The 104,168-nt window shown below is 44.1% G+C and overlaps 1 protein-coding gene and 1 pseudogene across 16 annotated transcripts; one reads left to right on the top strand and one right to left on the bottom strand.

The window, feature by feature from the left end:
• The first annotated feature begins 26,890 nt into the window (after nt 1-26,890).
• Nucleotides 26,891-101,741, top strand: STAU1 (staufen double-stranded RNA binding protein 1). Of its 16 annotated transcripts, none has more exons than XM_055373178.2 (15): nt 26,919-27,168; nt 40,700-40,774; nt 56,008-56,215; nt 56,657-56,717; nt 61,085-61,223; nt 63,397-63,562; nt 79,206-79,304; nt 90,510-90,740; nt 91,880-92,023; nt 94,960-95,106; nt 96,672-96,747; nt 96,984-97,303; nt 97,833-97,955; nt 99,216-99,301; nt 100,191-101,741. In XM_055373178.2, the coding sequence occupies exons 3-15, from the start codon at nt 56,195-56,197 to the stop codon at nt 100,204-100,206; spliced, it is 1,629 nt and encodes a 542-aa protein (XP_055229153.1). In that variant the 5' UTR covers nt 26,919-27,168; nt 40,700-40,774; nt 56,008-56,194; the 3' UTR covers nt 100,207-101,741. The 16 variants fall into 16 exon arrangements, with proteins under 16 accessions (XP_018872513.1, XP_018872514.1, XP_018872512.1 ...); XM_055373182.2 differs by having other exon boundaries at nt 26,920-27,168; nt 90,528-90,740; XM_055373180.2 differs by lacking the exon at nt 26,919-27,168 and adding an exon at nt 36,025-36,148 and having other exon boundaries at nt 90,528-90,740.
• On the bottom strand, nt 79,893-80,658 carry LOC101143494 (actin-related protein 2/3 complex subunit 3-like; annotated as a pseudogene).
• Nucleotides 101,742-104,168: the final 2,427 nt, after the last annotated feature.

Genomic DNA, 104,168 nt, shown 5'->3' with positions numbered 1-104,168 from the left:
CAGGTGATAAGTGAGATGAAGAATAAAAGGCAGGTCAACAAGAGGGGCCTGAGGCATGTGGTCAGGGGAGCGCTCTCTGAGACGGTGACCACATTCCAAAGCCGAGACTCAAAGGCAGAGAAAGAGGCACCAGATGAAGATTTCTAAGAAAAAACCCAGCAAGTGCAAAAGCCCCAAAGTGGGAACAGACTTGGATGGAGTGGCTGTCACTCTCATTCCCATCTTGGGCCAGGAGGATGAGGATGGTGGATCAGAGAGCTGGAAGGAGCCTGCGCTTCTAAGGTCTTTAGGGAGCACAGCCATGTAAGCCTTGGACTAGCAACCTCAGACTTTCTCAGCCTTCATTTATGTGAGGTCAAATTGTCTGCTATGTTGTTGAAACCACTGTTGTTTTGTTTTGTTGTCACATGCAACTGAATCTAATCCTAACTGATCCCGTGTTCCTTCTGTTATGGACTAAATGTTTGTGTCCCCCACAAATTCATGTGTTGAAATTCTAACCCCAACTGATGCATTAGGAGGTGGGAGCTTTGGGAAGTAATTAGGTCATGAGGCTGAACTTGATTAGCAATGTGGAGTCAGAGAAAAAGCAAGAGAGCTAAATTCATGCCTGATGCTTCACAAGCATGATCTAATTTAATCCTCATGACTCTATGAGCTATTCCCATTGGACAGATGAGGAACCCAAGCCCAGAAAGTGAGTAGCTTACCTTCTATACAGTAAGGGGGGTGGCAGGCATTTGACTCTAGGTCTGTTTGAGACCTAGACATTATCTCCTAGACATGGACCCAAATCTTCTTCTTGTTATTGTTTTTTTTTTTTTTTTTTTTTTTTTTTGAGACGGAATCTCACTCTGTCACCCAGGCTGTAATGCAATGGCACAATCTCAGCTCACTACAACTTCTGCCTCCCGGGTTCAAGCGGTTCTCCTGCCTCAGCCTCCCAAGTAGTTGGGACTACAGGCACATGCCACCATACCTGGCTAATTTTTGTATGTTTAGTAGTGACGGGTTTTCGCCTTGTTAGCTAGGCTGGTCTTGAACTCCTGACCTCAGGTGATCCACCCGCCTTGGCCTCCCAAAGTGCTGGGATTACAGGCGTGAGCCACCACACCCAGTCTTTCTTTTTGTTTTGTTTTGTTTTGTGATAGAGTCTAGCTCTGTCGCCCAGGCTGGAATGCAGTGGCACGATCTCAGCTCACTGCAACCTCTGCCTCCTGGGTTCAAGCAATTTCCCTGCCTCAGCTTCCCAAGAAACTGGGATTACAGGGGTGCATCACCATGCCCAGCTAATTTGTTGTACTTTTATTAGAAACAGTATTTCACCATGTTGGCGAGGCTGGTCTTGAACTCCTGACCCAGGTGACCCACCCGCCTCAGCCTCCCAAAGTGCTGGGATTACAAGCATGAGCCACCCACCTGGCCATGGCCCCAGATCTTCTGATTCAAGCATAGAATGATTATCACTTGGACATTATCTGTGTTCCATGGGCAAGCCTTGATCTTTTCGTGGTTTTCAGTTTTCTATCTCCATTTTGCTTGATTGCTTATACCTCACCTTTTGAAAACAGAGTTTGAAAGAGACAGTAGTGATATTTTTTATCTACTTTATATGGCTGTTGGGAGGACTAAATAGGGTGGCGTTGGTGAGGTTGGATTTATTTTCTCCAGCCCATTTACCTGCTTCCTGAAACTGAATTGTGACTCATCTTAACCATCTTTAAGATTTTCCAATGGGAATTAATTAATTGGATAAGTAAGCATGTTTTAAAATGCAAGAGTGTTCTTTTCAGCATTGATTATAATCGCCCCACATTAAAAGCAAATAGGCCAGGCGCGGTGGCTCATGCCTGTAATCCCAGCACTTTGGGAGCCCAAGGCGGGTGGATCACGAGGTCAGGAGTTTAAGACTAGCCTGACCAACATGGTGAAACCCCATCTCTACTAAAAATACAAAAATCAGCCGGGTTGGTGGCCCACACCTGTAATCCCAGCTGCTCAGGAGGCTGAGACAGGAGAATTGTTTGAATCCAGGAGGCGGAGGTTGCAGTGAGCCAAGATTGCGCCACGGCACTCCAGCCTGGGTGACAGAGAGAAACTCTGTCTAAAAAAAAAAAAAATTGAGAAATGAGCCTGGGCAACATAGTGAGACCCCCATTGCTGCAAAAAATACAAAATTACAAAAAGTAGCCAAACATGGTAGTGTGCGCCTATAATCCCAGCTACTCAGGAGTCTGAGGCAGGAGGATTGCCTGAGCCCAGGAGGTGAAGGCTGCAGTGAACCAGGATCATGCCACTGCACTCTAGCCTGGATGACAGAGTGAGACCCTGTCTCAAAAATAAATAAATAAATAAGTTTGAGAAATGGCTATTGTTAAGCAACAAATGGTTGCTCCCACATTGGGTAACACATATTACCCGATATTACAACAGTAAAAATTCCAGTAGGCCGGGCGCGATGGCTCAAGCCTTTAATCCCAGCACTTTGGGAGGCCAAGGTGGGTAGACCACCTGAGGTCAGGAGTTTGAGACCAGCCTGACCAACATGGAGAAACCCCATCTCTACTAAAAATACAAAAATTAGCCAGACATGGTGGCACATGCCTGTAATCCCAGCTACTCAGGAGAATTGCTTGAACTTGGGAGGTGGAGGTTGTGGTGAGCTGAGATGACGCCATTGCACTCCAGCCTGGGCAACAAGAGCAAAACTCTGCCTAAAAAAAAAAAAAAAAAATTCCAATAGCTTCCGTTTTTAAGGGGAATATCCAGAAAATATAAACAACTTTAACAACTCAACAACTACAAACCAAACAACTCAATGAAAAAACAGAGAAAGGACTTGAATAAGCCTTTATCCAAAAGATGGTAACCATGTGTGGTGATGAGTATGTTAATTTGATCGTGGCAACCATTTCCCAATGAATACATATATTCAATCATGACATTGTATGCCTTGAATTATGCAAAATTTGTTAATTATACCTCAATAAAGCTAGAAAAATAAACGAAATTTCTCCAAAGAAGATATACAAGTGGCCAAAAAGCACATGAAAAGGTGCTGACCTGGGCATGGTGGCTCATGCCTGTAATCCCATAACTTTGGGAGGCCAAGGAAGGGGCATCACTTGAGCTCAGGAGTTGGAGACCAGCCTTGGCAACATGGCAAAACCCTGTCTCTACAAAAAATACAAAATTAGCCAGGCATGGTGGTATGCACCTGTAGTCCCAGCTACTCAGGAGGCTGAGATGAGAGCATCACTTGAGTCTGGGGAGGTTGAAGCTGCACTGAGCCATGACCGTGCCACTGCACTCCAGCCTGGATGACAGAGTAAGACCCTGTCTCAAAACAAAACAAAAAAACCAACTGTTCATGAAGATATGAACATTTTGAACCCCTGTACATTGCCAGTAGGGACGTAAAATGGTTAGCTGGTGTGGAAAACAGTTTGGTAGTTCTTCAAAAAAGTGAACATAGAATTAGCATATGACAGCCAGGTACTGTGGCACATGCCATAGTCCCAGCTACTCAGGAGGCTGAGGCAGAGTGGGAGCAGTGGCACACACCTATAATCTCAGCACTTTGGGAGGCTGAGGTGGGCGGATCACTTGAGGCCAGGAGTTCAAGATCAGCCTGGCCAACATGGTAAAACCCCGTCTCTACTAAAAATACAAAAATTAATGAGGTGTGGTGTCATGTGCCTCTAATCCCAGCTACTCAGGAGGCCGAGACAGGAGAATCACTTGAACCCGAGAGGTGGAGGGTGCAGTGAGCCTAGATCGCACCATTGCACTCCAGCCTGGGCAACAGAACTAGACTACGTTTCCAAAAAAGAAAAGAAAAAAAGGAGGCTGAGGCAGGAGGATCACTTGAGGAGAGGAGCTCAAGACTGCATTGTGCTATGATTGTGCCTATGAATAGCCACTACACTCCAGCCTGGGTAACATAGAGAGACCCTGCCTCTATTAAAAAAAAAAAAAAAAAAAAAAAAGAATTACTATATGAACCAGCAATTCAACTCCTAAGTATATACCCAAAAGAAGTGAAAACAAGGACTCAAACAAATCCTTGTACACGAGTGTTCACAGCAGCACTATTCACAGTAGACAAAAGGTAGAAACAACTCAAATGTCCATTAATACATGAATGGATAAACAATTTGTGGTATATCCATATAATGGCCTATTATTCAGTTATAAAAATGAATGAAGTGAGATACATGCTACATTGTGGATGAACCTCAAAAACATTATACTAAGTAGAAGAAGCCAGACACCAAAAGTTACATATTATTTTATTCCATTTATACTGATTATCTAGAATAGGTAAATCCTGTTTAGGTAAACAGGAAGCAGATTGGTAGTTGCCAGAAATGTGGGGGATTAGGGAATTGGGGGATGGGGACTAACTGCTTAATGAATGCCAGGTTTCCTTTTGGAGTGATTAAAATGTTTTGGAACTACATAGAGATTACGGTTGCATAACATTGTGAATGTACTAAATGTCACTGAATTGTTCACTGTGAAATGGCTAATTTTATATTATGTGAATTCACTTCAATATATAATTTCTAAAAAGAAAAAATTAAAAGGAAGAGTTGCAGTATGGGGGATGATAGAAAAGTCATTTTTACCATTTATGAAGATACAAGAACAAGTTTTTCAACCAAGAAAAGCCAGACATGATTACATAAGCCTGCTCTCCCTGTTAACAGTAATTCAAACAATATGCAAAGTGTAAGTGCCAAGTCCTTTTTCTGCTATGTAAATAAAGTCTGTGTTAGGAAAACAGCTGTGTGCTTTTTGACAGCTCTAGAGTTTGAAAACCTAGTGATGTAGAATTTTCCCCCACCACTACCAGAAACAAGGAGGAGAAGGAGGAAAAAAAGGAGAGGGAGAAGAGGAGGAAGAAAAAAGTTGGTTTGTCATACATGTGTAAAGTAGCTAAGAAACACATTTGCCCCCCTGGAATGAGAAAGAACTCCATTCCTGAAGGACAATGATTTCTAACCTAGCATTGTATACCCAGCTAAATTATCCATGAAGCGTGAGAACGAAAAGACATTTCCAGATATGTAGTGTCCACCCCTTTGACAGGAAGTGAGTGGAGCATGAGGCAGAAAACTATGCAAAAGGAACTCATGGAATTCAGGAAACAGGAGATCCTGCCCAGGAAAAAGGTTAAAGCAAGACACAGTGCCACAGCTGCCCAACTGGTCAGGAGAGGAACCCACACCAATCAGAGATAAGTATACAGAAAACTAAGTGTAGCGAATTTATTTATTTTTTTGATTATTATTATTATTTTTTTTTTGAGACAGAGTGTTGCCCTGTCACCCAGGCTGGAGTGCAATGGCGCTATCTCGGCTCACTGCAACCTCTGCCTCCCGGGTTCAAGGGATTCTCCTGCCTCAGCCTCCTGAGTAGCTAGGGCTACAGGTGCCTGCCACCATGCCTGGCTAATTTTTTTGTATTTTTAGTAGAGATGGGGTTTCACCATGTTGGCTAGGATAGTCTCAATCTCCTGACCTCGTGATCCGCCTGCCTCGGCCTCACAAAGTGCTGGGATTACAGGCATGAGCCACCACACCTGGCCAATTATCATTATGTATATTTTTTGGGACAGAGTTTTGCTCTTGTTGCCCAGGCTGCAGTGCAATGGTATGATCTCAGCTCACTGCAACCTCCACCTCTTGGGTTCAAGTGATTCTCCTGCCTCAGCCTTCAAGTAGCTAGGATTACAGGCATCCGACACCCTGCCCGGCTAAATTTTGTGCTTTTAGTAGTGACAGGGTTTCACCATGTTGGTCAGGCTGGTCTTGAACTCCTGACCTCATGTGATACACCCAACTTGGCCTCGCAAAGTGTGACATTACAGGTGGGAGGCACCATGTCTGGCCTTCCTTTTTTTTTTTTTTTTTTTTAACTGTAGAGATGCGGTTTCACTATGTTGCAAGCCAATTTATTGATCAGGTGGTGGGACTCATGCATAGGGTATAGACAGAAAACAAGTTTATTCTTTGCATGTTCAGTTTGTCTCTGGGAAGCCAGTTCTTCCCCATACCTTGAATGAAATCTAGGGTAAGTCCCATGGCTTTTTTTTTTTTTCTTTTTAGATAGAGACAGGGGCCTGGCACGGTGGCTTACACCTGTAATCCCAGCACTTTGGAAGGCCGAGGCAGGCAAATCACCTGAGCCAAGGAGTTCGACACCACCCTGGCCAACATGATGAAACCCGTCTCTTCTAAAAATACAAAAATTAGCTGGGCGTGGCGGTATATGCCTGTAATCCCAGCTTCTCGGGAGGCTGAGGTAGGAGAATCACTTGAGCCTGGGAGGCAGAGGTTGCAGTAAGCTGAGATTGTGCCACTGCACTCCAGCATGGGTGACAGAGTAAGACACTTTCTCTAAATAGATGAATTAAAAAAAAGACAGGATCGGCCGGGCGCAGTGGCTCACGCCTGTAATCCCAGCACTTTGGGAGGCCGAGGCAGGCGGATCAGGAGGTCAGGAGATCGAGCCCATCCTGGCTAACATGTTGAAACCCTGTCTCCATTAAAAAAATACAAAAAAATTAGCCGAGCGTGGTGACGGGCACCTGTAGTCCCACCTACTCAGGAGGCTGAGGCAGGAGAATGGCGTGAACCCAGGAGGCAGAGCTTGCAGTGAGCCGAGATCACGCCACTGTACTCCAATCTGGGTGACAGAGCGAGACTCTGTCTCAAAAAAAAAAAAAGACAGGATCTCACTATGTTGCTCAGGTTGGTTTTGAACTCCTAGCCTCAAGCAATCCTCCTGCCTCGGCCTCCCAAACCCATTGCTTTCTTAGTGACTCTCAGGCAATACAATTTTCTTGTGCCAGGCATGGTGGCTCACGCCTGTAATCCCAGAACTTTGAGAGGCCAAGGCAGGCAGATCACTTGAGGTCAGGAATTCAAGACCAGCCTGGCCAACATGGTGAAACCCCATCTCTACTAAAAATACAAAAAAAAAAAAAAAAAAAAAAGGCCACATGCGGTGGCTCACACCTGTAATCCTAGCACTTTGGGTCACTGAGGCGGGCAGATCACGAGGTCAAGAGATCGAGACCATCCTGGAGAACATGGTGAAACCCCGTTTCTACTAAAAATACAAAAATTAGCTGGGCTTGGTGGTACATGCCTGTAGTCCCAGCTACTTGGAAGGCTCAGGCAGGAGAATCGCTTGAACCCAGGAAGCTGAGGTTGCAGTGAGCTGAGATGGCGCCACTGCACTCCAGCCTGGAGACAGAGTGAGACTCCATCTCAAAACAAACAAACAAACAAACAAAAAATTAGCTGGGTGTGGTGGTGTGCACCTGTAATCGCAGCTACTCGGGAGGCTGAGGTGGGAGAATCACTTGAACCCGGGAGGCAGCGGTTACAGTGAGTCGAGATCATGCCACCGCACTCCAGCCTGGGTCACAGAGCGAGAATCCATCTCAAAATAAATAAAATAAAATTATCTTGGTCACTTACAACCCCCAAACAGTCTCAGTTCAGTAATTTAAAAGCCCATTTGGAGCTGGGCGTGGTGGCTCACGCCTATAATCCCAGCACTTTGGGAGGCCGAGATGGGTGGATCACGAGGTCAGGCGTTTGAGATCAGCCTGGCCAACACAGTGAAACCCTGTCTCTACTAAAAATACAAAAAATTACCCAGGTGTGGTGGTGGGTGCCTGTAATGCCAGCTACTCGGGAGGGTGAGGCAGGAGAATTGCTTGAACCTGGGAGGTGGAGGTTGCAGTGAGCCGAGATCACACCACTGCTCTCCAACCCAGGCAACAGTGAGAGACTCTGTCTCAAAAACAAACCAACCAAACAAAACAAATTCAAAATTCATTTAAAGTTAATTAAATTCCCTTCTTCCACTTCAGCCTGCTTGGACTGGCCACATGAAGACAGAAAAAGAGGCCTGCCTGGAGGACTTCTCTATTTCTTCTACCCAAGCCTTCCACTAACCCTGCTCCACTCACAAGTCAGCCCCTGGCTCCTCCAGGACAGAAGGGGGCAGTGGAGGCGAGAGAAAAGTGGCATGGTGGACACTCTGACTTGGCAGGTGCTCATAAGGGGCTATTCCTATCCCAGGGAACTTTTGACTTCTTTTTTTTTTTTGCAGGGTCTCACTCGGTCGCCTAGGCTGGAAGGCAGGGGCATAATCATAGCTCGCTGCAGCCTCAAATTCTTGGGCTTAAGTGGTCCTCCCACCTCAGCCTCCTAAGTAGCTGGGACTGCAGGTACATGCACCACCGTGCCTAGCTAATTTTTTAAAAATTATTTTTTTGGTCAGGCGAGATGGCTCACGCCTGTAATCCCAGCACTTGGGGAGGCCAAGGCGGGTGGATCACAAGGTCAGAAAATCAAGACTATCCTGGCCAACATGGTGAAACCCCGTCTCCACTAAAAATACAAAAATTAGCTGGGTGTGGTGGCGCATGCCTGTAATCCCAGCTACTCGGAAGGCTGAGGCAGGAGAATCGCTTGAACCCGGGAGGTGAAGATTTCAGTGAGCTGAGATCATGCCACTGCACTCCAGCCTGGTGACAGAGCCAGACTCTGTCTCAAAAAAATAAATAAATAAATAAAATAAAAATTTTATTTTTTATATATAATAAAAATTTATTATTTTTTAAAAAATAGAGGCAGGGTCTTGCTATGTTGGCCAGGCACGGTGGCTCATGCCTATAATCTCAGTACTTTGGGCGGATCACTTGAGCCCAGGAGGTCGGGGCTACAGTAAACCATGACCATGCCACTGCACTCCAGCCTGGGTGACAGAGCAAGACCCTGTCTCAAAAAAAAAAACGGAAGATGGCCAGGCGCGGTGGTCCAGGATCGCACCACTGCACTCCAGCCTGGGCGACAGAGCAAGACTCCGCCTCAAAAAAAAAAAAAAAAACAGAAGGAAGATGCCAAGAGGAAGAGTTGAGTGGACATAGTTTTTCATGATAAGCTTCTTAAAATTATTTGATTCTCTAAACTATGGACACACATTACTTTGATTAAGAAAATTAATTTTGGCCGGGTGCGGTGGCTCATGCCTGTAATCCCAGCACTTTGGGAGGCCAAGGCGGGTGGATCACTTGAGGTTAGAAGTTCCAGACCAGCCTAGCCAATACGGTGAAACCCCGTACTTACAAAAAATACCAAAAAAAAAAAAAAAAAAAAAAATCAGCTGGGTGTGGTGGCGAGCGCCTGTAGTCCCAGCTACTTGGGAGACTGAGGCACGAGAATCGCTTGAACCCAGGAGGCGGAGATTACAGTGAGCCGAGATCGTGCCACTGCACCCCAGCCTGGGTGACAGAGCTATACTCTGTCTCAAAAAAAAAAAAAAAAAAAAAAGAAAAGAAAATTAGCCGGACACGGTAGCTCACACCTGTAATCCCAGCACTTTGGGAGGCCGAGGTGGGCAGATCACCTGAGGTCAGGAGTTTGAGACCAGCCTGACCAACATGGAGAAACCCTGTCTCTACTAAAAATACAAAATTAGCTGGGTGTGGTGGTATATGCCTGTATTCCCAGCTACTCGGGAGGCTGAGTCAGGAGAATCGCTTGAACCCAGGAGGCGGAGCTTGTGATGAGCCGAGATTGTGTGCCATTGCACTCCAGCCTGGGCAATAAGAGCAAAACTCTGTCTCAAAAAAAAAAAAAAGAAAACTAATTTTGGCCGGGCACGGTGGCTCATGTCTGTAATCCCAGCACTTTGGGAGGCTGAGGTGGGTGGATCACGAGGTCAGGAGATCCAGACCATCCTGGCCAACAGGGTGAAACCCCATCTCTACTAAAAATACAAAAGTTAGCTGGGCGTGGTGGCATGTGCCTGTAATCCTTGCTGCTCAGGAGGCTGAGGCAGGAGAATCACTTGAACCTGGAAGGCGGAGGTTGCAGTTCAGTGAGTCAAGATGGTGTCACTGCACTCCAGTCTGGTGACAGAGCTAGACTCCATCTCAAAAAAAAAAAAAGAAAATTAATTTTTAAAACTGTCATAAAGCAGGCCGGGCATGGTGGCTCATGCGTGTAATCCCAGCACTTTGGGAGGCTGAGGCGGGCAGATCACGAGGTCAGAAGTTCGAGACCAGCCTGGCCAACATGGTGAAACCCCGTCTCTACTAAAAATGCAAAAATTAGATGGGCATGGAGGTGTGTGCCTGTAATCCCAGCTACTCAGGAGGATGGGGCAGGAGAATCTCTTGAACCCAGGAGGCGGAGGTTGCAGTGAGCCGAGATCGTGCCACTGCACTCCAGCCTGGGCCACAGGGCAAGACTCCATCTCAAAAAAAAAAAAAAAAAAAAAACTGTCATAAAGCATAGAAATTATCTAGAGACCAGGCAATATGTGGATATAACAAGAGCACTTGTGTGCATAATGAGAAGTAACTTGCACAAGGCCACCAAAAGCTATTTTGCATGACCAAAACGCTCTCCATCATTATGAGGAGAATGACTCCCTTTAGCCTTCTGCCTCCAGTATAATACGAAAATACGTTTTAAATTTATATAGCACGGGATTTGCTTTTCCCATTGGGTTACTTGGTATTAAATTTGAGAAATAACCAGGTCAGCTAAGCCAACAGGGGCTATCTGGTTGACCTAAAATGAACTCATGATCACTGCTTCTCTCCTCAATTACCCTTGAGCCCATAATATTTCTGTACAAAATCTTGTGAATTTTTTTTTATGACAGTGGGTAGAGAAAAAGACCAGGAGTGGGCCAGGCACAGTGGCTCACGCCTGTAATCCCAACACTTTGGGAGGCTGAGGCAGGTGGATCACCTGAGGTCAGGAGTTTGAGACCAGCCGGGCCAAAATGGCAAAACCCTGTCTCTACTAAAAATACAAAAAATTAGCCAGGCATGGTGGTGGGTGCCTGTAATCCCAGCTACTCGGGAGGCTGAGGCAGGAGAATGGCTTAAACCTGGGAGGCAGAGGTTGCAGTGAGCTGAGATTGCACCACTGCACTCCAGCCTGGGTGACAGAGTGAGACTCCATCTCAAAAAAAAAAAATATATATATATATATATATGTAATGTAAAATCCACCAATTGCATGAGGAGATACACAAGAATGTTGACAGCAGCATTGTTTACTATAGCAACAAAGGACACCAACCTAAGTGACCCTCAGAACAAGCCTGGGTAAATATAAAAATAACATATCCATTTGTTGGAATACTGTACAGCACTGAAAATGAAAAAATAGAACTATGCATGTAAATATAGGTGAACCATTCAGAATGTAATGTTGAAGGGAAAAACGCAAGTCACAGAAGAATTCAAATAACATGATGCCATTTACATAAAATTTTAAAGTACACAATAAAAAATACAAAAAATAGGGTGTTGTGGTGCGGGCCTGTGGCACCAGCTACTCGGGAGGCTGAGGTGGGAGGATTGCTTGAGCCTGGGATTGGGAGGTTTCAGTGAGCAGAGATCATGCCACCGCACTCCAGCTTGGGTGACAGAGTGACAGAGTGAGACTCTAAAAAAAAAAAAAAAGTAAATACACAAAACAATATTGTTTTAGAAAACCTTCATTTGCAGTATTCTGTAAGTATTAAAAAGTGTAAGTATTATAGAAATAATAAACAGCAATTATTAAATGAATGGATAAATATATCTTTTAAAACTACTACCCCCTGGCCAGGCGAGGTGGCCCTTGCCTGTTATCCCAGCACTTGGGAGGCCAAGGCGGTGGATCACAAGGTCAGGATTTCGAGACCAATCTGGCCAACATGATGAAACCCCATCTCTACTAAAAATGCAAAAATTAGCCAGGCGTGGTGGCGCACGCCTGTAATCCCAGCTACTCAGGAAGCTGAAGCAGGGGATTTGCTTGAACCAGGGAGGTGGAGGTTGCAGTAAGCCGAGATTGTGCCACTGCATTCCATCCTGGGCAGCAGAACGAGACTCCATCTCAAAAAAATAAATAAATAAAATAAAAATATATAGCATTTTATTTGTGAATAATTATTGCATATGTAATTATATATGCATATTTAAAAGAATACTAAAAGGTATTTCAATGAAAGGGCTCTTTCTTCTCTTATCCCCAAGCTTTCCTCTCGAATCGTCACCTTAAAATCCAGAGAAGCTATGTCCATTACAAAGCATATATGTATGTTCTGGACCTGTCACAAATATTCTGGCTTTTTTTAATTGATCATCCTGGTTAGAAACTTATCAATTTTATTGATTTTCCCTCCTCAAAGAGATCGCTTTTGGTTTCACAGATTTTCTCTATTGTTCTTGGTTCGCTGCAACCTCTGCCTCCCCGGGTCAAGCGATCTTCCTGCCTTAGCCTCCCTAATAGCTCGGACTAAAGGCATGCACCACTACGCCTGGGTAAGTTTTGTATTTTTGGTAGAGATGGGGTTTCACCATGTTGGCCAGGTTGGTCTCAAACTCCTGACCTCAGGTGATCTGCCCGCCTCGGGCTCCTAAAGTATTGGGATTACAGGTGTGAGCCACCATGCCTGCCCCTCATTGATATATACTCTTGTCTTTTATTATTTATTTTCTTACACTTACTTTGGGTTTAATTTGATCTTATTCTAATTTCTTATAAGTACCGCGCGCTAACCGATTGCGCAACTGTCTAATTTCTTTTTCCTTTTTTCTTTTTTTGAGACAGAGCATCCCTCTGTCATCCAGGCTGGAGTGCAGTGGCGTGATCTCAGCTCACTGCAATCTCCACCTCCTGGGTTCAAGCGATTCTCATGCCTCAGCCTCCCAAGTAGCTGGGGCTACAGGCAGGCGTACCACCTTGCTGGCTAATTTTTGTATTTTTAGTAGAGACAGGGTTTCACCATGTTGGTCAGGCTGGTCTCAAACTCCTGGCCTCAAGCGATCCACGCACCTCAGCCTCCCAAAAGTGCTGGGACTACAGGCGTTGAGCCACGGAGCCTGGCCTCCTTCTCCTTCTTTTTTTTTTTCTTTTTGTAGAGACATGGTTTCCCTACGTTGTTGAGGCTGGTCTTGAACTACTGAGCTGAGCTAAAGCGATCCTCCTGCCTCAGCCTCCCAAAGTGCTAGAAATACAGGTATGAGCCACTACTTTCAGCCTATTTTATTTATTTATTTATTTATTTATTTTTTAGTTTTTTGAGATGGAGTCTTGTTCTGTCATCCAGGCTGGAGTGCAGTGGTGCGATCTTGGCTCACTGCAGCCTCCACCTCCCGGGTTCAAGCAAGTCTCCTGCCTCAGCCTCCCCAGTAGCTGGGATTACAGGTGTGCACCACCAAGCCCGGCTAATTTTTATGTTTTTTAAGTAGAGACCGAGTTTTACCATGTTGGCCAGGCTGATCTCGAACTCCTGACCTCAAGAGATCTGCCCAGCTCGGCCTCCTAAAGTGCTGGGATTACAATGTGAGCCATCACGCCCGGTGTCCCAGCCTATTCTAGTTGATTCTTTCTTTCTTTCTTTCTTTTTTTTTTTCTGAGATGGAGTCTCGCTCTGTCGCCCAGGCTGGAGTGCAGTGGCACGATGTTGGCTCACTGCAAGCTCCGCCTCCCGGGTTCACGCCATTCTCCTGCCTCAGCCTCCTGAGTAGCTGGGACTACAGGCGCCCACCACCACGCCCAGCTAATTTTTTGTATTTTTAGTAGAGACGGGGTTTCTCCGTGTTAGCCAGGATGGTCTCAATCTCCTGGCCTTGTGATCTGCCTGCCTCGGCCTCCCAAAGTGCTGGGATTACAGGCGTGAGCCACCGCGCCTGGCCTCTAGTTTCTTAAGGTAGAAAATTAGGCTACTGATTTGAGGCATTTCTTATTTTCTAATATAAACATTTAATGCTACAGCTTTCCCTCTAAGTATTTCTTTAGCTGCATCCCCAAATTTCTGACATGTAATTTTGTCTTCATTCAGTTCACAATATTTTAATATTCCCCCCTCCCCCTTTTTTTTTTTTTTTTTTTTTTTTTTGAGACAGAGTCTTGCCCTGTCACCCAGGCTGGAGTGCAGTGGTGTGATCTTGACTCACTGCAACCTCTGCCTCCCGGATTCAAGCGATTCTACTGCGTCAGCCTTCTGAATAGCTGGAATTACAGGTGCCTGCCACAACGCCCGGCTAATTTTTATATTTTTAGTACAGATGGTGTTTTGCCATATTGGCCAGGGTGGTCTTGAACTCCTGATCTCAGGTGATCCTCCCGCCTCAGCCCCACAAAGTGCTGGGATTACAAGCGTTAGTCACCATGCCCAGGCCAATATTCCCCATTTTTGTGAGAGACAAATTTACCAACTGGAGTACAGTGTCAATGTGCAGTTCTTTTGTCTTTTGCCTTAGCCAGTCAAAACACATTTTCCAAAGTTAATTAAGTCAGTGACTTTTTTTCTCCCTTCCTCATCAATGACATTAGTTTGTCACAGTTTTCATTCCATCCTCGTATCCTCAGACGTCCTTGTTGATTCTTAAATATTTGTGTACAATAAAGGTTACTGCATAAGGGTTTTGAAATATTCGGTCATATATCTACCATTTTAGTAGCATAGATAACAGTTCCATCAACTTCCTTTCCCTTCCCCAGCCCTTGACAACCACTGATCTCACTGATCTGTTTTCTTTTATTTTCTTTTCTTCTTCTTCTTTTTTTTTTTTTTTTTTTTTTTGAGAGTGGGTCTTACTCTGTGCCCAGGCTGAAGTGCAGAGTGCAGTGGCATGATCACGGCTCACTGCAGCTTCAGTCCCCCAGGCTTAAGTGATCCTCCTGCCTCAGCCTCCTGAGCAGCTGAGACTACAGACGTGCACCACCATACCTGGCTACTTTTTGTGGGTTTTTTTGGTAGAGACGGCATCTCACTATATTGCCCAGGCTGGTCTCAAACTCCTGGGCTCAGGTGATCCTCCCTCCTGGGCTTCCCAAAGTGCCACTGCACTGGGCCTGATGTATTTGCTGTCCCTATAATTTTACCTTTTCCAGAATGTCATAGAAATGGAAGCAAACAATATGGGGGCTTTTGGGTCTAATTTTTTTCCACCTAGAGAGATGCAATTAAAGCTTATCCATGTTGTTTCATGGACACAGCTCCTGTTTGTTTGTTTGTTTGTTTTTTGAGACGGAGTCTTGCTCTGTCGCCCAGGCTGGAGTGCAGTGGTGCGATCTTGGCTTACTGCAAGCTCCGCCTCCCAGGTTCATGCCATTCTCCTGCCTCAGCCTCCCGAGTAGCTGGGACTACAGGCGCCCGCCACCACGCCCAGCTAAATTTTTTTTGTATTTTTAGTAGAGACGGTGTTTCACCCTGTTAGCCAGGATGGTCTCGATTTCCTGACCTTGTGATCCGCCCGCGTCGGCCTCCCAAAGTGCTGGGATTATAGGCGTGAGCCACCGCACCTGGCCGTTCCTGTTCTTTATTATTACTGAGTTGGATTCCATTTTACAAATGTACCAGTTTGTTTATCCAGTCACCTGTTGAAGGACATTTTGATTGTCTCCAGGTTTTGGCTCTTATGAATTAAGCTACTATAAACATGGTTGTAAGATTTTAGTGTGAATATAAGTTTTTAGTTAAGTTGTGTAAACACCTAGGACTGGGACTGCTGGGTTGTATGATAAGTATATCTTAAACTTTGTAAGAAACTGCCAAACTGTCATACCAGGTGGCTGTACCATTTTGCATTCCCATCAGCAATGAATAAGAGTTCCTGGCTGGGTGCAGCAGTTCACACCTGTAACCCCAACACTTTGGGAGGCCAAGGTGGGAGGACCTCTTGAGGCCACGAGTTGCAGACCAGCCTGGGCAATATAGTGAGATCCCATCTCTACAAATTATAAAAAATATGGCCGGGTGCAGTGGCTGACATCTGTAATCCCACACTTTAGGAAGCCGAGGCAGTTGGATCACCTGAGGTCTGGAGTTCAAGACCAGCCTGGCCAACGTGGTGAAACCCCGTCTCTACTAAAAAATACAAAACTTAGCTGGGCGTGGTGGCGCATGCCTGTAATCCCAGCTACTCGGGAGGCTGAGGCAGGAGAAGCACTTGAACCCAGGAGGTGGAGGTTGCAGTCAGCCAAGATCGCGCCACTGCAATCCAGCCTGGCAACAGAGTGAGACTCCATCTCAAAATAAAAAAAATCAGCCAGGCATGATGGTATGCACCTGTAGTCCAAAAAGTTCCAGTTGCTCTACATTCTCCTATTTGGTGTTGTCCGTTTTGTTTTGTTTCAAGATGGAGTCTCTCTCTGTTGCCCAGGCTGGAGTGCAGTGGCACGATCTCGGCTTACTGCAACCTCTGCCTCCCGGGTTCAAGTGATTCTCCTGCCTCAGCCTCCCAAGTGGCTGGGATTACAGGTGCCCACCACCACGCCCAGCTAATTTTTGTATTTTTTTGGTGGGGGGGCGGGGGGACGGAGTCTCATCTTGTTCTGTCACCCAGGCTGGAGTGCAGTGGCACGATCTTGGCTCACTGCAACCTCTGCCTCCTAGGTTCAAGCGATTTTCCTGCCTCAGCCTCAAAAGTAGCTGGGACTATAGGCACATGCCACCATGCCCAGCTAATTTTTTGTATTTTTAGTAGAGACAAGGTTTCACAGTGTTAGTCAGGATGGTCTCGATCTCCTACCTCGTGATCTGCCCGCCTCGGCCTCCCAAAGTGCTGAAATTACAGGCGGGAGCCACGGCGCCTGGCCATTTTTGTATTTTTAGTAGAGATGGAGTTTTACCATGTTGGCCAGGCTGGTCTTGAATTAGTGACCTCAAGTGATCTGTCTGTCTTGGGCTTCCAAAGTGCTGGGATTCCAGGCATAAGCCACCATGCCCATCCCATTTTTATTTTTATATATTATTTCTTTATTTTTTATTTGTAAGATGGAGTCTTGCTGTGTTGCCCAGGCTGGAGTGCAGTTGCATGATCTCAGCTTACTACAACCTCCACCTGCTGGGTTCAAGTCATTCTCCTGACTCAGGCTCCTGAGTAAACTGGGATAACAGGCACACACCCAGCTAATTTTTCTATTTTTAGTAGAGACAGGGTTTCACCAGGTTGATCAGGCTGGTTTTGAACTCCTGACCTCATAATCTGCCCACCTCAGGCTCCCAAAGTGCTGGCATTACAGTCGTGAGCCACTGCGCCCAGCCTATTTTTATTTTTAATTTTAGCCATTCTAATAAATGTGTAATGGTATATCCCATGTGTATGTATATGTGTGTTTTATTTGCATTTCCTAATGACATCTTTTTATATGCTTATTTGCCACTCACATACTTTTATAAACTTCTGTGGCAAAATGTCTGTACAGATCTTTTGCCCATTTGTTTTTCTTATTGCTAAGCTGTAAGAGTTCTTAATATATTCCAGATATGGCTGGGCAGTGTGGCTCACGCCTATAATCCCAGCACTTTTGGTAGGCTGAGGCCAGAGGATTTCTTGAGGCCAGGAGTTAGAGACCAGCCTGAGCAACATAGTGAGCCCCCCACCTCTAATAAGAATAAAAAAAAATGAGTTGGTGGTGGTGGTGTGCACCTGTATTCCCAGCTACTTGGGAGGCTGAGGCAGGAAGTTTGCTTCAACCTAGGTGTTTGAGGCTACAGTGAGCCAAGATCAAGCTATCCAGACTGGGCAACAGAACAAGATTCTGACTGGAAGAAAAAAAATAAAAATGAAAATCATAGGCCCAGCACCGTGGCTCATGACTGTAATTCTAGCACTTTGGGAGGCCGAGGAGGTTGGATCACCTGAGGTCGGGAGTTCGAGACCAGCCTGGGCAACATGGCGAAACCCCCGTCTCTACTAAAAATACAAAAATTAGCTGGGCCTGGTGGCACATACCTGTAATCCCAGCTACCTGGGAGGCTGAGGCAGGAGAAGCAGTGGAACCCGGCAGGCAGAGGTGGAGTGAGCTGAGATCGCGCCACTGCACTCCAGTCTGGGCAAAAGAGCAAGACTCCATCGCAAAAAAAAAAGAAAAGAAAAGAAAAGAAAATTATATATATGTATATATGTATGTATTCCAAATACAACTTTTTATTTTACAAATGTTTTCTCCAAATCTGCGACTTGCTTTTTCATTCTCTTTATGGTGTCTTTCCCTTTTTTTTTTTTTTTCTTAACCACTGATCATTATTGTATTGTATGAATATGTCATGACTTATTTAGCCAAGCTTAGGTTGATGGACATTGATGTTATTTTATTTTATTTTATTTTTTGGAGACAGAGTCTCACTCTGTCACCCAGGCTGGAGTGCAGTGGTGCGATCTCGGCTCACTGCAACCTCCACCTCCCGCGTTCAAGCAATTCTCCTGCCTCAGCCTCCCGAGTAGCTGGGACTACAGGTGCATGCCGCCACGCCTGGCTAATTTTTTTGTATTTTAGTAGAGGCGTTTCACCATGTTGCCCAGGCTGGTTTTGAACTCCCGAGCTCAGGCAATCCGCCTGCCTCAGCCTCCCAAAGTGCTAGGATTACAGGCGTGAGCCACCACGTCCGGCCCATTGATGTTATTTCTAAACTTTTGTTATTACAAACTGTGCTTCTGTTAATATCCTTGAATTCACTTTGCTGTTTCTTTTTTTTTTTTTTCTTTTTTTCCTTTTTGAGACAGAGTCTCGCTGTCACCCAGGCTGGGGTACTGTGGTGCCATGTCTGTTCACTGCAGCCTGCAGCCTCCGGCTCCTGGGTTCCAACGATTCATGATTCTCCCCTCGAGAGGAGCTGGGATTACAGGCATGCGCCACCACGCCGGGCTATTTTTATTTCGTCATGTTGGCCACGCTGGTCTCAAACTCCTGAGCTCGGGAGATCTGCCGGCCTCGGCCTCCCAAAGTGCTGGGATTACAGGCGTGAGCTGCCACACCTGGCCTCATGTTGCTATTTCTTTTCTTTCTTTTCTTCTTCTTCTTCTTCTTTTTTTTTTTTTTTTTTTGAGACGGAGTCTCGCTGTCGCCCAGGCTGGAGTGCAGTGGCGCGATCTCAGCTCACTGCAGGCTCCGCCCTCCGGGGTTCACGCCATTCTCCGGCCTCAGCCTCCCGAGTAGCTGGGACTACAGGCGCCCGCCACCTTGCCCGGCTAATTTTTTGTATTTTTAGTAGAGACGGGGTTTCACTGTGTTAGCCAGGATGGTCTTGATCTCCTGACCTCGTGATCCGCCCGCCTCGGCCTCCCAAAGTGCTGGGATTACAGGCGTGAGCCACCGCGCCCGGCCTCTTTTTTTCTCTCTTTTTTTTTTTTAGATGGAGTCTTGCTTTGTCGCCCAGGCTGGAGTGCAGTGGTGTGATCTCGGCTCACTGCAACCTCCGCCTCCTTGGGTTCAGGCTATTCTCCTGACCTCAAGTGATCCACCCGCCTCGGCCTCCCAAAGTGCCAGGATTACAGGCATGAGCCAGCGGCCTAGCCATTACGTTGTTGTTTCTTTTTTTTTTTTTTTTTTTTTGAGAGGAAGTTTCACTCTTGTTGCCCAGGCTGGAGTGCAATGGTGCTATCTCACTGCATCCTCCGCCTCCTGGGTGCAAGCAATTCTCCTGCCTCAGCCTCCCAAGTAGCTGGGATTACAGGCATGTGCCACCATGCCTGGCTAATTTTGTATTTTTAGTAGAGACGGGGTTTTTCCATGTTGGTCAGGCTGGTATCAAACTCCCAGCCTCAGGTGATCTGCCCACCTTGGGCTCCCAAAGTGTTGGGATTACAGGCATGAGCCACGGCGCCCAGCCTACATTGCTATTTCTAAGAACCATTTGTTTTTCCTTTCCCGTGAACTGTCTGTTGCTATCTATTTTTTTTTGAGACGGAGTCTTGCTCAGTCGCCCAGGCTGGAGTGCAGTGGCACGATCTCGGCTCACAAAGCTCCGCCTCCCGGGTTCACGCCATTCTCTTGCCTCAGCCTCCTGAGTAGCTGGGACTACAGGCACCTGCCACCACACCTGGCTAATTTTTTTGTATTTTTAGTGGAGACGGGGTTTCACCGTGTTAGCCAGGATGGTCTTCATGTCTTGACTTCGTGATCCGCCTGCCTCGGCCTCCCAAAGTGCTGGGATTACAGGCGTGAGCCACAGCGCCCGGCCTGTTGCTATCTTTTAATCATTTTTCATTAGGTCGTTAATCATTCTGTTATTCAAAGTAATTCCTTACATATCATGAAATTTGTGAAATCATCCTCTCTGAGATGCAAATTTTTTCCAGTTTATCATTTGTCTTTGTATTTCCTCTTATCACATTTTTTATTTTCCTGAGTCAATGAACTGATCTTTTCCTTTAAGGATTCCGAATTTTGTGTTATAGTTAAAAGAGTCTTCTCCACTTCAGAGTGATACAAACATTCTTGCAGGAATTCTTCTGGTACTTTTATGGTTTCCCGTTATTTATTTATTTTTTTTACTTTGACACAGGGTTTCACTGTTGCCCAGGCTGGAGTGCAGTGGTGAGATCATAGCTCATTACAAGCTGACGGGGTGGCTCATGCCTGTAATTCCAACACTTTGGGAGGCTGAGGTGGGTGGATCACTTGAGGTTAGGAGTTGGAGACCACCAGCCTGGCCAACAGAGTGAAACCCCATCTCTGCTGAAAATGCAAAAATAAGCCAGGTGTAGTGGTGTGTGCCTGTAATCCCAGCTACTTGGGCTGCCGAGGCACGAGGAATTGCTTGAACCCAGGAGGTGGAGGTTGCAGTGAGTTGAGATCATGCCACTGCACTGCAGTCTGGGCGACAGAGCGAGACTCTGTCTCAAAATAATAATAGTAATAATAATAATAATTTAAAAAGATCATAGTTCTCTGCAGCCTCGAACTCCTGGGCTCAAGCAATCCTCCCACCTTGGCCTCCCACAGTGCTGGGATTATAGACATGGGTGACCATGCCTGGCCAGTTTCCTTTCTTTTTTCTTTTTCTTTTTCTTTTTCTTTTCTTTTCTTTTTTTTTTTTTTTGAGACGCAGTTTCGCTCTTGTTGCCCTGGCTGGAGTGCAATGGCACGATTTTGGCTCACTGCAACCTCTGCCTCCCAGGTTCAAGTGATTCTCCTGCCTCAGCCTCCTGAGTAGCTGGGATTACAGGCGTGCGCCACCATGCCCAGCTAATTTTGTATTTTTAGTAGGGACGGGGTTTCTCCATGTTTCTCAGGCTGGTCTCTCAAGTCCCAATCTCAGGTGATCTGCCCGCCCCGGCCTCCCAAAGTGCTGGGATTACAGGTGGGAGCCACAGTGCCCAGCCTAGTTTCCTTTCTTCTATTTAAATATTTGATCAATTTGGTATGTTCCCTGGTGTGTAATATGAAGTACACATTTAATTCCCCCTGCCCCAGAAGCTACCTTGTTGTCTCAAAGTATTTATAAAATGAAATCTATCTTTTCCTCACCAATTTGAAATACCACTTTTTTTTTTCTTTTTTCTGAGATGGAGTCTCTGTTGCCCACAGTGGAGTGCATTGTGGCGATCTCTGCTCACTGCAAGCTCCGCCTCCCGGGTTCACGCCATTCTCCTGCCTCAGCCTCCTGAGTAGCTGGGACTACAGCCACCCGCCACCACGCCTGGCTAAGTTTTTGGATTTTTTAGTAGAGACGTTGTTTCACTGTCTTCGCCAGGATGGTCTTGATCTCCTGACCTCGTGATCCGCCTGCCTTGGCCTCCCAAAGTGCTGGGATTACAGGGCGTGAGCCACCGCGCCCAGACCCTTTTTTTTTTGAGACGGATTCTTGCGCTGTTGCCAGGCCCAGGCTGGAGTTGCAGTGGTATGATCTTGGCTCAGTGCAACCTCCGCCTCCCGCGTTCAAGCGATTCTCCTGCCTCAACCTCCTGAGTAGCTGGGACTACAGGTGGGCACCATCACGCCCAGCTACTTTTTGTATTTTTAGTAGAGACGGGGTTTCACCATGTTTGCCAGGATGGTCTCTATCTCTTGACCTTGTGATCCCCTGGCATTGGCCTCCCAAAGAGCTCGGATTACAGGTGTGAGCTACCGGCCCGGCCTTTTTTTTTTCTTTAGAGACAGAGTCTTGCTCTGCTGTCCAGGCTGCAGTGCAGTGGTGTGATCTCGGCTCACTGCAACCTCCACTTCCTGGGTTCAAGCGATTCTCGTGCCTCAGCCTCCCCAGTAGCCGGGATTACAGGCGCCTGCCACCATGCCCAGCTAATTTTTCTATTTTTAGTAATGATGGGATCTCACCATGTTGGCCAGGCTGATCTCAAACTCCTGACCTCAAGTGATCCGCCCACCTTGGCCTCCCAAAGTGCTGGGATTACAGGCGTGAGTCACTGCGCCCAGCCTTGAAATACCACTTTTACTGAGTATTAAATTCATACATGTGTTTGTGTCTATCTGGAAATATCTCTTCCATTGATTGTGGAACTAATCAGGCAGTAGCATCTAACTATTTTAATTGGTAATGCTTTACCAATAGCATGTTTGCTATTTGGTCAGGAGTTTTCAGAAAGTTCTTGGTTATTTTTCTTATTAATTTTTCCATAAGACTTTAGACATGGCTCATAGAGATCCAAAACAAAATCCTGTTTGTTATTTTTCTTGGGATCTCATTCAATGTCTTTTTAAATTTTAATGTATTTTTTGAGTCAGGGTCTCACTCCAAGCCTGGAGTGCAGTGGTGCAATCACAGCTCACTGCAGCCTCAACCTCCTGGGCTCACACGATTCTCCCACTTCAGCCTCCCAAGTAGCTGGGGCCACAGGCACATGCCACCACACCCGGCTAATTATTTTTGTACTTTTTTTGTAGAGTTGGGATTTTGCCACGTTGGCCAGGCTGTCCTTCAATGTCTTGATCAACTGATATCTTAATGATCTGGATGGAACCTTCCTAGCCAATACCATAACCTGTATTTCTCTTTGTTCAAGTCTTTTTCTGTATTCTTTTGCAGAATTAAACATTTTTTCTTCACACAGATTGTGCATATTTCTTGTAAAGTTTATTTCTAGGTATTTTTATTTTTCTACTGCTTTGTAAATGGGATCTTCCATTATATCTTTTTTCTCTTTTTTTTTTTTTTTTGAGATGGAGTCTCGCTCTGTTTCCCAGGCTGCAGTGCAGTGACTCGATCTCAGCTCACTGCACGCTCTGCCTCCTGGGTTCACGCCATTCTCCTGCCTCAGCCTCCCGAGTAGCTGGGACTACAGGTGCCTGCCACCACGCCCAGCTAATTTTTTGATTTTTAGTAGAGATGGGGTTTCACCATGTTAGCCAGGATGGTCTCGATCTCCTGACCCCATGATCCGCCCTCCTCGGCCTCCCAAAGTGCTGGGATTACAGGCGTGAACCACCGTGCCCAGCCTCGTTTTGTTTTTTGAGATGGAGTCTCGCTCTCTTGCCTAGGCTGGAGTACAGTGGCGTGATCTCAGCTCACTGAAACCTCTGCCTCCCAGGTTCAAGTGATTCTCCTGCCTCACACGCCCGAGTACCTGGGACTAAAGTTGCATACCACCACGCCTGGCTAATTTCTGTATGTTTAGTAGCGATGGGGTTTCACCATGTTGGCCAGGCTGGTCTCGAACTCCTGACCTCAAGAGATCCGCCTGCCTTGGCCTCCCAAAGTGCTGGGATTACAGGTGTAAGCGACTGCGCCCGGCCCCATTATATTTTTATGTCTTCTAATTGTTGCTCTTAGATTCTGATATATCCCTAGGAGTGCAGGCTACCTCAAATAAGTTTGGGAATTACTTATTTAGGCCAGCAAGTAGTTCTCAACCTTGTTCTCCTGTGCTACACATACCACAGGTGACCCTGACATACACCAATCAACCCTACAGGTGTTCCCTGTTTCTTAGGGACTTTCGCAGAGATAAGCAAGGCTGTAATTTTTCAGCAGTCTACGGAAATTTATCATGTACCTATTGTGTCCCCGGCACTGTGTTAGGGGCCAGGGACCATCATGACTACTAAGACAGGCTGAGTCTCTGCTGTCATGGAAGTTGATCACTTAGTTCTAGCCTAATAGATATACTCAACAGATAATTGAAAATTATAAGGGTGCAAAGTTCTACTAAGAGGCTATGAGAGTGGAACAGAGATAATTCATCAGAGGTTAACATTCACACTTGTAATCCCAGCACCTTGGGAGGCCGAGGCGGGTGGATCACCTGAGGTCAGGAGTTCGAGACCAGCCTGGCCAACATGGCAAAACCCCGTCTGTACTAAAAACACAAAAATTACAGGGCATGGTGGCACGCGCCTGTAGTCTCAGCTACTCGGGAGGCTGAGGCAGGAGAATTGCTTGAGCCCGGGAGGTGGAGGTTGCAGTGAGCCGAGATCGCACCACTGCACTCTAGCCTGGGTGACTGAGGGAGACTCTGTCTCAAAAAAAAATAATAATTAAAAATAAAAATCAATGTCTCACAGGGCTTTTATGAGCTTTGCATCAGAGAGCCGAGATCACACCGTTGCACTTCAGCTTGGGCAACAGAGTGAGACTCTGTATCAAAAAAAAAAAAAAAAAAAAAAATTCAGCGTCTCGCAGGGCTTTTATGAGTTTTGCATGTTCCCATTCCTTAGTACAAATGCACATAATTTATCTCGTGAGAAGGAACACACATAATTTATCATAACATACTTAATGCTCACAGTTTCTTGTGAACCAAGAACACACAGCTTCCATCTTTTTCTCAAGATAAAGAAAAATGATTCCTTAATTACTTAGCAAGACTCAAGAGGTCTTCAGGACCTTGGAAGAGAACTTGACTGATAGTTTCTAGGTACAAACAGAAGAAAACAAATCTAGGTGACCTACTCCTGGTCAGGTACGGTGGCCCACACCTGGAATAATCCCCCCAGTACTTTGGAAGATTGAGGCAAGAGGATTGCTTGAGCCTGGAATTTGAGACCAGCCTGGTCAACTTAGTAACTTAGTAAGACCCTGGGCAACTTAGTAAAATCCTGTCTCTATAAAAAATTAAAAAATTAGCTGGGAGTGGTGGCACATGCCTGTGGTCCCAGCTACTCAGGAGGCTGAGGTAGGAGGATTTCTTGAGCTCAGGAGGTTGAGGCTGCAGTTAGCTGTGCTCATGCCACTGCACTCTAGTTAGGTGACAGAGCGAGACCCTGTCTCAAGAAAAAAAAAAAAAGATGCAGAAGGAGGGAAGAGGGAAGAAAATTGAGACTGGAAGTCATAGACCCACCACTTTTGTCCCTATGGGTGATAGCAAAATCACCTTTGACGAGATTGTCTGATTGTGCGCAGCTTTGGGTTTAGGGAGACCTCTCTGCATCTGCTCCTTTACCCAAGGAGGTATGGGATCCACACTGCTTGGAAGTTAGAAAGAAAAGAAAGATCACTTATAGCAGAGGGCTGGACAATATCTGAATGTTGCTTACTACTGTCTTGGATGGGCACTAAAGGGACGGTGAAAGTCCTTTGACTATTTTTGGTGTTCTGAAATTCAGTGTCATTGCACTTCACAAGAAGCAATGTAAGGAGGCCTTGTCTAGAGAAAAGTGTCCTCCCAGGCTTTGCTAAGGCTCCAAAGCCTTGTTTGGAGGGGCCCCTTCAGACACAGCAGCTCGTATTTTGAATTTATATTCCCTTGGCAAGAGAGATTGAGCAATTGTTAGATTGAGAGACATTTAAGAGAGAGAGAATTATTTTTAAATAGTGGGGCGGCAGTCCCAGAGTGAGCAGGAGAGAGAAGCTCTGTGCACCTGCAGTTCCTTCATTCATTCTCAGTTTCCTGGACCTCTCACAACACGAGCATAATTTTCGCTGAGTGTGATCTCAGAAGTTCAAGATTCTTTTTTTTTTTTTTTTTTGAGACAGAGTCTCACTCTGTTGCCCAGGTTGGAGTGCAATGGCGTGATCTCGGCTCACTGCGACCTCCGTCTCCCAGGTTCAAGAGATTCTCCTGCCTCAGCCTCCCAAGTAGCTGTGATTACAGGTGCCCACCACTGCACCCGGCTAGTAGAGACGGGGTTTCACCATGTTTGTCAGGCTGGTCTCGAACTCCTGACCTCAGGTGATCCGCCCACCTCGGCCTCCCAAAGTGCCGGGATTACAGGCGTGAGCCACTGCGCCTGGCCGATTCTTTACTGGCCACCCTCCCTCCAACCTCCCATACAATACAGCTGCTAAAAACCACTTAGTTTATCTAGATCTGGGTGAAATAAATAGTAATCTGGCACTTCTCGTCTTTTTTTTTTTTTTTTTTTTTGAGACAAGTATCTCTTTGTCACCAAGGCTGGAGCGCAGCGGCGCGATCTCAGCTCACTGCAATCTCCGCCTCCCAGGTTCAAGCGATTCTCCTGCCTCAGCCTCCCGAGTAGCTGTTTACCTACAGGCGCCCGCCACCACGCCCGGCTAATTTTTTGTATTTTCAGTAGAGACGGGGGTTTCACCGTGGTAGCCAGGATGGTCTCGATCTCTTGACCTAGTGATCCGCCCGCCTCGGCCTCCCAAAGTGCCGGGATTAGAGGTCTGAGCCACCGCGCCCGGGCCATTGTCTTTTATCTCACTACACGTTTTTCTAATTTTATTTATTGTGTATTTTACTCACACAAGAATGTAAGCTCCACGAGGGCAGGGATTTTTGTCAGTTCACCACTACATTCTTAGCTCTTGGAGCAATGCCTTGCATATGGCAAGCATTTAATGAACATTTACAGATGGAGGAAGAAACAACTGCAGGAAGGAGAGAAAGGAGGGCCAGAGGCAGGACAAGAGGAAGAAGCGAGAGCAAGGAAGGAAAAAGGAAGTGGAGGAGGAAAGAAGGTAGGCTGGGTTCTCCCAGACCCGCTTCGAGTCCAGCAGGCAGCGCGAAACTCCCACCAGAACTACAACTCCCGGCAGGCCCCGGGGCCCAGGGCGGGCCGCTGCGGCCCAGGCGGGACAGGGCGCTCCTCTCGCTGGGCTCCCGGCGTGCCTTGCGAGCGCAGGCTCCGCCGCAGTGCCAGCCGGAACTTGTGGTTCGGACCGTGGGTGGGGGTGGGGCCGGGGCCGGGCCTGGAGGCGGGCGGGGGCGGGGGGCGGGCGCCTGCCCCTCCCCCGTCACTTCCTGCCGGGCTGCGGGCGCCTGAGCGGCTCTTCAGCGTTTGCGCCCGCGGCTGCCGCGTCTCTCTCGGCTCCCGCTTCCTTTGACCGCCTCCCCCCGGCGGCGCCCGCCTCCTCCGCGGCCACTCCGCCTCTTCCCTCCCTTCGTCCCTTCTTCCTCTCCCTTTTTTCCTTCTTCCTTCCCCTCCTCGCCGCCACCGCCCAGGACCGCCGGCCGGGGGACGAGCTCGGAGCAGCAGCCAGGTGAGGCGGCCGGGCCGGGCCGGGCCTGGTGGGGCCCTCGCGGGCGCCGCCGCGGTGGGGAGGTGGGCGGCGGGTGGGGCCTAGGCCTCGGCGGGCCCGCGCACCCCTCCGCCTTCCCCCGGGCCTCTCTCTAGCCCGCGGGTCCTTCCCGGAGGAGGCGGGTCCTCTTGCGTCCCCTCGCCTCGGGGCGCCCTGAGGCCTGGCCCCGGGCGCCCCCATCCCCTCCAGCGCTCACCGGTGCCACAAACAGGTGCTGCGGCCGCCTTTCCTCGTCCCGCATGGCGCGCGCGGGGATGCCGAAGTTATTCCCGGGGCTGGGGGGGAGGGGGGGTCCCTGCTTCAGGTCCCCGAGGGCTGGAGCCTCTCAATGTCGCCGGCCCAGGTCTGTAGCTTAGTGGTTAAGAGCACGGCCCAGGTGTCCAAAACGGGTGCCAAACCGGGCTCTTCCCCGTTAGGCAAGACACTTAAAAAGTCTTTGTGTCTTGGTTGGAAAAGGGGCTGCTAATACCGTCCCTGCCTCTTAAGGTTCAGTGAAATGGGGCGTGTAAAGCGCTTATCAGAGTGCCAGACCACAGCGTGTCCCAATAAACCGTCTGCATAATTTATTAGCGTGATATGAAGGTATAATTTAATGGGCAGAGTGGATAGAAGTTGACCTACCTATCCGTTTGGGTTTCTTAGAGGCTGCAGTGTTCCGCGTGCCCATGTCCAGAGCCAGGGCATTGTTTTGAGTTGTTAACATCTGAAAGGGGCGTACGCTTAATTGGGACACTGTAGTTGACAGTCTGTAAACGATGGGTGCTGTTTCTTTCCATCTCGGCTTAGGCAACTGCAGGATATTCACCATCTCCCGCAGGATGAGCAACCTGTCCGTTTCCCCCCGCCCCGCCATCATCCAGCTTCTTGTTGTCATTCCATTTCTGGGAAAGTTGCTGGCAGAAGCTTCCCTTGAGTTGAGCAAACCTATCTGGAGCACTTGCTGTGTGTTGGGCTCTGAAGGGGAGTGTACGGAGATGGAAAAATTTGTCTGTCTTGTCTTGCTCTACACCTCGATAAGTTTTTTTTTCACGGAAGCTTTGCTTATATTCCCCCCTCCCTGTTGGCTGACTTTCCTTTTAAGCCCTTGCCCCGCCTGCGTGTTGCAGTATTGCTTGTGTGGAAGTTTTCTTCTGTTCCGCGAAGATACGTGCTTCAGTCTGTTCTGCCACTGTTCTTCGGCTGTGTGGAAGTTTTTAAGGTCACACTTCTCTTCTGCTTGTAGCTTTCATTGTTAAGAGCGTGGTGGAGTTAAATCAGGTTCCCGGTTGATTTTGGCGTTTCAGGAATCCGTGCTTACCAAATGTAAATTACATTGCTACTTGTTGAGGTAAAAACTAAAAATACAGTTGGAGTGTAGAGGGAGCAGTTTCGGTTATCCTGGTGAAGGGTGGGATTTTTAGAACAGCAACTTTATTAAAACATACTGGATTTTTAAAAAGTCTGTACTTAGTTTTATAGGTGTACTCTAAGGAAATGCAACTTATGGGTGTTCAATTTTATATGAGTAAGGAGTGTGTGTTTACCTGAGTGATCCTCCTGTATCTTAGGATTGTTTTAGGCATTAAATTTCCTTAGTGAACTGAAACTATTTTGATTTATACCCATCTCTTAACACACATGCGGCAAAGTGGCCTCCTTGTTTTTGACATTTTCCTAGAATTTTCTGACAGTCTTACCATTGTTTCTAATTTAAAATGTTTGTTTGAATTTTTTTTTTTTTTTTTTTTTTTTGAGACAGTCTCACGCTGTCGCCCAGGCTGGAGTGCAGTGGCGCGATTTCGGCTCATTTCAACCTCTGCCACCCTGGTTCAAGCGATTCTCCTGTCTCAGCCTCTCGAGTAGCTGGGATTACAGACGCCCGCCACCGCGCTGTGTTAATTTTTGTAGTTTTCGTAGAGACGGGGTTTTGCCGTGTTGGCCAGACTGGTCTCGAACTCCTAACCTCGTGATCCACCCTCCTAGGCCTCCATAAACAGGTTAGGCGCGGTGGCTCACGCCTGTAATCCCAGAACTTTTGGGAGGCCGAGGCGGGTGGATCACGAGGTCAGGAGATGGAGACTATCTCTTGAGCCGGGTGTGGTGGCGGGCACCTGCAGTCCCAGCTACTCCTGAGGCTGAGACAGGAGAATCGCTTGAACCCGGGAGATGGAGGTTGCCTGGGCGACAGAGAGAGACTGTCTCCAAAAAAACAAAAACAAAAACAAAAAAACACATAAGCAAACAACTATACAAGCAGTATAAAGCATGTCTAATACTGCCATATCACAATGGCATATTGCAATAGGGAAATGGTATTTTAAATACCATTTTTAAAAAACCTTTTATTCTGGAAAACATGCGAAACTCGAATAGTATGGAGAACCCCATGTGTTAGTCACTCACTTAGCTTTGACAATTATTAACTCATAGCCAAGGTCGGTTTTGTTTCATGTTGTATCCCCCCACAAAAACTAGATTATTTTGAAACAAATCTTAAACACTGTGTCACAACATTAGCGATTTTGACTTTTACCAGATTGCCCCAGATTAAGGTCACAAAATTTACTTTTAGTAGAATAATAGTTCTCATTTTTGTTTGTTGGGCTTCCCTTCTCTGTTTATACATGATTTCTGTACAGCAGAAAAGAAGAAGAAAATTAACTCTTGATCCATTGCCTTCAGCTCCTCAAAATCAAAATACAACCTTGCTGCTTTATTGTGTACAAAAGCAAAAATTCTTGAGCTATTAATGACTATAATTGAAAAGCAAACAAATACAGATTTCCCCAGTCCTGTTTTGGCAGAGACCTGCCTTTTAACCCACTTTAATAGAGATAACTTTGTGTCAAAGTTAAACTACAGTTAATAATTCATAATGAAAACTTAAAATGTTTCTTTACAGTAGTTGTGTAAAGATACTGCTGTTACCTTAGGTTAAGAATTAAGCAAAAGATAATCTTCTAACATAGAATTGTTTTCCAAAGAGCCGCCGTCTGCCCTATTAACAAATAACAAATTTAGCAAATATGAATGAAACCTTAATTTTTGTGAATAGTATGAAATCACAGCATAAGTGTTCACGTTTTTCTTTCTTGTGTCTAAAAGATCTCTCTTACAATGGAAGTTGACAGGAATATTATAAATATTATAAATGTCTTTGTTGCATAACTTTCAAATTTCTAGTCGTGAATAGTTTTCAGCTTTTAGGTCTGTTATTTGAGTTTTGTAGGTGTACTTTGAGCTTGATGAGGTACAGTGGAAATGTTACATGTTATGTTTTAGTTATGACTACCTGGAAGATGGGGAAAGATACACCTCTTAAAATTGATTTAGGAAAGAAACACCAATTTAGTATCTGGGAAAGGACACAACACATTTTTAAAAACGTGTAGTGCTTCCCATTAAGCTTAACGTAAAACTTTTAAGCATTGAGAATTGTTACCATAAATATAGTTTCTTGAGAATAAGTTGCTCTCTTTTATGTTTCAGCCAGAAAGCCCATGTATATACAGATTACAGCAGGTCTTTGAATAATGTTGTTTCAAGATAATGTTGAGAAAAAAAACTGTCTGTGAAGTTTACACGTTCTCCCTATCCCTGCATGGGTTTTCTCTGGGTACTCTTGATTTCCTCCCACATCCCAAAGCTGTGCACGTGAGGTTCACTGGTGTGTGTAGCTGTGTGTGTATGTGTGAGTGCTTTCTGCAGTGGATGTCCTGTCCAGGACTGGTTCCGGCCTTGCACCCTGAGCTGCTGAGATAGGCTCCAGCCACCCCAACCCTGAACTGGAATAAGTGGTAAAAAAAAAAAATTTTTTTTTTGAGATGGAGTTTAGCTTTTGTCACCCAGGCTGCAGTGCAATGGTGCAGTCTCGGCTTACTGCAACCCCATGCCTGTAATCCCAGCACTTTTGGAGGCTGAGGCGGGCAGATCACCTGAGGTCAGGAGTTGGAGACCAGCCTGGCCAGCATGGCGAAACCCCATCTCTACTAAAAATAAAAAAAATTAGCCGGGCTCGGTGGCGGGCACCTATAATCCCAGCTACTCAGGAGGCTGAGGCAGGAGAGTTGCTTGAACCTGGGAAGCGGAGGTTGCAGTGAGCAGTTATCGTGCCATTGCACTCCAGCCGGGGCAACAAGAGTGAAAGTACTTCTCAAAAAAAAAAAAAAAAAAAAAAGGCATGTATACTTCACATTTATTTCAGTGTTTAATATTCGAAGTGTTTGGTCTTTATTTAAAAGTTTGGTGATATTTTTCTGATGAGAAATATGCCCTAGAACCTAACTCTTGTTTGTATCAATAAGCGTGTGTTAGTCGGAAGTCTCGGTTTCCAAGAACCTACCCCTTACGTTAAGAGAGGATTTACTGTATTTTAAGTTTAGAAATGGCCGTGACTCATGGAACTCTCCTCCATCCCCGTTCTAAAGTCCAGATCATTAATATCATTCTGGGTGTTATCAAAATGGATACTGCTTCATCCAGTCTCTCTCCCCAATACCACAAGGTAGTCTCAGTTTGTGGGGCAACTTTCTTTGAGCCTTTTTACTGGATTGAGTAAGAGTGTAATTCAGTATAAAGATGAAACTTTCATGAAAAGGGTATCTTTTTGTGGGATTCCACAAGCCAATCCCAGAGTTTGTCGCCCAGGCTGGTCTTGAACTCCTGAGCTCAAGTGATCTTCCCACCTCAGCCTCCTTAGTAGCTGGGATTATAGGCAGAGGCCTTGTTTTCATGAGCCTCTAAATTGGATCTTCTTCTTTGATGTCATACCCAGTGACACAGAATTGTTCAATTTGAGGAAATATAAATTCCTCCCCTCTCAAATAAGAGCTTTGGAGTTGCTTTTCTCTCAGAATGGGATTTTAGAGCTTTCAAAAATGTTTAGAGAATTTTATGACAGATTTGTTTCACACTAGACCTATAACAGGTTATTTTACATTGACTTCTGGTGATGGAGACATTTGTGGTTGAAATGCTTCTCGTGTAATTTTCTACATGAGCTTTTCTTTAAATAAAACTTCACCAGAGTCAAGGCTGTATACCATTTGTGCTGTTCCAAAAAATATAAATTGCCAGTTATCAGTTGAACTATGAGAGGACATGTTAGTTGCTATGGTTATTTACCCCCACCATTTTATTATGAAAAATTTCAAACATATAACAAAGTTTATGAAGTTTTATTGTACATCTCTTTAGATACCATCTACTTTCTGTTTTTGCCTCCCTGTTTCATGGTGCTGAATACCGTCTACTTTTTTTTTTTTTTTTTTTTTGAGACGGAGTCTGGCTCTGTTACCCAGGCTGGAGTGCAGTGGTGCGATCTCGGCTCACTGCAAGCTCCACCTCCTGGGTTCATGCCATTCTCCTGCCTCAGCCTCCCGAGTAGCTGGGACTACAGGTGCCCGCCACCATGCCTGGCTAATTTTTTTGTGTTTTTAGTAGAGATGGGGTTTCACCATGTTAGCTAGAATGGTCTCGATCTCCTGACCTTGTGATCCGCCCACCTCGGTCTCCCGAAGTGCTGGGATTACAGGCGTGAGCCACTGTGCCCGGCATACCATCTGCTCTTTGTCATGAACATTTTACCATACAGTATTGAATAATGTTGGCCAAATCCATTGTTCTCACCTGCTAAGGAGATAATAGGATTATAAATATATAGCTGTGTTGATCTTATCAAATGCCACGGGATGGATGGGCTTGGATATCTGTCTTGTTGACAGCTTAATGCTCTGAACTAGAAAACCTTACTGCAGAGAAAAGTGATATTTTTAAAGTGGTAAAATGGGAATTACTGCAAATAGCTTAATTTGTTTTTTAAGTGTTTACATTCCCATACTAGTGAATAAGGTTGATGTAACAGTGATTTATGTCACCAGATAAATGGAAGTAGAGAAAAATTTCTGCAGGCTGTTAATTGCTGTATATTTTCTGGGATTACATATGTTTATTTGTTAAAGAAGTAGACTCAGGGAGCTCCCTCAAAGTATATTTACTGGAAGCAAAAGTGGAAAAATCTATTTGAGAAAGTGTTTGCTTTCGATTAAAAATTAGTCTTCTAAATATCAAATCTGTAACCCATCTGGCATCTGTTTAATCTGGAATCTAATTTGGGAAAGAAGTGTGATGACTATGTGGGTTTATAACAGTAATGGAAGCAAAACTGGCCATTTTATTATGATAGAAATTTTGTGTCATGTCTCCCAGACAATAAAGGCTAAGAAAATCTATTTAAATACATTGGGGTCTTTTCCCCTGAATGAACATGATTGCTGAGGGTTAAACCTTCATTAGATTGCCTCTGCTTTTTTTTTTTTTTTGAGACAGTCTTGCTCTGTTGCCCAGGCTGGAATGCAGAGGTATGATCTCGGCTCACTGCAACCTCCACCTCCTGGGTTCAAGCAATTCTCCTGCCTTAGCCTCCCGAGTAGCTGAGACTACAATTGAGCACCACCACGCCCGGCTAATTTTTTGTATTTTTAGCAGAGATGGGGTTTTGCCATGTTGCCTAGGCTGGTCTCGAACTCCTGAGCTCAGGCAATCCACCTGCCTCAGCCTCGCAAAGTGCTAGGATTACAGGCTTGAGCCTCTGTGCCCGGCCTTGCCCCTGTACTTGATGTAGCTACAGAACTGGTTGCTCAGTGAGTGGGTTGGTTTTAGTCAGCATATTCTCTGATCCTATTTAAAATTTTTTACAAGTGGAGTGTTGCTGTAAGTTTTATAGATGTTTATGTGTAAGGACAGGTTTAGTGAATTTGCTGGATAATAATATTTACTGCTATTGAGCTCTTACCATGTGCCAGGTTAGAATTACAGGGTGAAAGTTATTTTATGCAGAAAAGGAATTAAAAGGTCAGGTTGAATTTACCTAATAATATAAAAGTTGCAGTTCATTTAGCTCTTTCCTTGAACCAAAGAAAAGGGTTTCTTAGACCCTTTATGTTGTATTTCTAATACTCATAAACATCTTTGCAGCGTAAAGGTCGTAATAATTGCTGAGGATACTGATGCGCTTCCGAGAGGCCAGATGACTGGCTCAGAGTCCTGAGGCACCAAGTATTAGTTCTAGAGCACAGGCTGGTCTGGCTCCAAAGTCAGTGTTCTTTCCACTGAACCATGCTTTGTCTCTAAATTATGCTTAGGTGCTTTTTGTTTAGGATAATTGATTCTGCTTGTCACTGGTGGCCCTCCCCTGACTCTCCCCACCGCAGCAGCTAGGATGAATTTTGCTCATTAGAACCCTAGATCAATTTGAAAGAAAGTCTGGTTAAGTAATAGTCTTTTAGATGGACCCTTGAAATAGCTTTCCAGTTTACTTTTATTTGTTATGTCAAATTAAGCTAAAACTTAAAGCTGATCCACAGGTTTGTGTGTGGGGAGGGGCTGTCTTATTAACCTTTGTGTTAAAGGAGGCCAGCTCCTAAATTACTGCTATCGTGTGTCATCAGGTTTGTTAAAAATTGCTGGCGTGGTGGCCCACGCCTGTAATTCCGTCACTTTGGGAGGCCAAGGCAGGCGCATCACCTGAGGTCAGGAGTTCGAGACCAGCCTGGCCAACATGGTGAAACCCCATCTCTACTAAAAATACAAAAATTAGCTGGGTGTGGTGGTGCGTGCCTGTAATCCCAGCTACCCCGGGGGCTGAGGCAGGAGAATGGCTTGAACCCGGGAGGTGGAGTTTGCAGTGACCTGACATCGTGCCGCTGCACTTCAGCCTGGGCAACAGAGCAAGAGTCTGTATCCGGGGGGGGGGAAAAAAAAAAAGAACTGTGGTCCAGGTTGTTGCTAAAAAAAAAAATTCATTTCTTCTGAATTCTAACATTCTGCTTTAGTGGAAATGAGTTAACTAAGCTTCCAATTAACTTTATAGGATAGGTGCTGGTTGTCCTCTTTGCTTCCTAGCCCTTTCTAACATCCCTCTTGTGGCTAATACTGTTGGGAGTATTTAGTACAGCTTCCTGTTTGGAATTGTACTGCTTCCTGAACAATTTTGTTTTACTTTTGTTTGAAACGGTGATCTGAATCAGAAGCTTCTTTGGTATTGCACCTGGGCAGTCTTCTCTTATGGTTAGTCTTGAAAGGCTGGATCAGTGAAATTAAATCTGCCTTTGGATGTGAGCTTTTAGTGAAATGGTGTCTGAAGTTCCATTTTGTGTTTAACCTCAACTGAGGATACCCTGTAGTCTGTAATGACATAGCATATCTCATTAATCACTAATAGGTGTTGGAAATACCCCTTGTCATGAAGTGAGCAGATAATGCTCCTTACATTGTTACTATATTAGCTCCCTTCAGAGATGAGCTTTAGGATCTAACTAGATCTTGTCTGATTCTCTCCTATCTTTGCTGTTTTGAAATCCATGCCTTCTATAGATTACAATTAACTGAGGCATGAATTTTCTACCCTTGCAGATTCCACCCTGATTCAAATAGGGCCATTGTCTGCTGAAGCCATTGTGATTTTATGCAGAATACTAGGCAGTCCTTTCCTCTGTCAGAAAGAACAATTTATATGTAATAATAAGTCTCATTATGCTTGGAAGCTTATTTTCCTTGTTGCACAATTGAACCAACCTGCTCATGAAAGCTCCATGACCCTTTACCTAGATGACAGTCAAATATAGTTAGGCAAATAAGTTTCCTTTTGGTTTGTCATTGAGTAAACCTTTGCAACCTGTAATGTTTAGCAAGTGACTACTTCTATATAGTAATTTTCCTTTTAGTTGAGAATTTATTCAAGCACCAAACATAAAAAAGAATAAAAGTGAAATAAGCTTTCTTTTGCAAAAGGGACTTTCTATAATTTGCTACTTTTTATCTTCTTTTTTTTTTTTTTGAGATGGAGTTTTGCTCTTGTCGCCCAGGCTGGAGTGCAGTGGCGTGATCTCGGCTCACTGCAACCTCCACCTCCCAGGTTCAAGCCATTTTCCCACTTCAGCCTCCCGATAAGCTGAGATTACAGGTGCGTACCACCATGCCTGGCTAATTTTTTTTTTTTTTTTAGATGGAGTCTTGCTCTATCGCCCAGGCTGGAGTGCAGTGGTGCGATCTTGACTCACTTCAAGCTCTGCCTCCCGGGTTCACGCCATTCTCCTGCCTCAGCCTCTGGAGTAGCTGGGACTACAGGTGCCCGCCACCATGCCCAGCTAGTTGTTTTTTTTTTTTTTTTTTTTTTAGTGGAGACGGTGTTTCACCGTGTTAGCCAGGATGGTTTTGATCTCCTGACCTTGTGATCCACTCGCCTTGGCCTCCCAAAGTGCTGGGATTACAGGCGTGAGCCACCGCGCCCGGCCATGCCTGGCTAATTTTTATATTTTTATTTTATTTTATTTTTGAAGCAGAGTCTCGCTCTGTTACTCAGGCTGGAGTGCAGTGACCCAATCTCAATTCACTGCAACCTCTGCCTCCCGGGTTCGAGTGATTGTTCAGCCTCAGCCTCCCAAGTAGCTGGGATTACAGGCATGTGCCACCATGCCAGACTAATTTTTTTTATTTTTAGTAGAGACAGTGTTTCACCATGTTAGCCAGGCTGATCTTGAATACCTGATCTCAGGTGATCCACCTGCCTTGGCCTCCCAAAGTGTTGGGATTACAGGTGTGAGTCACTGCGCCAGCCTAATTTTTGTATTTTTAGTAGAGATGGGATTTCACCATGTTGGCCAGCCTAGCCTCAAACTCCTGACTTCAGGTGATCGGCCCACCTTGGCCTCCCAAAGTGCTGGGATTACAGGCGTGAGCCACCGTGCCTGGTTTAGTATGCATTCTTGACTGGGGAAAATTGCAGTGGTAAGTGTGCACTATATAGATATATTGATAATGATCATGATGGCTTTGGATTATCTTTTGAAATTGGAGGATTTCAAAAAATAGATTTGCATATGAAAATGTGCATTTTTGTTGGTTTTTTGAGATGGAGTCTTGCTTCATTGCCCAGGCTGGAGTGCAGTGGTGCACTCAGGGCTCACTGCAGCCTCAATCTTCTGGTCTCAAGCAGTCCTCCCATCTCAGCCTTCCAAGTAGCTGAGACTACAGGTGCATGCCATCATGCCTAGCTAGTTTTAAAATTTTTTGTAGAGATGGGGTCTTCCTCTGTTTCCTAGGCTGGCCTTGAACTCCTGGGCTCAAGCAGTTCTGTCTTGGCCTCCCAAAGTGTTGGGATTACAGGCGTGAGCCACCACACCTGGCCAAAACATGAATGTTTGTATGAATCTCAGCTGTCACTGTGTAAAAGTATTTGAGATCCAAATGACTGCTGTATTTCTCCTCTCTCTCTCTCTTCTTTCTTTGCTAAGTTGATGATGGTTATTTTTTAGCATTGTCTTTATGTCTGACTCTAACAGCTCCTTTTTCCGTTTTATATTTAGCTTTTTTTGTGTGTGTTTTAAATTTTTTTTTTTTGTTTTTGAGATGGAGTCTCACTCTGTCATCCAGGCTGGAGTGCAGTGGTGTGATCTCGGCTCACTGCAAGCTCCGCCTCCTGAATTCATGCCAGTCTCCTGCCTCAGCCTCCCGAGTAGCTGAGACTACAGGCGCCCGCCACCATGCCTGGCTAATTATTTTGTATTTTTAGTAGAGACGGGGTTTCACTGTGTTAGCCAGGATGGTCTCAATCTCCTGACTTCGGGATCTGCCACCCTCGGCCTCCCAAAGTGCTGGGATTATAGGCGTGAGTCAACATGCCCGGCCCTTAAATTTTTAAATTTTATTTTAATAGAGACAGGGTCTTGCCATGTTGCCCAGGCTGGTCTCAAACACCTGAGCTCAAGCGATCCACCTGCCTCGGCCTCCCAAAGTGCTGGGGTTACAAGCATGAGCCATCACACCTGGCCTTTATTTTTTACTTCTGCTTTGGGCTAGAAAACTGAACACCCTGGGCCAGGTGCGGTGGCTCACGCCTGTAATCGCAGCACTTTGGGAGGCCGAGGTGGGCGGATCACGAGGTCAGGAGATCGAGACCAGCCTGGCTAACACGGTGAGACCCATCTCTACTAAAAATACAAAAAATTAGCCGGGCATGGTGGCATGCACCTGTAATCCCAGCTACTCGGGAGGCTGAGGCAGGAGAATCGCTTGAACCCGGGAGGCGGAGGTTGCAGTGAGCGGAGATCACGCCATTGCACTCCAGCCTGGGCAACAGAGCGAGACTCTGTCTCAAAAAACAAAACAAAACAAAAAAAAACTAGACACCCTGCTTCTCAGAATAGGGGATAGGGAATTTGGAAACAAAAACTAGACACCCAAACTTACAAAAATTGTTCAACATAGAAAACTTCTTGGCTCGGGTGAGGCCCCTATTGGTAAAAGGCATGGGCTATGTTAGAAGGTCTTTGGTATTTGGGCTGCTCAGAGGCCTTTTTCAGTTCCCATTCATGCCAGTCTTTGAATAGCTGAGATATTAGAACAACTGGGCTCTAGACTGGAAAGTTGTTAGTATAATATACTATCTACAAAAAGAACCTGAGCTGTTAAAATACCAGAAAATAAACTAGAGCTCATGATTTATTTCTGGAATCAATCAGACAATGAACAGCAATTTTTTATTGCCTGTTAAGCCATAGTAGCAGTGAGAAACTGAAACAAGCAAAAACACTTAGTGATGTAAGAATGTATAAAAGCATCTCAAGGTAAGAAATTCTGTGTTACTACTGACAACTACCATTTAAGTTGAGGGACCTCTAGATAAATCAGACCGCAGAATTTGAGAATTAAACTCAAATTCTGTCATGTAAAGTTCACTTCTAAAAATGATTATTATTTGGACTTATTAGAGATAATGTGCTTTTTTCATATTCTGCAATTTAATATGCCACTATTTATGTACCCAGTGCCTTTTGGTAAAATTTTCCATGAAATTGTATTTGGGTCACCAAGCATATGCCAACGACATTTACGAATAAAGTGGTAGGTATAAAGGGAAAGAAAACACAGGTTTGAAAATCAGTCTTATGTGATTGGACAATATGTAATGTACAGTTCCTTTTAAAAAGCATTATGAGGCTGGGTGTGGTGGCTCATGCCTGTAATCCCAGCACTTTGGGAGGCTGAGGTGGGTGGATCACCTGAGGTCAGGTGTTCGAGACCAGCCTGGACAACTTGGCAAAACCCTGCCATTTCTACTAAAAATAAAAACAAAAAAATTAGCTGGGCATGGTAGCGGGCACCTGTAACCCCAGCTACTCAGGAGTCTGAGGCAGGAGAATTGCTTGAACCCGGGAGGCGGAGGTTGCAGGGAGCCGACATCACGCCACTGCACTCCATCCTGGGGGACAGGGTAAGACTCCATCTCAAAAAAACACCCTAACAAACAAAGCCTAAACATTATGAGATATTCACATTACTCTCATCAGGGAATAATTGGGACTGGAAAAGGAAAGTTCTGCTGTCTCTTATAAATGTGTCTCTGCAAAATATTCTTCACCCAGCTTCCAGGCAATTGTGTCTTTTTTTTTTTTCCCCAGAAGAGTCTCACTCTGTGGCCCAGGCTGGAGGGCAGTGGTGCGATCTTGGCTCACTGCAACCTCTGCCTCCTGCATTCAAGCCATTTTTGTGCCACAGCCTCCCAAGTAGCTGGGATTACAGGCCTGCGCCACCATGCCTGGCTAATTTTTGTATTATTTATTTATTTTCTTTGAGACGGAGTCTCGCTGTTTTGCCAGGCTGGAGTGCAGTGGCGCGATCCTGAGTCACTGCAACCTCCACCTCCCAGGTTCAAGCGATTCTACTGCTTCAGCCTGCCAAGTAGCTGGGACTACAGGTGTGCCATCACGCCCAGCTAATTTTTGTATTTTTAGTAGAGATGGGTTTCCCCATGTTGGCCAGGATGGTCCCAATCTCTTTTTTTTTTTTTTTGAGACGGAGTCTCACTCTGTCACCCAGGCTGGAGTGCAGTGGCGCGATCTCTGCTCATTGCAAGCTCCGTCTCCCGGGTTCACACCATTCTGCCTCAGCCTCCCAAGTAGCTGGGACTACAGGCGCCCGCCATCAGGCTCGGCTAATTTTTTGTACATTTAGTAGAGACGGGGTTTCACCGTGTTAGCCAGGATGGTCTTGATCTCCTGACCTCGTGATCCACCCGCCTCGGCCTCCGAAAGTGCTGGGATTACAGGCGTGCGCCATCATGCCCGGCAGTCTCAATTTCTTAACCTCGTAATTTCCCACCTCGGCCTTCCAAAGTGCTGGGATTACAGGCATGAGCCACCATGCCAAGCCTAATTTTTGTATTTTTAGTAGAGATGGGGTTTCATCATGTTGGCCAGGCTGGTCTTGAACTCCGGGTCTCAGGTGGTCCGCCCGCCTCGGCCTCCCAAAGTGTTGGGATTACAGGCCATGAGCCACCATGTCTGGCCGCTTGTGTCTTTTGAAGACTCTACTGCATGCTGCCTCAAACCGTGACATCATGCCTTCAGTCTTCCCTACTTGTAAATTATAGGTTTCCCCAAAACTTGAGCAGTATGTCTTCAGTTTCAGAAAAAAGACCTACCCTACTAAATTATTATTATTTTTTATTTTCCAGAGTTTATTAACCACTTAACCTCTCAGAACTGAACAAAAACAACATTGTTCCTGGAACACCCTCTTTTTAAAAAAGGTACATATAATTTGGCTTTATAATTTCTGGCCTGTTGATAATCAGTGGTACTTTTGAATTCTTTAATGAGTTGTGTGGAGAATGATTTTTACTTCTGGCTGTAATATTAGAGAAACAAATTTTATGCAGTTTGAATTTCATCTTTACTCTTGATTTAATTAGAAAGTAAGTACAGGAAAAGTTATTGGCAAGAATGTAAAGCCTATGTTCTTTAAATATAGAGACATGAGAATTGATGACTGAAGCTGTCATTAAACATGACTGGCTCAATAAGCTTCTTGGTCATAGTATCTTTTGTAGTTTGCTTTTTTTTTAAAAAAAACCCTTTGATTTCTCAGATTGTTTATGTTAAACATGATTTTCAAACTCATAGAACGAATTTAGCATTGTTTTCTATTGTGAGATAGGGTTATGAATCAAGCTTCGTTGACCACTAGCAGCTTGTGAACATTCAGATAAAAAAGGAGTTTTCTAAGAGTGTTCAAGATTTTCTGGTCTTTTGTCAGGGCAATGCAAAATACACTATGTGGGTTAATACTGCTTCCTGCTTTTAACACTTTCCCTCTAGAAGCTGAAAGCACATTGCTGTACCATATCTCTGAGGTAGTAATTAGTAGACAAGTTAACCCACTTTGAGGATGAGGAAATGGAAGCATAAGGAAATTATTGAAGTTGTACAAAGCTCAGTGAATGGTTTTAAACTCACCACACTGGATTTGTATAATGCTTTTCTTTTCTTTCTTTCTTTTTTTTTTTTTCTGAAACGGAGTCTCGCTCTTGTTGCCCAGGCTGGAGTGCAATGGCGCCACGTTGGCTCACCTCGGCCTCCTGGGTTCAAGCAGTTCTCCTGCCTCAGCCTCCCCAGTAGCTGGGATTACAGGCGTGTGCCACCACACCTGGCTAATTTTGTATTTTTAGTAGAGACAGGGTTTCACCGTGTTGGTCAGGCTGGTCTCGAACTCCTGACATGAGGTGATCCACCCACCTTGGCCTCCCAAAGTGTTGGGATTACAGGCGTGAGCCACCGTGCCCGGCCTAATGCTTTTCTTTTTAAAGAACTGTATTATCGGCTGGGCGCAGTGGCTCACGCCTGTAATCCCAGCACTTTGGGAGGCCAAGGTGGGCGGATCACGAGGTCAGGAGATCGAGACCCTCCTGGCTAACATGGTGAAACCCCGTCTTTACTAAAAATACAAAAAACATTAGCCAGGCGTGTGGGGGCGGGCACCTGGAGTGGGAGGGGGAGGCAGGAGAATGGCGTGAACCCGGGAGGCAGAGCTTGCAGTGAGCCGAGATTGTTCCACTGCACTCTAGCCTGGGCAACAGAGCGAGACTCCATCTCAAAAAAAAAAAAAAAATGTATTATCATGCCTCAGGATTCCTTTAGTATTTTGACTCTGTGATTGCTACAAGTGAGGCTTTGTCAAATATCCTATTATAAAGTGTTTTGGGGAAACTGAGGCACAGGGGAGTGGGTTGCCAGGAGCTGGGAGTGGAATTGAAAGCTACAACTCAGAAGTTTGATCTGATTTAACATTGTTGGTTGCTACTTAGCAGCAAGGGTGGTTTCTTAGAAACTGAGTCTTGGCACTGGTCTGTTTTGCATGAAGATGGTGGTAAATGCAGTCGTGTTTCTAGGTAGATGGCACATGGTTACAGATTACAGTTTCCCTTTTCTGAAAGGAAAAGCCTGTTAACCATTATGTTGAACCAAGCCCCTTCATAGTCAAGAAAATGTCACACAGTACTACTTTTAAAAGTCTCCAGCAGATCATGAACAGGTATTCATTTTTATTGCGTTAAAAGTTTTCTATGTTTGTATAAGTTTAGATTAAAAACTGTTTACAAATATATGTGCTTGAATTTTGTTATTTTTGAGAGTGTCTCCTAGAGAAGGAGAGACGGAAGCTTGATAAAGTTTTAAAACTAGAAAAAAATGAGGCTTATAGTTTTTTAGGCTATAGAGGTAAATTGTTTTTCACTTTAGCATGGTGTGATGGGCTTTCTAGGATGAAAATAATGAAAATCTCTTTTAGGAAGTGTTTCTTTAATCAGACCATCTGACCTCCCAACTGTTACATTTGTGTGGAAAGAAAGTCCTCCATTGCCCATGGCATTGGGCCAAGTGTGAGACAGGGACCACATTCAGTCTCACTTGTATTGCAAGTGCAAAGATCCTGAACAGCCTGGGTTGTTTCCAGGCATTTTTGGTTAATTTTACTGTCTTGCAAGTGAGTGTGCCTCCTCAGGGCTAATCTCTGTCTTTGTCTTGAGCATCAGGTGCATAGTGATTTGTTTGTTTGTTTGTTTGTTTTAAAGTAGTTTGGTCATATTTCTTTTAAAAAAGTTTTATTATTGGGTGATTTAGTATATATAGGCCTGCTATTGGACATTATTTGCTTGACACTGACCTTAAAGCGGTCATTTTGGAAATGATCGTATAAGACGATAGTGATTGACATGCTTCTGTACTAGCGTCTGCCCTGCCTGCAGGTATTTGGATAATGTTTGGAGTCAATGAATTACTATTTTGGGGGGCTGGGAGGGAGAAGTAATGGTGGAGAGTGAGTTTACTTTCAGAAAACATTCAACCATATTGCAGCAAGAAAGATGTGTCAGAAAAGAATCTTAGAAATAACTGGTATAGGCCGGGTGCGGTGGCTCACACTTGTAATCCCAGCACTTCGGGAGGCCGAGGCGGGCGGATCACAAGGTCAGGAGATAGAGACCATGGTGAAACCCCGTCTCTACTAAAAATACAAAAAAAAAAATTAGCCGGGCGTGGTGGCAGGCGCCTGTAGTCCCAGCTACTTGGAGAGGCTGAGGCAGGAGAATGGTGTGAACCTGGCAGGCGGAACTTGCAGTGAGCCGAGATCGTGCCACTGCACTCCAGCCTGGGCGACAGAGCGAGACTCCGTCTCAATAAAAATAAATAAATAAATAACTGGTATAAGGAATGATGTGGGTATTTTAGGTGTATTTAAAGGCTATTGAAAAGGACTTTATTTTGTAGAAAAAGTGGTTTATTCCTTGATGTTTTTTAATTGACCAAGTTTCTCTGGGAGTGGAGCCTCTCAACAAACTAAAGAGAACAGAATAATAGATTTACACGTGATTGCTTAAAGATGTCGTCTTGTGTCTTTGAGGAAGAGTTTAACACACAGATCCTTTCCAGCATTTAAGAATGTGCAATCTGCCATTTATGGGTTCACATGTAATAGATGCTTAATAAGTTTTTGTAGACTATTGAGTGAATATATTTTAGAATTGCTATTGCTTTATAACAGCGAGGCACAGGAGTGCTCCTTTGTATGTGTATATCCATCTTACATCAGATTTACCAAAGGACTTGCAAGGGGAGACATTTAGTGAAATGTTTGTGACGATCTGAAAAGGAGGCTTCTCCAGAATTGGGATGACTTCTTTCCTTCTGTTTTTTTTTTTTTTTTCAGACACATCTTGTTTGGAAATATCACTTATTATGAAGGAGACTGATATGTTGATTAAACAAAAGTATAGCTACTGCATTATAAGTTGTGTTAATCCGGTTTAAAAATTACTTATTAAAAATGTTTTTCTGGCTGGGCATGGTGGCTCATGTCTATAATCCCAGCACTTTGTTGAGGCCAAGACAGGCGGATCACTTGAGGCCAGGAGTTAAAGACCAGCCTGACCAACATGGTGAAACCCCATTTCTACTAAAAACACAAAATAATTAGCCAGGTGTGGTGGTACACACCTGTAGTTCCCGCTACTCGGGAGGCTGACACAGGAGAATCACTTGAACCTGGGAGGCAGAGGTTATGGTGAGCCAAGATCGTGCCACTGCACTCCAACCTGGACGACAGAGTGAGACTGTCTCCAGAAAAAAAATGTTTTTCCATAATTGCTTAAGTATTTCATAGTACAAAGATTTAACAGTCTGTAAGTTGAAAGTGGATAAGACTAACCGTGTATTAGCAGTAGCACAAGATAATTAAAAGACTAAGCACGATTGCAGATAGTTCTGTAAACCATTTCTAGAAGGGTCTGCCTTCTTGTATATTAAATCACTCAGACTGTGCTCAGTATGGTCTAGTCTTGGTAGGTTCACTGCTGAGTGCTGAATACACATTTTGTGACCACTTTTTAGTACATCATGTATAATTTTAAAAAAACTTTCGTAGCGCTCATGTGCCCAGATTCTCCTTCACCACAACCCATGGAAACTATTTGGCACTTGTAAAACGGTAACTGCCAGCCAAGGCAAGATTCTGTTTTTATGAGAAGATTTTTGTGTTACCAAGCCAATCTTAAGAACCAGGAGGACATGGAATTAAGGAATCTTTTAAAAGAAGCACCTATAACTCTATCATTTTGCACCTTTTATGATGGTGCTTATGTATGCTGTGTAAAATTAGGGCTTGAGACTAAGATGAGTATGTTTTGTTGATCTGGTGTCTAAAGCCCTTCAAATAGGGAAAGAACCAGGAGATGAAAGGTTCTCATCTGTGTGGGAGGCAGAAAGGTAGGAAAATGGCAGCACAACACAATTCACAGTAAGAGTGTTTTCCAGCACCAGCGAGATCTGAAGAATCTTTGCGTTTCAAACTTCTCAACCTAATTTTACTGTGTATAAAATAGTGTTTTTCCCTAAGAAGACTCTAACAAAACATTTTGATCTCTCAAGTCCTTAATTTACCTGGTGGAAAACAATCCTTAAAGACAGGTTTAAAGGAAAAGACTTATTTGCATTTAAGGACTTAGTCTTCAGGACAGTACTGTTGAGCAACAGGTTTAGAATTTACACAGAAGTTGTATTTCCAAAGTTCCACAGTTCTTTGAAGGCTGCTATGAACTATATCTATATCAGTAATGAAAAACTTAATTTGTTCCTTGAGTTATGTGGGCAAATGATATATTTTCCCCCATTCATCACTGTGATGTCTGTCCCGGTTTCTCTTTGGGAGAGGAGCATCTGTTTGGGTGTTAAAATATTAGCATCAGGCCAGGCGCAGTGGCTCATGCCTGTAATCCTAGCACTTTGGGAGGCCGAGGCAGGAGGATCACTTGAGATCAGGAGTTCAAGATCAGCCTGGCCAGCATGGCGAAATGCTGTCTCTACTAAAAATACAAAATTAGCCGGGTGTGGTGGTACACGCCTGTAGTCCTAAGTACTCGGGAGACTGAGGCAGGAAAATCGCTTGAACCCAGAAGGCGGAGTTTGCAGTGAGCGGAGATCACACCACTGCACTCCACCCTAGGCAACAGAGCGAGACTCTGTCTCAAAAAAAAAAAAAAAAAAAAATTAGCATCTATTTTTTAGGGCCTTTTGAGATAGAAAGGGGATTTTCTTTTCCTGTCTAAGAATATAAGCTACTTGTTACATTAGTAAGATTGTATTTTGTGGGTTAGTATATGTGTGCTTGAAACAGTATCCCTGGCTCCTCTATCCACTAAATATCAGTAGGTTCCCAATTCTGCACACTGGTTGTGACAACCAAAAAATGTCTCCAGACATTGGCAGATGTCTCCTGGGGGAACAAAATTGCCCCCTTTTGAGAATCACTGCCTTAGATGCTCTGTTCAGGCTTAAATAAGACACATAAAAATTTTAAATTAGCAGGTGACTAATAATTTGTGAGTATTGTTTGTTGCATTTTCATATTTATCATGTTGGAAATTTAAATGTACCTAGTCTTATTTGGAGAGTTTAACTTTTTTTTTTTGGTTTGTTTTGTTTTGAACTACATGTTTCAACCAACTGTTAGATGTTAAGTCCTTTAAGTGAATTTAAGGGTAACATTTTTGAGGCAGTCTTAATTTAAAAAGCCTGTTCCTTTCTCAGCTTCTAGAAAACTTACATATTTATGACTGACTTGAGCCGAGTGCGGTGCCTCACACTTGTAATCCCAGGACTTTGGGAGGCCGAAGTGGGCAGATCACGTGAGGTCAGGAGTTTGAGAGCAGCCTGGCCAACCTGGCGAAATGCTGTCTCTACTAAAAATACAAAAACTAGCCAGGCATGGTGGCTCATGCCTGTAATCCTAGCTACTTGGGAGACTCAGGCAGGAAAATTGCTTGAGCCCAGGAGGCAGAGGCAGAGGTTGCAGTGAGCTAAGTTTGCAACACTGCACTCCAGCCTGGGCGACAAAGCTCTGTCTCAAAAAAAAAAAAAAAAAAAAAAAATTAAAAATTTATCACTGACTTGAAATCCTGGCAGTCAGCCTGCTTTAGAGAACATTAACCAAAAATCCCTTGGTCCACACCCTTTCTAAATTTAGGCATTCATTCAGAGTCTTAAACTGTAAGAGCCACTCAGGACACAGTTGGGTTGCTCTTTCTGGGATGGGGGTAGATTCTGGAGCAGATACTTTACTCCTAGCTCATTTTTTGACCTTGAGACCTGTGGTTGGTGGTGTGAAGTCGTACATACACAAGTGACTTTTTTGTTTTAAAAAGTGCTCTCAAGATAGTTTACAAAAAGCAGGAAAAGGAGGAGTGAGTGAATAAATGAAGAGAGGGGAAGAGAGGAGGAAAAAAGTGTTTCTATTTTAGCAGCTGACGGAAAAAAAAACCCAATGAAATAAGGTCATAGCTGACTTCTGAATGGTTCTGGACTTGTTTCTTGACACTGGCGACTTGTCTTGTAAGACCATTATGTAGATCTTCAATGGAACTCCTCTGTTATTTTGTTTTGATTCTGAAAGTAAAAAGGAACAACTGCACTCTTGGGGAATTTTGTTGAATAAGGTAATACTTATGCCTCTGCTATCCAGAGTCACATTTCGGCTGAGTTTCTTTTGAGTTTTGCAGTCCTTTTTGCTCTCAGTAAGAGAGAATGTGTTAGGACTCCTCAAGTAGCTTAATTGCTCTGGTCATTCATCTCTTTCTTGAGGACCAGCTTTAAAAATCATTTTGATACTTAAAAAAAATTAAAGTAACTTTCTTTATAATAGAACTTCTAATTAGTTGGTTTGCTGGTTTCTGCATTGGTTGGCTATTTCCTGAGAGACCTGTCATTTCTGTTCTTTGTTGCCACTGGTTATTTTTAAGTACTTTGACTCATTAAAAACATTTTCAGCTTTTAAAGGATGGCCATGAAAATGAGCACAACTGTCCTTATTTTTGTCTCGTGAAGAAATTTAATGTATTTAGAAGTAATGCCTTCATTATACTCTTAATTTACAATATGAAGTAAACAAGCTCCAGTGCTTCCCCCCCGCCAACGACACCAGTAAAATTGCCAGTCTGAAATCCATTCCTGTCTTCTTCATCTCCACTTTTGCTTTTAATAGTAGAAATATGAAGTAAACAAGCTCCAGTGCTTCCCCCCCGCCAACGACACCAGTAAAATTGCCAGTCTGAAATCCATTCCTGTCTTCTTTCATCTCCACTTTTGCTTTTAATAGTAGAAATTCTCTAGTATGGTCTTTGTTACTCACATCACTTCTCAGGATCTGTGAGCCTGGGTAGGGGTGTGATAGTTTTCTTGTTTGGGTTCTATAATTAAATGAGACCTCAAACAAGCCTTTTAGGAAAACAATACATCTCTCATCACCATAAAGAAAAAGAAACAGCAGAAGTATCCTACCTTCCATCTGTCAACTTAAGGCCCTAAGGTTGTCAGTCTGAGCCTTGGTCCTTAAGAGGAAGCAGTGTTCACATTCACCTGTTCCTGGTATTATAAACCTAGTTTGCTTTCAGTTTCTTGTAATTTTGAGACCAGAAAGAAACCTTACTATGCCCCAATTACTATAGAAACCTCTCCATACTTTCAAATTTGCATTTTTGAATGTAAGCTATAGTTTGCAATTCTTAATACTCACCAATAAATATTATACCCTACTGATTCTCTTTGTATAATGAATATGCAGAGCACACAGGTATCGTAAATCATTTAAAAAACACTGTGGGAAAGTCACAAGGCCAAGAAACTTACTGTATACCAAGGAGAAACATATTTCGAATAAATCAACATAGCTACATGCTAAATGGAGCTATTTTCATAACTCAGTAGGTGACACCATTTTGACTGAATATTGGCAATTACATATCTCCTCTATAATTTACCTTTTTATTTTCTTTCCCTTACAACTTTTAGGTAGAACTTTAGACTTCATAGCACTGAATTAACCTGCACTGAAAGCTGTTTACCTGCATTTGTTCACTTTTGTTGAAAGTGACCATGTCTCAAGTTCAAGTGCAAGTTCAGAACCCATCTGCTGCTCTCTCAGGGAGCCAAATACTGAACAAGAACCAGTCTCTTCTCTCACAGCCTTTGATGAGTATTCCTTCTACTACTAGCTCTCTGCCCTCTGAAAATGCAGGTAGACCCATTCAAAACTCTGCTTTACCCTCTGCATCTGTTACATCCACCAGTGCAGCTGCAGGTAAGCATATGAATCCAAGTGTCTTCTATTTCAAATGTTTTCTTACCCTGTTTTCTGATCTGATAGGTTGCAGATTTAGGGAGCTCTCACATTTACCTTCAAAAAGCAAAAGAAAGTATCACCACCCACACTTCTTTATCCCAGATACAGAACACTGGTTGTGTAGGGGGTTGACAGGGGCCTCAGTTGACAGACCATTGTAGGTTGTGAGAAAGAGAATTGAACGCTGAAAACTACTCACACTATAAAGCCTCATGTGTTAAAGATCGGTGGCTGGCAGAAAGAATTGAGCAGTAAATACCACCTTGGATATTCATCGTTGTATGGGATAATTCTGCATTTAAAATTATTTCCCAGAACAAGCCAGGTGCCGTGGCTCACGCCTGTAATCCCAGCACTTTGGGAGGTTGAGGCAGGTGGATCAACAGAGGTCAGGAGTTTGAGACCAGCCTGGCCAACATGGTGAAACCCTGCCTCTACAAAAAATACACAAACTAGCTGGGCTTGGTGATGCACGCCCATAACAGCTACTCAGGAGGCTGAGGCAGGAGAATTGCTTGAACCCTGGAGGTGGAGGTTGCAGTGAGCTGAGACTGTGCCACTTCACTCCAGCCTGGGCAAGAGGGAGACACCGTCTCAAAAAAAGAAAAAATAGGCCGGGCACGGTGGCTCACGCCTGTAATCCCAGCACTTTGGGAGGCCAAGGCAGGCAGATCACGAGGTCATGAGTTCGAGACCAGCCTGGCCAATATGGTAAGACTCCGTCTCTACTAAAAATACAAAAAATAGCCGGGCATGGTGGTGCGTGCCTGTAGTCCCAGCTATTCGGGAGGCTGATGCAGAAGAATCACTTGAACCCAGGAGGCAGAGGTTGTAGTGAGCCGAGATCATGGCACTGCACTCCAGCCTGGGCAACAGGGCAAGACTCTGTCTCAAAAATAAATAAAAAATAAATAAATAAATTTCCCACAACTGACGAAGAGCTCTTAAATCTACATAAGTCTTCTTTTTGAATGTCCGTAAGATTTTATCCCAAGTAAGGGGGCAGCCAGATTTACTAGGAAGCAAAAAAGTACATTGACATTTATTTATTTTTATTTTTGTTTTGAACAAGTAAGTTTAAGTCTGGAAGGTTCCAGAAGTAGTTTAGAAATCATAATGGGGATCAATTAGAAATGGAATAAAGAAGCAGAGTTTTTTTTCTCTTCTTTCCTTTCTTATCTCTCGTTTGTTTCACGGGGTCTCTATTGCCTAGGCTGGAGTACGGTAGTGTGAGATTATGGTTCACTGCAGCATCAACCTCCTGGGGTCAAGTGGATCCTCCTGCCTCAGCCTCCTGAATAGCTGGATCATAGGTGTGAGCTACAATGCCCAAATTTATTTTCTTGTTAAAATTTTCTGCATCATGGCCAGGCGTGGTGGTTCACACCTGTAATCCCAGTACTTTGGGAGGCCGAGTGGGGAGATTGCTTGAGCCCAGGAGTTGGAGACCAGCCTGGGCAACATGGTGAAATCCCATCTATACAAAAAAAAAAAAAAACACAAAAATTGGCTGAGCTGTGGTCCCAGCTACTCCAGAGGCTGAGGCAGGAGGGTCACTTGAGTCCAGGAGGTCGAGGCTGCCATGAGCTGTAATTATACCACTGTATTCCATCCAGCCTGGGAGACAGAGCGAGACCCTGTCTCAAAAGAAAAAAAGTCTCCTTCTTGGCTGGCAAGGTGGTTCACACCTGTAATTTCAGTGTTTTGGGATGCCTATTTATTTATTTATGAGACAGAGTCTCACTTTGTTGCTTAGGCTGGAGTGCAATGGTGTGATCTTGGCTCACTGCAACCTCTGGCTCCTGGGTTCAAGCGATTCTCCTGCCTCAGCCTCCCGAGTAGCTGGGATTACAGGTGCCTGCCACTACACTCGGCTGTTTTGTATTTTTAGTAGAGATGGGGTTTCACTGTGTTGCCCAGGCTCGTCTCCAACTCCTGATCTCAAGTGATCAGCTTGCCTTGGCCTCCCAAATTGCTGGAATTACAGGTGTGAGTCATTGTGCCAGGCTGCGAGGCCAATTTAAAAATTAGCTGGGCTTGATGGTGTGCACCTGTTGTCCCAGCTACTTGGGAGGCTGAGGCAGGAGGATTGCTTGAGCCCAGAAGTTTGAGGCTGCAATGAACTGTGATCGTGCTGTCTTACTCCAGCCTGGGCAACAAACTGAGACTGACTCAAAACAAAAAGTATAGAAACATTCAAATCTGATTATTAGGAAAATGAACTAAAGGTACTTTGCCAGTTGCAGTGGCTCATGCCCATAATCCCAGCACTTGGGAGGCCAAGGCAGGTGGATCACCTGAGGTCTGGAGTTTGAGACCAGCCTGGCCAACATGGTGAAACCCTGTCTCTATTAAAAATACAAAAATTAGCCAGGTGTAGCGGTGTGTGCCTATATTCCCAGCTACTTGGGAGGGTGAGGCAGGAAAATCGCTTGAACCTGGGAGGCAGAGGCTGCAGCGAGCCGAGATCATGTCACCGCACTCCAGTCTGGGCAACAGAGCCAGATTCCATCTCAAAAAAAAAAAAAAAAAAAAGGTTTAAACACTTGAAAAATACCTAAAAATATTATAGACAAGAAACTAAGGCTAAAGAAAGAAAACCTAAAACCAATATTCTTATGAATAGGAGACAGGGTCTGACTAAAAAAAAAAAAGGGAGTGGGGATAATAAATAAAAACAATATTCTGCTTCCCAACACCCCCCCTGCAACATGGCAAGACCAGTGAAATAAATGGGGTGTCAGTGTCAATTTTTTTTTTTTTTTTTTGAAATGGAGTCTCGCTCTGTCGCCAGGCTAGAGTGCAGTGGCACAATCTTGGCTCACTGCAACTTCCTCCTCCCGGGTTCAAGCAATTCTCCTGCCTGAGCCTCCTGAGTAGCTGGGACTATAGGCACACGCCACCATGCCCAGCTAATTTTTGTATTTTTAGTAGAGATGGGGTTTCACCATGTTGGCCAGGATGGTTTCAATCTCTTGACCTCGTGATCCGCCTACCTTGGCCTCCTGAAGTGTTGGGATTATAGGCATGAGCCACCACATCCAGCCTAGTATGTGGGTATTTCTATACCAGAGTTACCTTATAACAAAGTCTTTTCATCCCCTTCCTTGTGCCTGTTTCCTTTCAGTTTCCTCCTTTGTCTTCTCATTTCCTTTACTTTATAAATCTGTTTTTTTTTTTTTTTTTTTTTTTTTTGAGACGGAGTCTCACTCTGTCGCCCAGGCTGGAGTGCAGTGGCACAGTCTCGGCTCACTGCAAGCTCTGCCTCCTGGGTTCACGCCATTCTCCTGCCTCAGTCTCCCGAGTAGCTGGGACTACAGGCGCCCGCCACCATGCCCGGCTAATTTTTTTGGTATTTTTAATAGAGATGGGGTTTCACCTTGTTAGCCAGGATAGTTTTGATCTTCTGACCTCGTGATCCGCCTGCCTCGGCCTCCCAAAGTGCTGGGATTACAGGCGTGAGCCACCATGTCTGGCCTATAAATCTGTTCTTAAGAGTGTTTGCTTCTCCCACTCAGCTGCGTGGCATCTTCCATGCCACCCCCACAATTCCTTGGACTGGTTCAGCAGATAGCATTCTTGATTTTTCGTAGTCCTGGAGAGATGTTATTTTCCCCATATTTGCCATGTGAGACTCTCTTAAAAGGAAAAGGCACAGACTGTTCCGTCCTCTGGGATTTATTGCTTTTTCTTCTAATGAATTCTGGTGTCCAAATCCTATTGACTTTGTAAAACTCCTGCCCACCAACATCATTTTATTTTATTTATATAATTATTAGAAATAGATAAGGTCTGAGGATGGCAGCCTTTGGAGAAAAGACTAGAGGATGCCCAGGAGTGAGAGTTTCACTGTATGGAAGATGACAAGTGTTGTTTGAGAGATGGTAGTGGCATGTTGAGTTTAGCGAAGTAATGGGCGGGGTACAGCTGGCGGCTGTTTCAGTAACCAGTGTCTGCTCAGAAGACCTTGTATTCCAGTTGGTTTTAATAGCAGTGCTTCATCTGATTTCAAATCTTGCTTGCCTGCCATGGGGTTAGTTAACTCCCCTGACTTCACTCTCTTTTGAAGACACACCCTCTCCTAGATTACCTGGCTTCAACTGGTTCAGAAAAGACCCTAGTTGCGTCTTCTCTGGGAGTGTACTCCTGGAATGATTTGCAGTTTTGTATCATGGCTGCCTACATTTGTAGACCTTCCATTTGTTTTTCGTCTATTTTCATATCCCTAGGAGAATAGTAGTCTTATATACTGCTAGTTGACTTCAGTGCTCTTAACGTTTTCACTTCCTTCTCATGTGGCGAACCCCATAGAGAAAAATCCCAGTTGTGTCTTGTGAATGAGTTAGTTTGTTTCAGCAAGATCCAGCTTGAGTATAAGCTTTTGTGTGAGCAAGGTCCAGCTCACTGTCAGGTAAATATTGTCCATACTGCTTGTGCATTTATAACCCACCTGGAATGTTTTCTATTTTTTATACTCTTGAAAGTGGTGCTGTAATTCAAAATACATATTTTCAAACTGATGAGGTTGTCTTAAACAAAAACTATACTTAGACAAGATTATAGATTTTTGAAGTTGCTTCTTTTTTCATCCTTGCCAATGGGTCAAAGAAAATATGTGCTGCTTTTTGGAATATTTGGGTTTTAGTTTTTTTGGAGTCTTTCTTTGCCGCCTAGGCTGGAGTGAGTGGTGTGATCATGTCTCACTGCAGCCTCGACCTCCCAGGCTTAAGCAATCCTCCCACCTTGGCCTCCTGAGTAGCTGGGCCTTCAGGTGCATGCCACCACGCCCAGCTAGTTTTTTTTTTTTATTCTTTGTGGAGATGAAGTCTCACTATGTTGCCCAGGCTTGTTTTGAGTTGCTGGGCTCAAACAATCTGCCTGCCTTGGCCTCCCAAAATGCTGGGATTACAGGTGTTAGCCACCCCGCCTGGCCATATTTTGCTTTTAAAACTCCAAATAGTGTATGGTTGTTTGGGATTCTGAACAGAGACAATTCTCAAGCACCTGTGATTGATTGCCCGTAAGTTTTCCAGCTCTGGGCCGCCTCTTGTCTGCAGCTTAACTTCTGGCTCCTCTCCTGCTTGTTTGCACAAGGACCTTAGGGCAGGGAGAAGAGGTGATGGGAAGACAGTTTTTTCACTTGTTAGCAATCTGGGCAAAAGGTTTGAAGATGCAATTGCCTGGCTAATTTTGCATTTTAGTAGAGACGGGGTTTCACCATGTAGTCTCAAAGTGAGTATTTTGTATTGTCTTTGGTTTCAGTTATCCTTGTCATTCCCCTTATCTTAGAGAATGAAAGTCTGACTATAATTTTAAAATTTGCTAATCATTATTCAAGAATTCAGTCTTTTTAGAACATGGAAAGGAAAAAAATAATTCAGTCTTTGAAACTTGTTTGTTATCTGTATTAACAGCACATTCTGGAACTTAATTCTTGCATATCTGGAGTTAACTTTTTTCCCAGCCATCTAAGGACACGGAGATATGGAGTTGTCTTTTGCAGCTGTAGCGTAAGATGATATAGTATGAGAGATAAGGAATTGACGCTGTCTGTTTCTGATCCTAACCTTGCAGCAAAGATAGTATAATTAAGGATGAGTTATTTATCTCATTATGCCTCATTTTCCTTCACACGGAAACCTCAAGCCTTGAATAAAATCAAGTGTTTCTTTTCATTTGACTGAAAGTAACATAAGGCACAAACATGAATAGTCACCATAGCATAACACGGTTCAGTTGCCTTTGAAGTCAGACACATCTGGGTTTGAGTCTCAGCGTGTTACTAGCTGTGTGATCTTGTGCAAGTTACTACTTTTTTGTTGTCGTTGTTTCCTCATCTGTAAAACAGGGATAATACCCACCAAATAGGTTTATTGTGAGAATTAAATGAGAGCATATATGTTAACCTGTGGAGCACAATGCCTAGTAAATGCTTGAGAAATGGTAGCTGTAATTCTGGCTACTTGGGTAGCTGAGGCAGGATTAAGCATTTAATTAAGCATTTAAGAAAAACAATATTTACCACTCACAAAACTAGCTTAAAAATGTTGTTTTAAAACATAATTCTATTTGAAATGTGTCTTTATAGACACATTTAGGCAACTAGGGACTGGGAGCAGTGGCTCATGCCTGTATTCACAGCACTTTGGAAGGCCAAGGCCGACAGATCACTTGAGGTCAGGAGTTTGAGACCAGACTGGCCAACATGGTGAAACCGCATATCTACCAAGAAATACAAAAATTAGCTGGATGTGGTGGTGTGCACCTGTAGTCCCAGCTACTCAGGAGGCTGAGGCAGGAGAATCACCTGAACCTGGGAGGTGGGGGCTGTGATGAGCTGAGATGGCACCACTGCATTCCAGCCTGGGTGACAGAGTGAGACCCTTTATCAAAAAATAATTAATTAAAATAAAAATAGAAGTCAGTCATTTTTCTATAACTGTTGTATTTCCTCTACAGGATTTTTTTTGCAGACCTTAACTTCGGGATTCCCTTTATTAACTTTTTATTATATTTTGGCTAATATACTTTCTCACTTGAACTTTTAATAATTTAGGTAGTTTGGCTGTGTGTTCATCTCTAACCGCGTATTTTCTTTTTACCTACAAGTTGTTCAAAGAGGAGAAGTTGTTCTCTCTTGGGTGATTTAGATTATTTGAAAAATCAAGAGATGTGGTATACTTTTGGTTCTATCAAAACCAAGATTCTAGCCTTGCTACCAACAGAATGCAGCAGAGTGGCAGGTAGCACTGGATGGGGAAAGTCCTAGAGAAAGGCAAGACAGTTCATGAAAATAACTTTGTGTGTTTTTTTTTTTAGCTTTTTCCCCTTCAGCATTTATCCATGAGACAATCACCAAGATGACCCAGGGATTGTACTGCGTTGCAGGCTTCTGCCATTTGACCTTCCTGCCTGCCAGGGTTTTGAGTTCATGCTGTTGTTTGTACTTAAATGAGTAGCCTGGTGGACTGCAGAACATATAATAAAGGAGACCCCTGATGTCCTGATGTGTGAAGTGTCAAGGGGGGTAAAGGATTCTTTATTTATTTATTTATTTATTTTTGAGATGGAGTCTCATTCTGTGGCCCAGGCTGGAGTGCAGTGGCGCGATCTGCTGGGATTACAGGCATGAGCCACCGCGCCCGGCTTTTTTTTATTTTGAGATGGAGTCTCTGTTGCCCATACTGGAGTGCAGTGGTGCAATCTTGGCTCACTGCAACCTCTGCCTCCTGGGTTCAAGTGATTCTCCTGCCTCAGCTACCCAAGTAGCTGGAATTACAGGTGCATGCCACCACGCCTGGCTAATTTTTGCATTTTTAGTAGAGATGGGGTTTCACCATGTAGGCCAGGCTGGTCTCGAACTCCTGACCTCAAGTGATCTGCCTGCCTTGGCCTCCCAAAGTGCTAGGATTGCAGGCATGAGCCACTGCACCTGGCCAATAAAGGATTCTTTGTTTTTTTCCTTTAGTGGAAGCTGTGCACTGAGGGAATCCTAAAAGTAAGACCTACAAGAAAAATCAGCTATGAAGGCAAGTTGCCTCACCCCTAAAGGCGCCAAATTTAAATGACCTAGACATACTGAAATCCAGGTTTCCCTTGTAAATTATTTGTAAGTGAGATAAAGTGATATTCAGTGATAACATCAGAAGAGTAAAAGCTTCAATTAATTTTTTCTTTTTTTGAGACGGAGTTTTACTCTGTCATCACCCAGGCTGGAGTGCCGTAGCGTGTTCTCGGCTCACTGCAACCTCAACCTCCCGGGTTCAAGTGATTCTCTTGCCTCAGCCTCCTGAGTAGCTGGGATTACAGACACGTACTACCACATGTGGCTAATTTTTGTATTTTTAGTAGAGGCAGGGTCTCACCATGTTGGCCAGGCGGGTCTTGAACTCCTGACCTGAGGTGATCTGCCCGCCTCTGCCTCCCAAAGTGCTGGGATTACAGTTGTGAGCCACCACACCCGGCTGCTTCAATTGATTTGTTAAATTCCGAAGTAGTGAATCTCAAATCTTTGGGGTGCATCAGAATTACTTTGAGAACTTAATAAAAATAGAAATGCTCATGCCTTAAATCCTATCACTTTGGAAGGCTGAGGCGAGAGGATCACTGGAGCCCAGGAGTTTAAGACCAGCCTAGGCAACATAGGGAGACCCTGCCTCTGCAAAAATTAAAAAATTACCCAGGTATGGGCCGGGCATGGTGGCTCACGCCTGTAATCCCAGCACTTTGAGAGTCCGAGGCGGGCAGATCACAAGGTCAAGAGACCAAGACCATCCTGGCCAACATGGTGAAACCCCATCCCTACTAAAAATTCAAAAATTAGCTGGGTGTGGTGGCGCATGCCTGTAGTCCCAGCTACTCAGGAGGCTGGGGCAGGAGAATCGCTTGAACCTGGGAGGCGGAGGTTGCAGTGAGCTGAGATCATGCCACTACACTCCAGCCTGGCGACAGAGCAAGACTGTCTCAAAAAAAAAAAAAAATTAGCCAGGTATGTTGGTGTGTGCCTGTAGTCCCAGCTACTCAGGAGGTTGAGGTGGGAGGATTATTTCAACCCAGGAGGCTGCAGTGAGCTATGATTGTGCCACTTGAGCTCCAGCCTGGACAGCAGAGCAAGACCCCATTTCAAAAACTGAAAAAAAGGGTGGTTATGTTTTCAAACAAGAGCCCACAAACACATTGCAGCATCAAAACAAACATTGTCTTAATTTGTGTGAAGTACTGCTGTGTGTTTAAATCAAGTTTGCAAAATATCTTTCATGAGAAGTAATTGGAAGAGAATTTTGAGGCTGGATGTGGTGGGTCATGCCTGTAATCCCAGCACTTTGGGAGACTGAGGCAGGTGGATCACTTGAGGTCAGGAGTTCGAGACCAGCCTGGCCAGCATGGTGAAACCGTGTCTCTACTAAAAGTACAGAAATTAGCTGGGCATGGTGGCAGGTGCCTGTAATCCCAGCTACTCGGGAGACTGAGGCAGGAGAATTTCTTGAACCCAGGAGGTGGAGGTTGCATTGAGCCAAGATCACACCACTGCACTCTAACCTGGGGACAGAGTGAGACTGTGTCTCTTAAAAAAAAAAAAAAAAATTTCAGTGCATACACACACAATCTCTTTTTTTTGTGTTGTTTATAAAAAACAACAAAAAAGGATAAGAAGGGGATGACAGGATGAATTATCAAGATAAGACCAGGCCTCTTAAACCATGACCATAGAAAGTGTTCAAGGTTCAAGTGACATATTACAGTCAATGTCAGGTTTCATGAATTTGAGAGCTCACACTTTTCATTTCTAGGAATTCACAGTACTGCTGACACTTGGAAATCAGCAATGGGGAGCTGAGTGAACTGGTATTAAAAAGGTCAAACACATAGCTGCTGCTAAAGCTTTGGAGGGAACAAAATTTCCTAAGCCCATAGTCAGCCCTTTTGGTAGCGAAGGAAGGAATCCAGGTCTTATGCATGGGCCAAACAGGTACCTTTCAAAAGTGTGTCTGGAGGTACCATGTAGTATGTATATGAATGGTTTCTTAACAAACTTGTTGATTTTGAAAGCACAGATTCTACACTACCAGTGACAAATGCTTATTTTTTGGGAATCCTTAACCTCATTGTAAAGCAGTGGTTTCCAATCTATGATGCTTTAACGCCTGACAATCTGGAAAGGCGGTCATAGGAAGGATGGCGGGTGACCAGATAATTTCAAAGATTTCTGAAAAGTTTAATGAAAATATATTTTTGATAAGAGTGTATAGATTAGCAAGAATATAAGTTTAATTTAGAGTCACATCAAGTCAGTGTGGTAATATTGATTGTAATTTTGTTGGTCAGAAGTGCTTATTGCCAGTTGTATGTCTCTTAGTTACTAAAAAGAATGAGAAAAATGTAAATATTACTTAAATACAAGCCAGCAGGTAGTATCTCCTCAGACAAGGAGCCCATTCAGGGAGCATACTAATCAAGAAGGCATGGCTGGTGAAGGGTTGGGGATCAGTGACCTGGAGGCTATGTCATTAATGGCTGTTTTAGCAGAGACCCCCTCACATGCATGAAGTCATCCCAGGTCTTCGTATGTAGGAAGGAATCTGGGAAGTTACCAGTCACATCTTTCTTGTTACTTTTGATTTCTTTGCAGTATACTTTCTTCATGTTTATTCTCTATTGCAGACAAATTCTGTGGATCAGAGCTGCTCTTAAAATGATTCAGGCTGTACTTAAAATGCAATTATATGAATTTTGTAAAAAATATAATTCTAATGCAAGGAAGAGAGAGATCTGTAATTCATGTGGCCCTCTGTGCAAACCCCAAAGATATTCTTATAGATTTGATTCATGCATTAAATTTAGTTGAACCAGTTATAGTACAGAATCAGGTCTTTTTTATTTCTCTCTATATACATCCTAAAGAGGCATTTTAAAGTGGATTTTTATGTGCATTTAGATTTTGCCATTTCTAGTGTTCTGTTTTTGATATGAAAGTGTTGTTTTTAAATATTGTGCACTGACACTAATCTTTCCAGGCTGGTTTTCTTTTTAAATGGTTTTTAAAGGTTTATGGATTGGATGAACTGAAAGAAAAAAAAAATTGGAAAATGAATAGCATGTATTTTCTGAAGTTGATAATTTTGAGATAACTTGTTGTGTATGAAAATGGAACTCATTTTCGTAGCAAGTATGACCACAGGTCAGATTCATTAGAAATGTCAAGAATGGAAATACCTGAATATTTTGTGGGCCTTGTGTGACTTCTGTGAAGAGAATTGGGTTGCCACCTCCTCACTGATTTTTCACCTTTAAGTTGCACATCATGTTGTATTGTAACTCTTTGAGTGTGCTTTGTGTTTTTTGAACTCCTCTGGGGCAGGAATTGTGTTTCTTTTTTTGTTTTAGACAGAGTTTTGCTTTTGTTGCCTCATGTGGAGTACAGTGACGCAATCTCGACTTACTGCAACCTCTGCTTCCTGGGTTCAGGCAATTCTCCTGCCTCAGCCTCCCGAGTAGCTGGGATTACAGGCATGTGCCACCATGCCTGGCTAATTTTTTGTATTTTTAGTAGAAACGGGGTTTCACCGTGTTAGCCAGGCTGGTCTCGAACTCCTGACCTCAGGTGATCCACCCACCTCGGCCTTCCAAAGTGCTGGGATTACAGGTGTGAGCCACCCTCACTGCAAGGTCCGCCTCCCAAGTTCACACCATTCTTCTGCCTCAGCCTCCTGGGTAGCTGGGACTGCAGGCACCCACCACCATGCCTGGCTAATTCTTTGTATTTTTTAGTAGAGATAGGGTTTCACCATGTTAGCCAAGATGGTCTTGATACCCTGACCTTGTGATCCGCCTGCCTTGGCTTCCCAAAGTGCTGGGATTACAGGCGTGAGCCACCACGCCTGCCCAGGAATTGTGTTTCTTAAGCTTAGCACAGTGCTTTGCATCCAGTTAGTAATGTAATAAATGCATCGTTCAATACTGTGTACAGACATACTTCTGAGTGCAAGCCAATAATCTTGTAAATCAGTACAACCAAGGTTATATTGATTAAGTATTCTCAAACAGTAAAACAATTTGGACATTTACATGGGATTTTTTAATCGTGAAATTTGATGTGTTTTGGAACTTATTTCTGACAGCTGTACCATATCGCTTTCACTGATAATGTCTTGGGTTAAATTGTGGCTCCTCTGGTAACCCTCAGAGTAGATTTTGTGCTGTCGACTGTGTATAAATATCTAGAAATCACAGCATATTCTTGGATTTCCTTGTCTGATGCCTAGCAGTGAGCCACCCAGGTCCTTTTATGTAAAGTATCATGAATCCAATTAGCAGAAAGCATGCTATTACATTTTATTTTAGTGAGTATCATTCTCATACCGGAAAAAAACAGTTCTTTGTCGATTCTTTCTTGCAGAAAGCATAACCCCTACTGTAGAACTAAATGCACTGTGCATGAAACTTGGAAAAAAACCAATGTATAAGCCTGTTGACCCTTACTCTCGGATGCAGTCCACCTATAACTACAACATGAGAGGAGGTGCTTATCCCCCGAGGTATGTGTGAGTTTTTTTTTTTTGGTAAAATACAGGAGAAAACGTGTCTGATCTTTTACATAAACCAGTACCTCTAGATTGTGGAGGGAGTAATGATTTGGTTTGGGCCTGCCAAGTGTTGAAGTTGGTCTTAATTACTCTTGTGCCTTTCTGCCCCTCCCCTGCCTTTTCTTTTTTTTCTTTCTTTCTTTTTTTTTTTTTTTTTTTGAGACAGAGTCTTGCTCTGTCACCCAGGCTGGAGTGCAGTGGCACAGTCTTGGCGCACTGTATCCTCTGCCTCCTGGGTTCAAGTGAGGAGGCTGTCTCAGCCTCCCGAATAGCTGGGATTACAGGCACCTGCCACCACGCCTGGCTGATTTTTTTTTTTTGTATTTTTTAGTAGAGACGGGGTTTTGCCATGTTGGCCGGGGTGGTCTTGAACTCCGGACCTCAAATGATCTGCCCACCTTGGCCTTCCAAAGTGCTGGGATTACAGGCGTGAGCCACCACACCTGGCTGCCCCTGTTTTTTTTTTTTTTTTAATTCATTGAGACAGGGTCTCCATATGTTGCCCAGACTGGTCTTGAACTTCTGGGCTCAAGGAGTCCTCCTGTCTCGGCCTCCCGCAGTGCTAGGATTAAAGTGTGAGCCACCACACCCGGCCCTTTTTGCTTCTTTTTTTTTTTTTATTTTTGTGACGGAGTCTCGCTCTGTCGCCCAGGCTGGAGTGCAGTGGCATGATCTCGGCTCACTGCAAGCTCTGCCTCCCGGGTTCATGCTATTCTCCTGCCTCAGCCTCCCAAGTAGCTGGGACTACAGGCGCCTGCCACCACGCCTGGCTAATTTTTTGTATTTTTATTAGAGACGGGGTTTCACCGTGTTAGCCGGGATAGTCTCAATCTCCTGACCTCATGATCCGCCCACCTCGGCCTCCCAAAATGCTGGGATTACAGGCATGAGCCACCATGCCCGGCTCCTTTGTGCTTCTTTAACTACTGCTCTTGGGTAGGGCCTGAGCATATTTCTTGCTGGCAGTGTGGCTTGTGCCCTCAAGCAGCCTGGCTAAAGATAACCCTTGTAACTGCTTTGTGTAACTGAATCATATTTAAACATGATTCCCATAGCATCATGATTCCTGCAAGACAATGATTCCCAGCATTTGTAGATTACCTGATTATTGGGTACCTTTTGACTTTTGAACTTGTGCGTTTTGTAAATAGCTTTGGTGCAATAAAATATTAATTGAAACCTGAAAATGCCATGGATTAAAAATCTTCTGCTGGCAGTAATAAGACATTAGTGGAGGCCAGGTGTGGTGGCTCACACCTGTAATCCCAGCTCTTTGGGAGGCCAAGGCAGGCGGATCACGAGGTCAGGAGTTTGAGACCAGCCTGGCCAACATGGTGAAACCCTGTCTCTACTTTTAAATACTAAAAATACAGGCATGGTGGCAGGTGCCTGTAATCCCAGCTACTCGGGAGGCTGAGGCAGGAGAATCGCTTGAACCCAGGAAGTGGAGGTTGCAGTGAGCCGAGATCGCACCACTGCACTCCAGCCTGGGCAACAAGAGAAACTCCATCTCACACACACACACAAAAAAGACATTAGTGGATAGATGATGAGCAAAATGGAATTCTTCATTTCCCTGCTCTCTGTTGGGGGATAGTCATTTTAAAAATATAAGCTATGAAATGGATAAGAAACTGGGTTCTGCTAGGGAAATGGATAAGAAACTGGGTTCTGCTAGGTAGGCTACAGCTTATTGGGATTTCTTGAAATGAGGGTCCTTTCTAAAAGACTTGTGCATTAAAATTCCCAGCCTCCTATTGGAGACATGCAAATTTAAAGCTAAGGTTTGAGAAGGCAGAGCAAGCCAAGTTTTTGTCTCAGCCAAAGCCTAATTCATTTTAGATTTTGTCAGTGCAGGTTAGTGTGATAAACTCATAGTTTATAAGCTATTGTATTTTGTGAGATGTAAGTTTGGATTGCTAAACACTCTTTGCTTATACTGTGTAGCAATTCTAATCCAGTTTAAGCTTTTATGAAATCTCTGAATATATTGATGAAGAGTGATTAGCATCAAACACTAATGTGAGTAGAATCGTGATGAAGGAAATACTTGCATTTGCCAGAGAGTGTATAGGTGACTTATCAACTTGAGACTGTAATTTGCCTAACCTCCTTTTATTTCTAGGTACTTTTACCCATTTCCAGTTCCACCTTTACTTTATCAAGTGGAACTTTCTGTGGGAGGACAGCAATTTAATGGCAAAGGAAAGACAAGACAGGCTGCGAAACACGATGCTGCTGCCAAAGCGTTGAGGATCCTGCAGAATGAGCCCCCGCCGGAGAGGCTGGAGGTGAGGAGCGGAGCCCAGGCTCCCTGACGCTTCGACAGGGTAGGAGGGTAGTGGGGAGATGTCACCGCACATTATCTTTTCTAAGAAGGCACATTGACAACTGTCCATAATTTTTATTTGAATGCCTCCAAGATTTTACGCTCTGTAGCTTTCTTGCTTTTTACTCCTTTTTTCCTTTTAAAATTTCTTAACAAGAAAGTCAGTTGCCTTCTTTTCCAGTCTGTAGCATGGTTTTGAGTGACATGATATGGTGTGAACACGTTAGAAAGTTTGTGATTCATTTGAGTTGTGAAGAACATGTATGGATGAAGTCTTCAGTGCTCAAGATTATGCTTGCCAGAATCTACTGTGATATATGGGTACCAGGTTAGAGGATTTTCTGAAGCTGTTTTTGAGCAGCCACTCTTGATTATATAGAAGTGCCAGTTACCTTTTGCCTCATAACAGACCATCATAGAATTTAGTGATGGTTTAAACATCTCCAGGCATTTATTTTGCTTATGAGTCTGTGATTGAGGCTGGGCTTGGCAAGGGTGTAGCTTGTCTTTGTTCCACACAGCTTTGGTTGAAGCGGATCTGCAGGGGGCTGGAGGATCTGCTTTTAAGGTGGCTCACTCACGTGGCTGGTAAGTTGGTGCTTGCTGTCAGCTAGGAGCTCAGCTGGGGGTTCTGGCCCCAGGACCTCAGTTCATCCCTGGGTGACCTATGGAAGGATTGCTTATACTTCCTCATGTTATGGTGGCTGGTTGCCAAGAGTAAGCATCCTAGAAGATGGGAAATGGAAGCAGCTGCCAGTTTCTTAAGGCTTAGGCTCAGAAGTCACAGCATCGTGTCTGCCATATTCTACAGGTCAAGCAGGCATGGAGCCCAGATTCAAAGGAAGGAGATATAGAATGTCACTTAGAAAAAAAAAATTGAGGTGGCTGGGCGCAGTGGCTCACGCCTGTAATCCCAGCACTTTGGGAGGCCAAGGCGGGTGGATCATGAGGTCAGGAGATCGAGACCATCCTGGCTAAGATGGTGAAACCCCGTCTCTACTAAAAATACAAAAAATTCGCCGGGCGTGGTGATGGGCGCCTGTAGTCCCAGCTATTCGAGAGGCTGAGGCAGGAGAATGGCATGAACCCGGGAGGCGGAGCTTGCAGTGAGCCGAGATTGTGCCACTGCACTCCAGCCTCAGGGACAGAGCGAGACTCTGTCTCAAAAAAAAAAAAAAAATGGAGGTAAAAATTATATAACCTAAATTGACTATTGTAAGTGTACAATTCAGTGGATTTTAGTACGTTCACAATATGGAGAATCCCATTTCCAGATGATGAAAGGATTGTCAAAGAATTAGGGGCCATGTTTTAAAACCACCATGATAGGAAAAGGATTTTAACATTTTTGTGACTAAATAGCAATATAATTCTTAGGGAATCAGTAACTCCATGCCATTGAGGGGTCAAAGCATTAGTGAATATCTTTGGCCAGGCAGAATCTTATCACAGATAGAGTCACAAAGTCTAGAAGAAGTCCAGTGAATTGAAAACATTGAGATTTCATAATTCTGTTTAATCACAACAGGAAATGCCACCTGAAAATATCTCTGGGTAGCATTTGACTTTTCCTCACCAGGAAACATGTTCACAAAGAACAAGAGGATCCTGCACAGAACAGTGGGCTAAGTATGTGATGAGAGGTGTAGACCCGAGTGGACCTTGGGCAGGGTGCCTGCTGAGTCTGTTGTATCCAGCTGCCACCCAGGGTGACCCAACTCGGGCTTCATGGCTGGCCGCACAGGAGCGATTTGTTTTTCTTTTGTTACGCTGCATTTCCATTTTCCGCTATAATCACCTATTCTAACAGATGATCTGTTTCCAGGGCTCACTAAGGACCAAATCAAAGAAAATGAGGCTGTAACTAAAAGAGGAGGATTTAGTGAAGTTAAAAGAATGAGCTTTTCAGTGGTGAGATTTGTTAAAACACCAAAAAGGTAGTGTAATTTGAGTTATTTTGGAGGCTTTTCAGCTTTTTACTTGATTGTCGCTAATCTAATTGGAGTCAGATGGAGTAGGTATTTCTAGTCCTTCCAGCCAATAGTTGATGAACAATTGCTGGACACTGCTATATGGCTTTTCTGCATCACAATCACTTGAGAAGTTAAAAAAAGAAATTCTAGGCCCAACCCCGGGATTCTAATGCAATAGGTCTAGGGTAAGACCCAGGAATCTGGCTTTTGCTTTTGTTGTACTTGCTTGGGGGGGTGTGTGTGTGTGTGTGTGTGTGTGTGTGTGTGTGTGTTTTGAGACAGTCTCTCCCTGCTTTTGTTGTTCTTGCTGTTGTGTGTGTGTGTGTGTGTGTTTTGAGACAGTCTCTCCCTGTCACCCAGGCTGGAGTGTAGTGGCACGATCTTGGCTCACTGCAACCTCCACCTCCTGGGTTCAAGCAGTTCTTGTGCTTCAGCTTCCTGAGTAGCTGGGACTACAGGTGCTCATCACCACGCCCAGGTAATTTTTGTATTTTTAGTAGAGATGGGGTTTCACTGTACTGCCCAGGCTGGTCTCAAGCTCCTGAGCTCAGGTGATCTGACCACCTTGGCCTTCCAAAGTGCTGGGATTATGGGCATGAGCCACCATACCTGGCAATGTTGTTGTTAATGAGCTCTTGGAGTGATTCTGAGGTATGGTCAAGGTTGGGGAACCACAGATCTAAGAGCTGTCAGCACTTCCCCAGCAGTTCCTCCCCTTGAGTCCTCCATGAGAGTGATCACAGTATTGCTACAAAGGATAAGTGCCTGTTGGTGTTTCTGAGTCTCCCGCCTTCACTCACTAGAGCAGCGTTGGTTGGCACAGTCCTGAGGGCAGCGGCTGTTGTAGACATGTTCTTCTGGGCTGAGTTATCACCGGGTCCTATGAAATCTCTGAGGAGCTTTGCTGGGAGTGGTGTTTAAATCTACTTGTGCCCTTTGGCGTTTCTTCTCTATGCCACTTTTCTAGCTCTGTAGAGTTTGAAGTAGAGACCGTGCCTTTCAGAAATGGCTTAAAGACTGGCCTTAGCCAGTGAAGTGAAGAGTCATTAATTCAGAAAAGACTTATTTGAAGTACTAGATGAATATCCCTTACCCTAAATGCTTGCGACTAGAAGTGTTTTGGATTTCAGAGCTTTTTTTGATTTTGGAATATTTCCATTATACGTAATGGGATATCTTGGGAATGGGACCCAAATCTAAACATGAAATTTATTTGTGTTTCATATACACCTTATACACAAAGCCTGAATGTAATTTTATTTTTTTCTTGGGGGTATTGAATAAACTGTTTTGACTGCGACACGTTGCATGAGGTCATGTACGGAATTTCCACTTGTGGCATTGTGTTGGTGTTCAAAAAGTTTGATTTTTGGAGCATTTTAGATTTTGGATTTTTGAATTAGGAATGCTCGGCCTGCAATAAGTGAAACACTTGGCCTCTTTCGTAAATGTGCTGCCCTTGATTTTACCAGGCTCTCTGATAGCAGGCAGTAGGGGAATAAAGAGAGACAGTTTTAAAAGATAACTTTTTTTTTCTTAAAAATAGTGCATATGGACTATAAAAAATTTTAAATTCAAAAACAAGGAACAATGAATGATTTATAAATTTACCACTTGCGGATAATCGCTGTAACCATTTGGTGTATATTCACTGACAAGCACATATACAAGTAAATACAGATGCCTATCTATCTATTTCATAAAAATGGCATGACAGTGTACAGTAACCACCTTTTTTCACTGATGTGTATATCTTGAATATGTTACGTCATTTACTTAAAATTCCTTGGAGGACCCAAATTCAGCACACACCTAAGCACTTTCTAATGGCTACAAAATGTTCCACTATGTGAATGCACTGCTTTATTTTCCAACAGGGACTTGATTATTTAGGTTGTTTGCATTTTCCCTCTTATAAAATGGGTCGGGAAGAACATCGTTGCAGTTAAAGTCTTTGTCCACGGTCCTAGAAGTGGAATTGCAGAACCAGCGGGTATGCATGGTGGTACATATGGCCAAGTTCTCCACAGAAACAGGGTGCCATTTTACAACCTGCTGACAGGCCATAAGCAGCCCGTCTGTCCACAGCCTGCCAGCATTGGAAATGATCATTTTAAACAAATTGTCAGTTTAGCTGTGGCAAATTTGTGGAGCATGTGATTGTGTGGTGGATCAGTGCATCTTCTCTAGAAGATATGCAGTAAAGCCAGCGCTTGCTGTCTACAGGGCAGGTATAGTCTGGGCCCTCCATGCCAGGCGCTGTGCTAGACCCTGAGTTGAAACAGTCAGCGCCATCCCTTTTCCCGTGAACTTAGTTAAATGGAGCTGCCAGACATTAACATTAATATCAGCAAAAAGTGCAGTTAGTGCAAGGATGGAAAAATGACAAGGATTAGAAGAATGTAAAGTATCTCATTTAGGTTGGAATAATGGTGGTGAGTTCAGAGCAGTCTTTTCAGAGGAAGAGACATTTCGGGTGATACTAAAGATCAGCAAAGGGCAGGGACAGTGTATGCCCAGAGAGGGAGTGGCAGTTGCAAAGGCCCCAAGTTAAGAAAGTGCATGGGTTATTTGTTTATTTAATCTAAGGTTTGTGTTAATGAAGTATGAGTTTTACTCAGTGTCTGAGCTATTACGAGCAGTATGGTCATAGCTGCAGTATCTGTAATAGAGAAAAACGGGGGCTAGCTTAAATGTCCGTTACTAGGAAAGTGGTTAAAAACATGGCTACGTTTATCCCCTGAGTACCAGAGTGAGGTATCTCGTATAGACAGGCATGAAAAGGGATGAAGATGCAGAGCTGTTACTGTGCATACAGTGTGATCCTGTTGGTGTTTCAGTGTGTATGTATTTTTGTTTCTTTCTTTCCCTTTTTTTTTTTTGGAGATAGGGTCTCACTCTGTTGCCCAGGCTGGAGTGCGGAGGCCCTCCATGCAGGCTCACTGCAGCCTTGACCTCCCTGGGCTTAGGTGATCCTCCCATCTGAGCCTCCTAAGTAGCTGGGACTATAGATTCATGCCACCACGCCCTGTTAATTTTTGTATTTTTTGTAGAGATGGGGTTTTGCCATGTTGCCCTGGCTGGTCTTAAACTCCTAGGCTTAAATGATCTGCCCATCTTGGCCTCCCAAAATCCTGGGATTACAGGCATGAGCCGCCGTAAACATCCTGAAATTTTTAAAATACTTTTTTATACTTTTGTAAAAATGAATAAATGCAGCTCTTTCTGGTTTTGAGTCTTTATCTTCACTTGGGATAGGTGCATACTTAATTAGGAGTAAAGTTAAAATTAGAGACCCATTTGTTTATTTATTTTCTTGAGATGGTGTCTCACTCTGTCACTTGGGCTGGAGTGCAGTGGTGTCATTTTGGCTCACTGCAACCTCCGCCTCCTGGACTCAAGCAATCCTTCCACCTCAGCCTCCCAAGTAGCTAGGACCACAGGTGCATGCCACCACACCTGTCTAATTTTTGTATCTTTGGTAGAGACGAGGTTTCACCATGTTTCCCAGGCTGGTGTCGAACTCCTGAGCTCAAGTGACCACCACCTGCTTCGGCCTCCCAAAATGCTGGGATTACTGGCATGAGCCATAGCGCCTGGCCTGAAATTGGAGACTTTAACCCTTCTTGTTTCCTCAGTGTTCATTGGACCTAGTTTTCTTTTTATTTTTTATTTTTTTCTAACAGAGACGGGTCTCACTATTGTTGCCCAGGCTGGAGTGCAGTGGCTATACACAGACATGATCATAGTACCCTGTGGCCTTGAAGTCCTGGATTCAAGTGATCCTTTTGCCTCTTGATTATCTGGGACTGCAGGCATGCTTGTGCCTGGCTCAGGTTTTCTTTTCTTTTTTGTTTTTAAGACGGAGTCTCGCTCTGTTGCCAGGCTGCAGTGCAGTGGTGCGATCTCGGCTCACTGCAACCTCCGACTCCCTGATTCAAGCTATTCTCCTGCCACAGCCTCCCGAGTAGCTGGGATTACAGGCATTTGCCACCACACCCAGCTAATTTTGTATTTTTAGTAGAGACTGAGTTTCACCATGTTGGCCATGATGGTCTCAATCTCCTGACCTTGTGATCCACCTGCCTCGGCCTCCCAAAGTGCTGGGATTACAGACGTGAGCCACCACGCTTGGTCTTTTTTTTTTTTTTTTTGAGACGGAGTCTCGCTCTGTTGCCCAGCCTGGAGTGCAGTGGTGTAATCTTGGCTCACTGCAACCTCCGCCTCCCAGCTTCAAGCAATTCTTCTGCCTCAGCCTCCCAAGTAGCTGGGACTACAGGTGTGCGCCACTACCGCTGGCTAATTTTTGTATTTTTAGTAGAGACGGGGTTTCACCATGTTGGCCAGGCTCATCTCGAACTCCTGACCTCGTGATCCACCCGCCTCAGCCTCCCAAAGTGCTGGGATTACAGGCGTGAGCCACCGCGCCCAGCCAGGTTTTCATTTTTTAAGCTGCTTTTTCAAGCTCTTTAAGGAATGATATTGCATGAGTTGTATTCTTTTTTAGAGGTATTACAAAGAACTGAGAGAAAGTATACTTATTTTTTAAAATAGTGCAAAACTCTTTCTGTCTTACAATTATCATAGGGGTCTTTTGGATCCTTTTGTAAGTCTTTACATGATGGGATCTTAGGGATCTTAATTTTCCTGTGTTTTGAACGTTTTGCTATTTGTTATTCCGCATAATTATTTCAATACTATTCATCATCTACTCCCAAATATGCCAGATGAGATGAAAATCATAAGAAAATGGAAGAATGATAAAGCCTCTGGGGTGGATATACAATAGTGAAGTAATTGTCGTGATGACACCTTCTTTTGTTGTTCCTATGGCCTTGCCTAGGCTATTGCATTGTCTTCCAAGAGGTTAAAAAAAAGAAGACTAGAGACACCATCTTTTGAGTCTCCTTTTTGCTTTCATTGAACCCAGGTGAGAATCCAGAATTTTTCTATTTTTCATCTGTAATGTCAAGGAGAAGAGAATTGACAGAGGAAGACATTTCTGATGATTAACAAATCAGAAGATGAACACAAAAAGACAGATAGATGGCAGCACTCCAGACTGTAATGATGATGGTGAGATTGTCTAAGCAAAATCGCAGACTGTGAGTCTTCAGATGCTAGCATAGATGAATTTCCCCAAACTCAAGAATCAGCTAGTGATTATTTATCTGATGTATGGAAAGGAAATGTGGTATATTCTCATCTAGTCATTCAACAGAAAGGACTTCATCATGCAACATTTTTTGACAAGAACCTGCCCCATCCTGTTTGCATTTGAAAAAAAAAAAGTACGTGTGACAACATTCTTTTATCTTTTATGTTTGGCCGCCAACATTTATTTCTTACCACTTATTGTCAACAAAATAACTGGACAAATGCACAAGGAGGTGTGTGTCCAAAGGTGATTGGAAGAAAATAGATATAAAAATGACAAAAATCACTGGATTGATCCTTCTGTTGGTGTTTATAATCCAAAAATGAAAGCATTTTGCACTTAATGGAGCAAGGAAACGGCTGCTTTCTCTTCAACAGAATTATGAGTCTGTTTCAAAAGTAGTGTGTTTGACAGTGCCAGTACACGAAGAATCTGAAGTCCTGTTAAGTTAGAACCTGTTGGAGATGGACTTGGAATCTGACATCGCTGCAGGTGGGCTGTGCCCCAGCTGCAGGTGCATCAGGTGATGAGCAGTTAGTTGCATATAGAGGACCTTGCTTTTTCTCAGGTATATATGCCTTCCAAATTAGAAACATTGGGATAAGAAGCTGGGTTTGCTGTGTTTAAGTTCTTATTAAAATGTCAAATAAAATGGCTTTTGTCATCCTTTTATTTGGTAAATTATTTGTAAAATGACTTTAGATATAGAAAAATAGAAGAGTCTGTTGGAGCCAGATAATAAATGGTGATGGCTAATTTTCCTAGCATACTGTGAGGGTTAAGTGTGGTTCAGAGCATTTCTTTCTTTTCTGTTTTGTTTTGTTTTGAAATAGGGTCTTCCTCTGTCGCCCTAGCTGGAGTGCAGTGGCACGATTGTGGCTCACTACAGCCTTGACCTCTTGGCCTCAAGTGATCTTCCCATCTCAGCCTCCCTCGTAGCTGGGACTACAGGTGTGTGCCACCACACCTGGCTAGTTTTTGTATTTTTTGTAGAGATGCGGGTTTTGCCATGTTGCCCAGGCTGGTTTTGAACTCCTGGGCTCAAGTGATCCGCCCACCGTGGCCTCTCAAAGTGCAGAGATTATAGGGATGAGCTATCACACCTGGCCTCTTTCTTAATGTTGCCTAGACTTTATTGCTGAACTATACACTATGGAATCAGTGTTAACAGTAATTCCTACGTTGTGAAGATAAGACTAAGTGCCCACTAAACCTTCCTCATTTTACTGGGAATGGTTTTTGTGGATTAGTTTTGAACCATTTGCTGCCTCCCTACTTGGAACATTTTGTCAGTCTGGATAATAGGAAATTTTTAATGAGCCAGGCATGGTGGCTCACTCCTCTAATTCCAGTACTTTGGGAGGCTGGGGTGGGAGGATCACTTGAGCCTAGGAGTTTGAGACCATCCTGGACAAGATGGAGAGACCTCATCTCTACCAAAAATATTTGAAAAAGCAAAATGGTGGCATGTGCCTGTAGCTCAGCTAATGAGGAGGCTGAGGCAGGAGAATTGCTTGAGCCTGGGAGATCAAGGCCGCAGTGAGCTCTGATTATGCCATTGCATTGCAGCTGGGGGCGCAGAGCTGAGGCCCTGTCTCAAAAGAAAAAATTTGTGTAAAAGAGCAAAATAATTTCATTTTCAAATTTTTTTTTGCATTTTTATTTTACTGGCTGCTTTGTTCCTAATGATACTCCTCTGGAAGCAATGGCTTAGAGCAGTGAATCGCAACTCCAGTCACCTGGGGACTTATTTAAAAAATAAACAAATACTATAAATAAAACTGCTATCCAGGCCATGCCCTCAAAAATTTGAGTTCAGTTGTCTGGAGCGGGCTCCAGAATCTGAACTTGTGAAGCTCCCAAGTGATTGTAGTGATGCTCTGGTTGAGAACCACTGGCTTAGGGTGTAGAATGGAGCAGTAGACCCATTGTTTTCTATCAGTCTTATGTGGAACCTTGATACATGTATATAAAATAGAAAAGGAGCATTTCATTAGTATAAATTGTTATTTAAAAAAATTTTTTTTTGGCTGGGCACGGTGGCTCATGCCTGTAATTCCAGCACTTTGGGAGGCCGAGGTGGGTGGATCACCTGAGGTCAGGAGTTCGAGATCAGCCTGGCCAACATGATGAAACCCCATCTCTACTAAAAATACAAAAAATTAGCCAGGCATGGTGGCTTGTGCCTGTAGTCCCAGCTCCTTGGGAGGCTGAGGCAGGAGAATCACTGGAACTCAGGAGGTGGAGGTTGCAGTGAGCCAAGATTGCACCACTGCACTCCAGTCTGGGCAACAGAGCGAGACTTCATCTCAAAAACAAAATAAAAAATAAATATTTGTTGTTGTTGTTGTTGTTCTTGTTGAGATGAGGTCTTATTATGTTGCCCAGGCTGGTCTCAAACTCCAGGGCTCAAGTGACCCTCCCGCCTTGACCTCCCAAAGTGCTGGAATTACAGTTATTAGTATAAACTTATAAGTTTGGATTTATAATAATGATAAAGGCAATTTCTGAGAATGAGGTATATGAGTTTTCAAAAACACCAAATTATATTCATTTAAAAACACGGCTGGGAAAGATACAGTCCCACTTTAGGATAGTGATTAACTGCCCTGGGAATGATAGTGAGATGGACTTCATTGCCTCTTTTTTTGAGACAGAGTCTCACCTGGCTACTTTCTGTATTTTTAGTAGAGACGGGGTTTCGTCATGTTGGCCAGGCTGGTCTCGAACTCCTGACCTCAAGTGATCCGCCTGCCTTGGCCTTCAAGAGTGCTGGGATTACAGGCATGAGCCACCTCGCCCGGCCCGTTGCCTTGTGTTTTAAGAGGTGGAGTCTTGCTCTGCCACCCAGGCTGGAGTGCAGTGGCACGATCATAGCTCACTGCAGCCTTAAACTCCTGGGCAATCAATCAAGTGATCTTTTTGCCTCAGCCACCCCAGTAGCTGGGACTATAGGCACACTCCACTGCACCTGGGTAATCTTAAAATTTTTTTGTGGAGATTAAGGTCTCACTTTGTTGCCTAGACTGATCTTGAACTCCTGACTTCAAACAAACCATCCATCTCAGCCTCCAGAAGTGTTGGGACTACAGGCGTGAGCCACCATGCGTGGCTCATTGTTTTTCTTAAAACAGAAAAAAACAGTCCGATGTCAGTAGTACTTAACTTGATGTTGGATAAATCCAGGAAATTGCCTGTTACGTTATTATCTGTACTTTTCTGTATGTTTGAAATAGGTTGTAAATAAAAATAAAAGTTAAACCTAATTGGGCTGATACAATGAACAAAACATTGAAAATTGGGGCATGTACGTGGCATTCAAAGTCTTACGACAGTCTGAGCACCTAGTTTATTTCCAAGTTGTGTTCTGGCTGCTCATAAAAGAGCATTCTCTTTGGCACAGTTCTTAGCATGTGGACCTTTTTTTTTTTTTTTTTTTTTTTTTTAAAACAGATCATCTATTAAAAAAACCTCTGGATGCTCTTCAGGGAAACAGCTGTCAAGCTTTATTCTGTTGTGCACAAAAATGAGTTAATCTGGGGTTAGCACAAGTTACTGTGTTGATGATTTCTAGTATCTTAATATTTGGTGTGAAACATTTTTGTTGCTGCTTTTTAAAAAATTCAGGCAAAATATACATCTAAAATTATTAAACATTTTTAAGTGCACCAGTGGCATTAAAATACATTCTTGGTTTTGCACAACTGCCACTACTAATTTTCAGAAACTTTCCATCATTCCAAATAGAAATTCTGGACTCATTAAAGAGTTACTCCCCACTCCCTTGCTCGCAGCCCTTGGTAACCTCTACTTTACTTTCTGTTTCTATGCATTTGCCTAGCCTAGGCACTTCATAAAAATGGATTTTTTTTTAATGTGTGGCTTATGTTACTTACTGTAATGTTTTCAAGGTTCGTCTCTGTTATAGCATGTTTCAGAATTTCATTTCTTTTTTAAGGGTGAATGTTTTATGGTATGAATAGTAAATATTTGTTTTTCCAGTCATCTGTTGATGGACATTTGGGTTGTTTTTACCTTCTGGCTATTGTGAATGCTGCTGTGAACCCTGGTGTATAAAAATGTGTTCAAGTTGCTACTTTCAGGTCTTTTGGATGTATATCTAGAAGTGGAATTCCTGGATCATATAATAATTATATGTTTAATTTTTTGAGGAGCTACCAAGCTGTTTTCCATAGCAACTGTACCATTTTACATTTTCTATTAAATTAATTAACTTACTTTTTTTTTTTTTTTTTGAGACGGAGTCTCACTGGACTGGAATGCAGTGGCGTGATCTCGGCTCACTGCAACCTCCGCCTCCTGGGTTCAAGCGATTCTCCTGCCTCAGCCTACCGTAGCTGGGACTACAGGTGCGCGTCACCACGCTCAGCTAATTTTTGTATTTTTAGTAGAGATGGGGTTTCACCATGTTGGCCAGGCTGGTCTCGAACTCCTGACCTCAGGTGATCCGCCTGCCTCGGCCTCCCAAAGTGCTGGGATTACAGGTGTGAGCCACCGCACGCCCTGCCCATTTTCTATTTTATTTTTAATAAAATCCAAATCTGGTACAACCATTTTACATTTTCATAAGCGACTGGAAGCTTCTCATTTCTCCATATCCAAAAACTTGTTATTTCCATTTCTTTTGATAGCAGCCATCCTTATGGGTGTGAGTGGTATCTTACTGTGGATTTTTTTTTTTTTGAAACAGAGTTTCGCTCTTGTTGCCCAAGCTGGAGTGCAATGGCATAATCTCAGCTCACTGCAATCTCTGCCTCCTGGGTTCAAGTGATTCTCCTGCCTCAGCCTCCCAAGTAGCTGGGATTACAGACGTCTGCTACCACACCCGGCTAGTTTTTTGTATTTTTAGTGGAGATGGTGTTTCACTACGTTGGCCAGGCTGGTCTCGAACCTCTGACCTCAGGTGACCCACCTGCTTCGGCCTCCCAAAGTGCTGGGATTACGGGCATGAGCCACTGTGCCCAGCCGGCTATTTGTATTTCTTTAGAGAAATGCCTATGTAAGTGCTTTGCCCATTTTCTAATTGGGTTGTTTTATTGTTGAGTTGTAGTTCTTTATATATTCTGGATATTAATCCCTTATGAGATAAATGATTTGCAAATCCCATTCTGTGGGTTTTCTTCACTCTCTTGATAGTGTCCTTTGATGCATGAATGTTTTAAATTTTGATGAAGTCTAATATTAATGTTTCTTTTGTTTGCGGTTTTCATGTCATATGTAAGAAATCATCACCAGATAGTGTCATAACACTTTTCCCCTATCTTTTCATCTAGGAACTTTACTGTTTTAGCTCTTATGTTTAAGTATTTGATCCATTTTGAGTTTTTAGTGGTGTGGGGTAAGGGTCCTGCCTTATTATTTTGCATGTGGATATCTAGTTTTCCTAGCACCATTTGTTGAACATGCTTACAGTATTTTTTTTTTTAAGTTTAATATCTATTTAACTATTAGATTGGTAATTACTTTTGCACCAACCTGTAAATTTCAAGCCAAACCTCTGTAGAACCCCAGCCTTTAAGGTACCTTGCTTGCAAATTGCCAGTTTTAAGGATTCACTCATAAAAAAGTAGACCCTTTTTCTGCTTAGGATTTAAACAAAAATACAAGTGTGGGCTGGGTATGGTGGCTCACACCTATAAATCCCAACACTTTTGGGAGGTTGAGGTGGGAGGGTTGCTTGAGCCCAGTTCAAGACCAGCCTGGACAAGATAGTGAGACCCCATCTCTACAAAACATTAAAAAAAATAGCTGGGAGTGGTGCCTATGCCAGTAGTCCCAGCTACTCAGGAGGGTGAGATGGGAATATTGCTTGAGGTCAGGAGTTTGAAGCTGCAGTGAGCTGTTTGTACCACTGTCCTTCAGACTGGGCAACAGTGTGAGACACTGTCTCAAAAAAAAAAAAAATGTATGTGTAGGTTAACAAACCACCACAAGTGCTATGAAAACAGTTTTGACTAAGGTGAGATACACTGAAACCAGATTGGAAAGAAAAGATTATGGAAGGATAGAAGGAATTACAAAGAGCATTTGGAATAAATTTATTTGTCCAGGATTATACCCTTGGTTATATATATATATTTTTAACCTAGAGTTTGTTTTATTTTAATTATAGCTTTTTTTGGTGGGTGTGACACGGTCTCACACTGTCACTGAGGCTAGAATGCAGTGGCGTGATCATAGCTCACCTCAGCCTCAACACCCTAGGCTCAGGTGATCCTCTCCCCTCAGCCTCCCGAGTACCTGGGACCACAGATGTGCGACACCACACCTGCTAATATTTGTATTTTTTTTATAAAGATGGGGTTTTGCCATGTTGCCCAGGCTGGTCTCGAACTGGGCATAAGCAATCCGCCCACCTTGTCCTTAAAAAGTTTTGGGATCACAGGCGCTAGCCACCATGCCCAGCCAATTACAGCTTTTAATATTCAGTGGCCAGACGCGGTGGCTCCTGTCTGTAATCCCAGCACTTCAGGAGGCCAAGGTGGGCGGATCACCTGAAGTCAGGAGTTCGAGAATAGCCTGGCCAAGATGGTGAAACCCCATCTGTGCTAAAGATACAAAAAAAAAAAAAAAAAAAATTAGCCGGGTGTGGCGGTGGGTGCCTGTAATCCCACCTACTTGGGAGGCTGAGGCAGGAGAATCGCTTGAACCCAGGAGGCAGACGTTGCAGTGATCCAAGGTCATGCCATTGGACTCCAGCCTGGGCGACACAAGCAAAACTCCATCTCAAAAAAAAAAGTTGAGTGTAGGTGGAATATACCTGATAAACATAAGGAAATGCACAACAGATAAAATCTTGGATAGTCCTATACCTTGCCTATTTAGCAGTTTCAGCCATGGGTTCCTTTTCAGATAGTTCTAATCTCAGAAGCAGGACTTTATAAATTCTTTGACAAAATAAGCAATAATGTGAAGAAAAACAGCTCTTTTTGTTTTGGGGGACTTTGCTAGATAAGCTTTGAGCTTATCTAGTTCCTCTTATTATCACTACAGCACAGTATAAAATCCATGTTATCAGCACGCAGAAGTAAGATCCTTGCTCCTCTTTAATCTCATCCCTGATTGGACGACTCTTAAGTGAACCTTGTTCCAAAGATGGAATCTCTGCCTTTGTTGAGGACACTTCATTAGTTTGCGCCTTGTATTTTTTTGCCAACAGCCATTGAGTATGAGATACGTGGCAGTTTTGTAATGTGTTTCATCGCATCCTTATTTATTTCTTTATTTTTAATTATAGAGATAGAGACTCTTTGTTGCCCATGCTGGAGGTCAGTGGCTGTTTACAGGCATGATCACAGCTCACTGTAGCCTTGAACTATTGGGCTCAACTGATCCTCAACTGTCACCTTGCTGAGTACTGGGGCAATAGTCGTGTACTGCCATGCCTGGCTGCATTCTCTTAAAGTGGTTTCCCGCCGGGCGTGGTGGCTCACGCCTTAATCCCAGCACTTTGGGAGCTGAGGTGGGTGGATCATGAGGTCAGGAGTTCGAGACCAGCCTGACCAACATGGTGAAACCCCGTATCTACTAAAAATACAAAAATTAGCTGGGTGTGGTGGCGCATGCCTGCAATCCCAGCTACTCAGGAGGCTGAGGCAGGAGAATCGCTTGAACCTGGGAGGCGGAGGTAGCAGTGAGCCAAAATCCCGCCACTGCACTCCATCCTGGGCAACAGAGCGAGACTCCATCTCAAAAAAAAAAGTGGTTTCCAGGGAATTTATGTTCAAATAAGCCTGCATACTCATGTGGACAGACTTAATCTGAATTTGCCATGTCCCACATATATCTGTCTGTATTTTGACTTTTCCAAAATGTGGCTTCCCACTACTTGAGAAGGACTTTTGGAAGTCACTGTTCCGAGCAGCAGTGACATCTTGCCGAACCAGTCAGGCTGACTCATATCCAAAGGTCTGTTATGTGCGGATTGTTTTTGATGAACTTATGAGGTACAATTTGACTCAAACTTGACAGGACATGTATCTTTTTAACCTCTTAAATTCAGTGACATTTGGTATGTGTGTGGCCTTGGTTAAATTCATAAAGCCAAAGCTCAGTGCTTTTAAGGTTTACCATTGCAGCTAGGATGTTGATGGGTGTTTTTTTTGGGGGGGGACAGGGTCTCGCTGTGTCACCCAGGCTGGAGTGCAGTGGCACATGATCATGGCTTACTGCAGCCTCGATCTCCTGGGCTCAAGCAATGCTCCTGCCTCAGCCCTCCAAGTAGTTGGAACTACGGGCATGTACCACCACCACATCCACCTAAGTTTTGTTTTTTTGTTTTTGTTTTTGTTTTTGTTTTAGAGACAAGGTTGCTCAGGCTGGTCTCAAACTCCTGGGCTCAAGCTATCCTCCTGCCTTAGCCTTCCAAAGTGCTGGGATTACAAGCATGAACCAACTCACCCGGCCGTTGACGATTTTAATAAGAGCTAACTACTAAACAATTATTCTTACAGGTGAATGGAAGAGAATCCGAAGAAGAAAATCTCAATAAATCTGAAATAAGTCAAGTGTTTGAGATTGCACTTAAACGGAACTTGCCTGTGAATTTCGAGGTAAGCTAATTTTACATGTAGGACTTTGTATTCTAAAATCCTGTTAGCATTCATCATAAGAGTGATTTTTTTCCCTAAATATCATTGGAATAATCTTCACATAATGTGAACCTCCAAATTTAAGATTCATACTTTATATTTAGTGAAGCAGTGTTTATTCTCTTCTTCTGGGAGTCCGTAACTAAGGGGCATTCATGGATGTGTAGAGAGTTCATGATGGCTTCAGTTGGTGTGTGGACCTCCTGAAGCAGTCTGAAGATGGTTGTGTTAGTGTTCATATGTGTATTCTTCTGGATAGGGAAGGGTGGAGGGGCTAGTTCATCACTTAGATCAGTCTCAAAAGCATTTGTGGTCCCTAAAGGTCTCTTCAGAGTAATTTTGAAAAGGACTCAGTTTTTGTCATTGTCTAGCGTCTGCCCTCAATTCCTGTTTAATAACTTCATTTGTTGTTGAGACCTTGTGTTCTAAAAACAATAATCAATGAATTGTCTGATCAAAGTGGGAAATAAGGTACATTTTAATATATGTTGCCTTAAAAGACATATAGTTCATCCAAATGGACGAGGGAGGTAAGGGAGAATTTTTTTTGTTACTTATTTTTATTAAGCGCCAGCTTAATGCTGCAGAAAATTTCAAATCACCCTTGATAACCCACTTTCTTTTCTCCCACCCAAATTCTTGATCAAGAGTTTTTCAAGTAAAGACATGCTCTTCTCTCTTCTGTATAAAACGTTACGAATAAAGGCAAAAGATTGTGTACATCTTGCTGGAAAATGCTGCCCAGGGCTCTGGAGATGGTGGCTGCCCGGACTCCCTTCGCTGTCCAGGTCCTGAAAGACTCTTGTTCATGAACTGTCTCTTCACAAAGCAAGTCCACCACGTGCTGGGTTTATCATTCTTAGGGTCGAAAACTTCCTCACAAAGTCTCAGTCCAGTCTCTTGCCTTAGCTGTTGTAAATAGGCTCTCATCACTTCATCTTCCTGTTTGTTTGCAGGTTTGGTATAAATTGCGTGAAGTGGAAAACCAGGCTCTCCAGGATTGGGAAAACTAATGATTCCCAGTGTATACATTTCTTTCTCACCTTGACTTTTGGAATTGCACTTTTGGAGTTTTTTCAGACATTCAGAAATGTAGAGAGTTAAATATATCAAGGTCCTATCAGCTTCATTCTTAATTTCATAGTTTTTGAAGAAGACAGTGGCCTTGAAGTAATAGATGGCTTCATCCACAATATCTGTATCTTTTGTCTCTCTGGGGGGCAGGTCCTTTGAATTGACTTCTGATAGGTAACAGTGCTATGTTTCCGATGAGTTTGGTGTCAGGATCCATGAGAGAAGAGTAATGAGCCGGCATCTTGGCGGCGCCCGGGTTTCAACCCAGAGCTTTTTTTTTTTTTTTTTTTTTTTTCCTGAGATGAGTTTCACTCTTGTTGCCCAGGCTGGAGTGCAATGGTGTGTTCTCGGCTCACTGCAACCTCCACCTCCCAGATTCAAGCGATTCTCCTGCCTCAGCCTCCTGAGTAGCTGGGATTACAGGCATACGCCACCATGCCGAACTAATTTTGTATTTTTAGTAGAAACGGGGTTTCTCCATATTGGTCAGGCTGGTCTCGAACTCCTCACCTCAGGTGATCCACCCATCTCGGCCTCCCAAAGTGCTGGGATTACAGGCGTGAGCCACCTTGCCCGGCCCAGTAAGGGAGAATTTTTAATGTTTACCTTAGAAATAAGGTCTGACCCACAGCAGATTCTTTGCAGATTCTTTTGATTTATGTGCTTGATTATGGCTTATTTCTTAAAAAGCCTATCTGAAGCTTATATTCCTGTAAAATATCTTTGAAGTATTCTTTACAGTTACAGGTGATGTATACCTTCTCCTCCTATGTGCTAGCACCCTAAACTTAACCCAGCTTCAGTGCTCCATCCTTCTGCCGAGTGATGATGATTTCTCACCTCACCCTGCTGATGCCTCTCTGCCTGCCATGGGCCAGAGGTGGGATTGTAGTTGCCAGGGCTCCCTACTGTGGCCCACCTGGGTACGAGGGCTTGTTTGTTCCTCTCCATTCCTCTGACACTCATTCCTGCCCCTCCACCCTCAGTGGGTAAGAGCAGGTTTACACTGTTCTCTTGGAGTCCAGAGCACCCACATGGATCTAGGGCTGGAATCTTCTCACCTGGCCCTACATTCCCTCCCTGGCCTTTCTCCCGCCATCAGTGGAGGCTGGGATGCACTTGGGGAGGGAATGAGACACGGGACATTCAGAATGGCTGTTTGGGCTCACTGTTGAGTGGGAAAAAGATGGGAGCTGCATCCCAAGGAGACATGAGGTCTCCCCCGGCACCTGTTTCAGGAAAGGTGTTGCTTTTCTCCCCTGCTGACAGATTAGTCTGTCATGAGAGTGGATTTTTGCAGGTTGTGGGGGAGGGGTACCAAGACCGTGGGGAGTGGGAGATGCCTGGCTGGCTTCCCGGGTCACCTCATGTGTAGAGTTGACGGCTTGGGCCAGAGCCTTGGATTCCTGAGAAGCTTACCACCTGCTCACTCTTGCTGCTACCCAGAGTCACTGAGATTTCTGGAAACTTAGAGATTGCTATTTTATGTTTTTGTTCTGTGGGATTTGGGGTCAGATTGCTTCCTTTCCTCCTTCACTTTTGTTAAGGTTTCAGATTTGGCTCTCAACTCTGTGTTCAGGAATCTTGACAGTAGTCACATAAAAGAATTGTAGGAGTGCCCTCTCGTGGTGATCTTTTAAAGTAATTTATCACAGCTTGCATGTAGTTGGTGGCATGAGTACTTATATTCATTAACTCAAATATCAGGAATTTTTTACTAGCTTGCATTATTATGTTGAGCAAGGTCTTTCCTTTCTTTTGCCGCTGGAAGATTGCCTGGCATGTATTAGATGTTTAGGAAATAGTTACTGAATAAATGAACAGAATAATTTTTGATTAAGTTTTTGGTAATTAAATCTGTCACATAGGAAGCTTCATTAGGTGTTTTAATAGGGGAAGACAGGAACAGTTTTTTGGAAAAATATATACAGCTTGACTTTTTTTTTGTTTTTTTTTTTTGGAGATGGAGTTTTGCTCTTGTTGCGCAGGCTGGAGTACAATGGCACGATCTCGGCTTGTGGCAACCTCCACCTCCTGGCTTCAAGCGATTCTCCTGCCTCAGCCCCCTGAGTAGCTGGGATTACAGGTGCACACCACCATGCCTGACTAATTTTTGTATTTTTAGTAGAGACAGGGTTTCACCATGTTAGCCAGGCTGGTATTGAACTCCTGACCTCAGGTGATCCACTCACCTTGATCTCCTAAAGTGATGGGATTATAGGCATGAGCCACCGTGCCCAGCCAGTTTGACTTCTGATAAAACATACAGTTTTAGTTAGAAAATGTGATGGTGCTGATGGATACGGTCATCGGGAGGCAATTGTGACATGCTCACACCACATGCAATCCAGGTGATCCTCCAGATTTAGATTGGAGGGATCTTGATGTGGGCAGACAATGCAAGCCGTTGGAGAGGGCCAGGGTGGGCTGTGCATTTGAAGTGAGCCATCAGGGTGGCTGACCTGTCCCTCCAAAGTCTAACCTGAGGACAGGGAAAGCACTGTTGTGGGAAGAAGTGTTTCAAAATCTCTGCCCTTGGGTGTGGGCGGCACCTATGGGAGTTCTTTAAAATCAGTCCACAGGTGCCTAAGCAGGCCAGGTCCTTCCCACACCTCTGCTCCTGGCCACTGTGCTGAATTCCTACCCCCATTCTCCGCTACCTCCTTCCCCCACACCAAAAAAAAAAAGAGTACATCCATTTCGGAGGCTCACTTTTCTTACCTAGACATTTTTTCAATTTTTTACTTCAAAAATTTCAAATCTATCTAAAAGTTACAAGAATAGGACAATGAATATAACTTTCACTTAGATTAACCAGTGGTTAACATTTTACCATATTTGCTTGCTCCTTCCTTCCTTTTGTTTTTTTTTTTTTTTTTGTGACGGAGCCTCACTCTGTTGCCCAGGCTAGAGAACAGTGGCATGATCTCGGCTCACTGCAACCTCTGCCTCCCGGATTCAAGCAATTCTCCTGCCTCAGCCTCCTGAGTAGCTGGGATTACAGGCGCACGCCACCACACTTGGCTAATTTTTGTATTTTTAGTAGAGATGGGATTTCACCATGTTGGCCAGGCTGGTCTTGAACTCCTGACCTCAAGCGATCTGCCTGCCTTGGCCTCCCAAAGTGCTGGGATTACAGGCGTGAGCCACTGCACCCAGCCTGCTTTTTCTTTTTCCATAAATATACATATTATTTTTTTTCTGTTTTTTTACTTTGCTGGATTATTTGACAGAAAGTGGTAGATATCATACCCTTTAACTCCTAATATTTCAGCATGTCTCTCTTAAGAGCAAGGACATTCTCTTAAATAACCACAATCTATTAAGTAGAGGAAATTTAGCATTGCTATAGTACTGTTACCTAATACACATCCTACATTCACATTTCACCAGTTGTCTCAATGATGTCCTTTATAGAAATGTTTCTTCCGCTCTAGTGTCTGATGCAGACTCACACCTTACATTTAGCTGACCTTTCTCTTTAGTCTCTGCAGTATCTTTAGTATCTGCAGTACATTCTCAGCCTTTCTCTGTGTTTCATGACATTGACATGTTTAAAGGTCAGTTATTTTTGTACAGTGGCCCTCAATTTGGGTATTTCTGATGGATTACTTATGATTAGGTCTGGTTATGTGTTTTTTGGCAGGATCACCATGGGAGTGATATTGATCCTTCTCAGAGCATCATTTCATGTCACTTTGTAATTAACTCCTAACCTCTGAGGAGATGTTTGAAGGCTGGGCCTTCACAGGTCTCCCCGGTGGTTCCAGCAATCTTTTTTTTTTTTTGAGACGGAGTCTCGCTCTGTTGCCCAGGCTGGGGTGCAGTGATGTGATCTCAGCTCACTGCAACCTCTGGCTCCCAGGTTCAAATGATTCTCCTGCCTCAGCCTCCCAAGTAGCTAGGATTAGGCATGCACCTTGGCCTCCCAGAGTGCTGGGATTACAGGCGTGAGCCACCACACCCAGCCCTCAGGGATCTTGATGATTCTTGCTGGCATTGATTATCACTGTGGTAGATGTCAAAATTATGATTTTTTGCATTTCCAAGCTGGCATTCTACAGTAAAGAAAAAGTTTCCTTCCTCCCCTCTTATAGTAATTATATCAGTATAGATGCATTGCTGCTTTTTTTTAAACCCAAAGTATTACTCCATTGTTATCGTCACCCATTTTGATGTCCAAATTGTCCTTTAAATTGGCCCTTGTGCCCTTTAACATGCCCCCATCAGTTATTTTTTGGATGAAGGGGTGGTCAGGCTTCTTGAGGTATAATTTACAGTGAAAGTCACCCTGTGTAAGTGCACAGTTCGATGTGTTTTGATAAGTGTATATGGTTCTGTAACCAGCACCATAGTCAAAACAGAACATCTCCCACCCAGTAAAGTTCCCTGTGTCCCTTTGCAGTCAGTCTCTCCCCTCTGTCCTCAGGCTCTGGCAAGCATTGATCTCATTCTGTCCCTATAGTGTTGCCTTTTTAAGAATATTACATAAATGGAAAATAGAGTATATTGCCTTTTGTCTGACTTCTTTAACTTAGCCTGGAGTCATTATTCATGCTGTTGTGTGTTTCAGTAGTTTGTTCCTTTTTATCACCAAGAGTGTTACATAGTGTGTACACACTACAGTGTATTTATCTATTTACCAGTTGAAGATTTGTATTGTTGTGAGTTTTTGGTGATTATTAATAAATCTACTGTAAACATTTATATACATCTGTGGAGACATGTTTTCATTTTTCTTGAATAAATACTTGAGTGGATTTGCTGAGTTGCATGATAAATAAATAACTTTATAAGAAGTTGGCTGGGCTCATGGGCTCATGCCTGTAATCCCAACACTTTAGGAAACCAAGGTGGGCGGATCACTTGAGGTCAGGAGTTAGAGACCAGCCTGGCCAACATGGTGAAACCTCGTCTCTACTAAAAATACAAAAAATTAGCCAGGCATGTGCCTGTAATCCCAGCTACTCATTAGACTGAGGCATGAGAATCGCTTGAACCTGGGAGTCAGAGGTTGCAGTGAGCCGAGATCATGCTACTGCACTCCAACCTGGGCGACAGGGCGGGACTGTCTCAAAAAAAAAAAAAAAAAAAGTTGCCAAACTGTTTTCTAAACCAGATGTATCATTGTGCATTTCACCTGCAATATATGAGAGACTCTTAGTTGCTCTACATCCTCGCCAACACTTGGGTATTGTCAGCTTTTAAAATTTTAGTTATTCCAGCCTGGCCAACATAGCGTAACCCCTTCTTTACTAAAAATGCAAAAATAGGTGGGCATGGTTGTGTGCACCTGTAGTCCCAGGTACTCAGGAGGCTGAGGGAGGAGAAACGCTTGAACCCAGGAGGCAGAGGTTGCAGTGAGCCAAGATCGCGTCACTGCGTTCCACCCTGGGTGACAGAGTGAGACTCCGTCTCAAAAAAAAAAAAAAAAATTTTTTTTTTAAGTCATTCTGGCAGGTAGTCAGTAGTATCTTGTGGTTTTAATTTATATATCTCCATGAAGACTAGCAATACTGAGCTTCTTTTCGTGTTTTTATTTTACTGTTTTCTTTGATGAAATATAGGTTTATATCTTGTCAGTTTTTTGAGTGTCTTTTTATTATTGAGTTTTGGAGGTTCTATGTATATTCTGAATTCAAGTTTTTTCTCAGATAAGTATTTTGCAGATATTTTCTCTTAAGTCTGTGGCTTGTCGTTTGATTTTAAGTGACTTTCAAAAAGCAGAAGTATTGAATTTTGGTGAGGTGTAGTTTGTTAAATTTTTTATAGTTAATAATTTTTGTGTATGCTGAGATACATTTGGCTAACCTAAAGTCATTTTCCTTAGAAATTTTAGTTTTAGCTCTTACATTTAGGTTTATAATTCATTTCGAGTTAGTTTTCATATATACTGTGACATAAGGGATGTTTTTGTCTTTTTTTTTTTTTTTTGTATTTGAATGTCTAATTGTGCCTGCACTGTTTGTTGAAGAGACAGTCCTTTATTTTTTGAGACAGAGTTTTGCTCTTGTCGCCCAGGCTGGGATTACAGGCTTGAGCCACCACGCCTGGCCGAGACAGTCCTTTATTAAATAACCTTTGCACCTCCCCTCTTCACATTTTGAGAACTTCCATGCTTTCTGATACAACAAAATGTTTTAGCCTCACTTTGAACTTCCCCTGCTCTAGCTTTAGCCCCAGTGGAAACATAAATTTCTAATAGAAATGGTCTTGGCTATTCCTCCAAGAAGATCCGGTTCCTTCTAATTGGGAGTGGTGTGTAGAGACAGGACAGGGTGCTAGCATGCTTGTTCCTGCTGGAGAGCCATGGCTCTCGGTTAGGAGATAGAGCTAGGAAATATGTATATTTTGAAATCACAAGTTTATTTTATTTGATTTTAGAGAAAAGAACTCACTTTGTACCTGGGCTGTAGTGCAGTGGCATGATCTCACCTCACTGCAACCTCGACCTCCTGAGCTCAAGTGATCCTGCTGTCTCAGCCTCCCAAGTAGCTGGGGCTACAGGCACACGCCACCACGCTGGGCTAATTTTTGTATTTTTTTTTTTTCCTCTGAGACAGAGTTTCGCTCTTGTTGCCCAGGCTGGAGTGCAATGGCGTGATCTCAGCTCACCGCAACCTCTGCCTCCTGGGTTCAAGCGATTCTCCTGCCTCAGCCTCCCGAGTAGCTGGGATTATGGGCATGCGCTACCACGCCCAGGTAATTTTGTATTTTTAGTAGAGATGGGGTTTCTCCATGTTGGTCAGGCTGGTCTCAAACTCCTGGCCTCAGGTGATCCACCTGCCTCGGCCTCCCAAAGTGCTGGAATTACAGGCGTGAGCCACCGAGCCCAGCCAATTTTTGTATTTTTTTTGTAGAGATGGGGTTTTGCCATGTTGCCCAGGCTGGTCTCAAACTCCTGGACTGAAGCCATCCACCCGCCTTGGCCTTCTCAAAGTGCTGGGATTACAAGAGTGAGCCAATGTGCCTGGCCCCTTTTTTAGTATTTTTTGTTTTTTTAGACAAAGTCTTGCTCTGTCACCCGGGCTGGAATGCAATGGCGCGATCTCAGCTCACTGCAACCTCCGCCTCCGGGATTCAAGCAATTCTCCTGTGTTAGCCTCTTAAGTAACTGGGATTACAGTCACGTGCCACCACACTCAGCTAATTTTTGTATTTTTAGTAGAGACAGGGTTTCACCCTGTTGGCCAAGCTGGTCTCAAACTCCTGACCTCAGGTGATCCACCCGCCTCGGCCTACCACAGTGTTGGTATTACAGGCGTGAGCCACCGCACCTGGCCCCCTTTTTTACTTTTTAAATGTCTTTTGATGAGCAGTTTATTTTTTATTTTATTCATTTATTTATTTTTGAGATGGCGTTTCGCTCTTGTTGCCCAGGCTGGAGTGCAGTGGTGCCATCTCGGCTCACTGCAACCTCCGTCTCCTGGGTTCAAGCAATTCTCCTGTCTCAGCTTCCTAAGTAGCTGGGATTACAGGTGCCTGCCACCACGCCCAGCTAATTTTTTATATTTTTAGTAGAGACGGGGTTTCACTATGTTGGCCAAGCTGATCTCGAACTCCTGACCTCGTGATCTGCCCACCTCGGCCTCCCAAAGTGCTGGGATTACAGGCGTGAGCCACCGCGCCCGGCCAGTGGTTTTTAATTTTGAGGAATTTCTTTTTTCTTTATGGTGGATATCTTTTGTGTTCAACTCTTTGCCAGCCTTACAGTCTTGAGGATTTCTCCTGTTATAAAGTCTTTGTAGTTTTAGTTTGGATCACATTTAAGTGATCCTAGGTCTAATTTTTGTTGAGGTATGAGTTAGAGATCATGGTTTGATTTTTTTTTTTCTTTTCCCCCCCGCTCCATGCAGATACCTAGTTAGTTGCTCTGGTACTATTTTTTTTAAGAGATTTTTAATTTGTTTTGGTGTGTTTGCCAAAAATCGAGTGAGCTTATATGTGCAGGTCTTTTTCGTGCTGTTCGGTTGATCTGTTTATCCTTACACAAAACCATATCCTAGTTGTTGTGACTTTATAGGAAGTTTTAAAATCTGGTAGTGTAAGTCTTCTATTTTTCTTTTTGAGTGTCTTGGCTAATATCGGTTAGATTTTTAAGTTTTTTTTTTTTTTAACTTTTTGAGACGAGGTTTTGCTCTGTTGCCCAGGCTGGGGTGCAGTTGTGTGATCATAGCTCCCTGTAGCCTTGATCTCCTGGGCTTAAGTGATCCTCCTGCTTTAGCCTCCCACATAGCTAGGACTACATACAGGGGCACACTACCACACCTGGCTAATTTTGTTTTTATTTTTGTAGAGTCAAGGTCTTGCTATATTGGCCAGGCTGGTCTTGAACTTCTGAGCTCAAGTGATCCTCCCACCCTGGCCTCCCAGAGCGTTGGGATTACAGGCATGAGCCACCCTGCCCGGCCTGATTTTCTATCTGTGTTATTGTAATCACTTTCTCGATAATGTCCATGATACACAAAAGTTTTAAAGTTTGATTAAGCGTGACTTTTTTTTTTTCCCCTCTTGCTGATTGTGCTTTTAGTTTCATGTCTTAAAAACCAATTGCCAAACCCAAAGTCGTGAAGACTCGCCTGTTTTTGCTTCTGAGAGTTGTGCATGTTAGCGCCTCTGTGTAGGTCTTTGGTCCATTTGGAGATTGTAATCACTTTAATATGCAGCTAACTTTCTGTTCGTGTTTAATTTTAGATTCTTTCCCCATCTTTGTTGACTCAGTTTTATTTCTTTAATATGTAAAACAGTAAATGCTTCCAGAAGTCAAAACTATCATTCCCGTCTCATCCCGTCTGTCTACCCTAATCCCTCACACCTGTTGTAGGTAACTAATTTGATTGCTTGCTTTTTGAGACGGAGTCCCGCTCTGTCACCCAGGCTGGAGTGGCGCAATCTCAGCTCACTGCAAGCTCCGCCTCCCAGGTTCACACCATTCTCCTGCTTCAGCCTCCCGAGTAGCTGGGACTACAGGCGCCTGCCACCACGCCCGGCTAATTTTTTTTGTATTTTTAGTAGAGACGGGGTTTCACCATGTTAGCCAGGATGGTCTCGATCTCCTGACCTCGTGATCCCCCTGCCTCGGCCTCCCAAAGTGCTGGGATTACAGGCGTGAGCCACCGCGCCTGGCCCATTGCTTGCTTTTTTTTTTTTTTTTTTTTCATTTGAGACAGGGTCTTACTCTATCGCTTAGGCTGGAGTGCAGTTTTGTGATCTTGGATCACTGCAACCTCCGCCTCTCAGGTTCAAGGGATTTTTGTGCCTCAGCCTCCCAAGTAGCTGGGATTACAGGTGTGCACCACCACCCCTAGCTAATTTTTGTATTTTTAGTAGAGATGGGGTTTCACCATGTTGGCCAGGCTGGTCTTGAACTCCTGACCTCAAGTGATCCACCCGCTTTGGTCTCCCAAATTGCTGGGATTACAGCTGTGAGCCACCATGTCCAGCCCATTGATTTTTTTTTATCCTTCCTTTTTGTTTTTTTTTTTGCAAAAATGAGCTTATAAATGTGTGTCTGTTTATATATGTGTAGGTATTTGTATAAAATCCTTTTTTTCTTAAACTAAAGCTACCATACCATATACTCTTTTGTGGGTTTTTTTTGTTTGTTAGTTTTTTTTTTTTTTTTAACTTAATGTGTGCGGGGAATCCCTCTTTATCAGTGCTTAAGAGATTTGTCTCATTCTCTTTTGTGGCCACACAGCAGCTAGTATTTAGTAGGCCTAGTCCTGGCTGGAGGCTCAGAGCAGATACTAAACTTGAGCATTTGTACTGCATTTATTTCTGGACTTTGCTGGGCTAGCTTCCTTTTTGCCAGTTGCAGTGGACCACACTAAACTCAGGACAGCCTGTGAGCCAGGGGCATGGGAGTAAAAAGGTCTCCCTATTTCATGCCTGACTGTTTGGGACTCACCAGACTCAAGAGCATAAACCAGTTTGAGAAGTAAGAAGAAAGGCGAGAAAGCATTTGAAATGATCCCCGCTTCCTTTCATTTAGTAGGCCTTGTCCTTGATTCCCCTTCCCTGTGTCTGTGTGAAGTGTGCCAGCCAGTGTGCCTTGGAGCTTTTAATAAGTGTCTGTCCGCTTTCACTCAGTCTTTCCCTCTGAAACAGGTGGCCCGGGAGAGTGGCCCACCCCACATGAAGAACTTTGTGACCAAGGTTTCGGTTGGGGAGTTTGTGGGGGAAGGTGAAGGGAAAAGCAAGAAGATTTCAAAGAAAAATGCCGCCATAGCTGTTCTTGAGGAGCTGAAGAAGTTACCACCCCTGCCTGCAGTTGAACGAGTAAAGCCTAGAATCAAAAAGAAAACAAAACCCATAGTCAAGGTGAGAACTTTTCTGAACACAGAAGGTGTTTTCATTACCTATAGATGGGTGGGGGGTTTAGAAGGCTGGTCGCTGTCCCCAAGGTGAAAGGGGATGAGACCAACGTGCCACACCCCAGGCCTGCCAGACCCCTTAGAGGTGCTGCAAGAGCCACCTGTTAGGCAAGATAAGGACATTGTGTCAGTTCAGTAGAGGTACCCGCAGACGGGCACACACATCTGTGCAGGAGGGCGCTCATCACAGCCCTGGCGATCACAGTGGGGTATTGGGCAGGAACGCCATGCCGGTCTGTGGGGCGCGTGGTGAAATAACAGTGCCTGTGTCTCAGTGACCATGTTGCTGTTCTGAAGGTGGAGGAGATTTGTGCCAGGCAGGAGGCCCATAGTGGGAGGGTAGGAGTGAGACATTTTGCTGTGTGCCTTTTCTTTTGGATTTTTGAGCCACACTAATGGATCTATCAAAGCATTATATTGACTCCTTCCCCAACCCCAGAAAGGGGACATAATTCCATGAGGAACTTTGTGATTTTCAGTATATGTAGTTTCATGCTGTATCAAGATCCAAATTTTTCTTACATAAAAGCATACTATGTATACCTTTTGTTTCCCTTTTTTGCTTAATATAGCCTGGAAGTCACTTCTGATCAGCAGAGTGAGGGTTCCTTGGCACAAAAGGTGGCCTCAAGGAAGTAACTGGGATTCTGAGGTTCTTCTTGGCATGTGGCATCAGCTTGAGCTTTTTTTAAAAAGTGGTTCCTGGATTTTGAGTTCTTTTCAAGAAAATTGGGAACCCATCATAGCTCAGACTTTTGGGGAGTTGTAGGAATAGTGTTTTATGTTTTTTCTGCCCATTTACTGTCATATGTTGAAATATGTTAAAAAACAGCCATCGCCGTCATAGTGATGCTTCGTTATAGTGAAATGTTGATGTTGGTTTGCTAAGACCTTAAAATCACCTAGAACAATCGTAAAAAAAATAAAGCATCTTTTCATTGTTAAAATGTTAAATTAAAAACAATCGAAATCTGAGCCATTAGGTCAACCCAAAATCTCTTATCTCCTCTCATATCCTGATCTCTGAGTTGACCAAGATCATGCAGTGAATAACATTACAGAGTTTCTGCCTTGTTTGTTCCTCAGCCACAGACAAGCCCAGAATATGGCCAGGGGATCAATCCGATTAGCAGACTGGCCCAGATCCAGCAGGCAAAAAAGGAGAAGGAGCCAGAGTACACGCTCCTCACAGAGCGAGGCCTCCCGCGCCGCAGGGAGTTTGTGATGCAGGTGGGTCCGCGTGGATGATGGGTGCCCCTTCCTCTGACCACATCCAGCCTTGGGGGCTGATGGCGGTTCAAGGCCTGGACACCTTCCTGAGGAGGCTGGATCCTGTGGGCCATGTTCTGCCAGCGACTGTGATCCTTATTTATTTATTTATTTATTTTTGAGATGGAGTCTCACTCTGTCGCCCAGGCTGGAGTGCAGTGGTGCTGTCTCAGCTCACTACAACCTCCGACTCCCTGATTCAAGCGATTCTCCTGCATCAGCCTCCCGAGTAGCTGGGATTACAGGCACATGCCACCATGCCCAGCTAATTTTTTGTATTTTTAGCAGAGACGGAGTTTCGCCATGTTGGCCAGGATGGTCTTGATCTCCTGACCTTGTGATCCTCCCACCTCAGCCTCCCAAAGTGCTGGGATTACAGGCGTGAGCCACCGCGCCCAGCCAACTGTGATCCTTATTAAGACCTTGTGGCTTGCAATAATTTGACAGCTTAAACATATCACAGAAATCTGTAAAGGCTACATATCAAAGATTAAGTTGTTTATCTTAATGCTTAAAAAAATGAATGTAATGTCTGCACACCAGCACTACTGCTGGGTGCACTGGTGGGAATGTGGGTGTCTTGCACCGAAATTTGGAAGAAAGAGTCCTGGGGTGGTGGGTGCTGGGAGAAGTTTTTCTTCATTACATCTCCTTGAAGGTTTATGACATTGCTCTTTACCAAAGGTAAATTTTGTAAGTAGTATCAAGAGATCTGTTCCTCTTCCTCCTAATTCTTGTGGAGTCTGGAATCTAGGGTTGCCTCTTCCTTAGATTGGGTGACACTTCAGATTAGTATGGAACATTTCTTTGTACTTAGCTGATTAAGTTCAAAGCTAAGTGGTCATTTCACATAGGCAGCTTAACTTAATTGTGATTGGAATTTAAGTGCTTTCTGATGTAAGACAGAATCCTTATCTCTTGTATAGCAATTTATAACTTAGAAAGTTGACCTCGTATATTTTACCTATGCAGTCAGAAGGTAGGAAAAGAATGATCCTTTCATTCCACAAAAGGAAGTTGCAGTTTGCTGAGAGGATCAGTAATTTGCCCAAGTGAAATGGCTGGTAGATGGCCAGGTTGGAATTTAGTCCCAGGCCAGGGAATGGTTTCTTTGACTCTCTGAGTCTTGTGACCTGGGCTTTTGGTTTTAGCAACCAGGTGCCTGTTATTACAATCAACTTGGAAGGGGGTTGTAAGTAGTGATGTGCTGGAACATGTTTAACAACCAACTCTTCTTCGGGGAGGGTGGTTTGGTGGAATGAGCTGAATATGCATGTTATATATATATACATGGGTGTTATATACATGTGCGTTATAAATTTTACTGACACAAAGGATGTGTGTTATAAATTATACTGACATATATATGTGTTTTATAAATTTTACTGACAGAAAGGATGTGTAGTACAATTTATAAATAATATACACTTTATTATAAATTTCATACATATTTCAGTGTGACAGTTACCAACGATAGTGTTATAAAATCAGACAACACATAATGGTTTATTACTATCCAGTTCAGCAAAGGTGTTGCTCATGTCACTGACAAATACATACTGTAGATTTGAGATTTTGGTTGTAGCATGAATACTGGTTGAGATACATTTTTTTTGGGGTAGAGGGGAATGGAGTCAACTTGCTCTGTTGTCCAGGCTGGAGGGCAGTGGCGTGATCTCGGCTCACTGCAACCTCTGCCTCCCAGGTTCAAGTGATTCTCCTGCCTCAGCCTCCCGAGTAGCTGGGATTCACGGGCGCCCACCATCACGCCCAGCTACTTTTTGTATTTTTAGTAGAGATGGGGTTTCACCATGTTGGCCAGACTGGTCTCGAACTCCTGACCTCAGGTGATCCACCCACCTCAGCCTCCCAAAGTGCTGGGATTACAGGCGTGAGCCACCACGCCCGGCTGGTTGATGTTTTTTATTTATGTTAATAGGTAAGATGAAAGTAAAACAGGCCGGGCTTGATGGCTTAAGCGCCTGTAATCCCAGCATGACGGATCACCTGAGGTCAGGGGTTCGAGACCAGCCTGACCAACATGGTGAAACCTCATTTCTGCTAAAAATACAAAAGTTAGCCAGGCATGGTGGCACATGCCTGTAATCCCAGCTACTCGGGTGGCTGAGGCAGGAGAATCGCTTGAACCTGGGAAGTGGAGGTTGCAGTGAGCTGAGATCATGCCATTGCACTCCATCCTGGGTGAAGAAGTGAGACCCTGTCTCCCCCAAAATGAAAAAGTGAAACAATGAAGACATGTAACATCACTCATTTGTAGATGATATGAGTGGCTTCTCTGCAAAATTGGATAATTTTCAAAGACGGGAAGATATTTCAGTTTTTTGTGCTAGTTACAATGTAATGGCTGCAGACTTCTCATGCTTTTAAGATTAACCTGCTTTATTAACCTTTTCATCATTGTAGGTTTAGAGTTAGACAATAAACAGCTTATGATCTTTGATACGTAGCATTTGTATATTTCTGTAGTATAAATAGTCCCACCATGGCTGATTTCAAGCTCTCAAAGTGATACTTCCAATGGCAATGCTGGGAATAGATGTGCAGTAGTTCACCATCACAGACTGTTTCCATTGTACAAATGCAATAGCTGGGCAGACCCTCAGAACACAGATGATTATAAAATGCAGTCAAAAATTACCTCTGTTAAAATAATTATCAGCTTATATAATTAAATGTTTAATACTGGCTGTGTTTAACAGCCAGCTTCCCAAACTCCTATTTAATAATTAGCTCTCACAGACAAGGAGGCCAGGTTCGGGGCACTGCTGTTATCTTGCTTCTGCCCATAGTTGGTTATTTTGCTGACACACCAATTCCTGCCTGGTTGTTATTCTGAAGGTTTAAGCACTGGTCTGTGTTTTGACTTCTTTGTGCAGGTGAAGGTTGGAAACCACACTGCAGAAGGAACGGGCACCAACAAGAAGGTGGCCAAGCGCAATGCAGCCGAGAACATGCTGGAGATCCTTGGTTTCAAAGTCCCGCAGGCGCAGCCCACCAAACCCGCACTCAAGTCAGAGGAGAAGGTGAGTGCTGTGGGCTCTCTGATTGCAAGATGGTCTCTCACCTCACCCTAGGGAACTGGGGCACCTCCAGGGGCAGGCTTCAAGGCAAGGCTTTATCCGCCTGACAGTTCAAGGAGTCCTGCTGAGGAGTGTCTCATCCATTTGGACCATAATGTGCTCAGAGGGGCCTCGCATGTCCACTGGCCACAGGAGGCTCTGGGTTAGATCGTTGATTGTGTCAGTATCTTTGTGGTCTGGGGATGCTTTGTGGAGGGCAGCTTGCTCCTATTTGTAGGATGAGGATGAAGGGTAATTAGGACTGAAATTACTAAGTGTGATTTGCACTCTAGAAATGAAGCCTGTGTGAAAGATTTATAACTGCTAGGCTTTTGTTAATTGTGGAATAGGCTTTGATTTTTCTGGCAAAATAAGACAGTGTGACAGTAGAGACAGGCCAAATCCAAAGTTTAGGTTTGGGATTTCTTTTTTCCTATGTGAGTTAAACATCAGATGAAAATAATCCCCTATTGAAAAATTCACGGCCAGGTGTGGTGGCTCAGACTTGTAATTTGGGAGGCTGAGGCCTTGAATCCAGGAGTTCAAGACCAGTCTGAGCAACATGATGAAACCCTGTCTCTACAAAAAATTAAAATATCAGCCAGGTATGGTGGCTTGTGCCTGTAGCCCGAGCTACAAGGCTGAGATGGGAGGATTGAGCCTTGGAAGGTCAAGGCTGCAGTGAGCTGTGATCATGCCACTGCACTCAGCCTGGGCGACAGACCCTGTCTCAACAACAACAAAAAAGGAACGTAAAAAGAAAAATTCGTGTCTGCCAGAAGTGGTAAGCAGGACCTCAGCAAAAGCCATGGCCGACCTTCTTCTTTCCCATCGCTGAATGGTCCTGGTGAGATAAACTTGAAATCAGGCCTGATTCATTCATGTCTGCCAGTCATATTGACAGAAACAGCATCAGTCATGGCCAGTTAATAACTGACTGGGACCCCAGATACCACCAGTATAGATCTTAGACTTGGCTTTAGGGTTTTTCATTTCAGAATCTTGTAGGACATTGAGAGTGTCCTTTGTTACTTCTTAGGTGATGTTGTGTTAGACAAAATTCTTAGGTAATAACATTTTCCCCATAAGGGTGTTAATTTTGGAATGTCACCTTATTTTTTAATTGGATATCAGCTCCAGGAAATATTCTTGATTTATTTGTTTAGCTTCAGTCTGAAAGCTTCTTTCCCCACCTTGGTGGGCTCTACCGTCTAGCATCTCTGCTCTTTCTGGTTAAATGCTTCCCGTCTTCCTGTGGGTGCAGAGTGCAGCTCAGCATTCACAGGTTAGTGCACTTTGTTAGATGCTCTTTGTGGGCAGGGGTGTGGGCAGGAGGGTGCATTAGGAGAAGGAGGCAGGCTCTGCCCAGGTGTCTGTCAGGGTGCCAGTGGTCAGGTGGGGCAGGGTTTTTCTGCCGATTGCCACAGTTATTGCTGACTGGACCTTGTGTAGATTTAGACAGCAGGAGCTAATTTTTCAGTGATCTGATTTATGCTCATGGACTTTTTTTTTTCTTCTTCTTTTTTAAGACACCCATAAAGAAACCAGGGGATGGAAGAAAAGTAACCTTTTTTGAACCTGGCTCTGGGGATGAAAATGGGACTAGTAAGTGTGATCTTAATATCGTCTTCCTCTGAACGTGATTCTGGGATTTGCATGGGTCCTGAATAACAGCAGAAGCCCAGCCAGTGAGGTCCCGCATGCAAAGTGTCTTTATCATTCCCTGATTCCCTGCGCTGCCATGCGTGCCAAGGGGAGGGCCAGCGTGGGGTTTGATGGTGTCATCGCGTTTTTCCAGGCTGTGGATGTGGATTCGTGTTTACCGTGTGTGTCCCTCCCAGGTAATAAAGAGGATGAGTTCAGGATGCCTTATCTAAGTCATCAGCAGCTGCCTGCTGGAATTCTTCCCATGGTGCCCGAGGTCGCCCAGGCTGTAGGAGTTAGTCAAGGACATCACACCAAAGATTTTACCAGGGCAGCTCCGAATCCTGCCAAGGCCACGGTAACTGCCATGATAGCCCGAGAGTTGTTGTATGGGGGCACCTCGCCCACAGCCGAGACCATTTTAAAGAATAACATCTCTTCAGGCCACGTACCCCATGGACCTCTCACGAGACCCTCTGAGCAACTGGACTATCTTTCCAGAGTCCAGGGATTCCAGGTAACTGTCTGGCCTGAGCTGTGATGGCTGTGCCTCAGGACAGTCATCTTTTGGCTTCTCTCAGAAAATGAACTTTGAACTTTGTGCTTTTTTCTTAAATCAAGTTCTGTCCAGGGATGGGCTGGGGAGCAGTGGTGGAAGGGTAGGAGGTATAGAAGTATTGTAAGCATATGTGGTAAGAGAAATATCTTTATCCTTTGGTAGTAAGATTTCAAAATGCAAGCCAACGCTAAAAGCTTCTAACCACTAGCAGTGGTTTTAAATTTGGATTTCAAAGAACAGACTCATCGTGCTGACACTTTCTGTCTGGTAGGAAAGGATATGGCTTCTCCCAGTCTTGGGCTTCTGAGCAGACACCTAGGTTCCTGGAAGGTTCTGGGCTGACAGGGCAGGTGTTAGTATGGCCACAGTGGGGCTGAGTTGGAGAAAAGAGCTGGTGATCTTGCTTGTGGGGCCCGGAGCTGCAGCCCTCCAGCCCACTCATACTTGCTGTTCCCTACCCTAGCCTCAGCTCTCTTTTCCCCCTTAGGTTGAATACAAAGACTTCCCCAAAAACAACAAGAACGAATTTGTATCTCTTATCAATTGCTCCTCTCAGCCACCTCTGATCAGCCATGGTATCGGCAAGGATGTGGAGTCCTGCCATGATATGGTACGTCACACCTTGGGTGAGGGATTGGGGTGTTGTGTGTTTATGTGGAGCCTGCCTTGGTTCAGCTTGTTACTAGCCTGAGGAAGATGGGAGAAAGATTGTCCCATAGACCTTGAGAGCAATGAATCGTTTGATAGTGTTCATATTTTTGAAGACTTTTTGTCATAGCTGATTGGATCGATTTCTCACTCTTGATCAGAACTCATCAGCTTTAGCCCACCTTTCCCTTCCTTTTCCCTGCTGGCCTGGAGGGGCAACTGGGATCCTGCAGCTCACCCAGAGACTGCACTCACTTCATCTCTCACCAGAACAAGGAATTGCAGGTCCACGTTCTGGCAGCTGTAAAAACCACTTGCTTTGGTCTTCTGTTCGGATGAAATTATTGTTATAAGAAAACTGAGAAAAGGAATTGATCAGATCAACAAATCTAAGTAAACTGTGGTGTATTCACTTGATGGGATATCATGCATGCATGAAATTAATGTCTCTGGGTGGGGTGTGGTGGCTCACACTGTAATCCCAGCACTGCGGGAGGCTGAGGCAGGCGGATCACCTGAGCTCAGGAGTTCAAGACCAGCCTGGCCAACGTGGTGAAACGCCATCTCTACTAAAAATACAAAAAAAAATTAGCCAGGTGTGGTGGTGGGTGCCTGTAATCCCAGCTACTTGGGAGGCCAAGGCAGGAGAATTGCTTGAACCCGGGAGGTGGAGGTTGCAGTGAGCCAAGATTGCACTGCTGCACTCCAGCCTGGGCAGCTGGGTGAGACTGCGTTTCAAAACAAAACAGTGTCTCCGAAGATAACGTAGTAAGAAGAAAAATACATGATAGGCCGGGTGTGGAGGCTCACACCTGTAATTCCAGCACTTTGGGAGGCCAAGGTGGAAGGATCGCTTGAGCCTGGGAGTTTGAGACCAGCCTGGGCAACTTAGTGAGACCCTGTCTCTATAGAAAGAAAAATACGTGATAGATTTTTGTTAGAAAGCAGGATATAACATTTATACAGTCTGGTTACCACATGGTTAAAAATACTAGAAGGAAAAATATAACATTTTCAGAGGTTATGATTCAGTGAGGTAACTGAATATTTTTTAATTTGTATTTTAAACTAAAAATTCAAAGTTTTATTTAGTAGTACCAGAGTTGAAGAAGTTGCCACCTGTTTGCTGGGCAGCAGGAACTCTCTTGCCTGCCTGACCAGTGTATTATGCTGTGGTCCCAAGCGGTGGCTGTGGCTTTACCCTTCTTTCCATCCCCACTAGGCTGCGCTGAACATCTTAAAGTTGCTGTCTGAGTTGGACCAACAAAGTACAGAGATGCCAAGAACAGGAAACGGACCAATGTCTGTGTGAGTGCACTGATGAAGGGGAAGGCGCTGATGATGGGGAGGCTGCCCCTCGTTTGTGTTGAGTTCACACTATCTGCTGACTCAGCGGGGAAATATTTGCCTGAGTTACTTTCTGGCCCTTTTGCCTGAAAGTTTTCCAGATTCTCTGGGCAGAAAGCTCTACTTTTAAAAGACATTTTGAGGCTGGGAACAGTGGCTCACACCTGTAATCCCAGCACTTTGGGTGGCCAAGGTGGGTGGAACATGAGGTGTCAGGTGTTCAAGACCAGCCTGGCCAAGATGGTGAAACCCTGTCTCTACTAAAAATACAAAAATTAGCCAGGTGTGGTGGCAGGCACCTGTAATCCCAGCTACTTGGGAGGCCGAGGCAGAGAACTGCTTAAAACCTGGGAGGCGGAGGTTGCAGTGAGCCGACATAGCGCCACTGCACTCCAGCCTGGGTGACAGAGCGAGACTCCGTCCCAACAAAAAACAAAAAAACCTTTTTGAGTTGGTCATACCTTCACATGGTCAGAACTCTGCATTATTTTACAAGGTACAATCTTCCCCTCGGACAGCCCCCATCCCATCCCTCCTATTCTCCCCACCGCCTCCCCCATAGATCACATTTTTACTAGTTTCTCCTGTATCTTTCCTGTATGTTTCTTTATACAAATATACACATATATTTCTTCCCTCATTTTCTTCCTTTCCCCCCACAGAGATAAGTACACACACCCTCCTTGCTTATTTTACTTACTGGCATACCCTGGGAAAACTTTTTGTTACCATAAACTGGGGCTTTTAGTATTGTACTTCCTGATGTTTGCCAATTTCTTTTCATTTTTAACAGTACTTTAATTCTCTTACATTTCAAAACTAGTGTCATTTTCATTTTTCTTCCTTAAAGGTGTGGGAGGTGCTGAACCTTTTCTGGCCATGAACCATTATAAAATCCCAACATATATACTGAAAATACTGAAACTGCTTTGAAAATTTGGAATTTCTGATACCTCCAGTGGGCCGAGAGACACGGTGGGTAAAGGGTGTGGGCAGCAGGGAAGACAACAGAAACACGAGGCGGCGGCTGTGGCCGGGCTGGACTGTGCTGGGGTTTGTTGTGATGGCCACTCGGTGACCTGGCGGTCCCTACGCAATAGCAGCTGCCTGTGGGGAAGAAGGGCTGCCCAGCCAGCTGGTTCTCCCGGGACACCAGCAGATCCACACCCTGGGCACCTCCGTGTTTGGTCTTTTTTTTCCCCTGTGTGAAAGAAGAAACGGCACGACCCCTTCTCAGGCTGGCTCACTCAGACACATTGGGACAAACCCTGGACAGCCATGCCAGAGAGAGGCCTTTGACCGGCCCCAGAGCTAAAAGCACCAGAGAAAATCAAATGCTTCCTACTCAGCGTGACCCAACTTTTCTAGTGTGCTATGGCCCCACCACCTCCTGCAGTACCCACACCATCACCACTGCTTTCTCTTCCAACAGTGATCTGTATTCTTAGTTTCATTATTTTCTTTTGATTGATATGACACTATATAAAATTTTCATTTGAGAATTTCTCAATTGTATCTAGTTATATAGCACAGTTTGGAAACTTGTCTGAGACTGACTTTATCAATTATCTAACCGACAAAGATCATATCCATGTGTATGTGGTTAGACATTTTTATTTCATTGACTAACCCAGGACAGTTTCAGTGATGCAAATTGTGTGCCCTCGGGTTCAGCTGAAACAGTCCTGGGCTTTCAAAAACCTTGAATAAGTCTCCCACAGTTGTATAAATTGGACAATTTAGGAATTTTAAACTTTAGATGATCATTTGGTTCCATTTTTATTTCATTTTTATTTTTGTTAATGCAAACAGGACTTAAATGAACTTTGATCTCTGTTTTAAAGATTATTAAAAAACATTGTGTATCTATACATATGGCTCTTGAGGACTTAGCTTTCACTACACTACAGGATATGATCTCCATGTAGTCCATATAAACCTGCAGACTGATTTTCCAGAGTGCTCGATACTGTTAATTACATCTCCATTAGGGCTGAAAAGAATGACCTACGTTTCTCTATACAGCTGTGTTGCTTTTGATGTTGTGTTACTGTACACAGAAGTGTGTGCACTGAGGCTCTGCGTGTGGTCCGTATGGAAAGCCTGGTAGCCCTGCGAGTTAAGTACTGCTTCCATTCTTTGTTTACGCTGGAATTTTTCTCCCCATGGAATGTAAGTAAAACTTAAGTGTTTGTCATCAATAAATGGTAATACTAAATTTTTTTGTTAATTTATTCTCAAATGCCACTACTGCTAGGTTGGTCCCCTCCCAACTTGCCCCTATCCTTTTTTTATTTTTAAGAAAAAACTTTGTAATGCTTGTGATTCCGTCTGGGCAAAAATCTGAAGATCTGAAATAACTTTATATCAAACCATTGATCAATAAACAGCTACTAATGAAGTGTTTGGTCCTGTTGAGCAGTAATAAAATAAGGGAAGATGTGAGTAGGGGGATGGAAGCTCGTCGTGGGGGGACCAGGGCCAGCCCCTCTGGGAAGCGTTGCTGCCTCTGAGAGGCATGTTGGGTACCTGGATGTAGGGACTTGTGCCCCGTCCAGACCTGACATTGCTACCCAAAGAAATGACCCCAAGGAGCTGAGAGGAGACTGCTGGACACTTCCCAGGGCATCCTCATCTCTCACCATAACTGAGCACTGAGGAGGACATGCGTTCCAGCCTGGTTGAGGGTTGGGCTAGTTGGTTTTCATTTTTTAATTTTAGAAGAAGTGGAAGAAGATTATAAAGGCTTCACTGTAAAGCCAGCCTATGATTGTACTGCCGGAATAACTGAAAGTGATCAGAAGGTTATGGAAAACACTAAGGGCAGAATGAAATGCAACATTTTGAGGAGAAAAGCAGTGAAAGGAGAAAAAGTGTCTTTTCGTCTTTAAAAACAACAAAAAAAGAATTCATGGACCTGTGACTCACATCACAACCCTCCCCCAGACTGAAGGTTCTTAGAGAAGCTGAGCGTGGGGCCCTGACTTGATGCGCTTTCGCAGGGAGCTTACTTGCTGGCGGCGACACTGGAAGCCGACCAGTGTGATCTTTTGTGTCTTCGACTATTTATAAAAATTCATTCTGGGCGGGGCACAGTGGCTCACACCTGTAATCCCAGCACTTTGGGGGGCCGAGGCAGGTGGATCATGAGGTCAGGAGATAGAGACCATCCTGGCTAACACAGTGAAACCCCACCTCTACTAAAAATACAAAAAAATTAGCCGGGCATGGTGGCGGGCGCCTGTAGTCCCAGCTACTCGGGAGACTGAGGCAGGAGAATGGTGTGAACCCGGGAGGCGGAGCTTGCCGTGAGCAGAGATAGCGCCACTGCACTCCAGCCTGGGCGACAGAGCAAGACTCCGTCTCAAAAAAAAAAAAAAAAAAAAAAACATTCTGGGTACTTCATTGAAGAAGGGGTGCCCTGGGGTAACTTTGGTAATACACTCAAGTAAGCATTAAGTGTTAAAAATATTACAATAAAAAATTATAGTTCAAAAACAGTAGTAAGTTTTTCTTCTTTTTATTTTTATTTTTTTGAGATGGAGTCTGGCTCTGTCGCCCAGGCTGGAGTGCAGTGGTGCAATCTCGAATCACTGCAACCTCCTCTTCCTGGGTTCAGGCAATTCTCTTGTCTCAGCCTCCCTCCTGAGTAGCTGGGATCATAGGCACGTGCCACTGCGCTTGGCCAATTTTTGTATTTTTAGTAGAGATGGGATTTCACCATGTTGGCCAGGCTGGTCTCGAACTGACCTCAAGTGATCTGGCCACCTCGGCCTCCCAAAGTGCTGGGATTACAGGTGTGAGCGACTGCGCCTGGCTTAAGTTTTTCATGAGTAGCTTTGCATAGTAAGACATTACAATATAGCTTTTTTTTTCCTTTTTGAGACAGTATCTTGCTCTGTTACCCAGGCTGGGTTGCAGTGGCCTCAAGCGATCCTCCTGCCTTGACTTCCCAGAGTGTTGGGATTACAGGTGTGAGCCACTGCACCCAGCAGGATATAGCCTTTCTTTACTACTTTTTTTTTTTTTTTTTAAAGACAGTGTCCTGCTCTGTCACCCACATTGGAGTGTAGTGGCATGATCACAGCTCACTGCAGCCTTGACTGGGCTCAGGTGATTCTCCCACCTCAGTTTCCTGAGTAGCTGGGACTACAGGCACATGACACCATTCCTGGCTAATGATTTTTTTTTTTTTTTTTTAAGAGAGAGGGTCTCACTACATTGCCCAGGCCAGTCCAACTGGGTTCAAGTGATCCTGTCATCTCAGCCTCCCAAAGTGCTGGGATTGCAGGTGTGAGTCACTGCACCTAGTCCTTTAACTTTTAAAATTTTATTTTAAAATAATTTCAAAGATAAAAGGTAAATTTTACTGAAATTATGTGTACATTGTCTCCCCTGGTCTCCCTCTCTCTTCAAAATTTAGTTATTCCCCCAAGTCAGGGAGTAAACACTGCATCCAGTCCATGGACCCCATGCAGATCTTGCCAGCTGTCCCAACAGTGTCTTGTCCTTTCCTGGTCCAGGGTCCCTGTCAAGAGGTGTGTGTTGCCTTTAGTTTTCTCCTGCTGTCTGCATCAGTCCTCTCGGCGTCTGTGTTTCACGTCCTAGTGGGGTGAAGCCCGCAGACCTCTCTGTAGTACACCCTCAGCCTGGGTCTGGATGATGGTGACCAGACCTAGGCAGCACTTTTGTGGCAGGAAAGCCACAGAAATGCTGCGCTCTTCTCTGTATGTCACTCCAGGGGCATACAGTTTGTTAACCTTGGTGACCCAGGCAGATTGCTCCACTGTCAGGTCACACTATGTCTCTTGGTAATCAAGGAGTATTT

This window comes from Gorilla gorilla, chromosome 21 (assembly GCF_029281585.2).
Source record: "Gorilla gorilla gorilla isolate KB3781 chromosome 21, NHGRI_mGorGor1-v2.1_pri, whole genome shotgun sequence".
NCBI classification, from domain to species: Eukaryota; Metazoa; Chordata; class Mammalia; order Primates; family Hominidae; genus Gorilla; species Gorilla gorilla.
Note: the sequence above shows the minus strand (reverse complement) of the source record. Positions and strands in the feature narration are given on the sequence as shown.

Coding starts and splice junctions, on each gene's coding strand:
- STAU1 (XM_019016968.4), top strand. CDS start 48,942: ATGTCTCAAGTTCAAGTGCAAGTTCAGAACCCATCTGCTGCTCTCTCA. Junction 61,224..63,396: donor GGAGGTGCTTATCCCCCGAG/GTATGTGTGAGT, acceptor TTTTATTTCTAG/GTACTTTTACCCATTTCCAG. Junction 95,107..96,671: donor CACTCAAGTCAGAGGAGAAG/GTGAGTGCTGTG, acceptor TTCTTTTTTAAG/ACACCCATAAAGAAACCAGG.